Source organism: Vitis vinifera, chromosome 13, assembly GCF_030704535.1.
Source record: "Vitis vinifera cultivar Pinot Noir 40024 chromosome 13, ASM3070453v1".
Lineage (NCBI taxonomy): Eukaryota > Viridiplantae > Streptophyta > Magnoliopsida > Vitales > Vitaceae > Vitis > Vitis vinifera.
Genome location: NC_081817.1, coordinates 463,245 through 568,822, shown reverse-complemented (window position 1 = coordinate 568,822; position 105,578 = coordinate 463,245). Strand labels below are relative to the sequence as shown.

The 105,578-nt window shown below is 34.5% G+C and overlaps 12 protein-coding genes across 26 annotated transcripts; 6 read left to right on the top strand and 6 right to left on the bottom strand.

The window, feature by feature from the left end:
- The first annotated feature begins 14,659 nt into the window (after positions 1-14,659).
- On the top strand, positions 14,660-21,314 carry LOC100265606 (serine/threonine-protein kinase ppk15). Of its 4 annotated transcripts, none has more exons than XR_009467334.1 (8): positions 14,677-15,187; positions 16,129-17,017; positions 17,280-17,559; positions 18,395-18,502; positions 18,931-19,209; positions 19,437-19,580; positions 20,390-20,704; positions 21,016-21,314. XR_009467334.1 is itself a non-coding variant. In XM_010659966.3 (8 exons), exons 3-8 carry the CDS (start codon positions 16,236-16,238, stop codon positions 20,594-20,596), a joined length of 1,800 nt encoding a protein of 599 aa, XP_010658268.1. In that variant the 5' UTR covers positions 14,679-15,368; positions 15,484-15,674; positions 16,129-16,235; the 3' UTR covers positions 20,597-20,951. The 4 variants fall into 4 exon arrangements, 2 of the variants coding, with proteins under 2 accessions (XP_010658266.1, XP_010658268.1); XR_002031551.2 differs by having other exon boundaries at positions 20,980-21,314; XM_010659966.3 differs by lacking the exon at positions 21,016-21,314 and adding an exon at positions 15,484-15,674 and having other exon boundaries at positions 14,679-15,368; positions 20,390-20,951.
- A 2,998-nt stretch (positions 21,315-24,312) lies between these two features.
- Positions 24,313-30,718, top strand: LOC100262172 (uncharacterized). Of its 3 annotated transcripts, XR_009467397.1 has the most exons (7): positions 24,318-24,817; positions 27,166-27,294; positions 27,383-27,503; positions 27,595-27,676; positions 29,383-29,536; positions 29,631-29,819; positions 30,334-30,718. XR_009467397.1 is itself a non-coding variant. In XM_002273646.5 (6 exons), exons 1-6 carry the CDS (start codon positions 24,482-24,484, stop codon positions 29,763-29,765), a joined length of 957 nt encoding a protein of 318 aa, XP_002273682.1. In that variant the 5' UTR covers positions 24,317-24,481; the 3' UTR covers positions 29,766-30,125. The 3 variants fall into 3 exon arrangements, 2 of the variants coding, with proteins under 2 accessions (XP_059597798.1, XP_002273682.1); XM_002273646.5 differs by lacking the exon at positions 30,334-30,718 and having other exon boundaries at positions 24,317-24,817; positions 29,631-30,125; XM_059741815.1 differs by lacking the exon at positions 30,334-30,718 and having other exon boundaries at positions 24,313-24,817; positions 29,383-30,125.
- A 2,781-nt stretch (positions 30,719-33,499) lies between these two features.
- LOC100243297 (putative serine/threonine-protein kinase-like protein CCR3) lies at positions 33,500-36,287 on the top strand. Its single transcript, XM_002271986.5, has one exon. The coding sequence runs from the start codon at positions 33,661-33,663 to the stop codon at positions 36,037-36,039; it is 2,379 nt and encodes a 792-aa protein (XP_002272022.2). The 5' UTR covers positions 33,500-33,660; the 3' UTR covers positions 36,040-36,287.
- Positions 36,288-38,054: 1,767 nt separating this feature from the next.
- LOC100260296 (NF-X1-type zinc finger protein NFXL2) lies at positions 38,055-47,546 on the bottom strand. Of its 2 annotated transcripts, XM_002271203.4 has the most exons (13): positions 46,171-47,545; positions 45,969-46,082; positions 45,833-45,888; positions 44,524-44,590; positions 43,478-43,570; positions 42,310-42,395; positions 42,023-42,185; positions 41,709-41,882; positions 41,251-41,441; positions 41,008-41,089; positions 39,351-39,557; positions 38,735-38,824; positions 38,055-38,654 (listed from the first exon to the last, which is right to left on the bottom strand). In XM_002271203.4, the coding sequence occupies exons 1-13, from the start codon at positions 47,314-47,316 to the stop codon at positions 38,496-38,498; spliced, it is 2,628 nt and encodes an 875-aa protein (XP_002271239.1). In that variant the 5' UTR covers positions 47,317-47,545; the 3' UTR covers positions 38,055-38,495. The 2 variants fall into 2 exon arrangements, with proteins under 2 accessions (XP_002271239.1, XP_010658271.1); XM_010659969.3 differs by lacking the exon at positions 45,969-46,082 and having other exon boundaries at positions 46,171-47,546.
- Positions 47,547-47,558: 12 nt separating this feature from the next.
- LOC100241574 (phosphoinositide phospholipase C 2-like) lies at positions 47,559-54,746 on the bottom strand. Its single transcript, XM_002269913.4, has 9 exons — positions 54,268-54,746; positions 53,133-53,329; positions 52,217-52,352; positions 51,899-52,144; positions 51,575-51,807; positions 50,693-50,810; positions 48,576-48,728; positions 48,360-48,446; positions 47,559-48,173 (listed from the first exon to the last, which is right to left on the bottom strand). The coding sequence occupies exons 1-9, from the start codon at positions 54,583-54,585 to the stop codon at positions 47,880-47,882; spliced, it is 1,782 nt and encodes a 593-aa protein (XP_002269949.1). The 5' UTR covers positions 54,586-54,746; the 3' UTR covers positions 47,559-47,879.
- Positions 54,747-56,761: 2,015 nt separating this feature from the next.
- On the bottom strand, positions 56,762-60,660 carry LOC100248420 (phosphoinositide phospholipase C 6). Of its 2 annotated transcripts, none has more exons than XM_010659970.3 (9): positions 59,814-60,660; positions 59,474-59,670; positions 59,243-59,378; positions 58,912-59,154; positions 58,615-58,835; positions 58,412-58,529; positions 57,516-57,668; positions 57,355-57,441; positions 56,762-57,274 (listed from the first exon to the last, which is right to left on the bottom strand). In XM_010659970.3, the coding sequence occupies exons 1-9, from the start codon at positions 60,141-60,143 to the stop codon at positions 56,981-56,983; spliced, it is 1,779 nt and encodes a 592-aa protein (XP_010658272.1). In that variant the 5' UTR covers positions 60,144-60,660; the 3' UTR covers positions 56,762-56,980. The 2 variants fall into 2 exon arrangements, with proteins under 2 accessions (XP_010658272.1, XP_019079768.1); XM_019224223.2 differs by having other exon boundaries at positions 57,134-57,249.
- A 109-nt stretch (positions 60,661-60,769) lies between these two features.
- LOC100241683 (peptidyl-prolyl cis-trans isomerase CYP20-1) lies at positions 60,770-64,294 on the top strand. The gene is made up of 8 exons (XM_002273181.5): positions 60,770-61,046; positions 61,411-61,470; positions 61,607-61,685; positions 62,278-62,325; positions 62,423-62,446; positions 63,224-63,406; positions 63,542-63,617; positions 63,927-64,294. The coding sequence occupies exons 1-8, from the start codon at positions 60,969-60,971 to the stop codon at positions 64,063-64,065; spliced, it is 687 nt and encodes a 228-aa protein (XP_002273217.1). The 5' UTR covers positions 60,770-60,968; the 3' UTR covers positions 64,066-64,294.
- A 2,473-nt stretch (positions 64,295-66,767) lies between these two features.
- Positions 66,768-67,751, bottom strand: LOC100253526 (protein EARLY FLOWERING 4). Its single transcript, XM_002270697.4, has one exon. The coding sequence runs from the start codon at positions 67,483-67,485 to the stop codon at positions 67,048-67,050; it is 438 nt and encodes a 145-aa protein (XP_002270733.1). The 5' UTR covers positions 67,486-67,751; the 3' UTR covers positions 66,768-67,047.
- A 1,482-nt stretch (positions 67,752-69,233) lies between these two features.
- On the bottom strand, positions 69,234-73,580 carry LOC100253648 (DNA replication complex GINS protein PSF3). 4 transcript variants are annotated; one of them, XM_010659971.2, is made up of 8 exons: positions 73,496-73,573; positions 73,281-73,312; positions 71,960-72,111; positions 71,794-71,865; positions 71,498-71,598; positions 70,921-71,013; positions 69,638-69,777; positions 69,234-69,555 (listed from the first exon to the last, which is right to left on the bottom strand). In XM_010659971.2, exons 3-8 carry the CDS (start codon positions 72,002-72,004, stop codon positions 69,446-69,448), a joined length of 561 nt encoding a protein of 186 aa, XP_010658273.1. In that variant the 5' UTR covers positions 72,005-72,111; positions 73,281-73,312; positions 73,496-73,573; the 3' UTR covers positions 69,234-69,445. The 4 variants fall into 4 exon arrangements, with proteins under 4 accessions (XP_010658273.1, XP_010658275.1, XP_019079549.1 ...); XM_010659973.3 differs by having other exon boundaries at positions 73,281-73,375; positions 73,496-73,562; XM_019224004.1 differs by having other exon boundaries at positions 73,281-73,369; positions 73,496-73,562.
- A 7,226-nt stretch (positions 73,581-80,806) lies between these two features.
- LOC100263824 (putative disease resistance protein At1g50180) lies at positions 80,807-89,246 on the bottom strand. Its single transcript, XM_002271847.5, has 5 exons — positions 86,681-89,246; positions 82,908-84,734; positions 82,275-82,405; positions 81,567-82,061; positions 80,807-81,423 (listed from the first exon to the last, which is right to left on the bottom strand). Exons 1-5 carry the CDS (start codon positions 87,714-87,716, stop codon positions 80,878-80,880), a joined length of 4,035 nt encoding a protein of 1,344 aa, XP_002271883.2. The 5' UTR covers positions 87,717-89,246; the 3' UTR covers positions 80,807-80,877.
- A 3,878-nt stretch (positions 89,247-93,124) lies between these two features.
- Positions 93,125-98,200, top strand: LOC100246685 (putative disease resistance protein At1g50180). 3 transcript variants are annotated; one of them, XM_010659977.3, is made up of 4 exons: positions 93,125-93,259; positions 93,719-94,837; positions 95,478-97,286; positions 97,891-98,200. In XM_010659977.3, exons 2-3 carry the CDS (start codon positions 93,799-93,801, stop codon positions 96,476-96,478), a joined length of 2,040 nt encoding a protein of 679 aa, XP_010658279.1. In that variant the 5' UTR covers positions 93,125-93,259; positions 93,719-93,798; the 3' UTR covers positions 96,479-97,286; positions 97,891-98,200. The 3 variants fall into 3 exon arrangements, with proteins under 3 accessions (XP_010658279.1, XP_010658277.1, XP_010658278.1); XM_010659975.3 differs by having other exon boundaries at positions 93,719-94,843; XM_010659976.3 differs by having other exon boundaries at positions 93,127-93,259; positions 93,779-94,843.
- A 2,118-nt stretch (positions 98,201-100,318) lies between these two features.
- LOC100854398 (putative disease resistance protein At1g50180) lies at positions 100,319-105,088 on the top strand. 3 transcript variants are annotated; one of them, XM_059741500.1, is made up of 4 exons: positions 100,319-101,494; positions 101,791-103,572; positions 103,942-104,057; positions 104,665-105,088. In XM_059741500.1, exons 1-3 carry the CDS (start codon positions 100,447-100,449, stop codon positions 103,944-103,946), a joined length of 2,835 nt encoding a protein of 944 aa, XP_059597483.1. In that variant the 5' UTR covers positions 100,319-100,446; the 3' UTR covers positions 103,947-104,057; positions 104,665-105,088. The 3 variants fall into 3 exon arrangements, with proteins under 3 accessions (XP_059597483.1, XP_059597482.1, XP_059597481.1); XM_059741499.1 differs by having other exon boundaries at positions 100,320-101,488; positions 103,959-104,057; XM_059741498.1 differs by having other exon boundaries at positions 100,320-101,494; positions 103,959-104,057.
- The last annotated feature ends 490 nt before the right edge of the window (positions 105,089-105,578 follow it).

Sequence of the window (105,578 nt, the reverse complement as noted above, 5' to 3'; positions counted from 1 at the left end):
ACAATTCATTTTAAATATACAAGACAGTTTAAGCTTCAAAGTATCCAAAAATACCCTAAATTATATTATTAATAAATATCAAGAAAAACCCTAAATTAGACTTAAACCATAAATTAAACTACATGTCAAACAAACTAATACCCATGCCCACCATTTTATCTTTATTATCACAAACCTTTTAAATAAACCACTTTACATGCACTTTCTTGATGAGTTATTCACCAAGAACCCTTTAAAAAACCAAAGGAAAGGACAAATAATAATTAAAAAAAAAAAAACTAAAAAGGAAGGAGAAAATTTTTCAAAAGGAAAAAGGGGTTGGTCTGTTAGGGGACCAACAACTCAAGTTTCTTATTTGATGGAATGTCACCATAGAAAACTTGGTCACATTATATGGGAATATATTCAACATTCCTCTCACTTTGCAGTTGAAAACTGCTCACCACCATTAATGAATAAGCTTTTCATATAAAGAGGTAGTGATGGGAAATTGGGAATTGACTTTGATTTTCATTTTTAATCTGCAGGGACCATCTCTTAATGTGCTTTCCACTCAATTCCAAGCTCTACTTGCTTAGTGGGCATATTTTTTTTTTTGGGTGATGACTTTTGTGAGCTTTTGCATTAATATTGGTTGAAAATGCCTAAGCATTTTGTGTTTATTTTGGGTTGTGTCTAAAGAAAGCTAGTGTGAGGGTGCAAAGATTAGAAACTAGAAGATACTTGAAAGAGGACACTTAACATAGAGGATATCGTTTACAAATCAAATCAAATCAAATCACTTTTGATTTCGAATAAGGGTGATGATTTTTATATGACCTTATAATCTTATTCAAGAATGATCTGAATTTTAAGGAGTGTTGGTTTCATATTAACCTTTATAACTCGTTTAACAAACAATTACTTTTTTAGTTTGATTGCTCAACTCGTCTAATCTATTTAACTCATTTGTTTAAATATCAAAATAATTTGTTTATAACCCAACTTGCTTATTATTCATTTAAGTCCTGTAAATTTATTAATTTTATATATTTAAAATTTATAAAAATTATAATACTTTTTTTTAACTATGGATATCATATAGTTGAAAAATTAAATAATCAACTTAAGTAAATTTTTTTATTTTTCATTATAAAAATTTAAAATATTTAATAATTAAAAAGTTTGTAAAAATGATAAAAAAAAACATAAAATTAACATTTTAATTTATTTTTTAAGTAATAAATATATTATAATTAAAATTTAAACACTTTAATAATTAAGATTTTAAAAATTAAACTAAATTATTTTTAAAATAACATTTTTATAAGTTTAAAATATTAAATAAGTTAAACGGGTTATAATCATACTAAAAAGATTAATAATTTAAAATGATGCACATGGGTTTAATAAATTAAAATCATGTTAATGAATTATTTATGTCAATTCATATGCGATCAATCAAACTCGCTCATTTATTAAATGACTTAAATATGTGATGTTATGTTATGTTATCAATATAATACATGAGTTATATTCATCATATATTATTATGACATAATTATTACAATGAATCGTTTTGGATTGAATAAATATTTTATTTCAGCGTGATACAATCTTTTGTCATTCTTAATTTCAAATCAATTTGATATATCATAAATCTAATAAAAAAATTTCTAAATAGTGAAGATAAAGACTTTAACCATTGTTTGATATAGAATATCATTGTCGATATGGTATAATCATATAATCATTCGTTTATATTTTGTCATCTACAAGCTTCAAAATAAGCAAAAAAAGAAAACTATTTGAATTTAACTCTTATTAAAGCAGAACTTTAGCTATTAGAAAATTTTAATGTTACAATCAACCAGGTTTATGTGAATCCACAAAATATTATACCACATCACCTTTTTCATATGATATAATAAAGCCACAAGATGCTCTCCCATCAATATGAGATGTAAATTATATTCCTCCTCCATTTTGGACCATGAGAATTATCCAGAACAAGAAAATATATATATATATATATATAATAAAAATTATATATTTATTGGATTATTTAGTTTCTATAATAAAATAAAATAAAAAGAAAAAAAAACTGAAATAAACACTTTTTTATTTTTGTGATTATTTTTTATCTATTTTCTTTCTTTCAAATTCTTAGGTTATGTTTGGTTTTGGAAGTACTAAGGAAATAAAAAAAATATTAGACTATGTTTGGTTCCGAAAAATTTGAGGGAAAAGGTTAGAAAAAGAAAATATAAAAGAAAAGTAGAAGGAAATAAAAAGTAAAGGAAAATAAATAAATAAAAAATGGTTAAAAGTTGATAAATTATTTTTATTTGGTATTTCAAATTCATTTTACTTCTTTTAATTTATCCATATAAAGATTAAATAATTTAAAAATATATAAGTTTTTAACTAGTTTTAATTATATTTTATTTTTTAAAATTTTTTTTATAAGACAACCAAGTATGAGAAAATCATTTTCCTTTACATTTTTTTTTTTCTTTCCATGGTATTTTTCAGGAACCAAACACAACCTTAAAGAAAATGATTTTATCATGTTTGGTGGTCGTATAGAAAATTTGAAAGAAAATTAAATATAATTAAAATTAGTTAAAAAGTTATATATTTTTAAATTATTTAATATTTATATTGATGAGTTAAAATAAATCAAATGAGTTTGAAGTAGAAAATAAAAATAATTTATGAACTTTAACTTAATTTTTTATTTTCCCTCATATTTTATTTTCCTCACATTTTCCTTCAAATTTTATAGGAACTAAAATAGTCTTAAAATAAGCAAATTCTTTTTTAAGTTTATCTCACATTGAAACTCAAATTACCCATATATATTTTGATTATTAACTAAGACATTTTAGTTTTGTCTTAAATGTATTTTGTTGGCAACTTTGTCTTAAAAAAAAAAAAAAGAAGGAAAAAATCCCTTTTAACCTTAATTTCTTTTGCATAATAGTGTGCCGTATTACCATAATTAGAAAGTACATCTTAAAATGTCAACCCAAAAAAAAAATGCCTTACCACCTTGACTTATATAATATTTCCAATATTTAATAATGTTTTTTGAAAACATTAAAATGCTTTTTTTTAAAAAAGCTTATAGTTGGAATGTTTTCATAAAAGAATACATAGAATTAGTTTTTTGGAAAAACCACTTGTTAAAGTGTTTGCCCCATGTAATTATTAGAAATATTTTTATTATAAAGGTTTTTAATAAAAATCACTAAATATTTAAACATAAAAAAAAATTAATAATGTTATTTTCGTCTATAACATATAATAAAAAATGGAAAAAAAAAACACATATATGATTATTTATGATTTATATTGAATATCCATTTGAAAGTAATTTTAGAAAGCATTTTAAGCTTTTTTTTTTTTTTAAATTAAGTGTTTGATAAATTTTAGAACGCATTTTAAAAAAATTTTAAAATCACTTGTAGGGTTTTCTAATAATAATGATTCTCCTAAAAATACTTTTAGAATAAACATATTTATTAAAAACATTTCGAATAAAAAATTTATTAAACACACTTTAAGTAATATTTTTTATTTTTAAAAATTTGATAAACACTTCATTTCTATATAAAGTAAAAAGTGTTTCTAACCCTCTCAAAATCATTCACAAATGATTCGATAATTTCTAATAGATATTACTTAGCAAAGAAAACTCTTATTATTATTATTATTATTATTATTATTATTTTCTTTTTTAATTTTTGTTGAATGGACCTTGTCAATATTTCCCATAATGACATATACTTGAACTTACAATTCTAGCTAGTGTGAACATGTAACTCTCTAAATTCCTTGCATCATGGCAACATTTTCCAAGTCTTTAAGCACAAGCCTTTGCTATTAATAATATTCTTCATAAAATGGGAATATATAGATGCCAAAAAAAGGATTTGAATTGATGTAATGGAATTCTCTAGAAAGGAGAAATTAACCTGAGATTAAAAAAAAAAAATCAAAAATCAAAAAGTGAAAAAGAAAAAGGAAAAGAAAAAAAATGTTCTAAGGTTGGTCCATCTGGGGACCAACGATTTATACCTAATGAAATTGAAGTGGGTGAGGGGCTGAGAATATATGTTCAACATCAATCTCACTTGAGCAATTGGAAGAAAAGAAAACTGGCTTGTCTGGTAAATAGAGATGAGATATGACCTCACTATTTTCTTTGTTTTTTGGCCCATCTTTTTGTGCATTCTTATCCATTTTTTGGGTTCCTCCCTCCCTTTGGTTTTTTAACTTTTAGCCACTTTTGTTTCTAATCCAGTGGGAACATCTTTATTTGTGTTCATTTTCTTCTATGTATATCTTTGGTTTTAGAAAAGCAGAAAAGGGAAAAAAAAATTAAAGAGTTTTTGATTTTTTGTTTGATTTAATATGAAAAATGTGGAAAAAAAATCAAATATAATTAAAAATTTATATGTTTTTAAATTATTTAATTTTTACGTATAAAAAGAAAAATAAATTAAATAAGTTTGAGGAGGTAATAAAAATTATACTTCAAATCCTTTTTCCATTTTTTCTCTTTTTTTTTTTTTTTTTTTCTTTTCTATCTTTTTGTTCACTTTCTTTAAAATTTTAGGAACCTAACATAGCCTTAATATCTTGTTAGGGGTTAATTGGTTCTTGGTTGATAGGAGTTGTGAGTAAAAAAAAATGGGGATGGTAAATCTTCTTCAAGGACAAATAATTGAAGGGTTTTTTCAAGCATTGAGGTGAGAGATAAGTTAAAGCATGTTTGGGAATGATTTTGATTAATGTGTTTTTAAACTATAGCACTTTTATTAGTAGTGCATCCATCAAGAAGATTTTATTTAAAAAAAAAAAAAATAGTTAACATTTGGAGAAGAATTAAAAAAATAAATAAATGGTTTTGATGGCATTTTTGGTGATGTATTATATTTGGAGAGGGACCAATAACATGATTTAGTTAAAGATGAAGGATAATATTTTAGGTTTACAAGGATATGGTTTTACCTAAATGATAATTTAATAAATAATTTTTTTTTAAATAGATATGATGTCTAGCGCAATAAGAATGTTTGACAAGATTGAAGTCATTACCTAAATAATGGAAGCTAGAAAGTACTCTAAGAACTTAATTAGTATAGGTTATTCAAATAGGAGTAATTTAAAATTGAAATTATAATTTAATCCACTATTAACGAGTCAAAATAAATTAAGAATGATATTACGGGTCCAAAGTAATACTAAATCAAAATAATGAAATATTTATTAAAAGATTTTTTATAATTACTTTTACATTTTTCATTCTCTTCAAATAAGGATAACAATGAATAAATTTCAAGCGAATTATCATCATCTCAATCTCATCCCAATTATTTAAGTCTATTCTTATTCTTGTTCCAAAAAACATGATAATTATGATAATTTCTCATACGTGCTCTGTTTCAAACCCGTCTCGTTCAGATTTATTTTTTCATATATATATATAATTTTTTTTAATAGTAGATTTTTATTTTATGTGTTGAAAAGGGAAAAAAATTTTAATTAAATTATTTTTATTTAACATATATAAGCAAAGGAATGACAAGTAAAATGAAGTAATAATTACCTTGGATCATATATATCTTAAATTTGTGACAACTTGGATATCTAAAAAAACACATCCCATTCATCATAGTTATCTTGAAACATCGTATTCATTGTAATAGAAAAATCCAAATCACAAAAATAGAAAAAGACAAAAACCACATAGAGATAAATAAAAAAAAAATTCCATAAAACGATGTGGGATAAATATTCACCCTCACACGTAAGCAAAATATCCTCGTCATAACTCACAGTGATTCAAAGATAAAACATCCTTATCATGACTCACAAGGATTTAATTTTAATTAGCAATTGACTTTAATATCATGATTGACTACCATGTAAATATTAATCACTTTGACTTCACTTCTACAATATCCACTTAAAATGCATCTCTATGAACTAAATAAATCACACCCAAATACCAAATGCCATGATTACATGTTTCTCAAAAATGAGATGCCCTCTAATTGAAAAGACCCTAAAATTTGAATTCTCAAAACCCCAACAGTGACCCACTTACCGAAAAAATAAGTGGAGTGCAAATCGTTAGCCTAAATCCCCATCAAAGATAGAAAAAAACATCATTGCCCTTAAATAATTTAGGGCACTTGTTGCCATCCACCAAGGCCCAACCTATACAAATAATGTGAAGGGAATCTCCCCACTAAAAGTATCTTGTTTTCCAAATTTGGTACATCTATTCCTTAGTGTCCTCCATGCCCCACCTGCAACAAAAAAAAAAAAAAAGCCCTCTACTTTTTATACAACTTACAATCTCCAAGTCACCTCAATTTTTCCTTTTTGATGTGGGGATCCCTATTCCTTGGTAGGAGAGGCGTGTGAAAAATGGCCATGTCCAAACCCCAAAGCTAGGAAATGGGAAATGGGGAAAGATCCTTCAACTGTGGGAAAAGTTCTTCTTTTCCATGTAAAGAAGCAATTATAGAGACTTGGAAAAGAAAAAGAGGAAAAAAAAAAGGAGAGAGAAACTATATATGGAGGTGGAGGTGGAGGTGGAGGTGGGTGGTGGAGGTGGTGGTGGTGGTGGTGGTGGCAGCTAAGTGGAGATGACTTGTTCTTGTCTTTTGGGGTTTTGCCCTAAAAGGAATGTGTAGCTTGGTGGTAGTGCGGAACCTAGTTCTTTTCCCTCCCATTTGTTTTCCTCATTTTGACTCTCTCTCTCCCTTTCTATTTCTCTTTTTCTCTCTCTATGGTGGTTTCATGTATGTCAACATTCAAAACATCTTTAATTTTAAGAATGTTCATTGTTTTGGAGAATTTGGCTTGTTTTTGAGTTGCCCATGGAATCAGTTGCAGCAATTGTGGAAAAAAGCAAACACAAAAAGGAATTATTGCAAGCCAAGAATATTGTGCTTTGGAGCCTAGATCACAAGATGCTAGTTGGGAGTTTTGAGAAACCTATTATTAACGTGACTAGGTTTTGTTGGACCATATATGGGAATGGAGGAAAAAGGACAAAAGTAGAAATTCAAAATCTTACTTCTTTGATTTGGGGCTAAAAAATTAGGAGAACAATCAATATTCAGTGAAAATTTCTTAAAATTTTATGTATTTTAAGTTTTTTCAATTCTTATGTGTGATATCATGTATCATTTAAAGAATTTTTTTTAATATTTATAAATAATAAGTCATCAAGAAAGTGTAACCGTTTTTTTTTAAATTATAAGAGTTAATGTGTCTCGTACGAAGAATATTTACATGGATTATAAGAAATAGAATCTAAGCCGATCTTATCATGATATGTTATGTTTATGCGATGATGAATTAGAAATAGTCTTTTAGTATGTGTGAAGGACTTTAAAGCCATGGAAGCTAATGGGTGTAAAATGGATATTACTTGGATGAGATGTGACATTATATAAGAGGAAAAGTAAAAAGGAAAAGTACGTGAGAAAATTTTGTAAAGTTTTTCTTTTGTCATTTTTCTTTTTGAGCACTTGATTCTCTTTATTTTTTCCCCTTCATTTTTTAGGAGAATTAGATTTTGAAGTATTGAGAATGATATAATTAAAATAAAAAATATTAATTTTTATAATTAGTAGAAAGTCATCAGTTGGTGGAAAGATAAGAAAACATTATTATTATTATTGTTACACATTATATGTAATGCAATTACAATAATAAAATATTTCCTAAGAGTTATTATATACTATTAATAAAATATTTCCTTGGTACTCCTTCAAACTTTTAAAGATTCAAGTTCATCAAACAAATAGATTGATGAAGAAGTATGTAAAGGGAAAATTGGATAAGTTTAATGACAATACATGGGGGCATAAAAGTGTGAAAAGCAATTTTAGAAAAATTGATTCAAAGCTAGCTCAAAAGCCAAAAGAATGCTTAGAGCCCCTAATTCTTTTTTTTTTTTTTCTCCTTTCATTTTTTCACAATTCTATAAAAGTTTGAATTTTTTTATTTAGATAAAATCCATATTCAATCTAGTTGATTGAAGCCAAAATACGTATTCCAATGACACATATATGGAATAAATTATGCAATATAAATGTTTAATTCTCTCAACTTTAATTTATTGCTAAGACCCTAGTCATGGATTTAACAAATTTATTAAGTTGAATTTCAAATTTAAAGGATGAAAAATATTCAAGTTACAAATTCATTACTAACCATTGCGAGAAAGGGGCCAAGTATTCTCAAAACAAGCTTAGGGCTTGAGAAATATGATAAAAATTAAGCAAAGTCAAAATGACAAGTTATGAGTATGAGATGTGAGTGAAGAAGCTATAAAGGTCCTTTCAAAAGATAAAGTTGCATGAAAACACGTCTAAGTGAAAAAATGAGAGAAGCTACAAGATGGTTGAAGATTGAATGAAGTCAATTATGACTTTAAATTGAATCTTAGAGCAGTTTTACAAATTATTTTAGAGCAAGCCATGGATTTATTCAAAGCTTGAGAACTTAGAAATCTAACATTTCAAATGATACGTGAATTAGAGTTGCAACAAATAAGTTATAATCAGTTGAAGCTAGTAGTGTAGAAGTGGGAAACAAAGTTGAAATTTTAGACCACATAAATTTCGATAGCTTTTTTAAGTCAAAATCATTTCGACTTTGTTGGTGAAGACTGTAACTTTCCATGTTGAATCTATTTTGACATGAACCTTATCCAATCTGACATCAGCTACAATTCCTCAAGAATTGAGAATTTTAGCACTTCTCTAACTCAAAGTGGGCCCCAATGATTTGGAAATGACGATTTTATTCATTTTCAGTTATTTTTATTTAGTTCTATAAAAACTTAATTTTTAGGTTTGTCGATCAGTATCATTGAATTTTCTAGAGAGAGAAAAGGGAAGATATTGAAGATTTTGGTTGGTTCTTTTTCTTGTCTTTAATATTAGTAAAAGGTATTATTTTTATTTTTATTTTTAAATTCAAGAATTATTCTTTGTCTTTCTTTTTATGGTTTGTGTGAATGAAAACATACTCATGGGAGGCTAAAAAGTCATCTTAGGATGTGAAACATGAAAAGTTAGAGTGAAAGAAAAATAATGTATTAACATAGAAATCAAAAAGCCTTTAAATGCTAGCTTGAATTGGGAGTTATTCATTTCTTAATACTAAAAATTCTTGATTCCTATTTATTTCATGTGTTGTTATTATTATTTACCAAACACTTAAATCTTAAAACTAAACCTAAATTTCATATCCATTAATCTATTTGGTAGTTCATAATAGAATAAGTGTTAAAAGTTAGGATATGAATATAACTTTCACTTATAAAACTCAAATTAATCTCATATGACCTCACATTTTGAATACCTTAAGACTAACTAAAATAGATACCATTATTTTGCTTAATGTCCCATACCCAAAGTTGGATTATGAAACCCTCAACCTTGAATCAATTGATTTAGGAATCAATAATTCCTTCACAATTTAATTGGATTTATTTTAGTAAATTCAAATTTATTTCAATCAATTTCACTTATTCTCAATATAAAGAATTGGATAAAAAACAATCATCTAAACTTAGTTTGACAAGTTTCATAGGTTAATCATTGAGGGCAATATTCGTAGCACTATAAAAGTTTGACTCTTTCTTCGATTCTTCTTGTTAAAGTTGTTATGTAAAAAGGTTAGTATTTTAAATAACAGAGAATAGTGGTCACCAACTATAAGGGATTTCATATTATAAATATGTCTTTTTATGTTGAAATTCAAACATTTTCTAAATTCTCAAGAACTGAATTCACATTCAAGGTGAAATTCATGGTGATCGGCTCACATCCCCTTATAAGTTGAAGTGTGCATTAATGAGTAGGAGATGCTACGTTACAAGTGTGAAAGTAAAGTGTAGATGCTAATTGATTTAAGTCCCATAGGAAAAGCTAGCATTACTTTTCATATTTAATGGATCCACCCTATAGTTGTTTAAACTCATAGCTTCTACATTTATATGGTTTTTATGAGATTTTGTAGGTGATTTTCGACGTACATAATGCATATTATGGTATGAGTTCAAAGTCATAAATGTCTATAAATTTATATAACATATGTAATAGGCTTCTAATTCATCTTATTTATGTCTCTATTGCACCTCAAAGACACCATTTATGCATGCATTATGTGGCATGTGCAAAGTATTACTTTTTGGCTGTGTAAACCATTACATGTCCATGGAACTTCAACACATACTTATGAGGCTCTAAAACATATTTTTTTCCCTTCAAGATCCAAGGGGAGTCAGAGTATTTGTTGTCATTCAAGAAAAAAATACATGAGACCATAGCATAATATATTGACTTTGTTGAGAAGTAGATTTGGGCTTTATTTAAATGGCCAGGGGAAACAAGTAGGTCTCCTAGCATATGCATGGAATAGAACCTCGGGGCCCAACAACAAAATCAAGACCCACAACCCAACTTTCAATACGGGCCCAGAACAACTTTCAAGAACAAAGAGAGCTGTCCAGCCCACTTTCCTACCTTTTTAACAAAAAGGCTTCACTGCCCACCATGGTCCTGTCTCATCTCCCTTTTAGAACCATGAAACCAACTGGGCCCAGAGGGCATTTTCAGGTTTACAGTAGCCCATCAACATTGATTTGGGTTCATGAATCATGGATTTTCAAAGTGGGCCCAGACCAACTTTTTGTTAGACCCAGTCAAAAGCCCACACCACCTCAGCTACCACCCCACACAGGACCTGTTTGGGAAGTTTTTGACTTTTAGTTTTTAACGGTAGAAAGAAAAAGCAAAAGCAAAAGCTGTTATTGAAATTTACTTCTGACTTTTTGGGATTTATGTTCCCACCATAAAGCCTTTTTTTTTTTTTTTAATATCAATATTTTCAACAAAAATTAAAAAAATGAGTACACCCAACTTTTATTACCTACCAAATTAGACTAAAATTGATTTGACATTATGACTGATTAGCTAATTCAACAAGAAGATGAGTGGAAATTAGGTTGATAGGCTTGGTGTGAATGGTGTTCATAGAGCCCATAGGTTTTCATATGGTTTGAAAAAAGAGTAGGAAGCAATTGAATGATTGATTATGGTGGCTGCCTACTCATCCTTTAAGTGACTTGATACTGCACGCAGGTGATGGGTAAAAATCATAAATAGTAATTCCCACCGTAAATTGGCACCAGGTGTAGTTACTTTTGAAGTGCAATTACTTGGCTTTAAAGTTGGGGATATAGGAGGCTTGATCTTCTCATATAGAGTGTATATCAAACTTAATTATATTTTCTTGTACACATATACTGTCAATAACTCATTCAATACCAATAAAAAGTTTTATTACTTTTGAGACACAACCTAATGTCTTAATGCCTTTTATAAATACAATTTATCGAGGTATTATTCATTTGAATCTATTAGTTTTTATGTCTTTCAAACATGTTTACTTTATAAATTTTTTTATTTTTAGTTGGTTTTTAATTCTGAGATATGATATATATTTTAAAATGAGAACAATTGGATAAATTGGATAAATTTGAAATGAGTTGCCTCTTCTCGACCTTACCCTAATTATCTAAATCCATTATCATCCCTCTCCAAAAAAAAAAAAAAATGGGGCATGGTGGTTCGGAAAGGAGAGAATATCATATTTATCCCATTTTGTTTAATTTTTTTATAATTTATTTTAATAATATTTTTTATTTTATACATGTTAAAAAAGGGTAAAATAAAGAAAAATTAAAATATTTATATGTATAAATTGAAAAATATAAAACAATATGCAAATCTAATTTTGGGTTTTCACAAAAAAATAAAAATAAAAATTCAAAGTTTCCCACAATTTACTTATTTTTGTTCTAAATTGGACTTGCTGTTGTCCCTACTTCAAACCCATTAAAGCCATGCGACTTCAACTCATTAATGCATCGTGGAATATCACAAATTTGGTTTACATTTTGTAATTTGCTCTTAATTATTCTTTAGGGAAACATTAATTTGGCCTTCATCTTCCCACGCCAATCTTTGAAAATGGTATAAAATGAGGGTATGCGTGTAGGCTTCCCCTTCATCAATCTCATACTTGGTCAACCCTACAATTCTACATGCGTAGAGACCTGTCCAACAATCCAATCTCTCTCAATCATCCATGCAAAACGGCCAACTTTCAAATTTCAAAGCTCCAAGCCCCTCTCCGACCTAAAAAGAAAAAGAGAAGAAAAGAAAAAGTGAGTAGAATCATACTTTATTAGTCTTGGGCACATGGGAAAGTTGGGTAGAAAGTGAGAAAATAAAGTTGAGTGTCAAGTGTCACACTAGTTTGGAGGAACAACATTATGGTGTGAGGTGGGGATGTTGTAATTTCATTCTTCCCATGAAAAGTAGGTTTCGACAGTAACTTAAAGAAATTGGACCCCCCACACACCACCCCAACAAATTTAATACAAAATGGTCCCACCACAATCATCAACAAATCCTCCCACATCCAATTTTTCCTCTTTTTTTTTTTTTTGTTGGTATTTTCTTTCTCCAAAGGTTGGTATGTATATAAATTATGACACCATTTTATTGGGTCTACTTGAATCTTGTCAATTAAGCCAAAAATAAAATAAAAAATAAAGAAGAAAAATAGAAGGAAAAAAAGTTTATAATTTTCTTTTATGTCATTTTTAAATATAAATTATGGTTATAGATTTTGGGTAGAATTAAAAAAAAAAGGGAAAAATCTCAAATGATTTTTATTGATGCAATGAAGTAATTAAGCATTTCCCAATTAGTAAATTGAATTTATTAAAATTGAAAATAAATTAAAACCTTTTTTTTTTTTTTTCATCTTTTCTCCAATTTTTTTTTTCTTTTCTTTTCTATGATGTGAATATAAACTCAAATAAAAGAACATGTATTGCTTAGTGGGTAGTAATTGTTTACTTCCCTACTTTGGATATTAATCATGTGGTTACATAAATAGTTATAATTTTAATAAATCTTTGACTGATAAGGTGAGAAGTTATTCAAGATCATAATACTTATAACTTTATTTTAAACTTAATTACTATTACGCTATCTTTGGTTCTTTGAAAATGCAAGAAAAAATATAATGAAAAGTAATAGAGAGAAAAAATTGAAGCAAATAAAAAATAAAGGAAAATAATAAATAGATTTAAAATTAATAAATTATTTTATATATTATTTCAAATTCATTTAATTTATTTTTCTCTTTTATATAAAGATTAAAAAATTTAAAAATATATAGATTTTTAATTAATTTAATTATGTTTAATTTTCTTTCATATTTTTATATTAAAACAAAAAAAAAATCATTTTTTAACCATTCTTTTTATTTATTTATTACTTTATGGGAATCAAACATAATCTTAAATTTTCATTTAAATGTAAAAAATATTTTTTAATTTTATTTCAATTTCCTTGATCCAAACAAAGCCTAAATTAAAACAAACTCCTAATTTTTTTCTTCTTTTAAAAAATTAAAATTTATATGAAAAATATTGGAATTAGCAAAATTATTTTTCCACCATTTAAAAATGAAAATTTGAATATCCTTTGATTTAATCATCATTAAAATATAAAAAAAAGTTATAAATTAATTTTCAAATATTGGATGATAATTGAGATAAATTTTGAAATTTCCCTTTCGAATCAAAAGAGGACAATTGCCGTCGAAATACGCAATGGGACTGTGGACTCTGCACCAAATATTAATTCATTTTTGTCGGTAAAAAGATAGAATAAAAATAAAAACAGAAAATTTGCATAGGAAACCATGCCTGTTCTCCACAAAACGACGTCGTCTGACGAGAGGAGTCATCATCACGGCCGCAGCGACATCACTCTCCGCCAGGAAGACAAAATCCGGAAAAGGTTAGAAGTGAGTTGGACCCTCAACAACCAATCCACTTATCTCCCATCAAACACCTTCGATTCGAATCTCCGATCCACGTGTCATAACCACAGCCCTTCATTTGACCCCTCTGCCCCACCAAGCCAACACCTCAGCCCCACTCAACAAATTTTTACTTTATTTGAGCAATTATTATTCTAAAATAATGACTCGTCACCAACAGTTTTTTTTTTTTTCTTATAAAAATAATAAGTGGATAAAACTTTGTTGGAACTCTATTACATAATTATAATTTTATTTTCATAATCATTAACTCATAATTTATTATTATTATTATTATGTTTGGTCACTCAAAAATTATAATTGTAATTAAATTGGAATCATTAACTATTGAATTTTAATATTAAATTTAATTTAATATTTCAACTTCTAAAAAAAAAAAAAAAACCTTAAAACCTAGTTTAGGTATTAGAAAATCTTAAACCTTAATTTACCCTATTAATTTCATTTTTATTTATTTTTCTTATTTTGTTTTACTTGTTTACCGTTTACCGTACTTTTCCTGATCCAACCCCAACATATAAATCATCAAAATCTTCCTACTTATGGATTTAAAAGAGCAATTAAATTCAATTAAATCTTAAAAAAAAAATTAAAAAGTAACTTGACTTCTGGACTTTTGCTTTGGTTTTCAACCTAATCTTAGTCAAAATTGTGAGATATTATAATAATAATAATAATAATAATAATAATAATGGTAATATTAATTGTAAGGGTGACGATTGCAGAGAAACGGGGCTCCTTTTCAAAGTTGGTGAAGACAAGAGAGATCACTACCGTTCTCTCTCTCCTCCCCTCCATTTTACAGCAGACATAGAGAGAGAAAGAGAAGAAGAGTGTGTTTTTGAACAAGCATGCATGCTCCAATTTCCAATTTTGACCTCAGCATTTTACTAAAATCGCGCACCTCCACCACCGCTGCCGCCGTTGCTGCTTCTGCTTTTAATTGCGCTGCGCCACTACACCATGGCGGTTTCCGACGTGGACGCCGTGCTGGAGTTTCTGAGGAAGTACGGTCTGTCTGAGTCCGAGTCCGCTCTCCGACAAGATGTCTCCGAGAGAGGCGGGGTGGCGTCTTTTGATTTCGAGAGTTTCGTTTTCCCGATGGTGCCGCCTCCGCCGCCGGTCAGAATTCCGGCCAGCTCTCGGAGGATGGAGGAGGCCGTGGGCGATACGGACTCGAGTTCGGTTTGTTCGGATGATTTCGTGAGCTTGGGGTCTTCTGCGACTGACGCGTATTCCTCAGGTGCGTGATTGTCAATTCGTTTGATCGCGTTTTTTAGTTTTGTTTGATAGGTGATTTTTGCTTTTTTTTTTTCCTTGAAACTATGACTTTTTGTTTGGTTGCTGAGGAAGTGGAGGAAAAGAGTAGGAAATTCTGGTGTTTTGGTTCAATGGAGAAGTAATCTACTTGAATTAAGCTTGTGGTAATTTTGAATCTTTTGATTTGATTTGATTTGGTTTCAGTTGAACTGAGTTGTGCCGAGTTGAGTTGAGGTTTTGGTTTAAACATTAATTTATTCTCTTTCACCAACCAAACAGGGGATATGCTTTTTGTAAAGGAAGATGCTAATCTTCTAGATTTTCCGTGTACTTCATTTCCTTGGGAACCAAACAGAGGATTATGCCTCTAGCTTTAAGTTTGTATGTGATAGAATTCTCGGAACCCAAACAGAGATTGATTCTTTGCAGCTTAAATGGATAATAGGATTTTGCACAACAAGAGCAATGAAGTAAGGTATTTTCGAGCTATATTTCAGGAATTTATTTATTCATTCATTTAACCGTGTTCTAGTTGATTCTAGGATAATATGTTATGATCACCGATGATTAATTCTAATATAATGTCCGCTACAAGTCCTCTTTCTTGTCCTATATTTGCACTGTAGGAGTACTTTATTTATTGAGTCTATAGTGGTTTAAAAGGGTGTGCTTCCATCGTCATTGATAGGCTGTGAATGAGGTTCCAAATTCTGTACAATGAACTAGCAGTCAATTTATCTGGTATTGTCATGTTTGATCAATGTGCATATTAAGGCATGCTCGAGTTAATTACTCAGAGAAAGTTAGATATCATATTTCACGAATCACGCATCTCATCGGCAGAGCAATTGGTTTTTACTGTTTCTGCTTGGTGAGATATGGTGGCCAGCAATGGCTCTAAGCTTGGCCTTTACATTTATGCAGAATTTACAAATCCATATGGAGTCCATTCTGCAACTCAGGCTAATTCCACAGCTTCATCAGATAGCTTATGTGAATTTGGTACGGCACGTGATTACTCTGATTTTGATATGCAAAATGACCTCTACTGGTACGATGAGAAAGACGATGACTACTTCAATACCTCCTGCTTTGGAGGGTCAGAGTCCTTTGGTTGCCCAAGTGAGGACAAGTTTGTCATGACTTTGGAGAAAGATAAGCAGTCTGAAAGCCAATTGACGTTAATTCATAAATCTGAAGGATACCCAACATTACCAACTACTAATTACCTGGAAAAGCCATGTGTTTTCAATCTTACTTCTATGGATGGTGTGAATGACATTCCAGTGACCGATTATTATCATTTGGGTGAGCATTTCCAACCAGACGGGGCCAGAGAAGGAGATCATGAGAGCTGTGCAGTTTATAGCTGTTCAGTCCCCCTTTGCAAATGCTGTGCTGGTGCCGAAGGGTTTCGTGGTGGTGATCCTGTAGATTATAGCCAAATGAACTTTGCCGAGACTGATTTGGATGGTTCTCAGTTAAAGGTTGTAGGGAAAATACCAACTGACTGCGATTCGGCTTCAGAATATAAAATAAACAAGAGCTTTGACTACTCTATTAAAAGGAGTTCTGCTAATGATTTGATTGGAGAGTTTAAAAGTACCTCTGACTTACATATTGAAAACACCGAGCCAAATGGAAACTATGGCTATGAAGTTGGAGATGATGGAGAAGTGGCTGGAGAATGCTATGAGCCTGAGGCTAATGTTGATGACCAGGAAGGTGCTACTGCTGATGAGCTTTTGATGTATGAAAACCAAGAGGATGAATATGAAGTATTCAATCTAAGAATCATACACAGGAAAAACAGGTGTGTAGTGCATAGTCTACTTGCTAAATTCTTTATTGCATCATGGTTCGGTTTTTGTTGTTGAATGAAAGATGAGCTATTAAAAGATATAGGGGTTGATATAACTTAAGCAAGTTGTTGCCGCTATTTTAGTAGATAACATTATGACCTGTTTGATCTGGGAGGAATAGACTTACCATTTGTAAGCCTTGACCTATTTTATATGTACCAGCTGGGTATTCTTGTAGCAAACAATTGAACTGATGGGTTATGCCATTCACAGGACTGGATTTGAAGAGAACAAGGATCTACCTATTGTTCTAAATACTGTCCTTGCCGGCAGATATTACATCACAGAATACCTAGGTTCAGCCGCTTTCAGCAAAGTTGTTCAAGCACATGATCTCCAGACAGGAATGGATGTTTGCCTGAAGATCATAAAAAATGACAAGGACTTTTTCGATCAGAGTTTAGATGAAATTAAACTTCTAAAATATGTGAACAAGCATGATCCTGCTGATGAACGCCACATTTTGCGCCTTTATGACTACTTCTATCATCAGGTGTGTGCACATTAAAGTCAGATAAGTTTCCTCTGTACTTTTATCAAATTGTGGCTGTTGTATAAAAATTATCCACGTTTTACCTACATATCTGCATTGCACAAAGGAGAGACCACAGTTTCTCATTGATCACTCTCCTCAAACTTCAAGGAAAACCATTCAATGATTCTCATATATCCTCCAGTGGTTTAAGGTTCTGGCTCATTGTGAATGCTGTTTAGATTTATTCATTGCAAATGTTGACATGTTCACCTTTAGATTGTGTAAGATATTTCTTCCTTTCTTACAATAAGGGTTAACACTTCAAAGAAGACATGAGTCTGGACTGGTGGTTGTTTCAATATACGGTTATGATGAGAAATGAATGCAAGTGACTAATCTGTTATGAAAAATCTTGGACTTGATTCCAAGTGAAGCTTTTCAAGTTAATTCCTTTATTTTTTTGTGGTTTACATACTGTTTTTTAACGTCGGCCATATGTTTTTGTAACCTATGGTTAGTGAGATTTTCAATTTTCTCCAGTTTATAAATAATGACGTGCAAAGTGTCCATGAAAACCTATTTATAATGACCGACTCATCTTTAAAACTTGCTTATCTGTTGCCCGGCTATCTCAAACCTCATGATTGTCCTGCTTAGGATAAGCTTAGACATCCCAAATGCTGATTCTTATTAGATTGTGTAGGTAACACTGATAGGATGTTAATGCCTTACATTACATCTTTAAGCCAAACTACTAATGAAAGTCTTATAATTTTCACTCTATTTTCTTACTTACTTAATTCTTCATTATCACTAACTTTTGCTGCTTTCTGTCAAATAAAAAACTCTACAGGAGCATCTTTTCATTGTTTGTGAACTCCTTCGGGCAAACTTATATGAATTTCAGAAATTTAATCAAGAATCTGGTGGAGAGACTTATTTTACTTTGAAGAGGTTGCAGGTTGGTTTAGTTATACGAATTACTTGGTTTTGATATATTTTCTGATTCTGAAATTTCTTTTGTGTATTTAGGTTACCTGTCTTATGGTTGTTAGTACCTTCCACTTATCTGAACCAAAATTTGGCCATGAGATTTTTTATTCTACCCAGTGATGCTAATATTCAATTTTAATTCCCTTTTTATAATTACATTTAGACTAGGTAAACTACATCGAATAAGGGAAAAAGTGTTCTGACACTATATATATATGAGCTCTTTCTAACCATGTAACCACATTTTAAAACTATGAGGGTCCTTTGCGCCCAAAGCGGACAATATCTATATAGGAGGGAGCGGATGTTATAATTCATTATGATGAAAGGAAATATTAGAATTAGAACAATCTGTGTGCAAGATATTGGTGGATGGTTGATTTTTTCTTTTCACAGGTTATAACCCGGCAGTGTTTGGAGGCACTGGAATACTTGCATGACTTGGGAATTATCCACTGTGATCTAAAGCCTGAGAACATTCTTATCAAAAGTTACAGGAGATGTGACATAAAGGTTATTGATCTTGGAAGCAGTTGCTTTCGGACAGATAACTTGTCCCTCTATGTACAATCCCGTTCCTACAGGGCTCCTGAAGTCATCCTAGGCCTCCCATATGATCAAAGAATTGACATTTGGTCTCTTGGTTGCATCTTGGCCGAGCTCTGCTCTGGGGAGGTATGTCCTAATTTGGCTCTGTATTATCACTTACAGTGAATATGGTCATTTTGCATGTGGTTCTATCCCAGATGGTCCATTTCCAAAATCCAATTTTGTTTTGAAATGTGTATTTCTGTTCCTCTCTCTCCTCCCCCCTTTTAATGTGTATGATCAGATCCTGAATTTTCTCAAGGTTCTTTTACAGCAATTTAATTTCTAATTTCTTCTATTTATGTTTCCATTAGGTGCTTTTTCCGAATGATGAACTTGTAACATTGCTTGTGCGCATGATTGGGATGCTTGGTCCTATCGATCTGGAGATGTTAGTAAGGGGGCAGGAGACTTACAAGTACTTCACAAAAGAATATGACCTTTATCATATAAATGAGGTTTATTTCTAGAATTCCCCTTCCCATACAAATAGTAGATAACATCATATAATGTATGTTGCGGTTGCCATCTTCAGATTGGTATAATAGTTTTAGTTTCTCTTTTGCTAGTTATCTTTCTTAAATGGTGAACTCTATAAAAGATTTAGACTTCAAACCATTTGCTAGCTGCCATCTTGTTCACACTCATCTAAGTCCACAACATTCCTGATGCATATGACGCAGAAAAGCATTTTAGAACAGATAGGATTTGTTATGAAGAAGAAACTTCCCTTTTTCTTTTCTTTTACAAAAAAGGAAAACATTCAAATGGAAGAATCCTTCCCTTGATAGTCATTGATTCTGTGCAGACTGCAGAGTAATGTAGTTAATTTTCTCTCTTGCAGTTCCAGTTTTTAGGGCATTCATTTCTAATTGTATTCCAATTTCCTTAAACAATTGATGGTTAGATTCAAGCTCTAGCCAACCACCATCCACAAATTATCTAGTTAGCAGCATGTATGCCACCATTCTAATTATTTTATATGATTCACTTGCTGAATTACAATGCAACTCAAACTATTATAGAAATGCTGTTAGTCCATGAGTTCAGGATGCTGCTCCATGCATGTCAAATTGACAAATTCCAACACTTAACCCCAAGGACAGACAAAGAAGTGTTCTAAATGAATCCGGATTTTTTTTGGGCACTACCAGTCAAATAGTGATCATGCACTTAAGTGATTAGCTTCATTTAATAATATGAAATTTTCTATCTTTTTATATGTTGAATGAATGAATGAATTCTTATCATGCATGCCCTTACTCAGGAAACAAACGAAATGGAATACTTAATCCCTGAGGAATCCTCATTGGAGGATCACCTGCAGATATCTGATGTTGGATTTCTCAACTTCTTGAGAGACTTGCTTGAGATAAACCCCCAGAGGCGTCCCACTGCAAAAGAGGCGCTAGACCACCCCTGGCTATCTCATTCATACGACTCCAATTCCAGCCGAGTTTCAGATGGAATCTAATTTTTTTCAGAGACTTATTATTTATGTCAGTTTTGAAGCATCTCACGAGGGAATAGCTTCCTGTCAGCACAAGACACATGCTGAACTGTGTTTCCGATTTTGTTTCTGGTCAGTATACATGTAACTAGGCATACTTTTATTTGTTAATTTAACATATTTTTTCACTGTACAAAAGCCTTCCTCTTCCTTCTTTCTTTTTATCTCTTCTTCAGGTTTGGAGCTTGTCATTGCTCCAAGCCTGGGTTATTGATTGAGCAAAAACAGGAACATATACATCATAATGGTACTGATTTTGTATTGAAAATGTGCCCTAAGTCAAATTCATAATGATCTTACATTTTCCTTCTTTTTTTCATATCAACAATGTTATTTGTGTTATGGAGCCACTGCTGCTCTCCATCAACTGTTCAAATCTGCAGAATCCATAGTCGAATACCGGGTCAAACAGCTGCTACTCAATGCCACAAGGTGCTGTGAATTGGAAGAATATGCTTGAAGTTACTTTAGAAACCATCGAACAGCAGCAAGAGTAAGAGCCCTCGGCGCTTTGGTCGGCAAAAGGTATGTGGTCTGGAAACTCAACTGCTCAGACGGCAACTTGGGGGAGTTCAAGTGTTCAACCACTTTATATGGGTTTGCAATTTGGGTTGACATTGAACATCAGGTTTGGTTTTTATTTGGGTTGGGCTCAAGACCCAACTTGCCCAATTTTTGCAAACCCGGAATTAATGGTCTCTTGCCGGCTAAGCCCACTATAAGGCTGAAAATGCAGGCATGATGATGTTTTCAAAAATAGTTTTAGTAAGAACATGTTTAGAAACCGTTTTAAAAACAATTTTTTTTTTCTTATTAAAAATGGAAAACTATTTTCCAGACTGAAAATACATTTGATAATTTTTTATTGAAACAAAAGTTATCACTTGTTTTTTAAAAGGTTGTTTTAAAAAACAATTATATAAATTTTAAGAATGACTGAGATTTAAGTACTATAAATAAAAAACAATTAGAGACATAAAAAAACAAACGCAAACTTTTGTCCTCCGGAACATTAACAAATGATTTTTGAAATTTACTCCTAATAACCATTATTTGAAAATGTTGTTTAGGCTTTGAGTTTTTTATAATAAATTAAATCATTTTTAGCATTAAAATTTTATTTAGGAATTCAAACATAAAAATTTGTTTTCTCCTCTGGACTTATTTATCTTAAAGTTGTTGCTTGTTTATGAATAATGTAAAATCTCTTGACATATTCTTCATGTTTTTAATTTTTTTATAATACTTTGAAAAAATAAATATTTCAAAACACCTTAAATTTGTTATAAAAAAATTATCTTACTTTTAAAATAAATTTTCAAAAAATTATTTAATACAAAATCTTTTTTGTTATCAAAAGACGCTTAGATTTAGTATGCATTTGACAACGATTCTAAAAAGTGTTTTTAACATTTTTAATACTTGAAAGAATGAACTATAATAGTCATATTTGATCTGTCTAGATTGTCCAGTTTGGTCTTTGTCCCAAAAAAATATTTGGTGTGTTTGATTGCAGTTTTAAAAATAATTTTGAAAGTCATGTTTGGTATTAGTTTTTAATTTTTCTAGTTTAAAAGTTTTAAAATAATGGGTAAAAATTTATTTGATACTTCAATGTTTTACAAAACAAGAAATTAAGGGTTTTTGAAAATAATTATGAAAAATGGTTTTTTAAAACTATTATTCGATATCATTTTTGTAAAACAAAAATTTGTTTGAAAACTTATAATGTTTTTAATATTTTAAATATATTTTTAAAATAATTTTTATATTAAGTATTTTATTTTAATCATTTTACATATTTCTTCAATTATTTTTAAAAATAGTCATAAGAAAAAAAGTGAAAATAACAAAAATAATTAAAAAATATTATATGAAAAACACTCTATTTTCTATCTTTAAGAACAAAAAATAAAAATCAGTTTTTAATATTTTTTGTTGTAAAAAACAGAAAATTGTCATAAAAAATAGTTTCCAAACATTCTGACTCGTATATATCAACATATCTCATTTTCCTTTACCTAACAACATTGATGCTAACTATGAACATTGGCATAGAACATAAAAAAGGCATGATGATTTTAAAATTTGCTTTCAAAAATCAATGAAAGTTAATAGTTTCTAAGGAGTGAAAACAGTTTTATTTTAAAATTGGAGAATTTTAAGGCCTATTTATTTAACTTGTATTTTATTTTCAATTTTTTAAAATTAAAATGGAAAACAATTTGGATACTTATTTTTCAATCTCCATTTTGTAGAAAAATGAGTTCAAAAAATAGAAAAAGTAAAAACATTAATTTAGCATTTTCAAAATTTTCTTAAAAAGATGGAAACAGTTTTCCAAGGAGTGAAAACAAGGAGGTGATAAAATAACCTAAAACATATAAAAAAAATATATGAATACTTTCCAATAATATTACAATGTTATAATTTTCTTACTCATTTTTATCAATACATAATTCATTTTAATAAATCAAAATATGTACAATTGGTCAATTCATTTGTTAATCATAAATAATTAAATTTTTTATTACACTATTAAAATAATTAATAAAAAAAATAATTTAGTTATTTTATCATTTTTCACGTAAAAAAACCAATACCAAATAAAAAACGCAATTAACCTTCTTTGTTAATCATAGACATACCATATTTTTTTTTATTATACTACTAAAAATAAATAATAAAGAAAAAAAATTCAATTATTTTCATTATTTTCTGAATAAAAATATCACTAGGAAACAAGGTTTCTCATATTCTCATTTTTACAAGAGTTTTGACCTTTTCAATCAAATGCATTTTTAAGAAAATAAAATATAGGAAATAAAAATTGTTTTAGAAAGTAAAATTTTGAAAACATTTTTCAAATCAAAGCCAACTATTTTAAGATTTTTATTTATTTATTATTTTTTAGTATATTTTTCTTATTCATTAAAAATATTAGGGCTATTATTGAACGCATTCAATAATTCTGAATTTTTTTAGTTCCTAAGAACTTTCTTTATGGGTCGGATGACCACAAAGGCCAAAGCAACATATATGGTTAGTCCTCAAATCCAGCTCAGACTGGGGTAGTTATCCAATGAACTAATAAACACCCAATCTCATCTGCTGCGCGTGCTTGATACTGTCAAATCATTAGTACTTTAGTTTGGTTTTGCCGACCGTTCTTACTCTGACCACGCTTGCTCTGGTAGCGCGTGGGTTCACCTTAACTATCCTCTTTAGAAATCATCATCAAACCCCGCTACCACAAGAACACAAACTTGTCTCTTCTCATTGGCAGCCTCCTTAGGGATCCCCACTCGCTTTCGAGCTTTTGTCTGTTCAATCCCCATCACCACGCCCCACAAAGCGCGTTACAACAACTTCTTGAATAATTTGAAATCATAATTACCTTAAGTATAAAAATTAATTACACAATTAAGTCATCCTTAATCTCAAAGTCAATTTAAAAAACATAACATTTATCTTCACTTTTAGTTTGAGCAAATCAAGAACTGACACAACCTAAACTTAATTAAATCACAACTTGGTATTTATAATTCTCAAATGCTAAATATTAAATTTAAAATCATGAATCCATGATGTAAAATAAATAAATAAATGACACTCTCCCACGAAGCGCGTTGGCTTGGCACGTTCTCACTATACATAGTCGAGGCAGCACCGTGACCACATCTCCGTCGCTAAAAAATATAAAGCAGAGAGCTATAAAGAGTGAGAGAGAGAGATTCTGATTGGGCCTTCGTTTACTTTTTTGGCTTTTTTTTAAAGAACGACGTCGTTCGATACTGATTTTCCAGCTCGTTCCGGGTCGGACACGTTAACGACGTGCGCAACCCTTCGATGAGTGTCAGTGACTCGGCGGCCAAGGCCGAGTTGACTCAGGCCGAGGTCTACGCTCCTAGGTCGCTTCAGCTATGGCGGACACTCCTCAACTGGCTCGCTTTCTTCTTCCAGATCTTTCTTCAGATCCTCCGAGGCACGCCGTCCGTGACTCAAGTCCTCTCTTACGTCGGCCTCCGCCACCATTCTCTTCTCCCTTCTTCTCCTTCCTTCAAGCCCCTTCCGGTCGTCGAGTTGCCGGAGCTTGAGCCGCCTCCGGACTCCGTGCAGATCAACGCAACCGACGGTACCGACTCCGCCGCGGCTGCGGTCGATCGGCCTGCAGAGAAGTTCACGGTATGGTTGAGTTATTCCCTATCTCGGTTTTCGAGTTGTTGTGAGTTTGATTGTTTTTTGTTTTCTCTGGTCTGATCTTTTGTGAAGTAGTGTTTGATTGTTGTAAGAGGTTTCTGGAGGTTTTGCTCCTCTGTTCTTTCTCTATGTTTGGTAAGGGTTATTGGCCCAAAGGAAATGCTTTTGGAAAATTGTGCAGAGGCAGCTTCTTATTTGGATTTTGCTGCCTCAGGAAAAATGTTAGGTTATATATAGGATAAAACTTAGCTTTACAGAAGATTTCACGAAGAGTTTCACACGCTTTTGTCTGTGTAGTAATACATGTAATCAGATTTAGGGTAGAATTGGAGAATCATGGGAAATAAGTTTAGTTTGGTGATTAAATTTTTTTTGAGAGCTGAGAGTAGAGTCCAGATGTCATCTAAATACAAATCCTCTCTTGAACCTAATACATATTTGTATGGTTCTGTGCCTGGAAGCTACTGAGATTATGAAAGTCACCTGGAAATGAACATTAGGTAGATTGCAGGGGAATACTGGGGAAGCAGAATTAACAAAAACATAAAAGATGATTCTTTTCCCCTAATTCCTTCCTCTTTGAATGTATTATTCATTTGCTTTTCCTTTGCCTGTCAAGATGATCTAGGTTTGATGGCTTTCTCATGAGCCATCTCATGACTATGGACACCAAAAGGGAAAATTCTGATGCTCATGCTCAATCAAACCAAAGAGAAAATATTGATAAGGATGGTGCACTTAAGTTTATTTAAGAGTAGATAAGATGGAGTTATAATTTTATTATGTTTGTAATTGCATGTTTCAGTCATCCTATCCAGAATTGAAAGTGTAGACTTACATCCATTCCAGCTATGTTCGTTGGGGTTCAACATTAAGCCATTAGGAAAACATCTTCACATGTCTACTTGAAATTAGGATGTGGAGATGGGTTATTTGAAACCCTGTAGGATTTTAAATAAGCAAATCAGGGAGAATCTAGCAATAGCCATAACATGTTATTCAAATGTTTTAGTGTTGAGTGTGATGGTTCAGAAATGAAAAGTTCAGTGGTGGCACCTGTGACAACATATCCTCTGATGGGAAGTGTTTGGTATTAGTGGGGAAAGAATGCTAAAATTGGTAGAGGGAGGCTGAACGACATGGAGAACCTTGGACTAAAGTTGTGGCTCTTAATAGGCTGAAATTATGGAGCAACATTTATGTGGCTGACAGAGCAATATTTGTGTTATTGACGCCAAATAGTTGGATAAGGCAAAACAGAATATTATTATGTTTCTGTTTTTCATTCTTTCAGTTTGTTTCAGTGAATTCTTGATTCGCTAATTAATATTAAACTTCAAATTGTCTCCACCCATCTGTCTTCTAATATGTTCCATCAAGGAATTTTGTGTAATCAACAGAAACTCTCAAGGTAAAAGGAGAGAGCTATCAGAAAATCCATACTTTATTGTACGGAAGGTTGCATGTCAATATTAATGCCCCATAAAATAAGTGCATTTGAAATGATGTGTTTAAGATCAATGTTTGACAAGGCAAGAAAGGATAAAAGAAATTAAAAAGGAAAAGGAAAAAAAAGGGGGAATTGAATGCACTCTTGAAAAGCTAGAAGTGGCACCATTGAGGAAAAAGAAACAGTTAAGGTTGTTTTGTTATGTGCAAAGAAGATGAATAGTTGTTCTTTTTTTGTGTGTTCAAAGAAGATGAATGGTTACACCATATGTAATGAGAAGTGTATTGGTTCAAGTTGAAGATGCCATGAGAAGAACTAGAAGGCTTAAAAGAATGAGTGAAGGGGCTGTCAGAAAACATATGATGACCTACAAAACAATAAGTATATGGCCCTAGGTAGAGTTGATCAGAGGAAAATGATCTATTTAACCAACCCATTGGTAATTGATGTAGTGATTTTTGGTTGGGTACAATAGCAGAGTAGCAATGATCTGATTGAAACAAAAAATTGACCTTTTGTTGTAGAGATTGACAATGAGCTTAATTTCATCAAGTCCAAAAATCTAATTAGTTCCTTGAAAGCTACGGAAGTTTTAAAATACATACAATGTTTCAACTCCCTTCAAGTTGAACTTGAGCACGGACACTTGGCAAAAAATTTTAAAATCATGACTGCAAATTCTGCTAAACTCAAGGTGTCAATGACTTCATTTCATTTTTGTATTTTTCATTTTTTCTTTTTCCTTTTGTTTTTCTTGACCACTTGCATGTATGCTGATGAAAAACTACTTGCCCACTTGATAGATCTTAAGTTCCCTACCATTATTCTTATTATGTTTTAAAGGACAGATTTCTAAGTCGTGCATGTGCATCTTGATATGCAGGTGGTTCTTGATTTGGATGAAACTCTAGTATGTGCATATGAGACATCCAGCCTGCCTGCCTCCATTCGTAATCAAGCAATAGAATCTGGTTTGAAGTGGTTTGAGCTAGAATGTGTATCTTCAGACAAGGTGTCCTATATGTCTTTTGTTCATTTATTGGTTCTTTAGCAATTATTCAAGTAAAATAATCTTGATGTTAGAATGTTTGGGCTTGAAGGAATGTGAAGGAAAACCAAAGGTCAACTATGTTACAGTGTTTGAACGTCCAGGACTGCGAGAATTCTTAAAACAACTTAGTGAATTTTCAGAGCTCGTGCTCTTTACTGCTGGTCTTGAAGGTATAAAAATTACTTTACCATGCTTTTTGGATTCTCTCCTACCCTTTTAAAAAAATAATTTCTTGAATCTACTTTCTCTGGGTGCCCACAGGTTACGCAAGGCCTCTTGTTGACAGAATAGATGTGGAAAATCTGTTTAGTCTTAGACTATATCGGCCTTCAACAATTAGCACGTGAGTATTTTATTGGTCATCCATATTCTCATTTCCTCTTCTTTTACAGTTTCTAGCCATTACACACCTGCATAGTTCCAAAAGCTGCATGTCCCACAAATTTATGGCATGTTTACTTGATTCTTGAGGAATCAAATGAAAGAGAGTTCCCTCTCTTTCCATTCTAGGTGTTTGCTAAAACTTGGAATCAGAAAAAGGTGTAAGACCCATCTAATTTTAGGGAATCCCTTTCTCCAAAACGGAGAATGGGTTTCCTTGAAGCTACTTAAGGAATCCATTCCATTTTCTTAGGAATGAAAATTGGACAAAAATGCCCTCAAGAGATTAACATAATGACATATTTAATTATGATAAACTTATATGTTAATTTGATGCAATAACATATTTTCTAAAAAATTTAAAATTATTACATGAGTACTAAATATAATGAATTGTTTTAATTATTATTAATTGAGATAATACCATATTTAATCATCAAAAATTTTAAATAAAAAGACTTTATGTATTATAGTGTAGGTTAATGCCTCTAATACATATTTTAATTTATTTGGTTCAATATTAATTTTTTTAATAATTGAGGACATTTATATATTAAATAATATACAATGTGTGAGGCTTTAGCACATATAAGGTAAATTAACAAATAATATTTTTATATTAATTTTATTTTATTTACATAAATAGTAATAATCATTTATGAAATTATTATAAAAAAGATCAGAAGTGTCTTTTTTAATAACTATTCTTAATTAATAAGATATAAATATTAATAATTTAAATTTCATTTTACTTATTTGTATCTAACATTTTTGTGGCTAATTTTAAACTCATTCAGTTTTTGGAAGATGAAGACATCATCATCCTAAAATATGACATTAAAATGAGGGTATGCACCATGATAATTATCTTTATTTTTATTCTGTTTCCTGCTTGTAAATACTTAATTGAAATTTTGAATTCTAATTCTAGTTCCATTCATTCTCATTCTAATTCCCTCTCACTGGCTTAGTTGCACCTAGCTATAATGGATGCTTTTTAAACAATTCCACGTTCTTTTTCTTAATTTCAAATGCATTTGATAAATAGGAATCCCGTATTAGGAAGCATGACTGAGCATGCCATATGCAATGTAATAAAAGAATGACAGAACAATTTATAAAGTAGACATGGCATTGAAAGAGGTCTGGTAAAAAATAAATCTATTATAAATACTAGTCATGTGGGCAAAAGCACGAACATAGGAAATCCTCTAATCTATGTCTCCAGATTAAGCTCGTGAATGTAGGGAGCACACTATTTTTCCAATGTCTTATACAATTTCTTCTTCTGTGAATATACTTTGAAGCCTCGTATACATCTCGGTATACTCAAGTCCTTTTCCAATAATTTGTATTGTTATGCACAGAGGAATTGACTGATTATATTATGCTATTTTTATTTTATTTTATTCAAATTAGTCTTTTCCACTAATGACTGCTACTGAAGGCCTAGAAATATTAGATTTTTAATGGAATTTATTGCACTTAATTCAACAAAACCTTGGTCCCAATGGGGAGTTTGCGCAAATTTATAAAATTTGCTTCTCTTTTTGGTCAAAAGTAAGACTGACTGAAATAAACTGAAATGGGAATTCTTGAATGATCATCCCACTCAGCCCAAGGTTATGTTGTTTGTTAGCTAAAACCTCTTGTTTGCATCAATGACAGGGAATACCGGGAGCATGTGAAAGATCTTTCTTGCCTATCAAAGGATCTCTGCCGAATAGTTATTGTTGATAACAATCCATTCAGTTTCTTACTGCAGCCTCTGAATGGAGTTCCATGCATTCCATTTTCTGCAGGACAACCAAACGATGGACAGGTACAAAGCATTGCATTGATTAAATTCCAGTGCCTATTCATATTGTTTAATTCTTTACTCACTACTCTTCTGATGTCTTTCATTGATCAATCAGCTTTTGGAGGTACTCCTTCCATTACTGAAGCATCTTTCTCAGCAGAACGATGTGAGACCTGTGCTCTATGATAGGTTCCGCATGCCTGAATGGTTTCAAAAGCATGGAATCCCTGCTTCTGGTTGGACAGTATAGAATAAAAATCGTACACAATGAAGGCTACCTTTCCCCTCATAAGGCACCTGAAAGGTTATATTTTTTTCGCGATCACAACACACCTTCAACTCTTCATTGGGCTCACAACCTTCTCTGTATAGCACGAATTTGTACACAGGAGCCATTGGCAAAAACCCCAAATTCCCAGAGTTCGATCTTAGAGATCTTAACAGCTGCATTTCTGTCATATATAAGTAGCAACCAATGTGTATCTAGAATTGTTACAAAACCTGATTCTCATCTAGGTTTGTTTATATGCTTGCAATCCTGTTGGATCTTAAATTACGTTTCGAAATTCTGTAACCTGTTAGACCAATAATCATTTGTTGTTTATTCAAATTCTTGTATCCTCCTTGACAACTATGTTCCTCGCATTATTTCTGCCGACTTACTGAGAACTGCCCAGATAGTTGTGGGCATCAGCATATAACTTGGTTGGAAATGCTTGAATTAATCTTACTCACCACTACTACCATCATAGCTTAAACCGCGTGGATGAGTTAAATTGTCTTGTCAGACTATGAAAGGAATATGTTATCTTTTTCAGGAATTATAGCTTGGAAGCCCAGTAAAGAGGAGAAGAATACCCGAAGGCTCCAGCCTCCAGGCAGGGATTGAACTTGTCCCCCTCATGCTGCTGGCTTCTTCACCATGCCTGGGCTTGATCCAGCAAAGCTGACACCAACTCTTACGCTGCTTTGAGACTGATCTGGCAGCCTCCCATCGTGGGGTGCAGCCAGGATCCTCCAGGTCAGGTCGAGGATAATACCTGGATGAGCGATAAATGATATTGATGTAGGTACTAACCAAGGATGTTCAGTCATTATTCTGACAGGATGCCTAGTGCTTAGCGATCAACATGAACCTTTACAGCCTTGTTGGTCTCAGTACCCTTTCTGTAGATTAATGGTAACCTTCAGCCTTTCTCTTTTTCCCTTTTTATTTTTATTTTGTGTCTCTATTTTTGGAACAACATGCAGGTCTCTCTTTTCCAAGAACTTGTTTAAAAATTAAAAATGAACCCTAACACCCAAAGACACCCCATGTTTGGATGTCCAAAGCTCTCATTCTTTAGGATCATCATCAATCATGGTCTCTGCAATTTAATTCAACAACAACTGACCCATCTTTTCAGGACATTTACTACAAGTCCCACTTAAAAAATTGAACACATGAATTATTGTTTATTTATTTATTTGATACTTTAAGAGGCTTCCGCAACAGCTCACTGTTTTCACCGACCAAAACACCATCTTTCATTTAAGAATCAGACATGAAAACACAGTGTGAACTCTCAGCATAGTATGAACCCAATATTTGAATATACGAGTGGCACACAACTGACTACTATGGAAGCATTAATACAGAAACCCATACTCATTTAGGGGTGCCCCACAATACCAGTCCATCGATTTTCTCCTCTTTGCCTCCTTTTGTTCAATCATCCATTAAATACCTATTTTCCAAAGAAAAATATTCCCATATGAAAGTTCCTGTTGAAGTGTCGTGGCACATTAATTGTAGGGCTATTTGATTGATAGGCACCTCTACCACTTTTTTGAACTCATTTTGACAAACACGTCTTTATTATTTTCTTGTAAAAACAATAATTTTCTTTTAAAATATACGAGTAAATAATATAAAGAAAGGGTTGTTTTTTTTTTTTTTAAGTAAAAACATAAATCGGTAGATTCATCAATTTCAAAATTATCTTATCCTTTTTAAACAATTAATTCTTAATTAATTATATCTCTAGTAAATACTTACAAATTAAAAAAATAAAAAATGTTTATTACTATAATATACATGCCGACATGAAAATTTTAAAATCAAGTAAATTTTGGAAAAGAAAAAAGTGGTTTCTAATGGCAGAAACCTTGAGAAAACACATGGGATGGTCAATGAGGTATGATGTTCTTGAAGAACATGAACCAATCAATATGGATGGTCTTTACAACTAAACTTCAATTTCACTCAATATATGGGACATGATGCCCCTCCCAATTGCAAACAAAAGGGAAAGAGACCTTGAAAGCTGACTGCACCAAAATTTACTCAACAAAATATCGCCATAATAATGCAGATTTTCACGCGGATTTGAAAGAATAAGACAAAAGAATAATAAGGGTGTTTAGGCACGTAAAATTCCATTCGGTGGAATACTGGCCACGTATCAAATCGATGTCAATAAATCAAAGCAGCAGCTATCTAAGGAGACTTTCCAAAGTATACCAAACTTTTTCTGAAAAAAGGAGAAGCGGTCTATGTTATGCGTCTTGGGTTGAAATCATAAGAAGAGCAATGATAATGTGGCGGAGGAGGACTTGGTCACTGGGTCATATTTTCACGTGGGTGGGCAACTTTTTTTGAAGGGTATTGGGATTCTATGAAGATTCAACCCAATGAATATTCAACTTTTTTTTCATTAATTATTATATTTTATTATAATAATATGTAATGTCAAAAAATTATTCCCGTTGAAAATAACAGATAAACAATTATTAAGGATCGAGATTGTTCGTCAATATAGATATTGTTTGCTCCATTTATTGAGAAATTATATTATTTTATTTAATTAAATTTCTCACATGAAATTATAGAATCAGACACAATCTTTAAGGGTCGAATAGAATATTATAATAGGAATGAGTTGTAATATAATTTTTTATGTTTTTTACTCTTGATTATTAGAATATTTGGAGGAAAAACAAACCCAATATTTTCTTTTATTCTAAAAATAGTTGTTTGGAGATATTTATTCATTCATGAACATGGAATTGAGGTGGAAACGGAGTGATGGCAAAGTAACAGGCACTTTTATGTAAAGCTGAACATCATATAGAGTATTATACACTTTTTCCTCAGTGTTATGTGGCTGTCGCCGCTGTCCACGTTGCTTAACCCAACCCATATTTTGCCGGTTAAGAAATAGGCCTTCGTTCATACAAACCTCCCACCCAAAAAAAAATTAAAAAATTTAAAAATTAAAAAGTTAAAAAATGGGTTGTAATTGTGGTTCAAAAAATGGTTAGGAATGAATGTCGTTGGAATTGAAATTATTTATTTCTTTATTAATTTATTTTTTGGGTAAGGTCCAACCAAACGTGTTTGACCCATTGGAACTAAGATAAAGCCACGATCGAACCATGTACGAAACTCCCCCTGGGCCCTGGCTGGCGGACTCAACGCCACCACTAATTTTTTTAAATTAGATTTTAATTAATGACTCACGTTAGGCCTGGATATCAATTCATTTACGTTATTTTTTTTTTCTTAATATCCTGAAAATCAATTTCAATTTAATCCTTTTATTTATTGACTTAACTAATTTGATTTAATTTTTTTTGTTTTCGTTATGCTTGAGTTTAATGTTAAGAATTAATTTTTTTTTTAATTTTAATAATTTAGAATGAGTTTCACGGTGTTTTTTATTTTGTTATATTTAATGATTAAGAATGAATGATAAGAATGGGTAACCTTGTTGTAGCTTTTATATTGATTTTTTATTTTCCGACGAATATCATCCAATCAGGGTGTTAGTTGAGATTAGGTTTCTTAGTTTTGCCAGGTGGCAATTTTTATGAGTACGTGGCAGTGGGTTACTTGCAGAAGAGGTGGCTAGCGAGTGCTGGTATTTCAAGGAAATTTTCATTTGAATATTGTTTTTCAAATATTTTTTTTAAAAAAAAGGGGAAAAAAAGAAGAATTGAATCTGTTTATCTCTCTACTTTCTCGCTCTTAAATGCAATCTTTTAAACAGAACCTGCAATCTATTTCTCTCTCTAAAACGATCTTCGCTTCTCTCTACATCATCTCCCCCAATGAGGGGAACTGAACCAGGGTGCATCTACGCCATTATACCTCACTCCACCAGATGACGATGACACCCCTCTCCGTCGCCGTCGCAGCAGTCGTCACCGTTGTCATCGCTGCGGTTTCTTCTCCGGCGCTGGTTCATGGGCTGGGCTCGGGCTCCACTCTCGCCGTCAGCTACGGCTCGGGGGCGGTCTGCGGCGTCGTGGCCGGGGAGCGGTACCAGAGAATCGAGTGTTACCGGGGCGGCGAAACCATCTCCATCGAGCCCAACATTTCCTCCTTCTCGTCCATCTCCGGCGGCCGGGACTTCTTCTGCGGCCTGAGGTCCGGGGGTTTCGCCCTGTTCTGCTGGAACACTAGCTTCGTGGCGAAAAGAATTTACTTCAATTACACAGTTCTGCTGGAGAATCTCGCAGTGGGTGACGATCAGGTGTGCGCGACGGTAAACGGTACCGGAGTTGTGAAGTGCTGGAGAGGTGAAAACTCGAGTTCCCTGTCTGAGTCCAGTCAATTTTCTTCAATTTCATCTGGGTTAGGATTTTCCTGCGGTATTTTGGTTAATAATAGAACCGTTCAATGTTGGGGAAGTAACACAATTGCGAATCAAATTCAACAAGAGTTTGGAAATACTCCGATGTTGAGTATTATGGCGGGCGGTTCACACGTTTGTGGATTGAACACAACTGGGTATTTGTTGTGTGAAGGGAGTAACGATTCAGGGCAGTTGAATGTTCCTTCTGGTTCAGCTTATGAGTTTTCGAATCTGTCGCTTGGAGAGAATCATAGTTGTGCCATTCGGCAATCTAATGGATCAGTTGTGTGTTGGGGTGGTGGAGGAGAGTTCTCAACCAATGCAACTAATGGTATTTCTTTTGAATCCATTGTTTCTGGATTGAATTTTACTTGTGGATTGATAACAACTAATTATTCAATAATTTGTTGGGGTCCTGGATGGCCTAGTAGCTCTGTTTCTGGGCTTGGATTGAGCCCTCTGCCTTTATCCATCATTCTTCCAGGACCCTGCGTTCAGTCTTCTTCTTGTGAGTGTGTCTATCCTGGGTCTCAATACCTCTGTTACGGTTCTGAGGTTGTTTGCAAGCCTTGTAGAGTTTTGGTACCAGGGTCGCCGGTGCCATTATCACCGGTGTCACCGCCGTCAGTTTCTCCACCGTCGTCTCCGTCCAGGGCTTTATCAAGGGGTTTATTAGCTTTTGCCATTGTTGGATCAGTCGGGGCCTTTTCGGGCATTTGCACCATAATTTACTGCTTGTGGACTGGAGTTTGTTGTGGGCACAAGAAAATCCACAACTCTGTGCAGCCAACAATTGCTCGAGGCAATTCTAATGGTGGTGCAAACTCAAATAGTAGCCCCCCTTCAAGATCTTTGACCATAAGGCGCCAGAGCTCGCGGGCAATGAGGCGTCAGAGGAGTGGGACTTCATCAAAACACACAGACAGGGCAGAGGAGTTTGCTCTCTCAGAGCTTGCAGCAGCCACCGATAATTTCTCCCTGGAGAACAAGATTGGAGCAGGCAGCTTTGGGGTTGTGTACAAGGGAAAATTACCTGATGGTCGTGAGGTTGCGATCAAGAGAGGCGAGACTGGTCTAAAGACCAAGAAGTTTCAAGAGAAGGAGAGTGCATTTGACTCTGAATTGGCCTTCTTATCGCGGCTTCACCACAAACATTTGGTCAGGCTTGTTGGGTTTTGCCAAGAAATGGATGAAAGGCTTTTGGTGTATGAGTACATGAAAAATGGTGCGCTCTATGATCATTTACATGACAAAAACAATATCGAAAAGAGTAGTAATGTGTTGAATTCATGGAAGTTGAGGATCAGAATCTCATTAGATGCTGCAAGGGGGATAGAATACCTTCATAACTATGCAGTCCCGCCTATAATTCACAGAGACATCAAGTCCTCCAACATTCTGCTCGATGCCAATTGGACTGCTAGAGTGTCTGATTTTGGGTTGTCACTGATGGGGCCAGACTCCAGCCATAGTTTCAGGCCGATGAAGGCAGCTGGAACAGTTGGTTACATTGATCCTGAGTACTATGGACTAAATGTATTAACAGCAAAGAGCGATGTCTATGGGCTTGGAGTTGTTTTGCTGGAGCTTTTGACAGGGAAGAGAGCGATATTCAAGGATGGTGAAAATGGGGGGACTCCCATTAGTGTGGTGGACTTTGCAGTGCCGGCAATTATTGCCGGAGAACTGATGAAGGTCTTGGATCCGAGGGTTGGGCCACCGCAGACGAATGAAGCGGAGGCGGTTGAGCTGGTGGCTTACACTGCAATGCATTGTGTGAACTTGGAGGGGAAGGAAAGGCCAACCATGGCTGACATTGTAGCTAATTTGGAACGTGCATTGGCTCTCTGTGAAGACAGCCATGGCAGCATCTCTAGTGGCACAATTTCCATTGTTTCAGATTGAAATTCCTGAAGAAAGAAACCAACCAAAAAAGAAAAAAGAAAAAAGAAAGAAGCTTTCTTTATGCAATTCTTAATTCTTTTTCTTTTTGATTGAGGGATGATTTTAGATGGTTATAGTATTTTAGATTGTAAAGTTTAGGGGATTCGATCTAACATGAGCTGTAGTGTAGGGTTTTGTTAACACTCAGCCAGGTTGAGGATTTACATGATTTATTTTTCAAGAAGAAATGGGTTATTAACTTTTATTCATCTTTCAAGGTATTCCACTGCTCATTTCTTCATATGCAACCTTTTTTATTTGCTTACTCACCAAGATTATTTTATTTGGTTTCTTTTCTTTTTTTTTTTTCAAATAAAAAGTGTCAACCAGTTAAAAGCCGCCACATGATTTATTCAATGTATTAATTTTTTTTTTAATAATTATAGTATTGTAGATATGCATTGGGTGCCATTGATGGATGACCCAGAAAAGTTTTCTGTTTTGTTTGGCGGCTTGGAGCATTTTGGAGCAGTGTGACCAAAGAGTGGATGAAAAACATAAAGGTGTATGTCATCATTTTGGCTTTGCTAATGTCTTATTGGGGTTGGTTTGCAGTGGTGTACTTTTGAGGCCAGAGGACCACATAGACCCCAGAGAAGTTTCACTTTGGAATTGTGGGGTGTGGTCCAGCCCCTATTTTAAAGAAAAAAAAAAGGATGTGGTTAGTATACAATTTGACTTTGAAATTTCAAACATTAGACCGGGGAGTTTAATCTAGAAAACCCCATGTGTAGGGTCCGGATGCTTTACTTTTTTGACCCTATTGTGGACTTTAAATGGAAATGCATTGAATCCAGCTGTGGGAAGAAATGGGCAATGGGTATTGCCCCAAACCTCTATCCAATTTTGCATCAAAATCATAGTATTGCCCCAAACCTCCATCCAATTTTGCATAAAAATCATAAATTTCTTTTACAGTATAGACGACTTTAAATGAAAAGGTGGGTGTCCCTGGCTATGGCCGGTGGGTCACCCACCCCCTCCCTTCCTCCCTCTGTTTCTTTCCAATTCATTGATTTATTATTATGAAGGGGTTCGGTGGAAACTGTGTAAAAATTCAAGCTTAAATAAACACTACCCACCACCAACAGTGAGAACCATCACATGGATACAACCACAACCGACCATTCCATTTCTTGTCAAAAGGGCTGTCAGTAAACTCAGGAAATGACAGGGGTTTGGCAATATTTTAAGATCCACCTATACTAGACATATACAAAGTTTTTATTCACGCTGTTTCACCTTATCTCCAGAATCCATACTTTTGACTGAAATTCAACCACACCTCATGGACTTCTGCTGCATTCAGATGTTCTATGGACTTTACAAAGGAGTTCAAGGAGATTGGGAGAGGACAAAATCAAACACATGTCGGGAGGCTGCAAACAGACATGTGGGTAAATAGCGTTTTATGCTTCAACTTTGGCTTCAGCCATCCTAATTGAATTGAAGGAGCCCAACGTTTTCCAGGAAAACCCGCGACCTGAACGGTCAATCATATATTTATGACATGCATCCAAACGAACATATTAAGAAAACATCCGTTTACCAACGCCCTGCATACCAATGCAGTCAACTGTATGATAATGAAGCACACAAGTCTGAAACGATACTGGAATATGTTGTGAAAACATCCTTTTACCAACCCCCTTGGGACAAAGGGTATACTTCTAAACAGAAACAACATAATATCGCAGCATTGAGTTAACAACCCAAAAACCAGCAATTATTGTGATATGAACCGGTTACCTTTTCATCCACAAGGATGGCGTCGGTGGATATACCTTTCTGTACTGAAAGAAAAGTGATTATTGTACTAAATCAGTCATTTCAGCCCCAAAGCAATATGCTATAATGTTATCCACAAAGCATAGACTAAATAGTCATGATTCATCCACAGAGAAATCACAAGGATGCCGTCGGTGGATATATCTTCCTGTACTGAAAGGAAAGTGATTATTGTACTAAATTAGTCATTTCAGCCCCAAAGCAATGCTATGCTATGTTATCTTCAAAGCAAGACTAAATAGTCGATGATTCCTTATACACAATGGTCTTGTAAGGTTCCGTCAAACCAGTGACACAAACAAACATCTTGAATGATTCTATCCAAGTCTAAAATCAACAAATCCCATATGGACAAGAGTTTGTGCCAACAAACACTAATCTCCTATTTTATGAGTTGGCATCAAATAATAACAATGCTATATGATACACAAGGCAAAATCCTGTTCTGTCAACGAGTGACAAAGCCTTTTTTTTCTTTTTTTTTTTCCTGAATATGTTTGGTGAGTAATCATTTTCTTTCCAAGTGAAAAAATAATGTGAATGTCTGGTAGTGATCAGTCCTAGGGATTTCCATGAACCAACCTCATGCAGATAAACTCAGACTACAGTATGAAATAGTTTAAGCAGGATCAGATTTGCGGGTATCTTCTTCTTTCTCTTTTCTCTTCAACTTCATTCATCCAGTCAGAGAGCCACAAGAGACCCTTGTAACCATAATATGTCACTGCTATCAGAACCATCAAAAAGGTGAAATACAGAAGAAGCCTCCATGTGGTGGAAATAATTTTCTGTTCAAAAAGAACAATTACTGATAAGCAAACAAAGAAGTAGCTGAAACTGCTTTTTTTCTAGAGAAGACAACACAAACCTGCAGTCTAGAGATTTGCTGCACTTCTTGTACCCGTTCCCGTCTTTTTCTACGCTTTGGTACATGCTTTTCGACATGTGGCTCCTTCCGCTTTGAAAGAGTTGTAAGAAGACATTAGGTCAGCCCAGCAGAGCTTAATTAGCAAATAGTTTTGCATATGTATGTAAAATAAAATCATAATGTAATAGTAATAAATTAAAGCACATGAATGTTGAGTTTTCTCTTCCTCTCCACCAGCAGGCAGATGCTTAGCCCATAAAACAGTGAAGATGAATTCCGATTGAGGAATATTGATGATATACAGGGAATAATGATTAGAAAACCAAAAAATTTACTAGAAAAACAAGTGCAATCATGCATAGCCCACATTGTTGGCTTGAAGTTGTTTATTTGCTAGGGATAACTAGTAAGTAGAAACAGAAGCAACCCTAGTTTCAATTTCTGGTAATATAAAGCAACAGTGTGCACTCTTATCTTTTATTAGACATGCAATGGCTGTGTAACACAGAGGGAATCCTTCTCCAAAGATTAAATATAACCTTATAGAATTAAGCACCTAGCAAAATGAATAATGCAGCAGAAATTAAATAATCTTTCTGAGATTAAAAGGCATTACCTCCACAACTTTTGGTTTACGTAATTGTAATTCTGAATCAACCACCTTCACTTTACTCTTACACTCTGAATTGCAAGGAAGAAGTCCAAGTCCAAATTGATTTTTAGATACATCTTTTGGATCACAACTAACATTGAGATAGGCTGCTTGAACATCATGACATAGCCATTCCTTTTTCAAGGTCTGACATCCACAGCGAACAGTTACCTTGCAAAGGAAGAGTTAACAAAACAAATTAAGTAAAGACTAAATAGGTGAAAAGTATGATTTTTGGTATTCCACATATTCATGATTCTAGTCTGGACATGAAACGACATCCGTATATTTAGCAAGATTTGCACAAATCATGTAGATGAAGTAGTACAACTCTTGTTATAGTTTCTTGAATCCCAGACTCTAAACCACATATGGGATATGTATATTTGTGTGTATGCTTTGTTGTGTGTGTGTGTGTTTCTTTTATTCAGGGGATTCATATATTTTAGCTCCTCAAATACTCCATTACATCATTACTATGGTGAGATAAGGTACAATTACAACACTTGGAAAGGTAGAATTATTTATGTAATTAGTTCAGAAATGGGTTCTTAGTTTTTGAACTTACATAAAGTGAAGAAATGCATTGCCTCTGAAAAAGGTGGTTTGTTTGCTTATTTTATACAAAGGAAACTAGAACATGCTTAATAACCTCAAGAAATATTTTTTTTTTTTGATAAACAATAACCTCAAGAAATATGTATACATGCAAACATGTTCTTGGGAAACCATAACAGCCTAGTAAGGAATAAGATTAGTCTCTTATCAATTTTGAGGTAAGACTGTATGACTGACTAGTAAGGATTAATCTTATAAGTTTATCATCTCCTCTAATACAGCAGATTTGGAGTAGTCCTTCTTAATAAACAACTTCTTAAGGGATAATTTAGGAATTTAATTTTCCAATGATTATTCTCACTAGTTACTGAATGAGAGCTCCTTTACTACTGAAGAAGAGAGGGAGGAGACCAGGTCCTTGATGACATGCAAGAAAACTAAGACCTCGTCTGCAATAAATTTTTGCCTTTAGCTAGAAGCTAGAATGAACCAAGCACATGATCTTAAAAAGGGCAACCTTGTTATTCTGAAAGTTTCATTAAAGATAAAACAACTCCCAGGGCTTCCAGAAGAAGCAACATTATCCTTGCTTCTCTGCTAAAGCCTCTTTTTAGCCCAAAACCTTTTTAATAAACTTACCCAAACACCTGCAGACACTTTTAAGGGGCTTAAGGAAGAACTTTTGGCTTTCAAAAAGCCAATTTAAACAACATTATTGCAAGTTTCCACAAGCAGTGCCTCCAGAAATAATACTCACTAGTGAAGATTCTTATCCTATTTATTGTATTTTCTAAATTTTTTTTTCTTCACATCCCAGTTTGAGGATCTAAGCATTGAAAAAGATCCTCCACATTATGGAATTATATAGCAGGACACTGAAACATCTACTTTCCAAATAAAATTATTCTCTCTTAAATGGAGTATGGAAAACTCTAACAGAGTAATATTTCAGATGTAAATAAATATATAGAAATCACAGGCCTTTTACATAATATTTGGAGTCAAAATGGTTATTCAAAAAGAAAAAGGAAAAAGTAGGTAAGAATAAACACTGAAATAGTACCTTTTTAGAGCACTTATCAGGTGATGGGCATTGACCAGGATGGCAAGTCTCTGGGCAGAGATGTGTACAGTTGGGTAACTTTCTGCATCCACAATATCATAGAAATGCTAAGTTTCACTAGAATGGAGCACTGTACACAAGCCCTCCAATAGTATTACAAAATAGCTCAAATTTGAACTAAATATTGATTTTCAATCAAAAAATATAAAGCTTTACCAAATGAGAATGAAGAGCAACTAATACCTATGGCAGGGTCCACCACAAGACCGAATAGTCATTTGCTCCTTTTCTGACAAGCTGTTGAAATACAAGCACTCAAAAACATGGACCATGGAACCACAATGACATGATCTTTTTATAAGCACTTTGCAAGGGGCACATTCTCCTGGATGACATGGTGATGGACAAGGATGTGGGCATTTGGGCCTCCTCTCCTGAAAGATGAAAATTAAAACAATTGAAGTAACTAATGAGTCTAAGATTTTTCCTGATAGGAAACTGATAAATTTAAGAATATCCTGAAGGAAAAAACTTCATTTTTGTGAGCCTAGAAGTAGCATGGTGACAAATGCCAACTATTTATAACATGTTTTCTCCAACATAAGGGATGAAGAGAGTAAGCAAGAAAGACAATTGTGCATATAAATGGAAGAATCAACAAGACATCAGTAGGATGGGATGAAAAAATGCAGAGTCAATACCTTTTCACAAGGTAGATGGCAATCTTCGCAGGACTCGCCTCTTTGATTCTGAACTGATGTTAAAAACTGGCTCATCAGGGCATGGCAAGTTTTAGTACAATAGTGATTGCCACAAGGAAGAAGATTCCCACACAAATTTTCACAAGAAAATTTTTTTCTATCCGAGCAGACCATCTGAACAGAAGAAAAATGAGAAAAAACAATTGAGGGCAAAATGATACTGTAGTATAGTAAAACCTTAGAGGCAAGCAAGCAAACAAGGTATGAAAGTTGAAGATGTCCATATATTGCTTGTAAGAGGATATAAAACCAACCATTCTCTCTGTGCCAATGTGTTGGCCAACACAAGACCTCCAAAGGAGTTCTGAGCAAGGAGGACATGGTGAACCAGGAGTCCCTTCAGCCTGATGATTTGACTTCCTTTTCTTAGGTTTCAATGTGAATTCAGGATTAGGTGGTGGTTTAGGGCCATGACACCTGAACATTTTAATAAAGAAATGGAAAAAGGAAAAATGAAAAAGGGCAAGAAATATTAGTTGTAGGGAAAGAACAAACTCTGGAAATTTGACATGACATTTAAGAACTGAATAATATTGCAAACCTGAGCTTGCACTTATGGCCACATGGGAATTCTTCTTCACATAGCAGTCGACATGGGGGGCAAGCTCCATAATGGCATCGATGTGGCTGGAGAAAAATACACATGTATAATTACCAAAAAACCTCTTCAACAAAGGATCGTATGTATTACAAGATGAACAATAATATTTATTTCTCTCCTTCACAAGGGCTACATGAGGGTATTAAGGTCACAAATTTTCAAAAATGCTCCAAAAAATCAAAGTGTGTTGCTATTAGTATAGGACATTAAGTGGTGTCCCATTCAGTCACAAAGAAACAAATTTACACAAAATGTTCAAAGGAACAAACTACGTCCTTAATTTCTAAATTACACCAAGGAAAAAAAAAATAGAAAAACAATAATTTAAAAGCAAAAACCACCTCCTGCAATATCCGTGTGGAGAACAAACAATTCCCCATCTAATACTTCTCAAATTGCAGCAGTGGGTAGTTTATTTCCACATTTCTGCAACTGTCTTCTTTAGGGGTCCCCTAGCACAAAAATTCCTCCAAGGTAAAGATAATTTCTCTACTGAAAACAGGTTTGTTTCTTCACTATTTTGATTTTCCTTCAAGAAATATTTTGTTTCTTTCTTTTGTACTATACTGATAGAGCTAAATTTTGTTTTTACTGCACTCGGTCTTTTCTTGTTGTGTTACTTGATTACTAGGTGGAAATCTAACTCTAATGAATTGTTGTTGTAATAGCTTATTTAAAATTTTCAACTAAAATAAAATTCAGGACAAGTGTGGTGTTTGCCTTCACTTCCAGTTTAGGGGAATGAATACACAACCAAGTAGCAAAGACATATCAAAACCAGCTCTTTAATTATAATAGAGGAATCTTTTACACATGCATACACATAAATTACAAGTTGGGGGGGATTAAAAGTAGGGGAATCTCAAAGTAATCAATTCCATAAATTCCATAAGTGTGCTTGAGGTTGAGGATGTATGGACATGCCATTAAAAAAAATAAAAAAGCAATTTTATAGGTCATTCACAATAATGAATTTCCAAATTTAGAGAATAATTCTATCATTATCCCCATGCATTTTGAATAATTAATGAATGTAGAAAACTATCACATATCCCTGGTTGGAACAATTAACCAATCTCTGTAGCAGACCATGTTTGATAAATAGTACCTTACAATCTGATCCATGTTTGCATAAAGGAGTTATGTGACATAACTTGGAACATTTTGGAGGCTTCTGTTCTGTTTCAGTACCACAAGGAACCTGATAAAATACTCATGACAAAAACATTCAGCACTAATAATTTTTATTATATAGGAAAATAAAGATTATGGATTGAAAAGTGCCTAACATAAGAGGGACACAACCCTGTACACACTATGTATACAAGAAATATTCAGCAATAATACTGCAATAAAATAAAAACTAATTTAATGGAAGCATATTGAAAAACCAATATTCAGATGAGATATTCCAAAAAAAGCACAAAATACTTTTAAGTTGTGGAATAAAATATGTAAGGCACATAAAAAACACAACAGAATCATGTCATGGGATCTCAGAATAAGAGAACTAAAAAACCATAAGAAAGAGGTAGCCAAGCTATCTGAATGTGTCCAAAGCAGACATGTAATCATCACACTTAACTGCAAGAACCAAAATATATTCGAACATTTATCTGAGTGTGCAATTCAGAACCCATGAATGGAAAAACTGCATCAGATGGACAACCTTTTCCACAGTGGCATGTCTCAGTTACAATACAATGAAAACTACATCACATTTTGGTCAAGTTTTAAAGCAATACAATTTTTTTATTTTTTTTTTCATTAGAAAAACAATATAAAGTTCTCAACCTAACATTTGTTCACTTCATCATTCTAGTTCCATTTTTATGTAATCCATCATTTGGGAAAGCGGCTGCAGAAACTACAATGATATACACTTAAAAAATCTATAGTGAAAAATCCATTATCCTGTCTGCAATTTTTCTAATGCTTCGGAGGATCCAAGTGTGAGGATTCCTGATATGTAAACTGTCTTTCATACAAATCCAGGAGGAGGTTTAAAAGAAAATGATGCTTACATCCTTGATAATAAAATATAAGGATGGCTCGACTCTGGTTAGGACAAAACCCCAAGAGATTACCATTCATAAAAATCCCAACATGATTAGCACAACTCATTCAATTCCTGTTACGAAACAAAACTCTCACCTCAAAATGTGTCTCACCACACGAACATGAAATTGTCACCATGACAGGGCAAGGAGCGCAGGGACCTCTACAAGAACAAAATTAACAATCATCATACAGTGTGTCAGGTAACAATACAGAACTCTAGAAGATAAAGATAAGTTAATGTCAGCTAAATTTCAACTATTTATAACATAAATCAGCAAATTTCAACTATTTGTAATACAAAGCAGCTCTTATAAATACTTTACACTGGTGCTCAAACAGCTGAAGTGCAAAATTACAATGCCTAACTTCTCATATGAAATTCCTTTAGGCCCTGTCTCTTTGTCATACAAATTGCAAAATAACAGTCTAACAGTCATACTACCTGTCACCACCAGCGCCACCCTTCCCACTAACACAGTAACACCACCTATAACACTGCTACAAGCCTACAACCATCATAATCTCACCACCACCACCACCACCACAGTTGTTGCTATAACACCACTGCCCCCACCTTACCATAGGTTTCTGTGCAGCATCCACCATTACATCCACCTTGGTCATAGTTCTCGATGCCACCAACCATTTCCATGGTCATTGCCACCACGGCAACCATCATCATCAGACCTGTCTTGACTATTTTGGACACTGTTTCTACTACTCTTGCCATCACCACCACCACTATTTCTTCACACTTGAATGGTGAATGGTTAAATAGGTGTTTTTTTTTTGTTATGTTTTTTTTTTTTTTTTTTTGAGTTGTTTAGACTAATAAATAAGAATACAACTCTTACATTTAGAAAACATCATTCTTATTATGTGATCCATTGTTTGGTAGATCGTAGGAGAATGAATTATGTCATGTGTTCACCAAATACAAGCTTCATGATTCTTTCAGTAACAAAGTTTTCCAAATGCTATCTTAACTTTTTCTTTATAGGCTCCAAATGCTCTCTTACCACTTTCGTCACGTGATGTGTTGTGTTCATCTGACATCCCAACAGATTAGCTACAGCACCACATGGCCAAGACATCAAAGATCCCAAAAAATTCACATTGAAAAGAATAAAAACATCTCCATGACTCGGTTTTAGTCTTATAGATTCGTCCTTAGATACAAAGGTATGTCAAAATGATATATTACAATTGACAAAAATATGAAAATGCTAAACACAAAAAGAACCCAAATGACAAGACTGAGATGATAGCATTAAAACACAAAATATAGTATTACCAAATATAATGAACACAATGGAACTGCTTGGAAGTTCCCCCTTTTTCCCTAACTAGTAGTTAAAGCTCAACCTCTCGGATACAACAAACAAACTACAAGGTAACATACCTATGGCATGGAGAAGGGCACTTGTGGTTCTTACATCTAAGCCTCTTGCCACAAATCTGCAATACAAAATTTTAGCAAATTTACATATAATAATTGTGAAGAAATGAAGTGACCTGGTTCCAAGAGTAAAGAAGACCTCAGAGCATGGTGGGCAATCCCCATCACAGCATCGGCGTTTACAAGCATGGCGTCCGCAATCTCGTACTTTCTGACATTTCCTTTCACATGCCAAATCTTGATAGCAAGGAACCTATTCTAGGTTCAGTTTAAATTGGCCATTCCATATGTAAAACAACAATGCAAATAGTTTCTCAGTAAGCACAACAGAAAAATTGTACCTCTTTCTTCAAGCTCCCACACCGACATCCTTTAATGACAACAGTCCTGCAAGTCTCAATGCATTGGCCTCTATGGCATCGCTCCGGGCAACTATGAAACCCGCAGCTCAACATCTTATCACAAGTGGCTCCACAGAGTGGCACCGAGACATCACAAGCCATCCCTTCATACACCCTCTTCCCACAAGGGCATGTCCTCCTTCCCTGAAGTGGGCACTGGCCACACTCACCCGAATGACAACCTTTACTGCACGCATGCTTCCCACACCCAAGCACTCTCCCACACGGGACCTCACACCGAAAGACCCGATCGCAGCACTCCCTCTCTTCTTCTATCTCTCCACATTGACACCGATAAACACTGCGAGCTTGACAAGGAGGGCAAGGGCCATCATGACAAGTATCCGAACACCGGTGAATCCCACAATCCAATAACTTGGAACAAATATTCTTACACGAAAATTTCTTGAACCCACATCGCTGAACATCTTCGACAGACCCACAAAAACAACGAGCTTGTACAAGTTTTGGGCAGGATGGACAGGGGCCAGGGTGGCAGAGCAGCAAACAATAGTGACCACAATTGTTCTTCAGTGGGCGATTACATATTTCGCCGCATGAATGCGGTAAGATCCACGGGTCCCTCGGTGGGTCTTGTAATTTACCACAAAAACAGAAGTAAGCTTTGGGGATTAGGGCCTTAGAATACTCGAATCGGCACTTGGGGCAGTGCCAGGCGGCGTCTTCAATGGCCTTTGCTGCTGCGGCGGGGAAGAGATCGGCGGACAGGCGTGCAGTGGCGCGTGAAGCGGAGAGGTCGGAGGCTTGGCGGGCCCAGCTTTGGATGCAGATGAGGTGGAAGACGGCAAAGCAGCCGGAGGTGCAAGACCAGGTGGGATCAGACGGCCGGATCCGCTCCAGGCAAATTAGGCATGACAGAGCCCCGGAGCGCGATGATGTGAGGAAAGATTGGATTTTCGAGAGATCAGGCGATGAACGACCTGTGATCTGAATGTAGGATTTGAAGATAGAGTCCGAGAGGTCACCGTGCCGGAGAGTCTCTACTCCGCCGGAATTTCCCTCGGAATCGGTATCTGAATCCGACGAGAGAGAGAGTGGCGGTGGTTGGTGGGTCCTTGAAGCCATCTGGTGAAAGCCCGGGACTAGACTCCACTGTCACTCACACGCCTCTCTTATACAAACGAAAGCCCAAATTCAAACTGAGCTTTTAGTACACACGAAGCCAGTATTTTATCAAATATCAATGCAAAATAATAATCAAAAATATTTATTTTATTGTTATAACCATAGACAACAATTTCTTTTAGTCTCTTTAAAAAAACAACATTGAAGGAGGTTGATTCATCCCCACAATCTTGACACCAGCCTTTTCCAAAGAAACAAACACTTCCTAATATATTTTTATTCAGATTTAAGACAAATTCAAATCTGTTCAAACTCTTTCGTCGGAAACAACCCAATGCTCCATACAATATAATGGGGAAACCGGTTCATAGTGGCAGTTTCTCTTAGTATACTAAAAGTCAACTACATAGGACAGTTGATGGCTGCAATACAATACAAGATGGTAGACCCGAACATATATCATATATACATACATACACAGAGCAACAAGAAATAATAGTAGATACAAGCTCACGGTGGAAGCAAACCAATTGAAAGCAGGGATGATGTTTGTGGGAATCATATCACACGAATTCAAAGCGCATTAGAAGCTTGACAGACGGGTACTTATCCCCCTTGCGGCTGAAGAGGGGAACTGCTCTGATCCCTCTTCTAAGCTCAGACACGGGTAGGCATGTTTGGCCTCCAAAGTCATCCTTCTCAGACATGTCGTACTCATGAACTTCAACGCGAAGAAGAGCCAGTTCAGGAACTGTAAGTGGGAACTCAAAATGCTCATCCCAATTAGGGGTCCAGTTATCCTCCAGTGTTTTCGTTTTCTTCATTATGGTATCAGCAGGAACTCCAGCTATTCCAACCTGCAGCGTACAGAATGTTCAGACTCCAGTGAGATATCTAGTTGGAGACCCACACCAACTGGGTATGCCCAAAATTGATGACAACAGATAAGAAAGGGGATTCTCACATGGAATGAAAAAAGAGAAAAAAAAAAAACGGATATTAGGTGAAGATTCAAAATATGTTGGTAGACTATATCAACTTACCCTAGCATAGAAATCTGGAGGGGAGTATGCATCAAAGTGTGTGTGTCGGAAATCAAAATACCATCCTTCCCCCATGTATACAGTTACCTGTTTTGGTAACAAAGCTAACATCAGTTACAGAGACGGATGCAAAATATATATATACACACACAAGAGGCACTTGAGCCAATAGGCATAGGGAACTATGGACAGTAGCCCGGGCATTACTGTAGTCACCTTTAGAGTTGTTTTCACTGGTAACTTAGCTTTAGGATCAAAGACCCCATCATGTGAGCCATTGTTCAATAGAAAGTCCGGTTTTTTCACATAACCACACCCACCATTGGCTTTGAACATTCCATGCATTATCCAGAGTGATCTACCATATCCCTGTCAGAGGAAAACCCTTTCTTGATATTAGGCAGAGGTAAAAACTGATATCTCACAGTCTGCAACTAAAGGTGTGACCAAGAACATGCTTTTTATATTGACAAAAGTATCATAAAAAACAACTTATTTGTACAACAAAGATATCTTGCAGTTGTTGCTATCAATATTTTTGTATCAACCTGAAGCAAAAGGGCACAAAATTTTTGTCCTTCCTTAAGGGTACAAATTACAATGTTCATACTGTTTAGGAAGTTTCCTAAGGCCCATTTTTAGCTATTGACAGGGTTGAACCTGCCTAGGCATATGATAGCATCATATGTCAGCATAGCTTTATTTGCATTAGCACCTAGTATGCCAGAAAATGCATTCACATTCCCAAATTCAGCTGCATGTGAGAATTCAACAGCTTTTCTTTCAAGTTATGTGCTAAACAACAAAAAACACATAATCTGAATAAGGTTAAAAAAGTACAATAAGAAAAAAGTGGCTACAATTTCCAACATTAATCTTGCTATGATTCAACTGCAGCATGCTAATCATAAATATTTTAGCATTAGAAAGTGATTCCGACTCCAATTGTGTGCCTTCACATCCCACTGGCCACCGCATACGGCCCTCAAAAACCCTTTAATTGTCTTTCAACACAATTTGCCTCAACAAAAGTTAATTTTCTATATCTCTGGAAAGAACTACAAATCTATTTAGGCTCCATTGGTTCTGATGAAACAATTTCTTAATAGAAATAGGTATTCTGATTGTTCTAATGTGAAAGAGTAAGTTCTCTAATTAGTTACCCTTTTTTCTCCATATTTTACTTCCATCATTAGGAAAATTGTGAGTGTTCTGATGTAAAAGAGTTAGTTCTATAATCAATGGTCTTCTTTTCCATGTTATGTCATTTGCATCATTATGAAAAGGATCCTTAAATCCAAACTGTATTTATTGAATGTAAAATGAAGTAATTAATCTGTAGCTAAATTTTGTATAGTCTAATTTTGCTATTTTTAAAACCAAGCTGTGGTTTATAGCAACAAATAGATCTTTATAGGAGAGAGAGTGAAAATTTGGACTCATGATGCTAACAACAATAATAGCCAGAGATCATAAAAATCATCATAACAGAGACATTCATTCTTCACTGTCTGATATATTTTAGAAAACCAGTGTGCCCCGTCTTAATAGCTTTCCCAAAAAAGTGCTCTATGCTATAGTCTGGTCAGCATTTTAAAGAAATGAAAGGCCCAGATTTTAAAGCTCACCTAAAGGAATGGTTTGAACAAATGCATCAAGGGCTTATCTTATTTAGATTTCTTTTAAATCATAAATTATTATTAAAGCATTTATGACAAATAAAATTGCTTTAATCCTTTATTTGGCACTAAAGAATATTTCTAACATTTTTTGATAGGTGAATAATATTTCTAACATTAAAAATATCTTATACTTTTTTTTTGATAGGTATTAAAAATATCTTATACTTAATGGTCCACAATGTAGTTCTCCTTGACTTATTCATCATTGTGTCAGAATCAAGGTGAAGCAACTGTTTCATGAGAGTTATTGCCACTGCACAGAAAGATATATTTGACTCCCCTATCAGAAAACAAAAAGGGTAAAAATGGGATGAAAGTAAAAAAGATTGAAAGATAAACCTAACTTAGCACTGCCTTACCTATGTTATTTCCTATATAAGCAGCTATGTATCAACATTTTTTACTATACTGAATCTCTATACAATAATTTCAATTTAGTGGAACCTCATTTAAGAAACAGAGAAACAAGGCCTTAACACTGCCTGCTTATCAAGCATGGTAATTTTGTAACATCTCATCCAACATCTTCTCTTTTTAACCATTAGTTTTCAGATGAATAAATACATAAATGACAAAAAGATCTATACATAAATGAGCTCTGAGAAGTACATATAACAAAACCACATTTGGATAAAGAAACTAAAACCTAACCTGCATATTAAATGCAACCATCTGAGCTCCATGCATCCATCCAATTACTGGATTATAGTTTGAAGAGTCAAAACGTATACCCTTTGGGTACACCCTCAGCAAATTCCGTTGGGTAAATCTAAAGCAAGCCAACCATCAGAATATGACAAACTTTGTTATTTGATGGTTAGGATACAAATCTATAGTAATTAATATATAGTAAGTAATGTATAGTCAAAACTTGTTATACAGGAAAGGCAAAATATACACAAGGGAGAATGTAACCCATATCTTGATGCCCCCCATGAGACATATTCATGAAAAAAGTTTAACTCAATCAAATAATTGTAACTCCATTACATGAATCCATTCTTGACAATGACCAATAGCATTGTTAGTCATGTGATCGACCAAATAGCAATAATCATCAAAGTGGGGTCAATCGTTGATAAGTTCTCTAATACTAGGGTTCACCTCTCTTCACATTCTTCACATGGATGACACCAGCTGCTTCTTGTATATCATCTCTGGAACCTATCAAGGTAGGTACTTGCATTTGTTTGAAACAAGCAATGAAAAAATAAATAAAATCATCTAAGCGGGCCTTTCTAATCCTCCTTGCATAAATATCAGCTGATGGGCTTAGTTATTGTTAGAGGGAAAATGAACTGTTCAGTCTTATGCCACAAACAGGAATACATCATTTGAAATATGCAATGAAAAAAATTGAAATCTTATAAGCAAGCCTTTGTAATCCTCCTGCATGAATATCAGCTAATGGGCTGAGTTATTGTTCTAGGAAAAATAAATTGTGTTACACTTATGGCACAAACAGGGATAAATTGAATACAAACAAACAAGATATGTTTTACACAAAGCTTGCTAAAAGATTGTAAACAGTACCTGACAATTTCTTTTCCATGAGTTAGTACAGCCTTTTCAAGCTCTTGCTCACTTAAGCTAAGACGTCTCACTTTATCAGGATCCACCCTGAGCCATTCTGTTAATCCCCCCTTCACCTTCCCAGCATGAATGGCTATCAGACGCTTGTATTCGGGGGCTGCATTCTGCTGTGATTTGGGATCTCCTTCATCAAGATCTTCTTCATCAATATTTTCTTCTTCTTCCAAGTTACTCTGTTAGAAGATGCTAAGTCAGAAATGGAGGAATCAACACTATGTGTACAAACCAGAGGGGTCCCAAATTAAATCCAGAATCTTCATGCACCTCATCAACGGCTACAGTACTGGGTTTAAGGTTTGAAACTTCCTTTCCCCAAGCTTCTTCATCTGCAGACTCCTTTCCCTTCTGTGAATCATTCTCTTTTTCCTTCACATCTTTAGCCTCGAGGTATTCTTTTGGTGGTTTTGTTGATATAATAATCCGTTTCTTCAGAGATTCAGGGGAGGGAAATTCATTCAAGCATTCTGGGCCGGGAGTAAACAGTATGTCTCCAAATGTTTGAGTGACCATCTAGAAATTCAAATGATAATGAATTATAAAACAATGAGGGGTCAAAAGATCTATAGAAATTCAAATACTGACCTCAGCCACTTTAGCCTGAAGATCTGGAGTGAGGTGGTCTTCTAGAGTTATCACAACAGGATATTCAGATGCAGAAAAGGCATGCTCCTTAATAGATTTCAAACACTTGATAAGTTCCACAGGAGTTGTCAGTGTCCTACATGAAGAAAACCAAGACTTAAAATAGAAATAAGGACAGGTGATGCATATTCAGATCTCTCTAAAGAGGTCAAAGAAAATTTTCACAATGAGAAAATGCTAATTGGTAGTTGAAATTTTAGAGAAGCAATAGTGTCATAAGACATGGATTTCTGTTTTGACAAGTTTAAGGTGCCACTCAATTTTGAGCAGCTCAAAACATTCTGAAATTTAGTTCAGTTTTGTTGTTGTACAAATTATATTTACAACAAACACATTCAAATCATTATTGCTAACATCAAATCCAAAGCCGAAGTAAACAAAATTAGAACATATGTTGCTTGTATCAATCAACTTGTCACCACATTTGGATGGAAATTCATGTCTATATTCAAAATGATGACAGGAATTGCGAAACTGTTTGTGAAGAAAATATTCATTGCATTAGGTTAGTTTATATCCCAATGTTTAAATAACTCATCATACGAGATAGAGAAATCATTTATTATGTTATATCATCAGAGTAATGATCCATCAACCGGCTGCTGCTTTTTATGAGGCACAAGCCGGAGAATTTGTCATGGAAGCGGAAGAACTACTGAAACTGCGCGAAATCATCACAAAGGTTTATGTACAAAGAACGGGCAAACCCTTATGGGTTGTATCCAAAGACCTGGAAAGGGATGTTTTTATGTCAGCAACAGAAGGGAAAGTTCTATTAGCATCCAAGAAAAGTCGGACCACACTTAAAGCAATGCCATATTTCAGGTAGACTGTCATTTGCATATTAACTCCATACCTTCCATGAAGAACATCAACATTATCTTTTGTAGAATTTGGCCATATATCCAACTCAATTACTCTTACGCCTCTCTGCAGTGCATGTATGATGGGGACATCGCTGCAGTCGCTACTAAGTTGATTCCCTGTCAGATAGGAATTGTGGCCAGTATATACGAAATAATGAGACAATGGAGCAGTCATATCATGATGCACCTGGAACAAGGAAAATTATTATGAAATATACAATACGAAATATACCGTGAAGTGTTGTAGTAATAAAATAATATCAATTGAGGTGAGGATGCAACTGAAACAATTTAACAAATCTCCCCTACATTTCACCGCAAGTTCTGTGAACAACTAAAAAGCCATTTTCTAACTTGATCTGCATATCGAACTAATAGTGAACTTTCTAGCGCAGAAGTGAGAAATTGTGAAATTAAACATGTTTCAGAAAATCAAATGCCCATCAATTAATGGGTTAGATATTTGGATATTGTGAAAAGCACTGTCTAACAAGCCTCGAATCCTTAGGATTTTACTATGAGTTGCTTACACAAATGAGTGCATAATGCCTAATTCTAAGCAGTTCCCATGACATCCTCCATAAAAGTAAAAATAGATCATTACCATTACTTCGATCTTAAAGAAAAAGAACCAATAATTAAATTTTGCCTTTCGCCCACCACAATATTGAAGAATATAGCACGGCAATCACCAATAACCAACTATACCAAGAAGGCAAGAACAACTAAAATGGAATGCAAATAATTAGACAGATAATTGAAAGCAGATCGAACTAAACCAAGCCAGTATTACCATAAGAACACCTCGTATGCTTAACGGAAATTGAATCAGCTCGATCAACACATCTAACGAATTTATTCAAACGATAAAGACGCCCTTTGCTTTCCCAGAATATCAAAATTTTAAACTGAATTATATTCACAATTTAGGACCCTACAAAAAAAAAAAGAAAAAAAAAAAAAGAATAGAAAATCCCACTTAACCAAGCCCAGCGCAAGTCTTTCAACTCATTTGAGCTAATTTTAGCACCTTTTTCCATCCTCAGATTCTGAATTCTTTTTCATTTCTTCACAATCAAACACAGTACAGAAAAAAAAAAAATGAAAACGAAAATCAAGAATTACCCCAAGAGCAGTCGAGAGCGGAGGATTAATGTCGCCGAAGAGGTACTTAAAGAATGCTTCGAGATTAAGAGCCTTGCGATGAAAAATATTGAGATGCTTGAACTCATGAAGACTGTCCAAAATGGCCTGAGCATCTTCAACAGTAGCTTTCTCCTCCTGCTGGACCTCGATCAAGAACCGTTGAAGGTGATCGATGCTCATCATCCCATTCTCGGAGTAGCGGTCGAACAACTCCTTGATCTCCTGCGGCGCCTCCGAAACGGTGAGGCGGAAGCGTCGGCGGAAACAGAAGCAGACTCTGTAAGTTTGCTTGGACATGGCGGACACTAGACAGAGACGGAGAAATCTAGAGAGAGAAAGCAGAGAAAATGGAGATTTTCTCGAGGAAAATGAGAGAGGTTGTTGCGGTTCATAAATTTGTTCAGGAGAGTGGCTGAGCCCAGAATGATTGGGGTTGGATGAGTGGGGCCAGCCCACAGTTCACGATAGTTGTGGGCCCGCCTTGACTGTTTTGTTGTGCCACGTTGGCCCAACCAAGTGTCCGGCCCGAATTGACCTTTATCTATGGTGAAGGGTCCACGTTTAATTAGAGTTTTAATTAAGTTATAAGTTTGATTTGACTTTATTAGGTATGAATTTTGAGGTACAAAATCCCTATAGGTCACAACGTGCTACTTGTTGCGCTACCTTTTTTATTTCTAAAGAAGATGAAATTCTCATTTTTTTTAAAAAATATAAATTATTATTTTAAATTTTAAGTTTGGATATTCGTATATAAATTTATGAGTAGTTAAATCCCTTCATAATTATTTTTTAAAACACTTTTTTATTCTTCAAAATAAAAAAAGAGATAAAATAATTTTTTATTTTTAAATATAAAAAATAATTAAATATTAAATATTAAATATAAAAATTACTTTTTAAAAATAAAAATCAGATTAAGAACGACCTCAAATTTTATTTTATATATTTGATTGGTTAGGAGAGACGAAAGAAGCCAAGAATACTAAAGGAAGAGTAATATATTTGATATTCTTATTTAATTTTTTTTAATATCATTCTTTTGAAATAGTTCTATCAAATCTTAAAAATAATTAATTAATCCTCTTTAAAAAAATTAATTGAAAAAAAAATATTGTATAATAATTGAGAAAATAAAAGCTTGTGAGATGGGAAAGGAATCATTTTCTTTTTCTTTGATTAACTAGTTTATTATAAAAACGCACTACATAGTGTAAACTCGGTAATCATGTAGTAAAGGCAGAGACCTACCGACAAACAATAAAGAGCCCACACATGGGATTTTTCTTTGGAAGGTGTCCACCACCCACAAGCTCATTCCCCATCACCCTCTGCATTTATTTTTTATATTTTTTTGTCCATTTCTACCTTTCCTCATATGAAATCAAAGGATAAAGTGATTCTCTCATCCTAATTTTCGTTGTGATACTACTTTACACCTGGTTTTGGCTACTAAAGCATGACTTCTATGTAGAAGAACTTACATGATTGTGCTTCATTTCTTTCCTTTTTCCTTTTCATTTTTGAAATGCCCAAAAAGTATTTATATTAGCGTCGGTATAAAAACAAGTATTATTCCTATTTGGCATTAAATTTTAAAATATATTTGCGAATATGTGAGAGATGATATTCTCATTCTCTTTTCAAGAGATATAAACTATGATTGTGCTTATCTTTATGTTATAGGCATAATGTTTTGATTGATAGTCACATGGTTCCTCCATAATCGTATTCATCATTATATCTTCAACTATGAATATAGGCACGAGATCCTTTTATGGATCAAGGAATTCATGAGTAGCTACCAAAGGACATATATTTTACGCTATTGATATGTAAATTATGTCATTATTGTTGGTCATGTAATTTATAGGTGGTTACATTTTGGATATTTCTAACTACAAATGCATAGACAATATCCTTGCCATGGTTATAAAGTTCTTTGTCATGATTCCATAAAATTTTAGTCACATCTATGATATCTCGCTTGTGGACCACGGGTTTAAGGGCGGCTAAACTTTATTTTTCCAACCAGGATGGGATGTCCAAGCGAAATATTACAATTTTTTTTTACATAAACACAATGTCTTTGCCATGGACTATAAAATTTATGGGTGTCAGATTTATAAAGATTATGTCTGGTTTTTGAAAAATAAAATGGTTATTTTTATTTATTATTTTAACTCTTCTATGTAAAGATTGAATAATCTAAAAATATATTAATTTCACTTATATTTAATTTTTTTTTTCATGATAATACCAAACATAAAAAAATTACCTTTTTTTATTATTATTTTTCTTTCCTCAAACCAAACATAGTGAAAAAAATCCTTACCATGACACAGATTCATAGATAGTCAAACTCTACCTTTTTAACCTAGAATAGGATTCATGAGTATTTACACTTGAAATTGATTGTAATGGCTTGAGGCCATTAAATCTCGAGGGCTTTTGAACGCATTTACACTATAAGTGTAAAAGGAATATCTAAAGCTTACATGATGGTACCAAATTAATAAAACAGTGCCCAAAAACTGTGGTACGCAGCATAATATGCCTCTCAAATCTATCATTTAACTTTGACATAAAGCAAGTAAAAATCCCCACTATCAAATGATAAAGACTTGCATTCTTTTTTGTACATGACCTATAATGTGATTGAAATTTGTATGAAAGGAAGGCAATGTAGAGTTCATAAGAATTCAAACTCCATGAGTAGCCTCACAGATTTATACTTCTCCCCCTTTTTGTCGAACAGAGGAACTGAGCGGATCCCAGGCCTGAGCTCCGAGACCGGCAAACATGTCTGCCCACCAAAATCATCCTTCTCGGATCTATCATGTTCTCGTACCTCAATTCGAAGCAAAGCGAGCTCTGGAACTGTCAATGAGAATATAAAAGCTTCATCCCATACTGGAAACCAGTTGTTGTTTATTATCTTCGTCTTCCTCTTAGTATTATCTGCAGGTACTCCAACTATGTGAATCTGTAATGTAGTTTAGCAGTAAGTAAACCTGAAAAAAGACATTGTGATGGAAATACTGTGAAGTGTTGAGTCTAACAAACCTTTGTGTAGAAGTCTGGTGGGGAGTATGTATCGAAGTGTGTTGGGCTGAAATCTAAGCTCCAACCGTCGCCCATGTACACTCCCACCTGTTCCAGTGACGGGAGATACTAAGGAGAGGTTATGGACAGAATTCATACTGAAGCTAGAAAGATGGAGTCACCTTTAAGATTGTCTTCACTGGCAGGGTTGCTTTAGGGTTGAAGACTTCCCTACATGGACCTTTCTTCATCAAGAAATCAGGCTTTTTTATATAGCCGCACCCTCCATTGCATCTAAACATCCCGTGCATTAACCAGAGTGATTTTCCATATCCCTGTTACATGAACACGCTCACATATCAGATATCAGTACAATAGGAAATGTTAAAGTGTTTTAGATAAATCAAATCTTATCAACAAGAATCTGAAGTCGAGACAAGGAATCACTGCCTCCATTTCCATCAATTTCTTCTCAAGGAAGAAAGAAAACAACCACTGGCAAGAGTAGAAGAAAGGCTAAAAGGAAGTCCCACACAAGAACGGGGATCGGCTCTAATGCCCCATTTGTAATCTTATGTTCTTTCTCGCTCTAGGTCCAATGAGTCATCATGGCTTTATAATGCGTTTATATAGTTATGAGGAACTCACTATATATATAAACATGATATTCTCGTCATGTCAGATAAGGGGAGAAGTTTTTCACAGCATACAAGTAATTAATTCCTCTTAACTATTATGTAGACGCATTTTAAAGGACCCATTGAGCTTCAAACGTATAATGTCTATACAGAAGGAAGAGAATCATTACAAAAGACAACTTCACCTTACCATATAGGTATGTGCTTGTATAAATGCATACGACTAAGCAAACACTGCTTGAAACTTGTGAAGGAAGGAAAAGGAAAAGCAATTGCTAATAATAACTTTGAAGAAAGCAAAAGCATTCTTTCTGCAGTAATTTTCAGTTGTTGATGGTTGAGAGTTGATACTAACCAAACAAGGAAGAGATACTAATGGAAAAATCAAGAGAACTATAAAGTAAAGCTTCTCATCCACAGCACCTGAAACTTGAACCAACCTGCATATTAAATGCCACCATCTGAGCTCCATGCATCCACCCGAGCATTGGCTTGTAATTTGATGAGTTAACTCGCGTCCCTTTAGGGTATATCCTCAGAACATTCTTCTGTGTGAACCTAGAAAAGGCATAATATTGAAATCTAAACTATAACAGTGGCAAACTACTAGCAGGTATGCAGGACGGAATGGTTGAATGAGTACCTCACGAGATCGGTTCCATGAGAGGCAGCAGCCTTTTCAAGCGCCTGTTCGCTCAAGCTAAGACGTCTAATCTTGTTACTCCCAACCCTCAAGGCATTCTTCAACCCACCCTTTGGCTTCCCCGCTTGAATTGTGATTAGGAGCTTGTATTTAGGCGTCTCTGACTGGCCTGACCTGCCATCACTGGTGCTGTTCTCTTCATACTCGTAGCTCTCACTCTCCTACCAAAAACCAAAGTTGAAGTGAGGCAAAGCATCAGAAATTGTGCTCAGATATGTTTCTTTTTTCATCTCTCACCCTCTCTGCAGCTTCCAGTTCAGCTAGTAGGTCAGACACCTCCTTCTGCGATGATTCTTCACATATATCCCTTTCCCTTGGCGAGGAATTTTCTTTTCCCTTGATTCTCTTGGCTTCAACATCCTCTTTTGGTGGTTTCGTCGAAATAATAATCTTATACTTCAATGATTCTGGGGATGGGAATTCTTCTAGGCATCCGGACTCAGGGTAATACAGCATATCCCCAAATGTTTGAGTAACCATCTAGAGGAAAGACCAATTCTTGATCAGAAACAAGACAAACAGAAAAATTTGCTTCGAAATTTAAATCCATGAACAACATGAATCTAACCTCTGCCACTTTAGCTTGAAGATCGGGTGTAAGATGATCTTCTAGAGTTATTATCACAGGGTATGGAGAGGCGATGAAAGCATACTCCCTTATGGACCTCAAGCATTTGATGAGGGTCACTGGGGTTGTTAGTGTCCTAGAATAATTCAGATAATGAGATCACTTCATCTGTAAAAAAACCTGAAGAGTTCTAATAGTAGAAGATGATCCGAATTGGGAATTAAGTGGTACCTTCCATGAATAACCTGAATATCATCTTTGGTGGAATTTGGCCATATATCGAGCTCGATCACTCTCACGCCTGTTAGCAGGGCCTTTATGATTGGCACATCACTGCAATCACTGCTGATTTGATTTCCAGTCAAGTATGAATTATGACCTGTGTAGATAAAATAATGTGGCAACGGAGCAGTCATATCATGGTGTACCTGAAACCAGATTATCCATCAACACAGCTAAATTAACAATCAAGAAATTCTTTTCTTTTCTTTTCTTTTCTTTTTCTTGTGTTTTCTCAGGAAGCAAACAGCAAAACAGGGCGAGAATTTCGAAAGATAGAGAAAACCAAGACCTGGGTTTTGATGGCTTGGTTGAGATCATCGGACAGGAGGTAATGGAAGAAGTCATCGAGTGTGAGGGCGCAAGACTGATGCTCGGTCAATCCAATGTGGTTGTGCCGCCGGCGGGCAACCTCCTCCATGACCCTCTCGGCGTCCGCCACCGTGCAACCTTCCTGGCCCTGAACCTCGGCCAGAAAGCGGCGGAACTGGGCGGGCCCCATGTGGGTCCCTCCACCGGAATATTTCGCAAAAATAAGCTTAACATATGGCGGAGGCTCCACTCCGCCGATCTTGAACTTCCTGCTGAAGCACTTAAACACCTTGTAATTGTGGGTTTTCATCTCATCAAAATTGTCAACGGAAACTGTGTTTGGGAAATGTGAAAATTCAGTGTTTCTGGGAATTCCTCGGACGTTGCTTGGATTTCGGAGTCTTTATAGGTCGATCGTTGACGCGTTTATTATTATTATTATTTTATTGACATTGTTGTTTTCTCATTTCTGTGTGGATCGGGTCGTTGAGTCACGGCCGTCGAGGTTTCCCGCTCTTTTAAATTTCTAAGTAAACAAAATATATTTCAAATAAACTTACTATGAATACCAAAATGGTGAGAAACTTTTCCTTTTTACTAAGAAATGAGAAGATTTGGAAAAATCCAATTCCAATACAATAAATAATCTAATAATAGATCCAAGGAAAACATTTCCCAGAAGAAAAGGCAACCCTATCCAAACATAATTATGAGAAGTAATAAAATGATATAATTATAAATCTACCAGAAAAATAAGATAATAAAAGTCAATTCTATACTTGATTATGTTCCGAGATTAGGTATTGATGGTTTCAAATCTAGTACTAAATGCCGATGAAAATGACAACAATTGACTTTTAAGAGATTTCAAAATTACTTTACATTAATTGACCTGCAATTCAAATAGACAAATATAACTAAAATTGTTTTTGTTTCGAAGAAAAGTTTTTACAAACTGCCACCTGTGATTTTCCTCCATTTCTTTTTCTTCTCTTCATTTTTAACAATTTTAAAATAAATTAATATCCCCCCCCAAAAAAAGACAATATTAAATAATTTTTTTTGGATCTGATTGGAGTTTCAGTTTTTCCACTTAGGGCTGAAAAAGTAGAGATTGAGAGAGAGTCTGGAGTCGATGGCGGCGACAAGACGGTTGATTGCAGTGGCTGTTATATGGATTATGGTTCTGATTGGAACCCTAGCAATCATTCAGGTATTCATTCTTGGTTTGTAGTTTTCCCCCACTTTGTTTGGTTCTCGGGAAAGAATGAGAAAACTTCTTAAGAAATCGAGCTATTTCTGAGGGCATTTTCCCTTCGATTTTCTTCATTCTTTCAGAATGGAGCTCGTGAATTGGGTTGGTTTGTTTCGATTCAAACATGGGTTACGGGGTTTGTAGGATCTAGGGTTTGGAGTACAATTTAGATTTTGAAATTTGGTTATTGATGGATTTATTGAACTCGTAATTAGGTATTTTTCATCGGGAAATAGGGTTTACTCTTGAGTCTATACAAGTGAGAAGAATGAAATTATTAGAATCTTTTATTCTTATATTGATTTTTTTGTTACAATTGCAGAGTCAATTGAGTGCCACAGTCTCAATTGAGCAGAAGACTATCAATACCACGCTTGAAAAGGTAGATTTTTTTTTTTTTTTCCAGAATTTATTTTGAGTTGAAGCAGATGGATCTTTGGGTTTTGTTTTACCTGTAAATCCAAAAATGCAAGTGCCTGGGTTGATTCATTTAGTTATGCCCCCCTTTTTTTTTCCAGGAAAGCAAGTCAAAGGAGGATTTAGATGGAGTGACACACAAAGTCTATTTTGATGTCGAAGTGAGCGGAAAACCCATTGGTATGATATGTTTGGAAAATTGGGCTCATCTGTTTTGAGAAATTTTTGGGATGTAATGGTGGAATTGGAATTAGAGAGTGGGTGCTGACACATTGGGGATTGAATTTGAATATATCCGAGCTGAAATCCGCTTAAAATTCTTCCACTAGAGGCAAAAGTTTCGGATTCAACAGAGGAGCTGCTGATGTTTCAGCTTATAGTAAATCAGGATATATTCATTTGAAATGCTTAGTAGGGCAAGCTGCTGATGATTTTTTTCAGCTTGTGGTAAATCAGGATAGACTCATTTGAAACTCTTCGGAGAACAAATGTCGATGATTTTTCTGCTTAGAGTAAACCAGGATGGATTCATTTGAAATTCTTCATAGAACACATATAAATGGTTTTACTTTCACGAGATGTTGAACCATGCCCTCACCAATTGGCGGCACGGATTTGCTTCTACTTGAAATGTTTATTCTTATGTTACTTGTTTAAGGGTTTTTTCACTGACTAGAAATATAGTGAATATCTTGCTTATATTTAAATTTAGATTCCCAGTAATCTTAGTTTATGTAAGGATGTTTTATATTCGTGATTTATTTGCTTTCAGGCCGCATTACCATGGGTCTCTTTGGGAAAACAGTTCCTAAAACCATAGGTATGGCACCCAAATGCTGAGGATAACACTGCTAATTTTTCATTCTGATTTGGTACATGAAAATAATCTGATTATTTGTTATATGTTTGTCTTTCAGAAAACTTCCGGGCGCTTTGCACGGGTAGCCATGTAACTCTTGCCCCCTTCTTTTGTTTATCATGCCTTCATTAATTATATATATAAACTACTTACTTTCATTTTGCTGAAGTACATCCCCCATTTTTTCGGATTATTGCTGAAAGATCTCAGTTAGCAGTCAAATATATCCTCCAAACTGTGTATAACGAAAAAGGAAAGAATGTTAATGATTGGTGGATGTTGTTACTTTACTGCATCATGGAGAAAAGACGCAACTTTAATTGCAGTTTGGAGAATACTCTTTCAGTGATCTATGTTAAATGTGACTTCTAGAAGTTTAATCATCAATGTAACAAAGCATTGCATAGATGATGTCTTGGCTACCTTTTGTCAAGACCATACCCCTGTGCTTATATAGTATGCGCCAATTTTGGTAATTATGTTGCAGTTTTTTGGCCTTTGGGTGCTATGGTGGCCATCTGATTATACACTTGTTACTAATAAATAAGTTTGAACTCATTGGTTTACCTACAAATACAATTTATTTTCTATATTTCTTAAAGAATACAGTCCAAAAGGCTTGATGGTACATTTAGTGACTAAATTTGGGGTATGGGTGGTACCAAAATGAGGAGGGGGAGGTTGATGGAGTTTTCCAATTAGACTTCAGCTCCATTGGGAGACGCACCTGTGTGAAATGGACTGGGCTTAAGTTTTCTGTTTATGTGAAAAGGGTTGAAGTCATAATCTTGATGGTATGCTATGTCTTCTAAATTAGGTTTATAATTTTTAGGCTGATCCTGTTAATGATGCATTGCAGGGGAGAAGGGGAGGGGAAAGAGTGGGAAACCTCTTCATTACAAAGGGAGCGCATTCCATAGGATTATTCCCAGCTTTATGATCCAGGGAGGTGATTTTACCCTGGGTGATGGACGAGGTGGAGAGTCAATCTATGGTGAGAGGTTTGCTGATGAGAACTTTAAACTGAATCACACTAGTCCAGGTAAATATAAAGTCTGTTGACTAGGTTTCTTCTTTGCAAGATCCACTCAAACAAGTTGCAATTAACTGGTTATGATGTGCACTTTAAAGAGTATTCAATAGAAATCCTTTGTTCACTTCTTCATTTTGATAACAGGACTTGTGTCAATGGCAAATGCTGGGCCCGACTCCAATGGATCGCAATTCTTCATTACAACAGTAGCAACTCATTGGTAGTCAACTATTTCCTCCTTACTAGTAGGATTTTTTCAGTAGACAAATGGCATTCTAGATAATGTTTTATATTCTCAGAAGAGTTGGGAGTGTCATTTGTATGTGATGTCCCAGGTCTTAACAAACTGAAGTGATATGGTATCCAGAATTATAGATTTGCTGGATTCACACAATTTCTTGGTGTGATTGCCTCCAGGACCAGGACATGGATTTGCATGATTAAATACTCTGTTTGAGAATATATTTTTACAGGCTTGTGTAAGTTTCTGAACTCATGTAACCGTGCTTCTTTATTTGTTTTTTTGAAGGTTGGATGGCAAACATGTTGTGTTTGGCAAGGTGCTTTCCGGGATGGAGGTGGTCTACAAAATTGAAGAGCTGGGAAGTAGGAATGGGGCGCCCACTCAAAAAGTTGTCATTTCAGACAGTGGTGAACTGCCTCTATAATTACTGTTTTCATCTTTTGTTGTATAATAAAATTGTTACCATGTACCACGTGATCATTATGTATTATGAACTCAGAGACGAGTCCGATAACTTCGGTTCACTTTCTTATGGTGTTCAGCAGAAGTTGGGAAAAGGCCTTACATGAAAAAACTTCAGAATATAGGTCTTTGTAAGCATGTAACTTTTACATATATTGCCTTATAGACTATTGAATTCCAGTTGAAAATAAGTTACAAAGGTTCCATTTGACCATGATAACTGGGCATCAAATGCTCCATTCCAGGTTATCCTCTAGCAGCTCCAGTGAAAAATAGCTAAATACACGATGACGTCCTCACCATGCCAATCTGATCTGACCTTGAATCTAAACATGTATGGGAAGAAAGAGCGATTGGTGTTCTCCAGAATGCATGTCAACTTGTAGCAAATTGTGAAGGCATCCCCAACTTCAACAGCAAATAATCAAATTCGAATTTCCTTGAGCAAGGCCTCGGTCAATTGAATTGACAAGGTGGGGGGAAAACAAAGAAGAGAGAGTAAAAGAAGTAATAGAATTTTCCCCACTGTTTTACCGTCTCCCCAATGAATTTTTTGAGAGAATTTGTCAAGCATTACAATATGCAACCAACATCAATAAAACTAACGAATTAACTCATCGCCCCATTCCCCGAGTCTATGGCATCCCACAGTATGAATCTTGAATCACTCTTGCACTCAATCATTCATGCCTTAGCCTACGGCATAAGACGATTTCTTCACCATGTCTAACTATAGAACCTTAGACTCACACTAAATCACTTATTATTTGGATCAGTCTTATTTCCTACACCGTTATCTCCTACTTGGAATGCTCTACATTTCCCTACCACATCATTTCTTACTTCTTTCCAGTGTTTCAGATTGTCCTCTTAACAAATTCATCAAAGTTCAACAATCAAGAAACAAAATCGGTCCATTCTGAGTCGCAACACAATAATCCACCCACAACAAGGCTGAGGCAATCCGAATTCAAGATGGGCTCATGAAGATAATGGGTAAAGTGAAATATTTTCCTCTAGCCAGTTCCTACAAGGAACATGCCCCAAAGGAACTTATTACTTGTATAGATGCCGTGCAAGGCAACAAAACTCCTGTCATGTTTGGTTCTGGGAAAGTATAAGGACATAAAAAACATTACTAAGAAAAGAAAATTGATTGTATCATGTTTGTCTTATCACGGAAAATACAAAATAAAAACAAATATAAGTAAATTACAAATATATATTTTTTTAAATTAATTTATTTTTATGTAAAAAAGAGAAAATAAATTAAATAAGTTTGAAGAAATATATAAAAATAATTTGTTGACTTTAAATTTTCTATCTTTCTTTCTTTCTAATACTTTTTCTTTTCTTCCATTTTTCTTTCTTATTTTTTCTCTCAAATTTTCCAAGAACCAAACATCCAGTTAAGAACAAGAAGCTTCTCATCCGAGTTGGTTTGTGCGAATTTTGGAGCTTTTAATAACCACCAAAAAAAATTTAGTTCTTTTAAGACTGGGTTATTATGCAAGAGAAGAGGGAAAAATAGGAGATTAAAGAGAATATATCTCCTTCCATCCGGCCATTTCCAGAGGGAAAATATTAGCCCTCCAAGAGCATGAACAGAGAATACTGTTTTGATACAAAGAGAAACAAAATGACTAGGTTAGCTTCACTTGTGCAGAACATGAACAGAGAAAACTTTTTTGATTCAAAGAAACAAACAAAAAATGGCTTAGTGAGCTTCATATGCCCAAGTAAGGTACTTCTTGGTTGTGTTCATTGAACTACTCAAAAAAGCCCTTTTTTTCCATTCCATGTACTTGCGCTCAGCTACACAAGTCTATTTTCATCCACAACAAGAGCTTTAAACAAATGTCAACATTAACCCATCTGGAGGAAGAACAACCTTTTCCATAGCTAACAGGGCATTTGCACCAGTGTTTAATTCATGCTTCCTTGTACACATCCTTTTTTTTTACACTCTATTAGAAACTGCAAGCTCAGGTCCAAAATGAAGAAATTCATTTTCTGTGAACCCAATCACACGATACAGATCACAAGCAACACAAATAATCAAACAGAACCCAGACACCTCATCTGGTCTGCAATTTCGAACAAGAAAACAAGCATTCCAGCTGTACTCTTCCTTATAACCAAAAGGATAACAAACAGCATAAGCACGACATTTCATTGCTCACTGAAACGATATATGACGCAAACGTAACAAACACCCATGTCTTGAAAAAAACATTGAAGGCACAAACCAAGGTCTATCTCCAAATGGAAACTACAAGAATTTGGCCTAACTCCCTCATATTACCCCTTTTGATGAGCAACCTTAACCTTTTTTATACCTCACAATTATGGTCCGAGGTACTTGTGATTGTATCCACTCTGCTCCTCCTTCAATAGATAACTTTCCAAGGAGACTTTCAGAGCAGGAACTTAATTGTCAAGTGCACTTTATAAGGTGAATCTAATCAATCTATGAATCTATGATGCTGTTCACCCTAAAAAACTGAGCACCTAAACTATTTACAAACAGAGCATCTGAAGTAACAATTCTGTCCTGATTCAGTTGCGTTCATTCATTCTTTCAGGTCAGAGACAAAGCCCTATCTTGGTACACTAAATCAATTACCCATATCAAAGAGCAAACACATAACAAAGAAACAAACAGAACATAAATACCTCAATTGTCTATTAGTCGATGAGGAAGATAATGGGGTCGGTCCCGCCGTCCCGCAGTCATCCTCCTTATAACACAACAACAACGGACAACAAACACAGCATGAGCATAACAGTTTTCCACCGAGACGAACACCAACAGTGAGACTCCAACACCCACATAAACAGAAGCAGTGTTTTGATATTCAGTAATTTGAAACCTAAACACACTACAACAACAGAAACTGATTTACAAATAAGATGAATTCAACCTTAGAAATTTTTTATCGACTCAAGCTTCCGTGTTCTTCCCCTTGACACTACCTTTCTTAGCGACAACCGCTCCGTTTTCGTTCTCGTGTGGCTGATGAAATACGCCGGAGAAGTTGGTGGAGAGATCGGAGTAGAGCGAAACAACCTTGGAAATATTTCCATTAATCTCCTGAATTAGGGCAACATTCTTGACGAGATTATCAGGAATCTTGGACTGGTGGTTCTCGTTAACCTGCTGAATCAAAACGCGGTTCCGATCCAACACGGACTGCACCTGCCGAAAGCTGTCGTTGAAGGTCTCCCAAACCTCAGCGCTGCCCTCCTCCGCCTCCCCGCCGGAGTCATCTCCTTCGTCCGCGGGGCCGAAACCTGCTCGACGGTGATCAACGGTCGCGGAGCTTTGTCGACTGCGACGGCGGCGGTGGCGGCGGAATCCATTGGAGGCGTCGTCGTCCATGTTAGATTCGGCCGGCGATGGTGAGGAATCCCGCTTTCTCAGGCATGTATCTCTCCGTACTTGTCTGACTTGATAAAAGAGACAGAGAGGGAGGCTTGAAGGGCACGCGCTGAAGTGGAGGTGTGGTGGTAGTGGGACGAAGTTAATCAAGAAAATATCTTCTGGAGGAGTTTCATTGGAGAAGGGATATTTTAACTTTTAAGAAATGAAAAAGAGCAAAAGTGGAGTGGGCAACTACTAATCAAGCTGCTCTGCTGGATCCGTCTCCAAATATCTTTCTGTTTATTTAATATTATATATATATAAATTTAGTACCGCCAACCGTACACTAGGCTGCCACGTCAATATATCAGTTCGTTCTGTGATGCACGTCGTGGGACATCAAATATGGATAGTTGGATTTGAAAGACAAAAATCGGATTTTTGGCAAATTTTTAAACTGTCATAATGGAAAAAATAATTTTAAATCTATTGTAATTTTTTGTCAGATAAGAAAGGAAAAAAATATTTTTTTATTATAAAAAAATCGTCTTTTTAAAAAGTGAGAAATCATTTTTTTGAAGAGATAATTTTATAAAAAAAAATTATAAAAATTGGGAGATGGTAATTTTTTACCAAAAAAAATAAATAAGTAAAACCAAAATTGTGAGGTATAAAAATTGATTATATAAATATAGACAATGATTTAAAACAAAATAGATAAAATTTATTTTTAAAAATATTTGAAGGTATTCTCATCACAAAACAAATTTTTATTCTATAAAACATCAATTTTTATTCTAAAACACTTTTCAAATAAAACCTATTGCTCCAAAAAAAATTGAACTATCAAAGTTTTATTTAAAACTATTCAAAAAATGATTTCGTGAAACATTTCTTACAATTATAACTTCTACCTCTAACAATTATGAATTTAGCTTCATCTTCAGAGCTAAAATGGGCCAAAAACTTTCCTATTGTTGATATATATAAAACTCTAATTTAAGTCTTTGTTTACTTTGAATTTAGTTATTAAACTTATCAAAATTTTAAAGTAACCAACGAAGTTAAGGTGAAAGTTCAAAAAAAGAACAAGAATTCGTTTTGATAGTGTTTTTAAAAAACATTTTTAATTCAAAAAGTGTTTTTAAGAAAAAAAAAAAAAAATGTTTTAACAAAAATTTTAAAAATGATTGAAAACTTGTCTAAAAGCACTTGAATAGAAATAAAGTTAAACACACTAAATTTTCTTTTAAAAAAAATTATGTTTTTGAATTATTTGAGGTTTTTTTTAATTGATAAAAGGCAAAGGATAAATTTTTTATTTAATATAAAATAATAGAGGAGAAATATGTAATAATTTAGTCCAACCCCGGGATAGGGATTTGTAACTTACCCTCAAGAGGACTGATTTTATCATTATGCTTAAATTTACCCTCAAGGGACTTGCAATCAATCAACATATATATATAAAAGTGAGTGGGAAGTTGCCTTCAATTCCAAATAAACTGATGAAATTGTCGCTCAGTTGGTCTCAGTAGCAGTCTTCGAAACAAAAATTACATCCATATATATTATCCTTTTAATCATATATTAATTTTTTTAATTTCCTTTTGTGTTAAAACCATTACTTGAGACGGTGCCGATGTGATTGGAAGACTAATTAATGAATATTTTCAAAAGTAATGAGACTTTTTTTTTGCAAGGATGCTTTTGTCTCAAACTCGTACCAAAACGAGAACAATGAGAAAGTTAGGTAACAATTTCCATGTGCAAACACCAATCAACTTCAACCACCATTGTTTTTTTATTCAAGATGCTTGAAGCCTCCTTCCTAATAGTTCAAGTACTAGTCAGAACTTTGCATTGATTCTCTTAATTCTCACAGATTTATGTAATCGAAATGGCTCATTAATATGTTTCACTTACAGACAATATCCAAGTAGTAGTTTCTTCGTGACAGTCATATGAATGGGGGCGGCTAATCAGTTGGTTTCCTCTTCCTCCCAAGAACAGAAGCTCTCTGGAATCTGGGTCCACCCATCCGCCATTTCTTAAATGCTGCCATAGAGGATTGGGCTGTCTCATACACTTCAAAATGTACAATGTTAAAATAAATATGAGAGGTGATAGTAGAAAATAATATATTGGAAATTTGTCAAATCAATCTTACAATTGGTTTCTTCTTTTGTTAGAAGTGTCAAGACTTTGGGAACCGGTGTGGATGCAGCTGTATGTGCCTTGCTCAAAACTTCCTTGTACCTGCTCAAAAAGGCCTGAAGGAGCAAGGATCCAATGGTTCTATCACCAACCCTATCCACCATCAAAGCAGCTTAATGAGAATCAATGTTGTAACTCATGAAATGTAATTATTGTAAATTCAACATTTAGTAACATCTAGCTGCGTTTTTAAATGACAAAAACCCAATTAAACCTTGAAGTCAGATGCACAATGGTTATCAAGTTATGTAAGGAGAAATGGTGATCAACAAAAGGTCAATTTGTTTTTGTTCCTCATTTTATTTTTTTTTTGAGGATTTTCTGCATTGTTTTCCAACTCCGATTGAGTTGTCATTGTTTCACAAATTTTGAAAGAACAATGATTTTACAGAGGGCATATATTTAGGTGGGTAGAATCGTGATTGCTCTGATCATTCATAGGCATGGTCCAGATGAAAGATGGGATCTAGGTTTGCAGATCATAACCATCCTTTCTCTGGCAGTTCCTTAACTGAAAGTTCATGGCAGATGAAAGATGGAGTTCTGCTATCTCACAAGAATGTCTTCGAGCTCCAGCACAGAAAGTTTATGGTTTTCTTGGGGGAGGTTCTCTTCTGAAATCAAAAAGCAGCACCATGGGCTTAATTTGCCATATGTGGCAAGTAGGATATTTTGCTATGCAAACTGAGGCAACAATACAAGAATTTTGCTCTTGCTCTAATGATCTCCGAGACCAGCTAATGAACTTGAAGATCATGGACAATAATCACAAACTAGGAACTAGGTGCCTGTGCGGGTTTCATTGCTTGTTCTAGGTTATGCTCCACTGATTCCCCATTGTTTCCCTCCAGCTTGGTTGGGAGCTTTTGGCCCTAGAATATATTGGCTCTCAGCCCAACCCCCATCCCAACTGCAGAAAAAGGGTCAGAAAAATGCTCTGGACATAACCTCAATACACCCAACAAATGAAAAAAAAACATAACTATAATTGGTATAGTGTAGTCTCACTTCTGGAGCCTTGCATTACATCTTGGAGATTGAACTCCCCAAGCTTAGAGTTCCATCCTTCTAAATTTGATGAAGCACCATGTAAAGGCAATAATGAATGAAAAGATCATCAAGTAACTTAAGCAATAATGAGCAGAAACTTAACATTATCTAGTTTTAAGGTACAAGATATCATCGACTGGGTTAACTATGCACACAAGAAGTAAATAAATGGGAAGAGAAACTCACAATGGGGCTACCTTGCACCCCAGTTCATAGAAATATGGACATCGGCTCCTTAGATCCACACATGGAGCATCTGCTTGGATTTCCTTCCTGGTTCTGGTATTAAAGTCCAACAAGGGGAAGACAAGGCCACATTATTAGTACAGAAACAGGCAATTCATCATGCTTATATTTTAGATAGAAACATATGCAAGGGTTCATGGTCAGACCATCTTGTTAACTGAACTCCTCAGCAAAGTGAAACTAGTTGTTTGAAACAGCCCGCCACATTCTTTTAGATGGAAAGGAAAAATAAAATAATGTAGACAACAAACCTTAACAGTTGGATGTTAGAGCATGATGCCATGGATCAACAACACCTCATGGATTTTTAGGGGAGAGTCCCATCGATGAAAATAAACTGCACGACTAAGGTCAAGTGTTGCCTAAGGTGTTTTTTAGCTATAACTTATGGGCCACATGTTCCTAATCATGTCATATATGTACCTATTTGTAAAGTGAGCACATGCTATATGATCAATGTAAAGTCTGCCTTTTACTGTTGCTAAGGTTAAAATCCAGACAGCTGTTAGAGGTTTACTTTTGATTGAAACAGGCAGGAACATGAATTGTCACTGCTTGTCTCTGGAGTAACTCATGAGCAAGCCAGAAGGGCAGCTCTACCTTTGAACCTTGTTCAACCTGAAAAATACAATCAGGAAAATATCAGAAGCCAGCAATAAATTATCCCCTTAGCTTCAGTTTTCTTTTGTTTGCTTCTTGGAAAGAACTAGGAAAAGTTATTTCTTAAAAATCATTTAGAAAGCATCCCATTTAAAGCATTATTCTTTCTTTCTGTCATTTTCACCCAAAACAAAGCAGAGCCTTGGAATTTACACTGTTTGTTTCAGCACTAGGATCAAGGATTCCAACTCCATTTGCCGCTTTTTGGAACACAGCAGAGACGAGCTGTCATAAAATGCAAAACATGGTAAAAAATTAGAATCAGGGAAAGGTTTTTTCCAAGTAAAACCATCTAGTATGAGAAAATAAAAGTGCTTACCTCTTCCTCTACAATAATTTCATCAATGTTGTAATAATGTGCCATTTTTAAAGTCCTTTCCAACTTTGTGAAGCCAGCTTAGTAAGGCAATTGGTCAATGTATTTCAGGCTGGCATCTAACTTAGCTGTCAAAACTTCCAATATCCGGAAGACTGCAAATGCAAACCAAGGGAAATATTATGATTAATTATTAGGTCAAATCACATTATTCAATCTCATGAGCAGTAACCAGCCACTAAAAAATAACTACTCCAAGGCCTACACTTAATCCTAGAGGATCCTGCTATGTCAGGTAGAGGTTCATCTTCTCTGCTATCAAGTTTCCCACTCCACCCTGAAATAGAGTTTTTATAGTTGTACCTAGTGGTTGGCATATCATCTTTTATTTCAAATGAAGGCCTAAGCAGTCTCATAGTTTGGATACGGGAACTTTTGGACTTTTGGTTGCAGGCATATGAATCTGAGATCTCAGTCCCTTGTGCTCCTTACTGAACTTAATACAAGACAGAGAGCGTTGCACAGAAAACCGACAAAGGCCATCACAAAGTTTGTTGTATAATGAGAATTGACTTGTAAATCAGGGGGTCATGATTTCTAGCCACTTCCAAAATGTTCAATATAGTAATTTTTTAATCACAAATTTAATAGAAAATTTTATAATTCATTTCAATTTTGGCCAGCATGAAAATCCATCAGAAACCCATGAATCTAAAGTGTGCCTAATTATCTAATTTAGAAGAAAATAACAAAGAAGGCTTGGAGGTGCAATCGTCCAACATTTAGCGCAGTACAGAACCATTGATCCAGAGAAAATAAAGCATGCATAGCTGCAATAGCAATCAATTCAGAGAACCCCATCTTCCACTTTGAAAGCTCAAATCAGTTCTGTTTGCTGTTGAAAGTTCAAATCAGATCACAGAATCTGCAGATGATCCCAAATTTCAATTTCTGCAATATGATTGACTAAGAAAGAGGGATGGTGACTCCAGATTCTAGATCAAGGATTCCCAAATCTATTACGTGGATGCCCAAAAAAGCCTATTGAGTCATGCTGGGGTTTAAGAAAAATAGATCACCCGGTTATTCATAAATTAAACCTAACTTGTTCCGACTAAAATAAATAAATTCCTCTTGCATTAAAGTTAAATTAAAAAAAAAAATCACAAAATAACCAAAGCATTTTAATTCATCTTGTAAATTAGAGGCAGACACAATAACAATGAAGAAAACAAATCTGAAGAAAATTCTACAATTATCTCAATTCCCCAGTTCAGATTTTCTATTTTTTCCCCACTTCTTTCAGTCAATCAGAAGAGCCTACCTCAAAATATGTGAATGACCTTCCTTTTACAGCTATTATCAAAGAAACACCAGAATTCAGTAGCTGAAGTGAGAAAACCCTAGAGGACTCTGAAACTAAATGCATATTCAATCAACCAAAGAAAAAAATAAAGAAAAAACGAAAAATTTCAAAATACAAACAGATTGGAAGTCAATTGTAATAAATTTTTCAGAAAAAATGGAAAAGAAAATCACCTGAGGATTTCTTCTTCTACAGCAACGGCATCTGGCGGGAGAAAGAGGGGCAGAAGTGGAGGGAAACTCAAATATAAAAAAAATGGTGGGTCGTCATTTATATATTGAAGTTCACAAATGCCAGGCCCAATAAATAAAAGCCCAACCCAAAACAAAACAAGACATTTTTAGTTCTGGGTAAGAAAATATTGGAAAAAAATAAAAAATTCTTATTGATTCACTCTGAAAATAGAGAATTAAATGTAAAAAATTATTAAATTTTTTATATTTTTTATTATATATTCAAACCCAACTTTTATTTTATTTTTTGTTTTTTTCTTTCTCCTCCTCCCCTTTCTACCCAAGTTAATAAAAAATTTAATTTGAAGGATAAATTAATTATAAATATAAATTAATTATATGAAAATATTTCGCGAATAAAACAAATAACCTTTATTTATTTGCTAGAAATGCTCTCCATCCATTTCTATCACATTTACAAGTTTCAGGGAGTGAGTGGGATTATATTTTTCTTTTGGAGCCAAGTATTTCTAAAATCAATGCTAGGATAAAATAATAAATAAAAATTAATTAATGTAATAATAATAATTATTTTTTAAATTCCTTTTTTTACGGTGCTTCAATGGAGGTTCTGAAGTGGGGCAGCGTTGATTTGAGGGATTCTCCAACCATGGTGGTGGAAGAAGCTTAAGGGATGGCGGTGAAGTATGGCCATGATTGGCAGTGGCGTTGTAACACTATAATTGCTCATGCTACGATGAATCTCACATATCATCACAAATTGAACACATAAGATGAAATGATTGGTTCACTTGGACGTTTCAAAATAAAGCATCAATAAAAGATTTTTGAAACAAAGAAATTTGATTTTAAAACTAGCTTCAAAATTTGCATTTTAAAATTAAAGGAACACTTTTCCTTTTTATGCAAGTTATTTCTTAAATTTTGCCCATTTTAGTATATTATTGTTTGTATTTTGTATTTTTTATTTTACCTTAAATCAGTTCATAAATCACAACATGTTCTGAATTGCATAATAAGTTCTGCATATTACAATATTGTGATTCTTAGGTAATTCATTTTTCTTATAATATTTCTCAGAATATTCCTAAATCCTAATGAATCTCTTCTTGAATTTGTAGATCCTATCATTAACAGGAACATGGAAGAGCTGGGAAAGGAAATGACTAAATATTATGGGGGGTTGTCATTAGCTGTCGTTGTGCTTGGAGGGCTTCTGGCTACAAAACACACATTCTATGAATGGGAGATGGGGCATAGAAATGTTGAGTCATGCTTGAGAGGCAAAGGCAATGAGCAAGAAGGCAAAGGAGTGTCAGATGTGTTGGCTTTAAGTTACCAAGATTTGTCATGCCACTTAAAACCATGTTTCCTTTCTTTGGGCCATTTTCCTGAGGATTATGAATTAAATACTAGTTGATACTTCGGTCCAAATGTGGGTCGCTGAAGGAATTATACCAGGCATACCTTAAAAAGAGATGGGAGAAGAAACATTGGAGGATGTTGCAGAAGCATATTTGGATGAGCCAATTGGGAGGTGTATGGTTCAAGTGGGAGCAAGGAGTTCAAATGGAAAAGTTGTCTCCTCCATGACCTTATGCGAGATTTGTGCTTGCTAAAAGCAAGAGAAGAAACTCTTCTTGAGATTACCAATCTTCTGCAAGAGGAAACCATTTCATCCTCTGGTAACAGCAACCACTCTAAAGAAAGTCCGAAGACGAGCCATAAATTTGGATCAAGGTGTTCCTGTGGAGTGTCTAGCAGAGGCTACATCAGTTTTTAAAAATAGAGATGAGCATGCTAATAGGTATGTCAATTTGAATATAGAAAATGATACCCACCTTCGGTCTTTTCTAACATTCAGTTGCCAACCAAATGTAGTCCACTGGATGCTGAGGGAATTGGACTTCAAGGACTTCAGATTATTAAGAGTGTTAAATCTCGAGGGACTTGTTTTGGAAGAAAAATTAATAAGAGCAGTAGGCAACCTTATACACTTGAAATACTTGAGTTTGAAAGAACCTTGGCTGTTCTGCTTCCCATCATCTGTAGGCAATTTGGGGTGCATGCGACACTGGATTTACAGTTTCACATTGCCCTAACTTGTTGGAGAATACATGATGTGAAATGCAGGATGAAATGGCCGAGACACCTCTACCTTCCTGAAACCAACTACGTTCCCATAAATATTCATAATGGTAGAGTGCTATGGGACAATCTTAGCAACTTGGGGACACTAGCAAACTTCAATGCAAGAAAGTGGGTCGTAAAAGATTTGGCACAATTGACCAAGCTTCGTAAAGTGAAGATGATTGATCTCAAAAGCTTCAAAGAGTGGAGGTAATCCTCAAACTCTCTTGTCCCATTTCCAGTCATCTTTGTTCCTTGGTTTTGATCAATGTAGGCACTGAAAGGGAAGAAACAGATGTAATGCAATCGTCGACATGTAAACAACTTGATAAATTACACCTGAATCGAAAAATAAGCAACTTGCCTACGCACCACCACTTCCCTCCAAACCTCACCAAGTTAACCTTGAAGTATTCTCAACTAAATGAAGATCTAATAGGAATTTTGGAGAGACTTGTTAAGTTGACAATCCTTCGATTATTGAATGTTGCATACGATGGTTTCCCTCAACTCAAACATCTGACTCTCTATGATGCCCCCCGCTTGAAAAGGTTGAGGGTGAATAAAGGTGCAATGCCTAGTCTTAAGGATTTAAGTATTGGAGTATGGTTCCTGAAGGACTAAGGTACATTACTACCCTTAAGGTCTTGCTGATTCAGAATATGCCTAGAAAATTCGTAAAGAGACTTGCGCCATCTCAATCATTTGGTGAAAGTGTTTGGAAACTCATTTGCGCCTTTTCATGTTTCTTTCTATATACATAAACACATCAATTTTTTTTTTTTTTTTATAAATTATTCAAGATCCTTTTCTTTGCACCAAAAGAACATGGTTTTATCACAGATTGACCTAGTTATGGAATTGCTCATAGTTCTATGCATGATATGAAAAATAAGTATTTGCCTTCTCAACCAATATTCACACTGCTTTTTAATAAATTTATTTGTTTAAAAAAGAAAAAAAAAAGGATGACATCAACTTCTTCATTTCATTTGACCCTAGTATATCAATGTTCTGTGCAGATGATTTGAGAGGTGCATCTAACCATGATTTTATGTTTAATTACCAGGTACCTAAAGGCTAAAGGAAAGCAACAACCACTGAAGACAGACTTACCGATGAAGTAAAGCTAAATGTGAGTTGTTACTTGTAAGCAGTTAGCCTAATTAGAACATTGTTTGTGAACTATAGTGAGAGTACTACAACATGAAATTAAACTTATTGTGATCTGAACACAATATTCCTATGAATTTTTCTATAAGATTGGTGTGTTGACTTATCAGAAATGTTATGTTCTTGGTGGATAATTTAAGAAGTGCTTCTACTAATGATTTTGTGTTTATTTGCTAGGTCCCTCAAGACAAGCAGCAATCTTCCAAGACAAACTTGCTCATGGACTCCATCAAGGGGGTAGATTATGAAGAAGTAATGATACATGGGAGTTGCTGTACTTGTGAGTGACGGCTCATGTTATACATCCTATTTTATCAAGCAGAAGAAGTGTGGTACTAGATGCAATTTGACTTTCTGTGATCTCAAGACAATATTCCTGTGATTTTTTTTTCTTTTTAATTGGTGTGTTGGCCTTGTTTGTGACTAATAAATCTGGGATTGTGTTTCTATTGGTCCTCATTGTGCCCTTTTGTTATTGTCTATATGTTGTGTAGAAGAAAATTGGATATTTCAATAATATTTCCCCTTGTTTCTTTGTTCTTTAAACATAAAATATTTTCAGAAAGTAATGAATCCAGCGGCCACTCAAACAGTGGGTTTTTCTTTGTTCTAAAAATATGATTAACTAGTTTAATTCAATCTAGGGAGGTTGAAAGAGAAGATTGAATGTGGGAGATTTGTGATGTTGATCATTGGGGAAATTGAGAAAGAGTTGAAGGAATTTGAGAAAGCAAGGTTTTGTTTGGAAACATTTTCGAAGATAGGATTTAAAAAATCATTTCTGAAAATATATTTTATATATGCCGGTGCTGTGCTGACCTTGCTGAGGGTTGGTGCCAACTGCAGACCCCTCTTGCCGGCCTCATGTTCCATCCTTTTGCATGATTTGAGTGTTCCAGATTCCCATGTGCAAAGGGGTTCCATCCTTTTGTTTGATTTGAGTGTGCCAGATTCCATGTGTATTATTGGAGAGAGCCTCCAATTCTATATTTAAGTTTGTTTCACTTACCCTATTGCTTATCCTCAATAGAGAATTAGGATAAAGTTTGAATTATTTAAATCCTCTATATACATACTTTGAATTTATATATATATAAACATGAAAAATAAATATTATTGATTTTAAGTTTATTTATACATATTTTAAATATTTATAATTATTTTTAATTTTAATAAAATATAAACTATATATTTATGATATCACTAGTTCCATCATAGTTCGATCACCAATCTGACAAACCAATAAATTTAAAATTTTTTTGGTTCAATGATTGTTCAATTTTCAAAACATTGGTTATTTTCACTTATGTGAAACCAATGTTTGGTTAATATCGGTTTTGATGATAACAAAATAAGGTTTAAAACTAATGATTATATTTTAAGTGTGATTAGGTAAGACGATTTCCAAAGTGGCAATCACAAAGACAAATCAAACCAAAGAAAAATCATGAAGAAGAAGATCACCTCAAGGAGAAGTGTTTTTTAAGACCCAAGCTTCATAAGATTTCTTTGTAAGGTTGTTGGTGTACTAGGATTTTCATACATTACATTCTTTACTTATGTATCGAAATCATCCAAAAGTTATTTTATTTTAAATATTTTTAAAATTGGATGATTTCATGTTTTCAATTAAAATCTTGTGTCAAATGTTTTTCAAACTTGTTTAAACGGTTTTAAGTTGAAAAAGTTGGTTGTTGAGCCAAAAATGGCTCAACTGGTTAAACCGGATGAATAGTTCCGATCGACCCCCAGCTCAACCGGTCGAGGGTGCACAAAAATTTTTCTTTCTTCCAGAATGGTTGTTCAACCGATTAAGGTCCAGTTGAGGTTCGGTTGAGGTCCAACGGTCACCTGCCAAGCATTAAATGCTAATGGCTAGTCAACCAGTCGACCCTCAACTCGACCGGTTGAACCCCCAATAGCTAGTTTGACTTTTTTTTTTTTTTCTATAAAAAGGTTTCAATCTTTATTGTTTCATAAACTTAACTTCCCAAACCTTTCTTGAATATATTTGAACCTTGGAAGAGTGTTTTTGAGTGCACCATTGTTCTAAAACTTGCATATCTTTAATGCACCATTCAATCCTAATTTTAAATTGTATCTTTTGAGTTTAAAGTTTTTGTACTAAAATATTATGAAATCATTTATTTGTAAATCTTTGAGAGGAAGTTTCTCAAGTGTGGGGTATCACTTGAGGGGTTGTTCAAGAGTGGGATATCTCTTAAAAAATGTAAAGGGTGCTTAGAACCAAAAGTCCAAAAAGGTGAATTGGAACCATAATTCAATTGTATTGGTTGAAGGCTTGATTTGAAAGCCTTGAATTAGTGGAACCTCAAGTTTGGGATTGAAACTAAAGGAGAGTGGATGTAGGCCGGGTTGCGTCGAACCACTATAAAATCTTGTGTTTGCATTCTCTCTTCCCTACTCTTTTAATTTATGTACAATTGTCTTTATATTGTTTATTATATATTTACATATAATTATCTCTTATATTCATATAGTTTAAATTTGCAAAAAGAAACCATCACCTTATTCACCCCCTTTTAGGGTGATTACCATATATCAGATTAACCTAATTTTTTTAACAACTTATTTTCTAAAAACAATTTTAAACAATAGTTATACAAATATAAAATTATTTTTTAAAAAAATACATATTTAAAAATATAGAAAACAGATTAAAAACTTTTCAACTCTTAAACAAACTATTATTTTGAGAACAATTTTCAAAAAACAATTTCTAAAATTTTTTTTCTGAATTATCTCTTAAAACACTTTTTAAATTGAGCCTTAATCCACACTTTTATCATGATGTAAAGGCAACCAATTAGTCCCTTTTTTTGGCTCTGATTTCTTGCATTATTTTTTTGCTTCCATATATTTATCCAAAAGATGAAAAAACCTCCATCTTTCTAAAATCATCTTCATACCTGGAAATTTCTTCTTCTCAGCAGTGGCGGCTGCTGGCACAAAATGGGATGAGAGATAAGAACCAATTATGATAATATTTTAAAATCCAAAGTTTGAGTTTTGATATTTTGGGTCATTTAGACTCAAAAGAAAAAAAAAATAATTCCTATCAACTTTATAATCCACAAAATTCAAATTTCTTAGAAAAGAACTTTACAGGCGCAAGGTGGGCTACTGTTTACGGACCACTCCACGCACTACCTATCATGACCCAAAGGTCAGTTGATTTATTGTGATTGAATGAGGCTTATAAACTTGTTTTAATTTCCTTAGATTTTTGATGTGGGATGAGGAAGGTCAAAATTTAAATTTAGAGTGCATTTGATAGGGAATTTAGGAAATATTTATAGTTTTTTTAATATTCGAATGATAAAAATTTTCAAATATTAAAAAAGTTAAAAAATGCTTCTTAGAATCATTATAAAAAAAACTCTTATAACTCGTTTTATAGTGATTTTAGAAAAAACTTTTAATATTTTTAATACTTTAAAAGGTTAAAAACCACACCTTTAATGTGAGTTATTTCAAAAATTCAATATAAGCTTTTCAACTTCTATATATATATATATATATATATATATATATAACTTTATGAAAATTAGAATTGTTATTAATATTGAAATTAAAAACAAACCCAATTCTCGGACACCAACCCACACCAGCAAGAGAGACACAGAGAGGAGCACCTGGTTTGGCAGAAGCAGGGAGCTTCCTCTGTGGCGCACATCCACGCCGGTGACGCCATGGGGAGTTCAATTATTGACTTGTTGCTTTGGCAACCTCAACCATGTTGTTGTAGTTATACAAATCCAATTGACAAAATTTTTACTTCAAATCTGCACATCTTGTCATTGTTGGAAGAGGAAAAGAGCTTCTGCAGATGAGAGGGAGAAAGGCTAAAGGCTGCTCTTCCAGGGGCCTGTTTGGTTATCGGTGTATACTTTATAGTGTTTCAGGATACTCTGTTTAATTGGTTTGAAGGTGGTTTTCTTTCTTCTTTTTTAAATTTATTTAAACTTAGTAAAAAGATTATTCATTTTTAAATTACTTAGTATTTATAAATGGATTTTAAAAATATATACAAGATTTCATTCAATATCAATAAAATCAAACTTCGGGTAATCAGAATCGTTGCGAAGCTGGTCATGGTAATCCATGACTGCCTGATCAAAACCCTTCGTCGGGACCTGCTCTTTCCATGCATGGTACGCCAAGAAGGTAGGCAAAACAGTGGCGCTGGAACCACTGAAAATTGGCGAGGATCCCTTGCTGAGCATAGCCCATCCTCCTTCCTTGTCGTAGCTGAGCAGTTTCTTGATTTCCTCCAACATGGGGTCCTTCTCGTCCTCCCTTCCTAGCTGGATCTTGGAGAATAACATGCTCTCCAGCCGGCTCCAGAACCAGACCATGGTGCGGTCTGACCACCAGTGGCTCAGTTCCTTCATACTGATGAATGCTATGCATTGTAGGACTCGCTCTCTGTGGTTGCTCTTTCCCACGTTGCTCTTTCCCACGTACACCATTTCTAAGGGGATCCGCTCAGCTGACGCAACTTCCTTTGCTACGGTTGTGAATGTTTGGATCCACTTCATGTCAGTCCCTCCATACAAGCAAATGAATTTTCCCTTTTTGATCTGATGAAACAAAAAATAAAATAAAATAAAATAAAATTCCCAATGTCCCAAAAAATTGTTTGAGATTGGTCTCAAATAGGTATAAGTGAAGTTATTCATACTCAAGTAACTGTGTGTTTAGATTAGTAAAGGTGGATAATTACCCAGTTCTGTATGGTTGGGTGTACGTCATGAACCAGCAGCTCAAGCCCCCAAGTCTCTGCCCCCCACAGAGCTTTCTCTTTCGAACTGGTGAATGGGTAGCCGGTGTCCTCCCATATCCGCATCATGTGAATAGCATTACGGTTCATCACTTTTCCTTGTGAATCTAGCACCACAAGGATGGGCTTATTCTGGAAGTGCCACTCCTCCTTGATGAACCTGATGATTGCCTTATCAATGCGTGCAGGAGTGCAGACCGAATACCATGGCATTGAGGCCTGCAGACACTCAAACATCTCTTGCTGCTGAGAATCTTTCCACTTAAAAGAATGATCCACAATTGGGATCCACATAAACTCATGCCGCCTATGTATCAAACTCCGCTCCAAACAGAATTCCTTGTGAATATGTTTGAGAAGTAAGAGATCCTCAGTGGGAAAGTCTAGGCCTGATATGAGCAGAAACACATTCTTCCCCTTCAGCACCTCCAATTTTACCTGTTTTGCACCCCAAAAAAAGAAAAAAGAAAAAAGAAAACAAAAACAAAACAAAATGAAATATATATATATATATATATATATATATAAAGAAAGAGTATATTAAAACTTCAATTCTGAGTGTAAACTGTTACTAAAAGTAGTATTTAGTAATTTGTTTATATATGACTATGAAGTGCACTGGTGATGCAGTAATGTGCTTGGAGAGCAAACCCTTCTATTTGTAGAGCCATCAAGAAGTGGCAACTGATCGTCCTCGGCATTTATAAGTGCCTTTAGAATCTTCATGTTGTCACTTGGATCACTATTTAAGATCTTCATAAGCATTTGATAAACATCATCCTCTGCATCAAATAGCAATCTCTCATCAGTTCTACTGTCCAAATTCATGATTTTGATTAGCTGCTTTCACAAAATTGGAATGGCATTATGTTTTGGCCATGCATTTGTAACAAGTAGTAAGTTGCTTCTTCAGAAGATCGAGTATGTTGTCACTTTCATCTCAATTTCTGCCAATAACAGAACATTGAAATACAAGGGTCAAAGGAAAGCAAGCTGTTTTTTGTCATGCAACAGACCTGTGTGTAATTCCATAAATAGTTCAATATCTTTATAACATGTGCCTTTAGTGCAAACATACAGAGATTGATCCATTGTTTGTGGAGTTTACAATCAATCAAACAATCAAATTCAAAAACACCTACATTTAATCTTTTTTTTTTTAATTCTGTATTTAGGCAGCCAGTTGACGAGAGAAGTTTAAATAAACAAACAGAATAACCAGAAATAATTTTTGGACAGAGTGAGATTCTGCAATTAGAAGTTGTATGTATAAAAATGGGTTACCAGATATTGCACTGAATGCGATGGAAGGCAAGTGCTTGACTTTGTAGAAATCCTCCCCTTCTTTTCCACGTATCACTTGAAGCCTCTCCATGAACTCTATGGGCATATACTCAAACTTCAATTCGTTAAGGGTAGTGATGTGTATCAGTCCTTCAGGAACCGCTTCCAATGACATGCAGCTATGGATTGTTAAACTCACTAGACTAGGCATTGCACCTTTACACACCCTTAACCTTTTTAAGAATTCAATATAGGAGAGTTGCAGATATTTGAGTTGAGGGAACCCAGTTCCAGAGAAAACCATTTCTTCCCCATCATATGAATTAAATAAGCGTAGGATTGTCAAGTAAGGAAGCCTCTCCAGAATCGGTATGGGATCTTGTTTTAAGAGAGAATAAGACAAGGTTAACTTAGTGAGGTTTGAAGGGAAGTGGCCGTGCCCGGGCAAGTTGCTTATTTCTCCTCCCAAGAATAGCTCATAAAGATGTCGACACATTGATAATTGCCTTAGATCCGTTTCTTCCATTTTGGTGCTCACCTCATCCAAAACCAGGGAATGAAGTGAAAAAGGACAGGGGGGCTTGAGAATTACCTCCAACTCTTTAAAGCTGTTGAGATTATTTATCTTCAATTTCCGAAGCTTGGTCAATTGGACCAAATCTTTTACAGCCCATTGTCTTGCATCAAAGGCTTTTAGCGTCTCCAAGTTGCTCAATTTGTCCCATTGCACCTTACTAGTACCCACATAAAGATATCTAGGAAGGTAGAGGTGTCTTAGTAATTTCATCATACATATCACATCACCTATTTTAGTACAAGTTACAAGGTTATCATCATTACAAAACCGTAAATCCAACGTCTGGATGCAACCTAAATTTTTTATAGATGATGGGAAGCTTAACAGCTTAGCATCCCTGAAACTCAAATACTTCAGGTGTATGAGGTTGCCTATTTCTCTTAGTAATTTTTCTTCCAGTGAAAGTCTCTCAAGACTCAATACTCTTAATAATTTGAAGTTCTTCAAGCTCAGCTTCCTCAGCATCCAATGAACTGTATTTGGTGTTGATGGATAGAATATTAGAAGAGATCGGAGGTGTGTAGCATTTTCTGGGTTAAAATTGACATAGTTGTTAACATCGTCATCTCTATTTTCAGGGACTAGTCTTGCCTTTGCTACATTCTCTATAGGAACGGATTGATCCAGATAAATGGCACATCTTCGGACTTTATTTGAAGTGGATGCTGTTACCATAGAAGATGAAAATGTCTCCACTTGCTGAAGATTGATAATATCAAGAAAATTTTCTTCTTTGGCTATTGACAAACATAGATCTCGCATAAGATCATGCAACCAGCAAGTTTTGACTCTTCCATTTGAATTTCTTACTCCCACTTGAACCATACACCTTCCAATTAGCTCATCTAGATACTGATGTCCAACATCCTCCATTGTTTCTTCTCCCACCCCTTTGTCAGGCATTTCAGGTATGATTCCTTCAGCCATCCACATCCGAACCAAAGTATTTGTTGGTATTTTATAGTTCTCATGGAAATGAGCCAAATAGAGGAAGCAAGGTTTTAAATGGTATGGCAAATCTCGGTAACTTAAAGCTAACACATCTGACACTTCACTACTTTGTTGCTTGGAATTGCCATCACCTCTTCTAAAGTATGATTTAATATTTCGATCTACTATTCCCCAGGCATTGAATGTGCAGGGTTTAGTGGCCAAAAGTCCTCCAAGCACAACAATTGCCAAAGGCAACCCATTACAACGTTTAGCCATTTTCTTTCCTAGCTCCTCCATATCCTTGTTAAGGGTAGAACCTACAAATTCATGAAACATTCATTGTGAATATTGTAATAAATAATATAAAGAGCACATTACTTAAAAAAGATGTTAATAATGTAACCACTTGTTGTGAAAAAGGAAATCATACCCACCATAGCTCATATCATTTGATATTTACAGATAATCATTGATTATGAATGACTTATCTTATACAAAATCATAATTTGTAATCTTCTAAATACATTAATTTTCGGTTGATATATGTGTACCCTTACTGATATGGTAATTTAATAATCTTACAACAATAATAACAAAATTATATAGTTTTAATAAATAAATGAGACGCCTACCTAGCCAAAAATCCAAAGTCACATGGACTTGAGCTACCAAGCCAACCTAAGGCACAAATTAATTTCTCTTTTACTTAAAAGTAAGGGTCAAATTTGAGGTCCTATGGATTAGGTTAACACTCAGCTCAAGCTCAATTTAAACATGAAGCTCATTTTCCCAAAACTCAACCCAAACCAATGTTCACCGCTTCCCAATTTAAGCTCAATCTAAGCTATTTTTTCAAACTTGGGTTGGAATCAAGTTAGACTCAAATCGATTAATATAATGCAAGTCAGATGAGTTGAGTAATTTGGGTTGGTTATAAAATCAGGTTGTATTTGGTTGTGATGAGTCCAAAAACAAGTAAACAAATTTTATATACATTTAATAAGGATTAGACTATTGATTAAACCCACATTAAATCAATCTTTTGACATATTTTTATTAATCATTGACCATCAAAATTCTAACTGATGTAAGAATAAATGACCAAAATGAATTATAAGATACATCAAAATTAACCTAACTATTATATAAGCATAACATCCATTTCACTTAATCTTTTACCAACCAACGCATATTCAGGAAATTAAAGACTGTAGATGGAATTTTGGGTAAGAATGAATGACCAAAATGATCTATAAGATCTATTTCACTAAATCTTTTACCAAACAACTCATATTCAACAAATTAAAAACAACAGATAAAATTCATTTGACTAGAATTCTAGAACTTAAACATGTTAATATGGTAATATGTAAATTTATGACATCCATTTGCTCATTCATCTTCACAACTACAATCATATGCTACCAACAATAGAATGAACCAAAAGCTTTAAAATAAAATGCAAAATACATAAGTCTTGACTAAAATTTAATTTGTATTGAGTCGAGTTGGGTTAGGTTAAACTGCTAAAAGTGTAGACCTAATTGCAACTTGACAACTATATGTAGGCCCTTTTAGAAAAGCTTCTAAATGGAATGTTTGGAGCTAAACTTGGGGTCCCATACTTCTAACATGATTTATTTATTTTTGGAAAAATATCTAAACATTGTTTGGAGGAGCTTCTAAACTACTAAAAGATAATATTTTGAAAGTCAAGTACGATCTTTGAAAACAACTCTCAAACATGGATGACATTTTTTTTTTTAATCTGATTTTCCCACACATTGAAAAAAAGAAAGGGACTTACTGTTTGGTGAACACAAACAGCTATTTAACTAATTTTTAAAATGTTTACCTATCAAAAATAAAAAATAAAAAATAAAAGTTAAAATTGTTCTTCTCCTATTAAAAAAAAAATAGAATATGCTTCCTAAGCATGGAATCAACGGTTTTGTAGTAGGAATTACTTCTCTTTTTTTCTATTGCTAAAAGCAAAAAATTAAAATAGTACCTAAATGGCCAAAATAGATTTCTATTTAATAAAATTTTCAAAATATTGCAATTGACCTTATATCTTTAATAAAGTATTCTAGAGTATGCAAAATCAATTGCAATAATACTGACTTCCACTTATATTATTATTATTATTATTATTTTTTGATATCCCAAACGGAGTATTGTTATGTTGAGAAAGCCTAATAAAAATAACAAAATTTGGAATCTGAAAACCAATAGTGACATTTTGGAGATGGATAAAAAATACCTGTAGAGAGTGCCTTCATCTGTAGAAGCTCCCAACTCTCCTTCTCAGTTAATAACCTCGGTTGGTGCAAAAAGACATTTGGTGGATCCACATGTAAAGCCACAGCTTTGTTCCGAGTGGTGATCACTATCTTGCTGCCCTCCTTTCGCAGTGGAAAGCCAGGTCTTAGACTGTCCCAATCTTGTTTTCTCCACACATCATCAAGAATCACTAGACATTTCTTTTCCTTTTGAATTTTATACACTCTCTTGAATAGCTCGTCATCACTCATGTTGTCAATTTCCCGTCTTTGCTCTTCAGAAGGAGATGTCAATTTGATCAGTATTCCTCTTACAACAGCCCTGCTGTCCAAGTGTTGAGATATGGAACTCCAAGCAAAATGGTCAAAATGATGCTTAACATGGACATGATGATAAACCTTCCGAGCAAGAGTGGTCTTTCCCAGACCCCCCATACCATATATGGCCACAACTGACCATTTCCTGTCTGGTTCCACCAGCTGTTCCACCAAAATCTTCACACTTTCTTCCACCCCAATGATATCTTTATCATCAAGGTGGGAGTAAGTAGGCCTACCCTGTTGTGGCCTCTCATTTCTGGAACTTGAGCTTTCTCCCTCTGTAATGCTCCTTATGTCAGACTTTTGTAAGCTTGTAGTGAGATTGGAGACCCTTTTTTTAATGGCATCAATTTCTGTCCCAACCTTCTGGCGTGCTATAAATTCAAAGAAGATCCAACCACACCTCTTGAAGATGTTTTGGGGACTGCTTCTCCTCCTCCTCAGGGCAACTCTGGAGGCAAAGGTCTCTATGATGTCTTCAGCATCGTAAGCAGCCTCTCTAATTTCCACAACGCAATTGTGAATAACCTCATTTTCATCTTGTCTTGCATCTGCATCTTTCAAAAAACACTGCATCCGCTTCAGCTCAGTCCGAATTTCCACAACTTTGTCACTCACCTCATGTAAGAAACTTGCTTCTTGGATTAACAAGTCACCTAGCCTTCCCACAGCAAAGGACACAATAGCCTCTGCCATTTTTCTTCTCTGTCATTCACAGAAAAACCTGTTTTGGCTCTTAATTTGAATGGATGATAAATTTACAGGTCTTTTTTTGTGTTTTTGAATGTTGTGGATAGAAGAATCACTTCTTTGCTTGGGGATATAAGCAATTGATTTTCCACACTTCTACCCAAAGGATCTCTCCATCCAAGTCTACTTTTTCCAAATATTCTCTGCTCCGGGGGAAAGCTTGTAAGTGTTCCCTTGTGTTATTGAGTGTTCTAGATAGAGGATTGGCAATTGCTTTCTCCTCTTCCACTCAAAGGATCTGTTTACATCCAATTCTACTTCTTTCAAATATTCTCTGCAGCAGCAGCAGGAAAGGAAAAGATTCCTAACAACTCAAAGAGTGTAACAAAGCACGCCCCATTTTAGAAATGCCTTGGACTGGGCACTTTGTGGGCTGATCTATGCCAGACTTTTATCTGGCATAAATTCTCCAAACGCATAGTGAGGCTACAAATACTAATACTAATTTTTTGCACCTGGACCTGTCTCCAACCTTTAGGAGTAGTATAGCTTTGGAAAAGATGCAATTCTTCAACCTTCTTCAACCATGTCTCTCGCCCCATATAACAATTTAGCTTGCATATATGATGTCAACCATTGGAATGTTGAACTGGGCCCAACACAGGGGCGAAATGCAAGTTGCAGAGGCGGCTCCAACACATAACCTCTCGCCAAACAAAGCTCAGATACCATGTTCTACAACCGATTTTCCTAAAAGCTTAAGTTTGAGCTCACAATATATATCATCAACATGTCAATGGTTTGTGGGTCAAGGCGCTTGCATTCCAATTACCAAAAGACAGAAGCATACCTCAAGGATTGTACAGAGTAGAATCGACCTAGTTGTACTGTCCTCCTATTCAATGTCCCCACCTTTACCTTTTCTTTTACTCCGTTCTTTCCCTTTCCCTCCCAATAGTTTAAACCTACCAAAGATGGCAACACTGACCTGGTACAACGCCACTGCCAATCATATTCATTCTTCACTGCCATCCCTGAAGCTTCTTCCACTAACATGGTTGGAGAAATCCGCAAATCAACGCTGCCCCACTTGAGAACCGCCATTGAAACACTGAAAAAAGGGGGAGAGCGTGACTCCTGTTTTCTCCGCATCTGGACATGCAGTAGGGGTTGGAAGAGAAAAAGGGCTTGTGAAGATGTCAGCCAAAAGGCTTGGCCGAGTTCTAGGGCAAATAGCCCTCTTACGAGAAAAAAACACATTTTCACTCTTTCATGAAACATATTAATAATCCCAATAGAGATTTAATTAATAAGTGTCAACCATCCTTGATTTCCTAGTACACAGGAAGCATACCAATGGAAACAAAAGCCCAAAAAGGAAAGAGTCAAAACCACACTAGCAAGACCCATCCATACAATGCCCCAACAAAGGTCTTTCAAGCAAAACATAGATTGAATAAGATAAGCTTTCAAGCATTGAACTTAATGCTTCAAACAACCAAGCATCCTATAGATTTACTCAAGAATTTTCAGGAGACTTCAATGCTCCAAGAGCCCCTTCACATATTAGTAATAGGTTAAAGGTTTTCATGATTTCACTTGTTAGAATTAGCAAGCAATATGCTAGGAACTAAACCCCTAACATGAGGTTGTGATTATTTAACTTCTACTACCACAAGATTTAAACTTCTTTTTTCCTCTTTTTTTTTTTTTTTTCTCAAAATTGCCACTCATAGAATCCTGAAAAAATTAATTGAAGGTATTTTCATTTAACCATTGTATTTTTATTTTTAATAAAACTTGACTTAAATTTAATTAATATTATATACAATGTTTTTTACAAAATCAAATAAAAAATTATTTTTCAATAAAACTTATCCAAACAAGTTTTTTATTTTCCAATTTTTTTAATTTTTTTAAAAAAAGATAACTAGCTAAACACCCTCATTCTTAGAAAATACTAAACAACTATTTTTTGTTTTTTAACTTAAAAAAATAGTTTTTAAAAACAAGTATAAGAAAACATGAAGCATGCCAGTAGCATCTCCTAAATAAAATTTAGGAACCCTTGTACAAAAAATGGGGACTTAGTTTATGTTATAAAAAAATTTTATCAAAATTTTTAAATTTGACCAAGTAAAAAGTTTTTAATACTTCTATTTTTTTAAACCCTTTCTAAAAATCATTATCTTTTTTAAATCAATCTCTATTATTTGTTTAAGAGTTCCTACTACTTATTTTTAAAACTCAAAAATACAATAAATGTATCCAAATATAATCTTAATTACTTAAACTAAATCAAATCCTAATATTTGAATTTAGGAACTTCTTAAACTTTTATATACTTTCTAATAAGTAGCTTGCAATGGATGCCCACCCAAAGAAATTACCAAAATGGGCTGTGTTTCATTGTACTTTAGCAGCCCCCAAGTTGTTACACCTTTCTTTTCCCTGTCCTGTTGGAGAGAACATTTGAAAAATGTCCAAATTCTAAAGAGATGCTTGGAGTAGAAGAGTAGAAATCAATTGACAATTAGGATAATATTTTAAAGTTCAAATTCTAATTTTGATATTTTGGATCATTTAGAATTCAAAATTCAAACTTTCATCCGTTTATAAGGTATTTGAGAGTGATTTTATATAGTGTATTTAATATTTATAATAATAAATTTTTTTAAATATTAAAAATATTTTTTAAAATCATTATTAATTAATAATTGCGTCACTTGTAAAGGCAAATGTGAAAGTGGTGGGCCCGGTCGGGTGTGAGTGAAACGAAGATAGCTAATGGGTGGCTCCTGTGCTGAGTCTGCTGACATTATTGAGGGTTGGTACAAATTGCAGGGCCTTCTCTTTCTTCTTTATGTGTTTGATTGGAGTGTGTGGTAGACTCCGCGTGTTCAAAGAGAGTGTATTATTGGAGACAGCTTTCTATTCTACTTTGACTTTCTATTGCCTTTCATCATTGAGTGTGCTACTACGCCTGTAATTAGAATTAGGGAGAATTGTGTTTTGGCCCAGCTGCCCCAAAAATTAATATTTAATCTTTCAACCACCCATATTTAAGTCCACAGATAGTAATTGGCAAAAATACTCATTTGACTCATTTTTATCTTTATTCTACTACTTGCCACTTTTCTTTCTTATTTAACCATTTTTTGATTTTTCATTTTTTTAAAACTCTTTTATAAATAATTGAAAAATTATATTATTTTTTATTTTTAAATTATAAATAATCAAAAATTATATTAATGATTCAAAGACTATTTTAGAAAATACTTTTTAAAAAAATATTAATTTAAATAAATAAAAATTATCTTTTATATTTATTTTTATCTTTTACATTTTAAAAGTAAATAATTTAATGATTAAAATACCATTTAAACTAAATATATTCAATATTTTATTTTTTTATACTAAAAAGTATTTTAAAGTTTTTTTTTACTATTATAAAATAAAAAGTTCAATTTTTTTTTTAATCTTCTTCCTTCCTTATTTTAACAACTTTTTGAATATGACCTTTAGTAATAAGTCATATGAAATGCTACAAATTTGTTTATTAAGGATTTTTTTAATGATTTGAATTAATTGAAAATTTATTAAAATGAGAAAAAGAAAAATAAAGAAAGGGGATGGATTGAGAGTTTTTATTTTAAGTACTCAATTAAAATGAGGATGAATTGAGAGTTTTTATTTTAAGTACTCAATTAAAATGTTTTCATATCACCTAATTTTAAAAGTGGATTATATTAATACATAGTAGAGATTGATTTTTTATATATATATAAGAGGGTTGAAAGGTATATTTACTTATTTTAGATGAAAACAAGTAACTAAAAATTATATAGATTATATTTGAGTTTGGTTTTAAAATATTTTTCTAGTTTTTATTTTTATTTTCTATATTGCCTCTTTTTGAAAATACGTTTAAATATGAAATATATGTTATTGTACAAGGGTATTATACTAATTGTACAAGGGAAATGTGCTAAGTGTACAAGGGTGTACAAGGCTCTTAAAGGTTTTGTACGATTTTTAAACAACTTGAATTTGATATTAAGACGATTATTGATAGTTTTTTTTCTTTTTTTTACCAAACTATTTCATTAAGACATTCCTTGCAACAATTAACACATAAGAAATAAAAATTTGAGTTATTTGAGTTATTGTACAAGGTATCACACTAACCGTACAAGACAAATTTATTAATTGTACAAGGGTTACAAGACTACTTTTTGTTAAGAATTTCAAGTGATTTTGAAAAAATTTCCTATTTTTTTCCACTCAAAGATTTTTCCCCCACTCAAATTCTCTCACTCAAGAATTGTTTCGAATTTTATTTTTAAATTTCATCATAAAAAATTTGTAATTACATATTTTGTTTTTGTAGTTTTAGCAATGTTATTTCTTTTCACTATATATTTTTTTTTTTGTGAAATTTTATCCAAATGAATCTATATTTAAAATTATAATCATATTTATCAAAATTTTTACTAAGATTATCTTTAATTCTTTTAATATATTTATACTCATTTATTTAAAAAATGAAAAACTAATTTTTTTTTTTTGTAAACATGTTCTATTACCTTTCAAGTAAAAAATTAGATAAGTTTCAAAGTCAATAAATAAAAAAATTAAATAACACTTTCAATAATTTTTAGATAAAATTTTATATAATATATTTTATTTGAAACTTAATTTTTAAAGTTTAACTAAAAAATTGTATTGACAATTTTCTTGTTGTGGGTCAAAATACTTTGCATTAGTCTATCTAGATAAGAAAAATTATTAATTTAATATTAGAACTTCATATCTTAGTTTTTTTTTTTCAACAAATTTATCTTTTTAAAAATTTTAAAATAAAAAGATTAAAATTAAAAAGCTAAAAAGATATATATATATATATATATATAATAAAGTGAAGTGATAGTTAATTTTAAAATTTTTAAAAATATGGTTAATGTAGAAAATATAAAAAATAATTAAAAATAAGAGAAAAATATAGATGAAAGGGTAATATAAATTTAAAATAAAAAATAAAAATTAAACTAAAAGATAAATACAAAAAGATAAAAAATATTTGGATGAAAAATCCCAAAATTTTTATCATTGCTTTTAATAAGAGCAAAAAGATTCAATATCTTTAAAAATGAAAAATAAAAAAATATTATTGTTTTTTATTTGACATAAAATAGAAATATATATTGGAATAAAAAGGAAAAAAAAGTTAGAAATGAGTAATATTTAATAGGGAATAGAAAAGGAAAAAAACACAAAAAAATTAAAATTTACACTCACTTGTAGGCATATAAGGGATAAGAGTATTTTAGGAATTAATGAAAGACAATATCCTTCATCTTAATTTTCATACTTTGTTTGGGTCTTGGGTTTAAATATGAGTGGTTGGAGGACTAAATGTTAATTTTTGGGCCCAAAACACAATTCTCCCGAAGAATTATCGGCAATGGAGGACGAGGGATCCGATGCTTCTCAGCAGTCACCACAGTCACGCCGCTGACACCAAGGCGCTGCAGTCCATCCGTTGTGAGGTTAGCGATGAAATGCTCTCAACCACCTCTTCTTATTCTCAAAGACCGTCGCGGATTGGACTAAAAAACTTTTCAAGGACTTCATTGAGTTGTTTTCTCCATCTGAAAAACATTTTTTTTTTTTTTTTAAGATATCACTGATTTTCAGAAATTTCTCAGTTTTGGTTGCGGTTTGATGTTCTTTTGTTGTGATTTGGAAGAAAAAATTTTGATTTTTGAGTTTAACTCGAAAATCCCGGTAACTCAGACGATTCACCTGAGTCAAATCGGACTATCGATCGAGTCAACCGATTTTAACCCACCCTTGCAAGTACCTTCACTTTAACGAGAAGGGTGGTGTTGAAGGTTTAACAAAGTGTGCATTTTAATTTCAGAAACTACAAAGGATATAAATGCAATTATTTTTTTCTCTAGATTATGTAAAAATATAATTAAATAGGGTGATTTACATTTTTGCAGTCATGGAGGTGTAGAAGAGATTGCAGAGGCGATCATCTTTTGAACATTTCTCCTTTGTAGGAACAAGTAACAGCAAACAAATGGTGGAGGCTATTGTGTCCTTTGCTGTGGAAAGGCTAGGTGACCTGTTGATTCAAGAGGCAAGTTTCTTGCATGGGGTGACTGACAAAGTTGCAGAAATTAAGGTCGAGCTTAGGCGGATGACATGTTTTCTGAAAGATGCAGACGCAAGACAAGATGAGGACGAGACAATTCGCAATTTGGTTGCTGAAATTAGAGAGGCTGCATATGATGCCGAAGACACTGTAGAGACTTTTGCCTTCAAGGTTGCCAGGAGGAGGAGAAGTGGCCTTCAAAACATCCTCAAGAGGTATGCTTGCATCTTATCAGAATTTAAAGCACTCCATGAGGTTGGGACAGAGATTGATGCCATAAAAAACAGAATCTCCAGTCTCAGTACAAGTTTACAGAGCTATAACATAAAGAGCATAGGAGAAGGAGAAAGCTCCGGTTCCAGAAATGAGAGGCAACGTATCCTCAGGCGGTCTTACTCCCACGTTGTTGATGAAGACACAGTTGGAGTGGAGGGAAACGTGAAGATCTTGGTGGAACAGCTCGTGGACCCGGACAAAAGATGCTCAGTTGTGTCGATATGGGGTATGGGGGGCCTGGGAAAAACCACTCTCGCAAAGAAGGTTTATCATCATGGTGCTGTTAGGCGTCATTTTGATTGTTTTGCTTGGAGTTCCGTATCTCAACAATTCAACATCAGAGCGGTTGTACAAGAAATATTATTCAAATTCATGCCTCCTTCTCCAGAGCAGAGGAAGGAAATTGAGAAGATGGGTGAAAATGAGGTATTAAAGAGAGTTTATCGAATACAAGAGGAAAAGAAATGTCTGGTGATTCTGGATGATGTGTGGACTACAGAAGCTTGGGACATGCTAAGACCTGCCTTTCCACTGCAAAAGGTAGGCAGCAAGATACTACTCACCACCCGGAACAAAGCGGTGGCTTCACATGCGGATCCACAAGGCTTCTTGTACCAACCAAAGTGTTTAACTGAGGAAGAGAGTTGGGAGCTTCTTCAGAGAAGAGCCTTCCTCAGAAATGATAATGGTACAGGTATTTCATTATTCTATCCCTTGTCAATTGGATTTTATAACTACAACCACAGGGTTGAGGTTGTCAAAGCAACAAGTCAATTGGAACAGGGGCCCTAAAACATAAGGTTTCCATTAGCCTTTCCTCCCAAAATTTTCTACTGTTTCCCTTTTCAATTTGATTTTATGACTAAACATGTCAAAGCAACAATTATTAAATTGCAACCAGGGCTGTAAAACATGGGGCCAATTTGAGCTACTAGGTTGGGTTGAGTGCTCATGTCCATGGCTCAACTTAGAACTTTTTCAAGCTTTTGGAAATTCTGGCTTGGTAATTTTTTAGTTTATTTTATTGAAACTAAGAGTTTGTTTGGTAGTAATTTTAGAAAACATTTCTAACATTTGAAAATTTTTATTTTTCAAGTATTAAAAAGATTAAAAAAATTTCTAAAAATTACTGTGAAACACACTCTAAGTTAATTGCTATGACTTGTAAAACAAGTTATTCATTAAGGCTAAGAAAAGTTTCATGATTATAAGTTTCTTATTCTTTTACACAAAGCAATTGCATAATTCTAATTCTTGAGTAATTTATTTTTCTTGGTAATAGTTGATTATCAGAATATTTCTAATCAATTTCTCTTGAACTTTTTTAGATCCTACCATTAACAACATGGAGGAGGTGGGAAAGGAAATGGCTAGATATTGCGGAGGTTTGCCATTGGCTGTTGTTGTGCTTGGAGGACTTCTAGCTACAAACCACACATTGTATGATTGGGAGAGAATTCATAGAAATATTAAATCATACTTGATGAGAGGCAAAGACAATTACAAGCAGCAAGACAGTGGAGTCTCCGATGTGTTAGCTTTAAGTTTCCAAGATTTGTCATACCACTTAAAATCTTGCTTTCTCTATTTAGCCCATTTCCCCGAGGACTATGAAATTCGAACAAAAAGTTTGGTTCGAATGTGGGTGGCTGAAGGGATTATATCAAAGGTGGGAGAACAAACATTGGAGGATGTTGCAGAAGGGTATCTGGATGAGCTCATTCAAAGGTGTATGGTTCAAGTAGGAAGAACAGGTTCAAATGGAAGAGTCAAAACTTGCCAGTTGCATGACCTAATGCGAGATTTATGCTTGTCAAAGGCAAAAGAAGAAAATTTTCTTGAGATTATCGGTTTTCAGCAAGTGGAAACATTTTCATCTTCTGTGGTAACAACACCTACTCTAGATAAAGTCCGAAGACGTGCCATATATCTAGATCAATCTCTTCCTGTAGAGAGTGATGCAGAGGCTAGAGCAGTCTCCAAAAATAAAGATGAAGATGCTAATATTTATGTCAAATTGAACCCAGAAAATGGCACACCCCTCCGATCTCTTCTAATATTCTCTCCACCAAAAGAAGTGACAGTACACTGGATGCTGAGGAAGTTGAACCTGAAGAAGTTCACATTATTAAGAGTGTTAAGTCTTGAGGGACTTTCACTGGGAGAAAAATTACCAAAATCAATAGGCAACCTCGTACACTTGAAGTTCTTGAGTTTTAAATATGCTAGTCTCTTACGCTTCCCATCATCTATAAGAAATTTAGGTTGCATCCAGACCCTGGATTTACGGTTTTTTCCTAGTGGTGATGAACCGATGATTTGTTTTTGAATGAACGAAGTGATAGGTAGGATGAAATGGCTAAGACATCTCTACCTTCCTTTCCGTCTTCATGTGGGTAATAGTAAGGTGCAATGGGGCAACCTGAGTAACTTGGAGACGTTAAAAGAATTTGATGCAGAACAATGGGACATAAAAGATTTGGCCCACTTGACCAAGCTTCAAAAATTGGAAGTGAAGAGAGTCAAAAGCTTTAAAGAGTTGGATGTAATTCTCAAACCCTCTCATCCCATTTCAAGCAATCTTCGTTCCTTAGGTTTGAATGATGTTGGTACCAAAGTGGAAGAAATAGATCTAAAGCAACTATCAATGTGTCCACATCTTTATAAGTTAAACCTAGATGGAGAAATAAGCAACTTGCTTGGGCACTTTTTCTTCCCTCCAAACCTCACTATGTTAACCTTGAGATCTTCTAAACTAAAACAGGACCCGACACCGATTCTAGAGTGCCTTCTTAACTTGACAATCCTTTCCTTATTGACTGATTTTTACATTGGGGAGGAAATGGTTTTCTCTAAGAATGGGTTCCCTCGGCTCAAAGATCTGGCGATCTCCAGTCACTCCGTGAAAAGGTTGAAGGTGGATAAAGGTGCAATGCCTAATCTTAAGAATTTAGCTATTCTTGCACGTGTATCATTGGAAATGGTTCCTGAAGAAGTGAAGTATATCACTACCCTTCAGACATTGGACGTTGTCTTTATGCCCAAAGATTTCATACGGAGGCTTCAAGTGATAAATGGGAAAGAAGGGGAGGATTTCTACAAGGTCGAACACGTGCCGTCCATCAAATTAATTGATGGTAAGTCATTAATTTGTGAAACACTCCATTTTTAACCATTGACCCTTTGATTACATATTTTTATTCTATTAAAAAAAAAAAATCATGTCATGTTACTTCTCTCTTCAACCTCTTGCCAAGTCCTTAAGGCTCTCCGTTGATCATCAAATAAATCAGAATATCATCAATGATATGATTTGAATATGAGACCATGTGTATCTTATTGGGATACATGTCTCAGCATTTGTCTTGATCAATTGGACTACCCTAACGGGCTATTAACCATTTCAAGAAAATTTAATTAAATATAAGTGTTTTAAAATAATTAGATTATTTAATTATTTAATTGATAGTAAACACAACATAAAATAGATGAAGGTCCTTTTCTTTATGTTCATTAATGCTTTTTAATATGCATCACGGAAATCAAAATAAGAATGATATTTTGTTAATCTTTTGTGACACCCATAGACTGAAGTTACGAACCAACTTCTCACTTGTTTTCACAATCCTAAATTGTTCAAGTGACAAAGAGCTTGCTTTTATATAACCTTTCTATTTCAATGTTCTTTTATTAATAAATAATTTGAGAAATGCTTCTAACTATGATTTTGTATTTCATAAGATGAGGGTGAAAGGAGAAGTGTCCGCCCGTGAAGAAAATGAAATACGGATTCCATCCATCGGACGTGGTCAATGATGGAGAAGTGATGCAAAATGGCAGTTGGTGCTTGTTAGGAAGCAGCCTTGTTCCTACTCCGTAAATGATGCTTATCATGATCTGATCATAATATTCCTATGATTTTTTTTTCTTCCTTTTAATTGGTGTGTTGGCTTGTTTATGACTGAATCCGGGATTGTTCTTCTGTTAATTGGTTGTGGTTGTGCATTTGTTGTCATGTTGCGTGCAAATAAAATTGGTCATCTCAATACAATTTCCCCCTGTTTCTTTGCTTTTTTAAACGGCCTGTGCTTCCATATACTGATCCAGAAAAAGATAGAAGGGGGAAACCGCCATTTTTCCAACATCATCTTCATAGTATAGTTCAAGCAACAGTAATTGAACTGCACCTATATCCTGAGATATCAAGCCGGCCACCACATCCTGGAATGAATTATGCAATGCAAAAGTGGGGAGTGGAAGATAGCTCTGCAGTAAATTCAAGTACAGAAACTCTAGAATGATTTAACTGTCAAAACTTAACCAAAATCCATTGAAAAATGAGTTTGCACCCAAAAGAATCATATATCAGTAGCCAGTAGTAACCCGGACAGGATAACACTACCATAGTATAGATGCATGGTTCAAGTAGGAAGGAGTCATCCAAATGGAAGAGTCAAAACTTGTCAATTGCATGACCTTATGCGAGATCTATGCTTGACAAAGGCAAAAGAAGAAAATTTTCTTGAGATTATCGGTCTTTGGCATATGGCAACAACACCTACTCCAAATATGGTTTGAAGATATGCCATATATTTGGATCAATCTGTTCATGTTGCAGACGTTAGGATAGTACAGAAAAATAGAGATGAAGGTGCTAATAACTGCATCAATTTTGAACCCAGAAAATGGTACACATCTCCAGTCTCTTCTAATATTCTATCCACCAACAGCAGCTGCCGTCCACTGGATGCTGAGGAAGTTTTACTTGAAGAACTTCACATTATTAAGAGTGTTAAGTCCTGAGGAACTTTCATTGGAAGAAAAATTACTTAGAGCAATAGACAACCTCATACACTGGAGTTCTTTAAGTTTTAAAAATTTTAGGCTCTTATGCTTCCCATCATCTATAAGAAATTTAGGTTGCATCCAGACATTGGATTTACGGTTTACCAGTATTAATCAATGAATAGCTTGTTCTATAACACATGATGTGATAGGTAGGATGAAATGGCTAAGACATCTCTACCTTCCTCGATATCTTGATGTGGAAAATAGTAAGGTGCAATGGGACAACCTAAGCAACTTGGAGATGCTAAAGCACTTTGATGGAGAACAATGGGTTGTACAAGATTTGGTCCACTTGACCAAGCTTCGGAAATTGAAGATAACTAATGTCAACAGCTTTATAGAGTTGGAGGTAATTCTCAAACCGTCTAGTCTAATTTCAAACGACCTTCATTCCTTGAGATTACATCTTGTAAAGACCAAAATGGAAGAAGTGGATCTAAGGCTAGTATTGATGTGTCAATATCTTTACATGCTATTCTTAGGAGGAGAAATAAGCAACTTGCCTGGACGCCACCACTTCCCTCCTAAGTTAACCTTGAGGGATTCTCATCTAAAACAATACCCAATGCCAATTCTGGAGAGGCTTCTAATTAACTTGACAATCCTTGACTTATGGTCTGATTTTTACACTGGGGAGGAAATGGTTTTCTCTAAGAAAGGTTTTCCTCCACTCAAATATCTACCACTCTTCCATACCTTCTCCTTACAAAGGTTGATGGTGGATAAAAGTGCAATGCCTAGTCTCAAGAGTTTAATGCTTGGTATGTGTATATCATTGGAAATGGTTCCTGAAGGACTGAGATGTATCACTACCCTTCAGAAATTGCGCATTGACTATATGCCGAGAGAGTTTGTGGACAAACTTCAAGTGATAAATGGAAAAGAAGGGGAGGATTTCTACAAAGTCCAACTTATGCCCTGCATCGATCTCACTATCACATGCCCTCCATAGCTTTAACCATTGGTAAGTCATTTGTATTTCTTCATTTCTCCTTCTACATATACAAACACAAAATAAAATAAAAAAATGGCATGCATTCCAATTTTTTTTTTTTTTTAATCCATGAGCTGTTTAACTACAAATTTTCATCCTGCCCAAAAATTCTTTCACGTCATAGAGATAACTGAATATTCAAAATTAGAATTGAAATCTTCTAAGAGAAACCAAGAAAACATGACATCCAGGAAATGTATCACAGACCCCACTTGCCAGCCTTATGTTTCTGCTTTATTTGTTTGATTCCCCGTGTGCAAAGAGGGTGTATTATTGGAGAAAGCCTCCAAAAAATAATAGCCATGTATTTAATGAGAGGGGTGTCAATGTATTTTTTCTTAAATTATATCAAAATAAAAGTGAGATATGAGGAGTAGAAGACATCAAAGAGGCAATCCAACTTTTCCACGGCTCCTCCATCCTCCCTCTTGGAGGAACAAGTATCAGCAGAAAAAATGGCGGAGGCTACTGTGTCCTTTGCTGTGGAAAGGCTAGGCGATCTGTTAATTCAAGAGGCAAGTTTCTTATATGGGGTTACTAATAAAGTTGCGGAAATTCAGGCTGAGCTTAGGTGGATGAAATGTTTTCTAAAGGATGCGGATGCAAAACAAGATGAAGATGAGATGATTTGCAATTGGATTGCTGAAATTAGAGAGGCTGCATATGATGCTGAAGACGTCATACAGGCTTTTGCCTTCAGAGTTGCGCTGAGGAGGAGAAGGGGTCTCCAAAATATCCTCAAGAGGTATGCTTTCATCTTCTCTGAACTTATGGCAGTCCACATGGTTGGGACAGAGATTGATGCCATAAAAAACAAACTCTCCAGTCTCACTGCAAGTTTACAAAGGTATGACATAAATAAAATTAGAGAAGGAAGCTCAAGTTCCAGAAATAGCAGGCAACAACTGATCCGTAGGCCAACTTACTCCCACCTCGATGATAAAGATACAATTGGGGTGGGGGAAAGTACAAAGATTTTGGTGGAACGGCTGGTGGAACCAGACAAGAGATGCTCCGTTGTGTGCATATATGGTATGGGGGGTCTGGGAAAGACTACTCTTGCTAGAAAGGTTTACCATCATGTCCGTGTCAGGCGTCATTTTGATCATTTTGCTTGGAGTCCCATATCTCAATACTTGGACATCAGAGCTGTTGTGCAAGGAATACTGATCAAATTGATATCTCCTTCGGGAGAGCAGAGAAGGGAAATTGACAACATGAGTGATGATGAAGTGTTGGAGAGATTGTATAAAATTCAAGAGGAAAAGAAATGTCTGGTGGTTCTTGATGATGTGTGGAGAAGACAAGATTGGGAGAGTCTAAGACCTGCCTTTCCAATTGGAAAGGAGGGCAGCAGGATTGTGGTCACCACTCGGTGCCAGGCAGCTTCAATTGTGGATCCAAACATGGCTTTCTTTCACCAACCAAAGTTTTTAACAGGGGAGGAGAGTTGGGAGCTTCTTCAGAGAAAAGCATTGCCAACTAGAAATGATGATGGTAAAGGTATTTCTCATTGTGCCTCCAAAATTGGGCTTTCCTCTGAACAGTTTCTATTCTATCTCTTGTCAGTTCCATTTTATAAATTAGCTATAACACAAGGTTGAGTTGTCAAAGCAACAAGTCAATTGAAACAAGGGCTGTACCACATGGGACCAGTTTGAGCTTCTAGCTTGGGTCCATGCTGGAATTTGAACTTTTTCCCAAGAAAATGCATTACTCTAGTTCTTCAAGTAATTTTGTTTTTCTTGGTAATAGTTAATTATCAGAATATTTCTAATCAGATTCTCATAATTTGGTAGATCCTAGCATTGACAACGTGGAGGAGTTGGGAAAGGAAATGGTAAGATATTGTGGAGGTTTGCCATTGGCTATTGTTGTGCTTGGTGGACTTCTAGCTACAAAACACACATTCTATGAGTGGGAGAGAGTTCAAAGAAATATTAAATCATACTTGAGGAGAGGCAAAGATAATTACGAGCAGCAAGGCAGTGGAGTGTCTGATGTGTTAGCTTTAAGTTATCAAGACTTGCCATACTACTTAAAATCATGCTTTCTCTATTTAGCCAATTTTCCTGAGGACTATGAAATACCAACCAGACCTTTGGTTCAAATGTGGGTGGCTGAAGGGATTATATCAGAGGCGAGAGAAGAAACATTGGAAGATGTTGCAGAAGGGTATCTGGATGAACTAATTGGAAGGTGTATGGTTCAAGCAGGAAGAGTAAGTTCAAACGGAAGAGTCAAAACTTGTCGCCTACATGACCTTATGCAAGATTTATGTTCATCAAAGGCAAAAGAAGAAAACTTTCTTGAGATTATTAATCTTCAGGAAGTGGAGACATTTTCATCCTCTAGAGTAACAACACTCGTTCCAAATAAAGTCCGAAGACGTGCCATATATCTAGATCAATCTATTCATATGGAGATTGTTAATAGAAATGAAGGTGCTAATAGCAACGCCAACTTGAACGTAGAGAATGGTATGCACCTTCGATCTCTCCTAATATTCTATCCACCAACAAAAAATTCAGTCCACTGGATGATGAGGAAGTTGGACTTGAAGAACTTCAAACTATTGAGAGTGCTTAGTCTTGAGGGACTTTCATTGGAAGAAAAATTACCAAGAGCAATTGGTAACCTAATACACTTGAAGTACTTAAGTCTTAAATATGCTAAGCTATTATGCTTTCCATCATCCATAAGAAATTTAAGTTGTATCCAAACTTTAGATTTACGGTTTGTCAGTGTTCATCGGGTAACTTGCTCTAAAGTACGTGATGTGATAGGTAGAATGAAATGGCTAAGACATCTTTGCCTTCCTCAATATCTTAATATGGATGACAGCAAGGTGCAATGGGACAGCCTAAGCAACTTGGAGACGCTAAAAAACTTTAATGCAACGCAATGGGCTGTAAAGGATTTGGCACACTTGGCCAAGCTTCGGAAATTGAAGATAAATAATGTCAAAAGCTTTAAAGAGTTGGGGGTAATTCTCAAACCCTCTTGTCCCATTTCAAACATTCTTCATTCCTTGGTTTTGGATGATGTAAGTTCCAAAATTGAAGAAACAGATCTAAGGCAGTTATCTATATGCCAACATCTTTATAAGCTATTCTTGGGAGGAGAAATAAACAGTTTGCCTGGGCACCACCACTTCCCTCCAAACCTCATAAAGTTAACCTTATGGGAGTCTCACCTAAAACAGGATCCGATACCAATTTTAGAGAAGCTTCTTAACTTGACAACCCTACACTTAAAGATTGACTGTTACTTTGGGGAGGAAATGGTTTTCTCTGCACATGGGTTCCCTCGACTCAAGTATCTGCATGTCTCCTATATCGATTACTTAAGAAGGTTGAGGGTGGATAAAGGTGCAATGCCTAATCTTAAGAGTTTAACAATTGTTAGATGCAAATCATTGGAAATGGTTCCTGAAGGACTAAGGTATATCACTACCCTTCAAGCATTGGAGATCAAGTATATGCACAAAGAGTTCATGGAGAGGCTTCAAGTGATAAATGGAAAAGAAGGGGAGGATTTTTACAAAGTCCAACATGTGGCCTCCATCTCATTAATTGTTGGTAAGTCATTTGTACTTTTTCTTTTATCCTTCTACATATAAAAAAACACACAAAAAAAAAAAAGGCAAGAACTCCACATTTATCCATGAATTTTTTTACTACAGATTTTCATTCTACCAAAAATTCTTTCAAACAACTCTTTCATCATGTCATATGTTATATATTGAGAGAGAAAATGATTTTCTCTTCATATGATTTCCCTCTACTCAAATGTCTGCAACTCTCTAGCATCTATTGCTTTTTAAGGTTGAGGATATTGGACAAAGGTATGATGCCTAGTCTTAGAGAGTTTAACAATTGCTAACTATAAATCATTAGAAATGATTGCCGAAGGAGAGGATTTCTATCACTATCCTTAACAAATTGAAGTTTGAGTTAATGCCCAGAAAATTCGCAAAGAGGATTCAAGTGATAAATGGAGAAGGAGAGGATGTCTACAAAGTCCAACTTGGTGCCTTCCATCTCATTACTTGGCCATCCCATATGTAAGTCATTTGTACTTTTACTTTTCTTCTTCTGCACATACAAACACACCAAAAAACTGGCGAGCACCCCATTTTTCCCCATGAACTGCTTGACCACAAATTTTCATTCTTCATAAAAAATTCTTAAATAAAATAAAAAAATAAAAAAAATCTTTCATGTCATATTATTATTTAACCATTTGTTTGTTTAAACTAATAGCGCATTAAAAAAATTAACCATTTGAGGAAAATTTGCTTAAATATAGGGGTTTTTAAATAATTCAATTGTTTAATATACCACAAACACAACTTGTAGTGGACCAAGTTCCTTTTCTTTGCCCCAAAAAGTACACATTGTTTTCAGGGATTCAACTATTTATGGAAAGCTCATACATCAACTGCAAGATATGAAAAATAATTGAGCATTTGCTTCCTCAACCAATATTCCTGGCTGTTAATGCTTTTTGATGAGTTTGTGCATTAAAAAAACATGTTAAGGACAACATTTTGTTGTTGCTTTTGAGCACCCATAGATTGAAGTTATGAATCAAAGTTTCACTTATTTTAACAGCCTTAAATTGTTGAAATGCTGCTTCTAACCATGATTTTGATTATGAGGTACCTAAAGATGAAGAGAGAAGAAGCAACCACTGAATGAAAAACTTACTGATGGATTTCATCCAATAGGCCCTGATGGTGAGGTGATGCTAAATGGCAGCAGTGACTTGTGAGCAGCCAGCCTAATTGGGAAATTAGTGTAGTCCTCCACCTTTCACAGCTTCTTGCCCAGTACTCTTTTACTAAGTAGAATGAGTGCGGTGGTAGATGAAATTCAACTGTCTGTGATCTGAAAACAATGTTCTCTCTCTCTCTCTCTCTCTCTCTCTCTCTTTTTCTCCTCTTAATAGTTGGTGTGTTGCCATAAAACCTTTGCTAGTTTTCTTGATGTCGGGATTGTTTTTGGAAGGTTCAGATTGTGCTTTTTTGTGATGCTTCATTGTCCTGTTGTGTACAATAAAAGTGGTTGTTTCAATGCAATTTCCCTTTGTTTCTTTGGCTTTTTTAACAGGTTGTGCTTTCATATGCCCATCCAGAAAAGAAAAAGAGAAAACCCCAATTGTTCTAACATCATCTCCATAGTATAGCACAAGTATGGCAAGCAGTAGGAAGTAAATCAACCAATTGAACTGCATCTATATCCTGGGATATTAAACAAAACATCTTCCTTTTTTCCCCTTTTTACTCTTTTGCATGTCCTGCGCAATAAAGATTTGCATTTGGTAACTTAATTAGTCCCATTGAATCTTCCTGTGGAAGGTCCCATTTGAGGAATTCAAGGTGGTCTTTCCATCAATGAGGATTGGGGAGTCATCTCCGAATTCAGTGGGCATGGAGTAGCTAAGCTCCCATTCAGCTTCCTTAAGCACCTTCAGTATCTCCTCCACAACTATCTTGCTTCCCTCAGCAGATAAATCAATCCCATCTTTGGAAAAGGAAATGAAACTTAACTTCCTACACTATAAACTTCTAGCCATCAAAGTA

Excerpts from the sequence above, each read along its gene's own strand:
- LOC100265606 (XM_010659964.3), top strand. The coding sequence starts at position 14,908 with ATGGCGGTTTCCGACGTGGACGCCGTGCTGGAGTTTCTGAGGAAGTAC. Across the intron at positions 17,018-17,279 it reads ATCATACACAGGAAAAACAG|GACTGGATTTGAAGAGAACA; the intron begins GTGTGTAGTGCA and ends TGCCATTCACAG. Across the intron at positions 19,581-20,389 it reads ACCTTTATCATATAAATGAG|GAAACAAACGAAATGGAATA; the intron begins GTTTATTTCTAG and ends GCCCTTACTCAG.
- LOC100263824 (XM_002271847.5), bottom strand. The coding sequence starts at position 87,716 with ATGGCAGAGGCTATTGTGTCCTTTGCTGTGGGAAGGCTAGGTGACTTG. Across the intron at positions 82,062-82,274 it reads ATGGCTCTACAAATAGAAGG|GTAAAATTGGAGGTGCTGAA; the intron begins GTTTGCTCTCCA and ends GGTGCAAAACAG. Across the intron at positions 81,424-81,566 it reads ACCCAACCATACAGAACTGG|ATCAAAAAGGGAAAATTCAT; the intron begins GTAATTATCCAC and ends TTGTTTCATCAG.
- LOC100262172 (XM_059741815.1), top strand. The coding sequence starts at position 24,482 with ATGAGTGTCAGTGACTCGGCGGCCAAGGCCGAGTTGACTCAGGCCGAG. Across the intron at positions 24,818-27,165 it reads GGCCTGCAGAGAAGTTCACG|GTGGTTCTTGATTTGGATGA; the intron begins GTATGGTTGAGT and ends CTTGATATGCAG. Across the intron at positions 27,295-27,382 it reads AATGTGTATCTTCAGACAAG|GAATGTGAAGGAAAACCAAA; the intron begins GTGTCCTATATG and ends TTGGGCTTGAAG.
- LOC100854398 (XM_059741498.1), top strand. The coding sequence starts at position 100,447 with ATGGCGGAGGCTACTGTGTCCTTTGCTGTGGAAAGGCTAGGCGATCTG. Across the intron at positions 101,495-101,790 it reads TAGAAATGATGATGGTAAAG|ATCCTAGCATTGACAACGTG; the intron begins GTATTTCTCATT and ends ATAATTTGGTAG. Across the intron at positions 103,573-103,958 it reads CTCCATCTCATTAATTGTTG|AAAATTCGCAAAGAGGATTC; the intron begins GTAAGTCATTTG and ends GTTAATGCCCAG.
- LOC100253648 (XM_002271165.3), bottom strand. The coding sequence starts at position 72,004 with ATGGCACATTATTACAACATTGATGAAATTATTGTAGAGGAAGAG. Across the intron at positions 71,599-71,793 it reads CTAGTGCTGAAACAAACAGT|GTTGAACAAGGTTCAAAGGT; the intron begins GTAAATTCCAAG and ends TGTATTTTTCAG. Across the intron at positions 69,556-69,637 it reads AACAAAAGAAGAAACCAATT|TGTATGAGACAGCCCAATCC; the intron begins GTAAGATTGATT and ends TACATTTTGAAG.
- LOC100241574 (XM_002269913.4), bottom strand. The coding sequence starts at position 54,585 with ATGTCCAAGCAAACTTACAGAGTCTGCTTCTGTTTCCGCCGACGCTTC. Across the intron at positions 51,808-51,898 it reads GTACTGTAGCCGTTGATGAG|AGTAACTTGGAAGAAGAAGA; the intron begins GTGCATGAAGAT and ends ATCTTCTAACAG. Across the intron at positions 48,174-48,359 it reads CTCCAGATTTCTATGCTAGG|GTTGGAATAGCTGGAGTTCC; the intron begins GTAAGTTGATAT and ends TGTACGCTGCAG.
- LOC100241683 (XM_002273181.5), top strand. The coding sequence starts at position 60,969 with ATGGCGGCGACAAGACGGTTGATTGCAGTGGCTGTTATATGGATTATG. Across the intron at positions 61,471-61,606 it reads TCAATACCACGCTTGAAAAG|GAAAGCAAGTCAAAGGAGGA; the intron begins GTAGATTTTTTT and ends TTTTTTTTCCAG. Across the intron at positions 62,326-62,422 it reads AACAGTTCCTAAAACCATAG|AAAACTTCCGGGCGCTTTGC; the intron begins GTATGGCACCCA and ends TTTGTCTTTCAG.
- LOC100246685 (XM_010659975.3), top strand. The coding sequence starts at position 93,799 with ATGGTGGAGGCTATTGTGTCCTTTGCTGTGGAAAGGCTAGGTGACCTG. Across the intron at positions 94,844-95,477 it reads CAGAAATGATAATGGTACAG|ATCCTACCATTAACAACATG; the intron begins GTATTTCATTAT and ends GAACTTTTTTAG.
- LOC100253526 (XM_002270697.4), bottom strand. The coding sequence starts at position 67,485 with ATGGACGACGACGCCTCCAATGGATTCCGCCGCCACCGCCGCCGTCGC.
- LOC100243297 (XM_002271986.5), top strand. The coding sequence starts at position 33,661 with ATGACGATGACACCCCTCTCCGTCGCCGTCGCAGCAGTCGTCACCGTT.
- LOC100248420 (XM_010659970.3), bottom strand. The coding sequence starts at position 60,143 with ATGAAAACCCACAATTACAAGGTGTTTAAGTGCTTCAGCAGGAAGTTC. Across the intron at positions 58,530-58,614 it reads CATGGAACCGATCTCGTGAG|GTTCACACAGAAGAATGTTC; the intron begins GTACTCATTCAA and ends TGCCTTTTCTAG. Across the intron at positions 57,275-57,354 it reads CACCAGACTTCTACACAAAG|ATTCACATAGTTGGAGTACC; the intron begins GTTTGTTAGACT and ends ACTACATTACAG.
- LOC100260296 (XM_002271203.4), bottom strand. The coding sequence starts at position 47,316 with ATGGCTTCAAGGACCCACCAACCACCGCCACTCTCTCTCTCGTCGGAT. Across the intron at positions 44,591-45,832 it reads TGCCCTTCTCCATGCCATAG|AGGTCCCTGCGCTCCTTGCC; the intron begins GTATGTTACCTT and ends TTGTTCTTGTAG. Across the intron at positions 38,655-38,734 it reads AGCAAATCTCTAGACTGCAG|AAAATTATTTCCACCACATG; the intron begins GTTTGTGTTGTC and ends CTTTTTGAACAG.